Below are 144,179 nucleotides of genomic sequence, written 5' to 3' on the forward strand. Positions count from 1 at the left end.
ATATCAAACCCCGCCCACCACCACTTTCCACGAAATGCACCACCTCCCCAGGTATATACATGTCGGAAACTTAACACGAGAACATATCCACATATCAACACGCCTAACTTTGTAGCGCATGAAGCAACACGCCACACTTAACTATAGAATGAACATTATTGTTTTACTTGAGTATTATTTTGCAGTTACAATGTTATTACTTTTATTTTAAATTGCTTTTATTTTACATTCATAGTATTATTTCTTTTTATTTTACACTAGTTCTTTTTTTCTAGTTAGAGCATTACTAGTGCTGTTACTTGTATGTTATAGCACTATTATTGAATGCTCTACTTCCGCAGTGGAGTTCTACGGAAAATGTCCCTTTACGTGTACCCGTTTAGTACACGGGCGTTTTCGTACCCATTCTCCAACCTGGGTATCAGCCTCTGAGGCCGGGTCTCTAACCCGTGCAACCTGCCCAACACAGTCGCGGAACGCCCTAGCCACTGCGCTACCTCGAAGGGTAAGTACCATGTGCTGAAGGGCGCCTTATATATCTGCAACGTCCAGCGATAACCGCTCTGGTGCTCGTCGTATACCGATGGGAGGCATGGAGCCAGGAATAGAGGACGGGAGGGAAGGTACGGCATGAGTGGTCCCCTTCCTCTCCCCTGCAAAAAAATAGTCTCTGGGTCCTTTAGCGAGTTTCTCAACCCCCCCCCCCCCCCCTCCGCCTCCATCCTGAGAAAAAAGAAATGAGTGGTTAAGCTATGCGCCACTACCTCGGGAGGTGGCTGTGTTAAACACAGCTACCTTTGTGGATTACGTTGTTCTTGAAGAGCAACCTCTCGCTACCAGTCTTCAATCGCCACCCGCAATGGTGAGCAGGTTATGGTGACGTCACCAGGTCAGGGGACCAAGATGGCCCTCTAGGTGGCTTCTCTGAGGATTTTTAACTTACAACAACGCGGGGTTATCGGCTCGACAGGACCTTAACGCTATGGCTTTAAAAAAAAAGAAAAAGAAAAACTTCGCCGCACTCAAAGTTTACTTCCTGCTTCTCACCATCATGTAACAATGAAAATCTAGTGCAATATAACAAACAATGCACACTAACACGGGGCGATTTTCGTTAACCTTCACAGATTTTTATGTTCGAAAAATGAGAAATACGCCGGTGCAAATGGACTATACTGCAAAACGGTCGTTACGTGCAGTCTTTGCCAAAAATATGCAGTCCAAGGGGATTTTAATCCAAGACTTGTAGCGGGGCTCTTAAGCACATTTGACAGTCCTAAGCTTGGGAAGGTTGAGAACTTTAGTTCCTCCCGCCTTCGTGAGATCAGGGACCCTGAGTATGCAAGAGGAGCCGCACTGCGGGGCTCAGAAGCAGACATTTTACAAAGACTGTACATGATGCAGCTCAACTAAAATATGATGAATTAAGTAAAAATTAAGTAATAGACTTTTATTTCGTTTCAGGGGGCAAGATTTAGTTGCGAAATCAAAGGCCTTCAACATCGAAAGTTAGCCCAGTTTCTAAATTTTGTTTATCGACAATGGAGCTTGTTGAGTTTGCTTTCCCGCGTTTGTTATTTATATAATGGTGTCGCTTGCATTTCTAACGCAGAAAATACAGAGCTCATTCTCGTAATCGTGACGCAGAAGCAGCTACCGCGAATTCGGCTACATTGGTAGGCGCAGCGACACCAGTTTATAAATATGCAATGCGGGAAAGCCAATACAAATAAACTTCAAACATACAATTTTGGTAAATCGGTTTTTGAGGAAAGGAAATGGCGCAGCATCTGTCCCACATATCTCGGCGGACACCTGAACCGCGCCGTAAGGGAAGGGAGGAAGGTGGGAGTCAAAGAAGAAAGAGGTGCCGTAGCGGAGGTCTTCGGAATAATTTCGACCACCTGGGGTTCCTTAGCGTGCACTGACATCGCACAGCAAACGGGCGCCTCTTGCGTTTTGCCTCCATCGAAACTCGGCCCCCGCGGTCTGGTTCGAACCCGGGAACTCCGCCTCGGTAGACGAGTGCCCTAAGCACTGAGCCACCACGGTTATTTTGACGTTCGATATTTCGAACCACTTGGCCGCTAACAAAATTTAAAAAACCCGACTCACCTTCTATGTTGAGGCCTTCCATCTCGAAATATAACCTTGTCTCGTAAAATAAAAGAAATTAAAATGTTGATTAGTTAATTTTATTTCTTTAACCATTGAATTACATAGCCTTTCTGTGCAACCAAGCTGTAAAGACTGCACGGACACGTCTCACAGTTGTAAGAACAAAAACTGTAAATGTTAAACAAAAATCGTCCTGTTATCATACCCCTCCCAACCCCACTTTCCATGAAATGCAGCACGTCCCAGGATACACGGGGTGTTTTTTTAAAACTATTTACAGATAGTTGTTATAAAACCTGTGAGACACACGTCCGTGCGGTCTGCGCAGGTGAATTGTACAGCAAGGCCTACATTATGTAGTACGCGACAAAGCTCAGTGATTAAACTTTTAATTAACTGAAAACAGCTAATGAACTTTTTTGCCTTTTATTTCACCAGTCAATATTATTTTAAGAAATCGAAGGCTGTCAACATATAAGCAGTGTATTTTAAAATTTTGTTTTTATCGGCAATGCATTTCGAAATGTTTGACGTCAAAAATACATATCAGCTCGTAAAGTTGGCTGCCCGCAATCCATATTTTTAAAATGACGTCCTCGGGCGCAGTATTTTCGCGGAAATCTTGGTAACTGCTTCTGTGGCATAAAACAGGCAAATGGCTTCCGTATTTGCTCTATTAAAAATGCGATCTGCGCCATTTTATAAAAGTGCATTGGGCGAAGCCAACTCTACGAGCTAAAAAATACGTATATTTGACGCTAAATATTATGAACTGGATTCCAGATGAAGAAAAGTTAAAACTCGGACTCACTTTTTTGTTGACGGCCTTCAATTTCTTTTATAATGTCGGCCCGCGAAGTAAAAAGTAAAAAAGGTTATTAGTTAATTTTGTTGATTAGTCGCTTAATCACTAAGCTCTATCACGTACAGCCTTTGTCAAAAGTTTGGAGCCCAGGGGCTTTGCTTCTGAGCCATAGTGTGTGGTTCGTAGTGCATTCCCAGCGCTACAAATTTGCTGAAGGTAAGAAGATTTCTGGTCCTGCCTCCTCCAATGCTTGAGGAGTCCCACTACAAGGCTTAGAAGCAAACCCCCTGGGCTCTAAACTTTTGACAAAGACTGTACATAGTATCCGCCTTGCTGTACAAACCCCCTGCGCAGATCGCACCGAGGAATCTCTCACAGGGATTAAAATAACGACCTGTAATCCGTTAAAAAAAACGCCTCGTATATGCATAACGAAAACTTAACGCGAGTACTTATGCATATAGTGGCCGCCGCGGTGGCTCAGTGGTTATGGCGCTCGGCTGCTGACCCGAAAGACGCGGGTTCGATCCCGGCCGCGGCGGTTGAATTTCTTTGGAGGAGAAATTCTAGAGGCCCGTGTACTGTGCGATGTCAGTGCACGTTAGAGAACCCCAGGTGGTCGAAATTTCTGGAACCCTCCACTACGGCGTCTCTCATAGCCTTAGTCGCTTTGGGACGTTAAACCCCATAAACCAACCAACCAACTTATTCATATAGTAAAGGTCGTCCGACGGGGCGCTACGTCGAAACCTATTGGCGGAACGGCCTGGTATCAGAAGAGTTCCCAAATGCTATCACGAACACCGTATCCTTCAGCTATTTGTCGAATTCTTCTTTGAGCGCCAGCCGCCGAAGGTTTCGGAGCCGAAGATCTGCCTTAGAACTACCCCCTGGGACAGGGTGCCATCCTGTCGGCATATGGGTATGTGATGAGGGCGAAGTCGCTGTAAGGTGTGAAGCGGTCGGTGTCGACAATTTCACGGCCTGGGCTAAGGCGTTCGATGAGGAAATTTTCTGGAGATGTTTTTCTTTAGAATGCGTCAGGGGCCCTGCAGTGGCGTGGAAAGAAATATTTTTCAGGGGGTGTTATTCGCCACCGGTAAAAAAATTAAAAAGAGCCTGTGCCCAAACAATATCTCAGTCGTTTTTCTGCTTTAATAAAGCCGAAGGGTTAGTTGTTTTGCACCCTGTAATATTTACATACAATTACGAGTGCATGCACGACTCCCAGGACTTCGTTCGTAAAGAACACTTATTTTCCCGCGCAAAAACAGACACCCGTACGAAAAATCACGGCTATTAAAATATTTTCGCATAATATACAACAACACAAAAGCTTCTGCTCTATAACGAACTAATCAAATGCGAACGAATGGCATTTTACAAAACTTCTACCCCATGCATGTGTGCCTGCGCCCGGATGCAGAGGCGGTTTTAAAAAAGAAATGCAGTTTTTGATTTTCGCGATATTTTGTGATTTGAGGACAATGCAAAGGACATGACCTTCTGAAAGGACCTTTTCATGTCTGCTGACATGAAAAGGTACGGTTAATTGGGTGAACTGGGCCTACAATTAAAAGGAGTGTCATATATCGTGCGATGACGAAGAAGAGTGACTGTTTTCCGCAGCAACTGTCGCTTCATATTATCGAGCCGCCACAACGTACATCAATGTTTTCGGGAATAAACCGACACTCTTCTTATTTTCCTTTTTACATTTTAACATATCGATGCCATGTGAAAAAAGCATGGGCGAAAAAAAAGTTCGAAAGGAGGGGGAGAAGAATGCAGCGGTAAGAAAATTTCGGGGGGTGTTCTAACACCGAACCCCCCCCCCCCCCCCCCTTTGGCTACGCCCCTGTAAGTACGCAATTTGTCCTCATCGAAGAGATGGCCTTTCAAAGTGAATGCGCATGAAAGCATGACAGGGTGCCCTGTCAAATGCCTTTCCCCTACATTTCTTCCGCGCGCCGTGCGGGCGTGTTCGATATCATCTTCAGCGAAGTCGTGCTGTTCTTTAAACTGTTGATAAGCTTAGATCGTCACTTAAAATCCTTTTTTTAAACATACACATTTCATAAGTGACTAATGCCCATTATCGCGGCACCTACAGTATATTCAATTTGGGTTTGCTTCAGTATTCTTTTTACTCTTCTATTCATATTCGCTTCTGCAGCAAAACCACTCTAAGCCGATACAGCTTTGAAAACGTGCTATCCGAACAGTGTTAGCCACGTGTGCAGCCGAGCCGAGCCAAGCCAAAAAGTAAAGCGCCGCACGTGGCGTCCTTGGGCGCCAGCTGTGATCGTAGGCCTAGCCAAAGACAAAAACCAGAGTGCCGCTCCTTGCGAAGCCGGCCTAAAGCGAACAGCTGACGCCCCAAGCAAACGCGCAGCGAAAAAAAGGACTGTGAGTTTCAAAGGCAAAAACAGGCGCCTAGACGCAATGCACCGACCATCCTTTATCAAAGTGCTCCAGTTTGATATCCGCCGCCTTTTCCGTTTTTGCTTTGAAAGTACGCTTCTTAAAGCAGTTTCTTTCTCCAATAAGCGTCGGAGTGGATCGAATTCGTTACGCTCCAGCGCGTTTCAGGCTAAAAATTTTGTACAGTAACCAGGCCGCCTGTTCTGCGATTCTTTTCTTCTTGGTTTATACGTTTTTTTTTGTCTTCTTATACTGATCATTTGCATTTTATTTCGGTTTCTTGCTGTGATGGCACTTTCACTGTCCTTATGTTGCCATCTGCTCAGGCCAGAAAAATGAGCTGCACTAATTATAAAGAAACAAAAATCAAGAAATAAGTGCCGGCTCCAAGACAAGAAAACACGTATAATTTCCAATGGGCTTCGTTTCTGCCGTTTACGTAACTTCGTCCTTCTTCGCTTATTTTTCGGCACGTGGACCCACCGCTCTTCTAAACTCTTGTGCGATGCCGCCTTACATCTATTAGCGTAAAGTTGAACTTCGCCTCACCTGAATTGTTTTTGTCTGCCTAGGTGCCGCGCAATTTTTATATATATATATATATATATATATATATATATATATATATATATATATATATATATATATATATATAATAAACTGAACGCCGCAAACGCTGCTATCCCACCCTACGGCACCCTTAAGAAAAACGCTAAGCATGGGCAGCACAAAGCGTGCGATACAGAAAGACGAAGAAGCCCGTGGTAACAGAAACGATATGGCCGTCACCGTCTGTATAGCATCAAGCTGTCTCCCGCAGCACGACCGCATTTTGGTGTCTCGGAACTTCCAGCCCATTCGGACTCGAGCGAGCTCGGGCGCTCCTAACCGCACGGGACAATGAGGAGACAAAGAAGATGAGCGAGGATGCCTCAAAGTTTTTCCCGCTCGCGACTATTAAAAAGGGGCCTCCCACGCAAACGGCTCAGGGTACTTTGAGAATCATCTAATCCTATAAAACCTCGCTTAATGGGCGATACGTGAAGCAATAGTAATAATAAGAAACCAGCCACTGAATAGGAGCATAAATTAGATACATAAATTACATTGGTGGGCGAAAGAAAGCGAAGGCACACATTTATTAACAAAACAGCCGCGATGGAAGCGACCACGACAGAGACAGAAGGCAGTTTTCGGGACGCCATACTGCCGCGGTTAACTTTCAGTTGCCGCCAGGCGCACCGTGCAGTATGCGCCCAAGCGGCGTTAGAGAAGGCACCTTAAAGCATTCAAGAACTGCGCTGCCGCCTTTATTGCAGGTGGCGCAATGTAGACCCGCCGTGTAACTTGCTTGTCCGTTGCCTCATCCAGTGTGCGCAGTAATTCCAGTTCCCGCATGCATTTGATTATGCGGGGGACACTCATGACACTAAAGGTATTAAAACGCCGAGTCGCCATAGCAGTTTTCCTCGGCAGCAGCAACAGCGACAGGATTGCACCTCTGAATGTATAAAGAGCAGAGCGTCTTCCAGAAAAACTGACATCCTTTACGGCTGTCGCGAAAATAGCAAAACTGATCGATAACCTAAACTTTGTCATTTTTCTTTTAAATCCTTATCCGTGTCGCCCTCTCCTTAATCGCTTCCGCCACGCTACGATCCTTTAGTTTCCATACCCCTGCCACACTGGCGAAGTCATTGCTCAGTGAGTGAATGGCCATCGAAATGTTCGATAGCAGCCCAAATGCGCCGTGCCATCACAGCGAATTTCAACGACATTGAGTGGTGAGCATGCGATCCAACAGATGGCTCTAGGGGTAATAATGCTGAATGAAAATACGCAGCGAAGCATAATAGAGCGGTTTCTTTTATGGTTTATTGGTGTTTAACGTCCCAATGCGACTAAGGCTATATGAGGGACGCGGCGTAATGGAGGGGCGCCGGGCAGTTTCGACCACCTGGGGTTCTTTGACATGCAGTGACACCGCTCAGCGCACGGGCCTCTATGGCACTTCGCCTGAATCGAAATGCGACTGCCGCAGCCGGGAGCGAACCCGCGTCTTTCGGGTCAGCAGCGGAGCGCCATAATCACTTTGCCACCGCTGCGGCCTCTAATAAAATTAGCTGAATATTAAAGTAAGCGCTATTTTTAACTGTAAGGTTTTTTTTTCAGAAAAAAAGCTATTCAAATACTTCACTGTTTGCCAGAATCCTCAGGAAGCGATGGCCGGACGACGAGTGGCCATAGAGTTAAATGGGGAGCTAAGAGTCCGTCAAATTATGAATGGTGTGAGTTTCTTGATGTGGGTACCTTATAATTTTCGAAAATATAATGTTTTATTATTCCATGCTTAGAAGCCACGTAATCGGGATTAAAAAGGCGCGGTCACTCCGCTACATGCCGCGCGCGAGGCGCGCCGGCGGCTGAAAAAAACCAGCAGGAACCGGTTGCGTGACGTCATCACTGGTGTTCCCCCTCTTCCGTTCCTTCGCCAGCCGCGCTCGCTTCTGCCTTTCAACCGACTCCGGGATTGGCTGCAATGGTCCACGATTTTCTTGGTTTTTTCGTCAAGTTTACAAAGAGCAGCATAACTTGAATAGCGGCATGATCATGTCGGTGGTTTCCAAAGCATTCTGCTGAAGTACCACCAGCAACCCGTCCGACGTCGCCTTTCATTGTTACCCAACAGAGAACAGGCTAGCGGCGCAGTCGGTAGCGGATTTGAGAGGGAAAGATTTCAAATTCTCGCGAACTATGCGCACCTCGGATCACTTCCGCGACAGTGATACACACCATCAGAATTTATAGATAATGCATCCACTGGGGTTATTGACGAAGCCAGCTCTATGAGTGTCGGAAGAACTTTGTTTCGTGAAGTGTCCGCCAAGCGGCACGGGGAAGAAAAATGTCTCTCACAACTGAACTTTTCCAGCAACGTACTGTGCATGCACTTTGCCTCGTCGCCAACGTGCTCTCAAGGCGAAGCCGCTGCACCTGTTAGGCCATGGGAGAAGGCACTTACTCGGGCAAGAGAACGACGAACTTCAGGACAATATATTAAGTGCAGTGCTAGAATTTTTCATCCTCACGCTGATGCTGATGCAGTTTGTGCAACCGCCTGAATCAAGAGAGAATGCGCGGGATGTTTCATCAGGCGTCTTTGAGTCGGAAATAAGTGGATCAAGAGCCACCCTGATAGCGTAGTGCGTGGCAGGTGTGACGTCGCAGACTAAAACGCATACCTGCTTGGCCTTCCAGACGCCCGCGCTGTTCAGAACTCTCTCTCAAAGTAGAGCCAAGCCGACACTGTACAGAAATTTGCACCGCACATGGAATCTTTTCGCGTGCGCGGACAGTGTAAAGTGTGTTTAAACTGAGTGTAGTGAGCTCGCCCAACTCTCTTCGCCTCGTATACGTTCTGCAGCAAATATCATTGAAGTTCATAGTGTGACGCTGCGCGAGTGACTCTAAATGTTAGTTTCACTTGTTGAAAGTGACAGTGATCTTGCTGCTTTGACAAGGGTTACAATACCATCAGGTTCCAGTCACAAAACGAGCTCGTAACCGCCTCTTTAGTCGCTTTCACCAAGAGGAGTGCATGAAAAAAAGGAGAATACGAGGGGTCAATTAAAGGGCATCTTGCATCTCGCCTGTATGGATATGCGGTCGCCGTGGCCGGTGTAGAGCCCATACCATTGTCAAAAAATTCGGCGCAATGTTGAAAAGGGAAACACAAATAGCGCCGCGCAGACGCATCTCACCAGCGCGCGTCGTAAACAAAGGAGAAGAAAACCCCGGAGAGCGAATAGCTTTGTGTGTGTGGCTGCCCCTCCACCACCGTTCGCCGACGCAATGCGCCGAGGGATTGCGTCAGCCATGACGTCAAATGTTCTGGAATGTCGGAGACGTTTCTACTAGAAACCGACGAAGAGGGCGTAGCCTTGCGTGTGCTAAGAGATGACCTCCCCCTCTTCACTAACTTGTCAGCGGCAGCGCCGCACCGGAAAGTTCTCGATGCTCCTCGAAGCTACTCGCGGCTTTTGACTGATGGGGACGCGCGCCCGGCGCGAGAAGGAGAAGGAGACTGTACAGCCGATACTGCGTGTATGTGCGCACCTGCCTTGGCGCGAAGAACAGACAGACGTAGAGCAAGCCTAATAAGAACGCTGTTTAGCGCTGTCCACTACCTGAGCCGCCGTTTAAGCTTCCGAGAAGCGCGCCCGCTCGACTCCCGGGACAACACCACTCGCCCCAGCCACGGACCAACGAGGCAGTGCGCGCCAGTCTACGGGACGGCACCGTCGTGAACCTCTGGTCGTCGGACATTCGCAGTGCCCGGTGAACAAATCGTGCTTTGTTTGTCTGCATCTTTCTTGCGTTAGCACACTTTAGGTGCACTTTAGGTGCTGAAGTGCAACTTTTCACCACTTGCATTGTTTGGTTAAGCACTTTGTGTGTGCTTGCACTAGTGATTGCAAAATCCTCTGTATCCTCTGATTGCTGTATAAAGTTTGTTTTATTTGTAAACCTTTGGCTCCGACCCTTTCTCTGGCTTGCGACCGGCGAAAGCTGGGCACCAAACGACTAAAAACCTCTTGTCACTTGGTAGCTGGTCTCCACTGAGCTTGACACGCTAAGTCGAGGGCATCTCCTTTGAGTCCGAGACCGCTACCCCCACACGCTCTAAGAGTGTCTGGGAACGCACGCTAAAGTACGCGAAGTGGTGACAACCATCACGCTGGATTGACACAAAGGATGCAGGCGCGGGTGAATCAGTGGCGCCACGTCAAGTCCGGGTACCATCCGCGTGCTGAAAGCATTCACACAAGGACTGAAAACAGCAGGGGTCGTATTCTATATGCTGTCAATTTTTGGTACTCGATTCCGCTTCCATTCGGTCCCCAGTCATTGGTCACTCAGGTACACCCGCGGCTTTTAAGCTACCGTTGGAAGCGATCGGACCATGGGAGGTTTAAGCGGGTTTAAGGTCGCGAGGCTACCCGGGCTATGAGGGAGGCCGTAGTGAAGAGCTCTGGAGATTTCGACTACCTGGTGTTCTTTAACGTGCACACACATCGCACAGTACACGGGACTTAAGAATTTGGCCTCCACCGAAATTCTACCGCTGCGGCCGGCATCGAACCCGCGTCTTTCAGGTCAGCAGCCGAGCGCCGTGACCACTGAGCCACCACGGCAGCTGTATACATATGGGAGCTGGTTGTCTGCCCATTTCTCATCCCATGATTGATACTATGAACCAAGACGTACTGAACTACAGACCTGCACATATGGCAGGGTCCTATGGAGCAGCGTGCGCCAACTTTCGTTAGCTTTTTGGCCGTTGAACGCGCTCGATTGACCTGTTCGTCTGCTATGCTCATCATCATCGTTTGCCATTTTGTGCAAGATATTTAATACATTTGTTTTGTCTTCCTCTGCTATCTTCACATCAGCAATAAAAATATCCATAATAACAACATTTTTTGCTCTTATAGAGTATAAAAACGTGTTCCTTTTTATCCGATTTCTTTTCGTCAGCACCACCGTGCCTAGCATAGATGAATGGATGATAATGATTACGTGGACAAACGACAAAACTGCCTTGTTTAAAATAAAATGATGGAGGAGGCCAGTTTCTGAACAGGTATATATTAGCGCCACGCTGCCCGTAATGTTTCCATCCTAGCGGCAAATACATGAACTAGAACATGCGCGCTGGAGAAGGGCCATTTGTGCAGGTCTGTAGTTCAGTAGGTCTTCTATGAACACTGTCAATTATTAAATATACCGGACCGTACTACTGGCTGTCATTGGCTTCGATATGCAGGCAGTGGTGAGGTGCGGTCTCAAGCAACTCAATGGTCGGGTCGCCCTCCACAGACGCTTGAAAGCGGCTGGCATGTCTTAGAGACCAATGATGAGGGGCGGAATGGACGCGAAATCATCTACGCAAAATGGACAGCTGATTGAATACGGTCCCAGATCTCGAAACGAAAAAGCGTCATGTCCGCAGACAAGCATTTGTCGACATGAATCAGCGACGTCACGCGATGTGTGCGCTATTTGCCGTAGAGAATTTCGATTCGGTCCTTCGTGTGCATCCACGATCAGCAGAATGGTGTACCCGCTAATTGACAGTGATGGGTCATGTATTCTGTGTAAGATGTCGTTAAAGATTACAGTTGCGTCTCAAGAACCTCTAAGGAGAAAAATTAACTGGAAATACTAGTGAAATGCGACCACGGTCGTTTCCCTCCTGCGTCTTCCCGATAGGTGAAACTCATTCTGGCCTAAGAATTTTCGTCGCCGTTTCGTGGCCTCCATATGACGACTTTTTTTTTTCAGGCAGGCTTTTTTTCTAGCCTCTAATGTTGCACGAAAACTATCAAAGCGCGCACAAGTGCTGACACCCTACCGACGCGGAAGAGTATTTAGCGTGCTTTTCGTTTCGGCGTTGTGCCTGTGTCCACTGCCGCTGACAGCGTCTATAGCGCCGCCTGGAATGCTGAGGGCTCAGGAACATGCGGAACATTCTTAGCGCCTCGGGGAATCGAAAGCTGTCCATAGCCACAGAGTTTGTTGTCAGGATGACGCGACTGCAACGCAGCAGAGCGAGTGCAGTCTACGAGGCGCAGCAGCGCCGTAGCAGAACCCAGTTCTGACGTCACGGCTGCCGTGGCCAATCGCAGGTGACAGCCGGAGCAGCTCTGCGGGCGAGGCTGCGGCTGCCCATTTTTCGGGAATTAGATTTTTTTCGAACAGTTCTTTTTTGCCTGTTTGAGCATGATATTCGTGTTATAGGACAAAAAATACATAGAACGACAGCATTAGTTCGATTTTTTTTAAGACCACTCAGGAGCTCTTTACGAGAGAATGAGTAGCATTCATTTACCGCCTACCAGTCTGCCACACATCAGTTAATGTCTTTGTCTAGCTCACAGCTACTATCGTTGCAGCCCTTCTGGAGTGCTTCTTTGCTTCTGTTGTGGCAAAGCACGCGACAGGGCTAGGATGAGCTAAACTGAATCACATAGGGAAAAACAAGAAGAGCGTCGGTTTGTTTCCATGTTCCCGGAGAGTTTCTCAACATTACCCATGCATCTGACGTGGCTGATCGAAGGAAGCGACACTGCATCTGACCACTGAACAGTCTACGAAGCTGTCACTTTGACCAGTGAATAAAAATTACGTAATTAACTGGATAACGCAGTTTAAAATTTTGATATTTCAATAATCACTGGGTCGATCCCCACTGAGTTCAATGGTAACTGAAAACCATCGTCCGGCACCGGCCGTTCCACACTGAGTCCGATATCCATTCAAGTTTTGGCGGGCTAGTTGGTTAAGCATCTTGAATAAACAGCGCGAACAAAGACGAGCACACAAGTGCTCGTCCGTCTTCTTTTCTTGTGTGCTCGTCTTCGTTCGCGCTGTTTATTCACGATATCCATTCACCATTCAAACTGCCCGTGCGGCAGTGGTATAGGCGTACTACACTACTACTACCACACCTTTTAAAGTGATAGCGTTACAGCGGACGTTTCGCGACGACCCGGAGGGTGGCAACGAAATTCCTCATGTCTCGACTACGATCTGACGTCACAATCACACGACCTAGCGCGGGTAATTAAAACTCACCACAACAATCGCAAAGTATAACAGTTATTACAACACTACACATTCCTCATAGGTCTGCATGCTGGCAACCATTCCATCATTATCGCTTAGTGTATCTGAAGAAAGATAAGAAATTGCACCGAAAAGAAAAATGGTTGTGAGGCGGGCGAGCTAACCGTCGGACACTGAGAAATGCTCGTTGAGCGCGAAAGTTTAGGGGCTTTATGCGACCACCTCATTCCGCACAGTTAGCAACGCTGTCGCTCTTCAGGCTACTTAAGCGTCCCCGAAATTTTTCTTGTTACTGCTTTTGGCCCCTACGCAAAGGAAGCTAAACAGCTTCGGCAGAGCAAGGGCGCTTGTCTCTCGAGCTGTGCTACGACAGACGCGTTATACCCTACCACGTTCAACCATTCAGGGTAATAACAATAGCTGTGAGTGAGAAAAAAAAGTTACCTTTTTTTAATTCAACATGTTCTTAAGGTACTTGGCGCACTTTTAGGTGAGAAACTGCTTAAGATTTCGTATGTTGCTGTCAGTGTTTTGGCGTCGAAATGATAGTCGTACACTGTCGTGAGAACCATCCCCTTTAAGTTTTCGCAACATAATTAGACTTCTGTGCGACAATAGGAAGGCAAGAATATTTTGAAAAAGAAATGGCCAAGCTCGCGGCCAGCACACCCGAACAATCCACGATTACAGCACTCTCAACCTTTATCTAAAAAAAAACGACTGTTCGTAGTCCTCTGCCGATTCCCATTAAATGGCTTCGCATTCGCATTGGTTCTTACTTAAGCGGAAGCTTTGTGGTGACGACGCGCGACCTGGTCGATTCTCTATGCAGCTGCTGGCGCCCTCTCTCCCCTCTCGAAGCGGAGGCTGTTTGTCGAATCCTCCTTTGAGGGCGCTGCAGTCGCGGTACTCAAAAGTCCAATCTCACGAAGAACCCCTTGGAAGCCTGCCTCATACTTGTCATCAAAGGCGAAAAACTTTGTAGCCTCCCGACGTCGACGACCTAGACCTCACTATCCAAAATGAAGTCGAGTTCAGATCGGCGGATGGTTGAGACCACGAAAGTGGGGTCAACAAGTTCCATCTCGACCCTATTTCTCCATTTCGAGGTACAGTGAGGTTGGGACAGCCGCAAAGTAGAGTAGTTAGGTCAAAGCTCTTCGTAACACCTTGACCTACATCTGCGCGGATGTCGTGGCTTCGAATCTCGCTCTAAACTTACACTTTAATTCACAAAAACCACAAGTATCGCAAAGAGTTTTTTTTTTTTTTTACATCCACGCGGACCACTTAGAATCAAGATACCCAAACAGGTTCACTGACTGCCACAAATTCCGCATATGTCTATTTGAGCGATCCCATCCTAGCAGGCGTTATTCTGTTCAACGTATGTTTGCGTAGGTTTATTGGCACCCGAGCGGGAACACTGCGATCGCGAATAGAGAGAAAAATTACTTCCGGTTTGGGTAGAAGAAGATGATAGCGGGCGCCTTGCTTTCGCCTGAGCAGCTTCAACAGCTTCTCTATGGATCGCATATCTTTCTTGACCATTGCGCGCATCTGGACGGTAGATTCACACCAGAAAAACCAAAAGCGAACTTTTTTCTTTTCATAATTCTTTGCGCGTATAATCTCATTGCATACATGGTCTCATTATTCGAATTCTCGCGCCCATGGGCGCAAGTGATAGCTTGCTCGGGCGGAATAAACTAACAGGCAATAAAAATGAAATAATGCAGTGTTTGCCAAAGGTAAGGAGCCCGTGGGGTTAGCCTAAGCTGTCCAGCAGGTCTGCTGTGTCATCCGTGAAAGTATTAACTTTCGGACGGGTGAGGACGAGGGTTTTTCTCACCTTCAGGAGACTTCGAACGCTGATGATGCACAACAAGCCACATGGCGTAAATGTCAGAGGTATAGCCATTTTTTGTTGATGTTCCAACCATAACTTGCATAGCTCTGTGTATTACTTCCCTTCACGCTGGCATGCCTCGTGTAAAACATTCCTTTTGCTACTCTGTTCTATTGCAAAATTTTTTTGGGTGCCTAAAGTGTGAAGCTGGTGTGAGACACCATTTTTTAAGCATTTTCTCTGAACGCCCTTCCCATAAAGGAAAAAAGGAGCCGTTAAAACTAACGTCATATTTTCTTAGGAGTTTGTAAAAGACCACTACAACAAAGAGTCTATAGTGTTTCACGGCTATTATACTCGTGATATGGCATGCACTTGCCTGATTTATAAGACCGTATCTTATACCTCACGTAAGAGCGCTGCAGTTTCTTTATTAGCGACTGCGACGATTAGAGATCAGCAGCTTATTAACGATATTAGCGATTAGCAGCTTATTATTAGCGATAAATGACTGCGTCGTTTATCGCACAATAACTGACCACACCAACCCTATTAAGCGCCAAGAAGATCTTACAAACAACCTAACTGGAGCGATAAGTGGTTCATGCAACTAAATGCTAGCAAATGTAAAACAATTCATGTATCGCGTCGCACTAACATCAATGACAACACGCGCACTTACCTTCTTCGCGACACTTCCCTTTAACCCCTCAAGTCGTACAGATACCTAGGTGTTCATATTTCACGTAACCTATCATGACATATGCACGTCGAGCACGTCAATAATAACGCTAACCGGGTTATTGGATACCTACGTCGAAATTTCTCTGCTGCGACTCTGCCAATAAAACTAACAATTTACAAAACATTAGTGCGGCCAAAGCTAGAACATGCTTGCGCAATATGGGATCCCAGTCATATCACATTAATAAACGCACTTGAATCCATTCAAAATCGCGCAACACGTTTCATCTTATCTAACCATTCCCGTCACGCCAGCATTTCTTCTATGAAAAACACCCTTACCGTGCCAGACCTTTCTTCACGCCGTAAATGTTTTCGGATCCGTCTTTTCCACAGAATGTATCATCACAACCCTGTATTAAAGGATCATCTTCTTGCTCGCCCATTATGCATATCATCCCGTTCTGATTATATGTTTAATATTGCTGTTCGATTTTACAGAACAAAAGTATTTCATAATGCATTTATTCCCAAAAGAAGCGTAGACTTGAACGACCGTCCTCCCTCTATCGCTGCCATTTCTGACATCTACAATTCGAAGACTACTGTATTTTCTGCCATTTTGTAAAATAATATTGTATAACATGCACTGTTTAGTAGATCAGAATGTTGGGCCAGTTGGTGGAGCGACATATTCAAGAAAACTTTGCAGAAAACTTTGAAACTTTGCAAAGAGGATATGCATTGGGTCTTGTGTCGCTCCTGTTTTATGCGAGATAGTTTTAGCTAAATTTGACCGTGACTTGAAGCCTGATCTTGACAACCATAGCATTGTGAGTATTTTCAGAAACGTTGACGATTTTCTAGTCCTTCTACAACTAGATTTGAAGCATAATGTTTCTACGGTTGCTGACTCAGTCTTGGGGAAGTTTTTTGCTTGCTCCAAGACGCTGAATTTTACCCTTGAACTACCACAGGACCACTGTCTACAATTTTTAGACCTTAAACTGTTTCTTACTAATGACAAACACCTTTGTTGGGCTTACATGCCGCGTTCGAAAGAAAGCTTTGTTACCTTTTGATTCATCTCATTCTAAGCTCGTAAAACGTGGCATTGCATCATCTTGTCTAAGATCAGCCCTTTCGAAATCATGCACGCAAGGGTCAAATCCAGTTTTGACCACCAGGTTGAACGTTTGGAGCGAGCTGGATTTCCGAGTTCAGTATTAGTTTCTGTAGCCGAGTCATTGCTTAGAAAATTTAGAAGGCTTCAGAGGGCCGTCGATGTTCCTCACCTCACGCTGCCAAGAGAAAAAAAGACTCCCATATGTGCACAAACTATCGCAAAATGTCAAAAGGGTGGCCAACAAGTTCGGAGTTGATACTGTGTTTACAGCTCCTTTGAAATTGTTCCGCCTGCGCGCCATGACCAGCAGGTGCCAGGGGAAGCGAGCAATGAAGAACAAATGTGCCACGAAATACCAAACACAGTTTGTGCCCTGCACTGTATGAGTGGTGTATAAGGTTCCACTCAGCTGTGGGTCTGTGTACATAGGCCAGACAGGGCGCTGTCTCAATGACAGGCTCAGAGAGCATGCCAGTTCATTGGGTTCAAATGGAGGCTCGAACCTGTCATTGCATTGCCTTAAATGCAAACACTATGTTGACAGGAATAAGAAGAAGAAACAGCACTGCCGCCCTCTTCTCCGTTCTACGGTGGTTATCGGGAGAGCTTCCGATAGGGTGGCCCGGGAAATTGTAGAGTATAGTGAACTATATTGTAGAGGCTCGCGAGATATCTAGTACGGCAGGCTGCGTGAGTAAAGCATCGATAGTCCTTCTCAAAAAAGACCTTGATTTTCTTCGTGACCGATAGCCCGCTTTCATGTTGCTACTTCTGGGCATTTCCGCTGAGTTTGAATTGTCTTGTGCCTATCACTGATACTATATTTGCTGTACCATTGTGCTCCCACACGTGTTGCACTGGTTATCGTACGCTGGCGCCCTTTCTGCTTTTTAAGCCGGTCTATCATTTCCGAAAAATACAGTTGCAAGTTAGGGCTCGTGTGTGTGTAGTGTTTCTCCCTTCCGTCTTGTGTTATTCTGCGCAAAGTTTTCTTGAATATGCACTGTTTATTTTATGTACCTTACCACTATTTTCTGTAATGCCTTCAAGCCTGAAAAGTATCCTAAATAAATAAATAAATTTCTGTTTTGTTAATAGGCACCAGCCCCGAGAGATTACTGAGAAGTCGGCGACCTAACAACCCCATCGGGACGAGGGAAGTTGAAGGTCAGGCTGAGATAAGATCAATTGCGGCCGCTGAAGATTAAGAATAGGTCGGATGAAGACGCATTCACCTCAAGTTCAGGTTAAGCTTGAGGGAGGTCACCGAAATGATATGCAGTTCAGCTGAGACTGATCTTCCCGAGGTCATACCGCTAGGCCTAATTTCCATGCACAATGCAGACCCGTGTCGAACCAAAGCGGTCATTCCGAAGCTGTTAATCGTAAGCGAACAAAAATGCATCACATCCCGATTGCCATATGAAATTTCCATAATGGGAAAGGCGCTAAGCTTCTATTCGCTGTAGGAAAATGTCTCCAGAAAAGGGTTACAGCGCCGAAACAGACAACACACAAAGCGAGACGGGACAGGCGCAACTTCCAACTGTTTTATTCACCGCGAATGCAAATGAATATAAGGGAAACAATCAAAAGGGATACCAAGAACCACACATGCGCGGGAGGGTTGTACAAACATTGAAAAAAGAGATAGGCAAGTCACACAGGTGTCTCACCCCCCGTGTATCTAAAAAAGCAGTTTCATTCTCATATATGGCAATTGATGGGGTACTAACACAATCGCTACAGTTGCTTTTGATATAGAAAGCCTCTAACAGTTCACAGGCTGTCTGGTCCTTACTTCTGCTTAAAACCTTTGTTTATTTCACGTCGTTCCCAATAAAGAGCTACACAATGGATAAGCGCTGAGTTTTTAACCGTGAAGGACATCCGTTCGAACTCTTTTACTAGAAGTGCAGCTTTTTGTCGTCTTTCTATTTAAAAACTAAGAATTAACAGCACACACGTCAACTGTTTTCACCATGGGCATGTGCCGGTTTTTAGGATCAACTTTCAGATTATTTGGGGCCAAATTTCCCATTTTTACTCTCGTTCAAAATCAGTATTATTTCTATTTTTTTTAATCCAACCATTAGGAGCAAGTAAATGATTTAAGGTTTATTCTGAGCGTGTGCTACCTTTTACGCTGCATTCTGGGAAAATCTGCGGCAAAAATAAATGCAACATAATCGCACTACGGGCGCCGTCTGCTCCCGTCTACGCGGTTTTGATTTGGAAATAAGTGGCCGCCATAGAGACCGCTTAGTAGAGAGCCGAATAATGGTTGCACATCACATTACATGAGGAAGTACACGACAACACTGAGCCAGCACAAGCGCTGACTGACAACGTTCATTTCGCATGTAGAAGCCGAGCGTCATAACTACCTACCCACCATGGCAATCACTGAGATAAACTTAAAGCTCAACGCACCTACGTTTGTTAGTCCTCGCTTCTATAGAGCACAGGTCCTGGCAAGCAGTTTCAGCATCATGATGTTGCAGCGAGAATTCACGTGTTCTCTGTCTTCACATAATTAAAATCAGCTAGGATGCAATGTAGGCCGTGCTATGGAAACTACTGATGACTAACGCACCTGCCATTCAACTTTCGAATACAGAACAATTTTTTTTTTCTAAACAAATGCTGCCCCTCATCCCATAGTGTAACCTTTTGGTGGCCAGCAGAATGTCAATCGTGGAGCCTAATTGAGCTTAGAGTCGCACAAAGAAGGCCAAAATACATTTATTATGATCTAAAAAATAAATCTGGAGGACGAGCTCTATTATACACTTTGGTTCAAAAGGAACAACTTGGAAGAAACATTGGTTCTCAAAAAATAAATAAAAACACCTTAATACTTGAACAGATCATGCTTGTCAAAAATGGTCCGGTCGACGACGCCGAAAATAAAATCTGAAAGAGACGGAGCCAGAATATGAATGCGGAGAAACGAGTCACCGAGTATTCAACTACGCATGGTTTACTGTATTCATTTCGCAATACCCATGGAAGATAGCTACGGCATCGCATAGCGAAACGCGCGTGACAGATGAAGCGAAGCGCAGTATATCGCAAACTTGCTAGCGTTTTGCAATACTCTTTCTCATGAGACAGGTGCAAGGCGTGTGAACACCTGCATTGCCGTCGCAGGTCCGAACAAGAAGGGCTTGTGTGCAACTGCCCACATTGTGGAAACGCATACGCCAACGTGGCTTTGTGGCCTATGGGTTCGGCGCTCGCTTAGCACTCTGGAGGTCCTTTGTTCAGTTCCCCGGACGTTTGAAATAAGTTTTTTTTTTCCTGGTGACGTCACGAGGCCACATGGGTTTTGGTACCACTTCTCCTGGACAAACGCGAGGCTCCGATTCTGATGGGCCATATTGTGATTTCGCCTTAAAACTAGCGCACATCAGTCACCGTGTTGTCGCAATGGCAGAAAGATCCTTAAGCCAGTTCACGGCTGATCTCAAGAATAATTAAGATAGCAGTTAAGGCATAGTGAGATAACGGAAAGGTTCATGGTATGTGAGGTAGCGCAAAACGGGACAAGGGACAGAGAAAGGCGCCTTTTCTGTCCCTTGTCCCATTTTGCGCTACCTCACATACCATGAATCACAGTTACCGACTCGCCCATGTTTCTACCATTGTGAACGAAAAGGTGTGGCGCGTCTAGTTTCTTCCCAAGTTACGATATCATGTAGTGCTGATAGCGTGAAATTTCACTTCCGACCACCACTAGACTAATTAGTAATGCCCAGTTCTGTTCGCTATTTCCCGATCGTATAAGAGGAGGGACTTGCAGCACGACACTGCAGGCCGAAAAAAAGCGTCGCTGTCAATAAGCCTGCTCCTTCGTATGAAAGCTGCTTTCTTCATGTCTTTGAGTTTAAATTCGATGATTAGCCAAGCGACAACCGGTCAATTTCAGAGATAAGAAAAATTGTAAGCTTAAAATTGGCGCCGAGTCGTTTTGCGAGCACAGAAGATTGATTTTCTAGGACACATTCGCAGTTTATGCACGCAGCGGACACGGGGCAAGACATTTCAACTTATCGTATTTATTTGAATGTAGCCAGAGTTCTATTTTTTACCGAAATCTGAAGTTAAAAGTCACCCCGCTGAATATAATCGAATATTTATTTATTTATTTGTTTATTTATTTAAACACCCTAAGCGTCCACAGGGGCCATTAGATGTTGGGGGGGGGGGACATAAAGCAGACCCGAATCTTTCACACACGCAGAAAAAAGCACTGCAGATGTGGCACTCAAGTACAAATCAAGAAGCACCATTACAAAGAAACGTTCTCACAAACAAAAGACAATGGAGTCATGTAACTAAGTAATTATGTCGCTGGAAGTGCAAGGGTTCTAAATAAGTTAGTAAGGCTGAATGAAATAAGGCTGAAGGCGAATTGTTATACTTTTCCGTCGGGGTGAAAATAGGGTTAACGTTGTGGGCATGATCGATGCGATGTGAGGCATATATGATGTGATGGTGATGGAGTGTATGGAAAAGATAATCTACCGAATTTTCTGCACATTTCGGGTGACAGCATGCTGAGCTTGAGATAAAACACTGAAATTGCGTGTAGGATGACAAGATGAATCTAAGTGCTTCATTCTGGACGGCTTCAAGTAGATCGATTAGCGTGATTTGTTGGGGATTCCCAATGATTGACCGGTATTTCATTGAAGCACGCACGTGGAGGCTTTCCAAAAATTTATAAAAACGCCATGCAGAAAATAAGACAAGTACAGGGAAGTATGAAGGTCTGTTACCAACTCGTAAAGCAGCGTTTGGCATGAAAATTTGGGACGCAGACCATGCTGGATGTTTATAAGTAAATTATTTTAATTCATATAGGCTATAATATGGGCGTAGAAAATGAGCTCAAGTAGTTTACAACTAATTGACGTCAGTGAAATAGGCCTACAGTTTCTGAAGGCAGTGTTATCACCTGGTTTAAGTAGTGACAGAATATAAGTTGAGCCGCCGCGGTGGCTCAGTAGCTATGTTGCTCGGCTGCTGGCCCGAAAGACGCGGGTTCGATCCCGGCCGCGGCGGCTGAATTTCTTTGGAGGAGAAATTCGAGGCCCGTGTACTGTGCGATGTCAGTGCACGTTAAAGAACCCCAGGTGGTCGAAATTTCCGGAGCCCTCCACTACGGCGTCTCTCATAGCCTTAGTCGCTTTGGGACGTTAAACCCCATAAACTAACCAATATAAGTTGTTTTTCAGTCTTCTGTAGCACATCCAGACTCAAGTGACTGTTGGAATATTAGGGAAAGTATAACTGCCGAATATATATATATATAAATATATATAATAAGTTGGTTAAAAAGGTCGGTGTTGGCCGGTTGGTCTGATCGAAAGCACTTCACAACTTCGTACGCTCGTCCGGCGACACGTTGCCGGTTGGGGCAGCAACTCCAAACTTCTTGAGACAAAACTGATTTATTGAAGACGGGACCGAATACAAGAACTTGGAGAAAAAGGCGGGCTAAAAAAAGGGCTGTTGCCTTGAAGATTTTGTTATCCCGTATATATATATATATATATATATATATATATATATATATATATATATATATATATATATATATATATATATATATATATATATATATATATATATATATATATATATATATATATATATATATATATATATATATTGCTCTCGTATAGCTCTCTGACGCAATTTTCGGCCACATCGAGCCCACGAAATTTTCTGACGGCTCCGTGCAAGACGACGACTCATTTAAATGTTTCCGAGAATGGCCAGCGACCTTCGGGAGGCTATGACTCGTCTTTCGGTCCAGCGACTGGAATGAGTTTCATTATAATCCGAATAAAACTCGTGCCACTGATGAAGCCATGCTTCGTGAAGGGACGCTGACGTCGGGCGTGTCACTTTATAATGTTGAACAGGCCTGCAGTAACTGTCGCCCCGGAGCAGACCAGGCAGCCGTAGGGTTACGCAGCGACTTATACCAGCTGTTCACCTTTTATGCAGGTACGTTGTGTTTTAGCTACCGAATTTCTAGCTCCTGGTCTGCTCCAAGTACATTCGGTTTTCAGTGTGTTTTGTGTGTTTCGTGTGTACTTTGCTAACAAAATGGGCGAAAAACCAGCTTCCATCATAGCAGAGTTGGCAAAGGCTTTTGCGCACTTTCAGGCTTGCTTTGATGACAAAGAAGAAAGGTTCAAGCAGGCAGAAACAAAAACGGTTGATTGGTTTATAGTTTATGGAGGTTTAACGTTCCAAAGCGACTAAGGCTATGAGAGAAGCCGTAGTGAAGGGCTTCGGAAATTTCGACCACCAGCTGGGGCTCTTTAACGTGCACTGACAACGCAGAGTACACGGGCCTTAGGAATTTTGCCTCCATCGAAATTCGACGGCCGCGGCCGGGATCGAACCCGCGTCTTTCGGGTCGGCAGCCGAGCACCATAACTACTGAGCCACCGCGGCGGCACACAAGAACGGTTGAGAAAGAGTCGGAAAGTGTGATGAAACAGGGTATGGAACCAGTGAACGAAAAGGTTGGAGAATTCAAGACTGAGATGGTTGCGCTTAATAGAAAACCTTGCTTCTGCGAAAGATGAAAATCACAACCTTAAACGGAAACCAACCGCCTCGTAAAAGAACTGAGCAAAGTAAGGAGCAAGGTCATCGAGCTACTACAGTACCGTCGGAAGACAAACTTAGAAAGGAACTCAGGCTATGCGGGACGCCATTTAAGATTTTAAGATAGGGGGGGGGGGGGGGGGGGGTGACTTCGATCACCTGGAGTTCTTCGTGTACTGACATCGTGCAGTACACGAGTCTTTGGCATTTCGCCGCTACCGAAATGCAACCGTCGCGGCCGGGATCGAACAGCGTCTTTCGGGTCAGCAGCCGAGTAAAGGGCATTCCCTTAGCACACGACTAGAACTTTTTCCACACCATGGAAACCACTTGCAGTCCCCTGAATTTTTCATGAAGTGGACATAGAAAATATACACCACGTCCCGAAAAAGGCAAAAACAAATCAGATATCACTGTGAAGCTGGCTTCACTGAAGGTCTTCGACCGTGTCCATGAAAGCAGCTAGTGCCGACTAAATACATCCGGTCTGGGTTTTGAGTGCAATGATTCTATCTTCATTAATGACCACCTCTGTCCGGAGAATAGACTATTTCTCGTCAGGGCTCTCGCAGAAAAAAATGAGAAAAAGAGTGAAAATGTACGGGGGTATAAGACGGCAAAATGCTAATGAGGACAGCAGAGGAAACAAAGGTGCTCCACGGGACATGCGTACAAGACCTGAGCATAGTTGTCTAATCTGATGGCGTACACCATTTCCGAAATTGAGCAAGCAAGGCTCGCGTTTGATGACTTATAGGTTCTACATTGCAACGTGCGAAGCATACGTAAAAACGACGGTAATCTACTAGCTTACTTTTCGCAGTATTCTTTCTGATATGACGTCATTGCCATCACAGAAACTTGGTTAAAGGAAGGTAAATCAGTTTTATACCCGGCTGCGTAATACTATCTCTGCCTAGGTGAAGTTCCACATGTGGCGACGGCGTTGCCTTTTTGGTCAAAGCTTGACTTGGCTATTGCAGTTCCTATATTGTGAAGCACAATGGTGAAACAACTGAAGCCCCTTTCAGTAAGCTTCAGTGTGGCCTCATAATTGGCCTGATTTACTGCCCTTAGATTTCTAAAGCCCAACACTGATTTCTGATATAGCAACCATTTTGATCTCATAAGCGACTACAAACAATCCCATCGCCATCTGCGGCGATTTTAACATTGACCTATTATCAGACGACTCCAGTTACTATATTTCTTCTTCAGTCATTCAGTCTAAAAAATGTAAACTTCCTAACTCTGATATTTAGTCAATCTGCGTTTCTCACGGATCAATTGTTGTGTAAACTTGAGATGAATTAGCGAGCCGGTGCGTGCAACATTGTCGTTGCCGATTATTGTCCTACGTTTAAGTTCTTCCCACGAGTCTTTATCTTATTATCTAGACAAAATTGCCAAAGTGACCTTGTATTGATTTTGTGAGAGTTGGGTATTACTTGAGTGCATGAACTTCGACACAATACACAGTAGGAACATAAGCATTGAATGTGAAAATATTATTTTGTACATTTTATATGCAATCACCCAATCATTAAGTTAACACCTCAAACAATAATGAAGATCCTATATGCCCCCGGATACATAAGATATGCTTGTACTTTTGAAGAGAAAGATGGTTGGTTTATGGTTAGTTTATGGGGTTTAACGTTCCAAAGCGACTAAGGCTATGAGAGACGCCGTAGTGGAGGGCTCCGGAAATTTCGACCACCTGGGGTTCTTTCACGTGCACTGACATCGCACAGTACGCGGGCCTCTAGAATTTCTCCTCCAAAGAAATTCAGCCGGAAGAAAAAGAAAACAAATGAGTATTACCCCAAGCAGTCTAAGTGTTACAGGTAGCCAGTAGCAATTATTAGAAAATCGAGAACATTTTATTTTACAAAACTGGTTGCAAAAAACAAAGGGGACAAAAAGCAACTATGGAAGTTAGAAATGTAACTGGATTGAATTGAAAAAAGCCGGTCACATTCAATAATATCTCCCCAGAACTAAGTTTCTAGTGATATCAAGAATTAGTTCATTATTGTTGGTTGCTAGTTTCCATTCCAGTCATCTACCTCATCTGTACCTAAACCTGTGAGCAATAACTTCTACTTTCATGATTTCAGCACTGATAAAATAATGTATGTTGTTAGTCAAATGACAGTAAGCAAGGCAGTTGGCCTTGTTGGCATTCAGACTAAGGTAATCAAAGATAACATTAATATCCTCTGCCGCTGCGGTGGCTCAGTGGTTATGGTGCTCGGCTGCTGACCCGAAAGACGCGGGTTCGATCCCGGCCGCGGCGGTTGAATTTCTTTGGAGGAGAAATTCTAGAGGCCCGTGTACTGTGCCACGTCAGTGCACGTTAAAAAACCCCAGGTGGTCGAAATTTCCGGAGCCCTCCACTACGGCGTCTCTCATAGCCTTAGTCGCTTTGGGACGTTAAACCCCATAAACCAACCAATATCCTCTGTCCTTATCTATGCCACATGTTCAATCACTCCCTAGATAATAACTGCTACCTATAGATGCCCTCAAAGTTGCCAAAGTAGTTCCCATTCATAAAGCACGAGATACAAACCAACCAGGTAGTTACAGGACAATGTCTGTACCGAGTGTGCTGAACCTATTCTTTAAAAAGCTCATCGTGCAAGTGGCTAAAAAATTTCTTGGAGAAGAATATCATCACACATCTAGAACACGGCTTTCTTGCAAATAGATCAACTTCTACAACTGTTTTAACTTCATCGCTAGCTATTAATTCCACCATGCATCAAAACAGCATAACTGTCATTTTCATAGATATTTAATGAAGATTAGATATTAAAAGGCATTTGACACGGTTTTTCATCCTATCTTATTGCAAAAATTAGAAAGTTATGCTCTCGCTGAGAGTACACTTAAATTCTTTCATAGTTATTTATCCCGTAGGATGCAACGAGTACTTGTCAATGATTTCTTATCAAATGTCAAAAATATAACCCCTGGTGTAGCACGGGGTTCTCTTATGGGCCCAAATAGTTTCCACTTTACATAAACGATCTTCGATCTTCCCATAGGTACATCACTCTCCTCAAGTATTACTGTACGCAGGTAACGCCTCTGTTAAAGTTACTGGTTACTGTTTTGCGCTAATTATAACCGCAAAATTAGTGAACTGAAAAATTCTGTCTTCCTGGTCGTTAAAAAAAACAACGCTGAACATAGCCAAAATTAAGCACCAGCGTCATTTTTTAATTAGGCGCAATATAATTAACACTTTAATTACTCACTCATCGTAGCTCAGTATTTCAGCCGGTTTCTTCATGTAAATACTTTAGGAATATGTTTTATTCCCATTTACATTACAAACAAGCAATTACCACCTTACGCAGTTTAGTTTTCGGATTTTACCCGCTGCTTGGGGCGAGTTATTACTTTAATTTCGATGTATTACGCGCCCTCTACTTCTCGTTCTGTCAGTCACATATCAGCTACTGTCGTGAATCTTGCCGACAAACTTATGAAATCTACTTGTCGCCTTTAATCCGCCTCCAAAAGCGGGCACTTACAGCGCTAACTTCTACTTTCGATCATTCTAGAAGCAGCATATCGTTCAAATAAAAAAAATGGCTGAGTCTTAGCTAAGGTTAAGCCTTGTCAGATGCGAAGCATATTGATGGCTAGGCTTGGTAATACATGGCTTTCCTTGGTTGAATACTTGGTTATTTTAATACAACCACTAGAAGCCTTCGCCGTGGGGGAAGACAACGGCATGGCTACAGCGGAACGCCGACTAACCCCGAGACGCGCGTTGGGTGAGCGCCTGGATTGCCACGGAAGCAGCGTCCGCCTGCCCGGTGGAGCGAGCGTTTCACCTACACCGAGTGTGAACGCGCGTTCGAAATGCGCGGGAATGCCGCTCGAGGACATTCCGGCGTCTGTGCTATGGCATCGTTCCCCCTCTCCCAGCGCGTGACGGCGATCTGTCGTGACGTCATCGTGTCACGTGGTTGGTCGCGTACAGCTCCGAGCGACGGCGCGAGGTGGGGGACCTGTTTCTCATCTGTCATGACGTCATCGTGTCACGTGGTTGGTCGCGTACAGCTCCGAGCGACGGCGCGAGGTGGGGGACTTGTTTCTCATCTGTCATGACGTCATCGTGTCACGTGGTGTGACGTCATCGTGTCACGTGGTTGGTCGCGTACAGCTCCGAGCGACGGCGCGAGGTAGGAACCTGTTTCTCATCTGTCATGACGTCATCGTGTCACGTGGTGTGACGTCAACGTGTCACGTGGTTGGACGCGTACAGCCACGGTGACGGCGTGGGGCATAGCTCTAGCAATATGCTTCACATAATAAAACAGCGCAAGGGACGGGACGAAACATGAAGGAGCAAACACAGACACGGGCGCTGACTAACAACTGAAATTTTATTTCGATGTAGGACACATATGTAAGGTACAAAGAGGGGGGTGTGTCAACATTAGGCTTCAAGAGCACAGGAACAATGTAGACAGTATTGCAATTTCTGGGCACCTTGCCAAGCACTGCAAAAAGTGCAAACGTAAGGATGTTGATCCGGATGAAACCTGTTCCCCAGATTTCAATCGCTGCACAATTCTTGCTAGAGGAAGGGATAGGATATGCAGGGGAATCGCAGAAGCGTTCGAAATCCACAACGCAAAGGTGCAATGTGTGAGTACACCCTCCCTGTGCTTGTCGCAAAAAGAATTGGATTTTCTTAGAGGCAGGGAAAATGTTTAATCCTTTTCTTAAATGTCCCTCTCTGTCATTTTTGTTAATCACCTTGTGCCGCGATTTTAGTCACGTTTTTTCACCGTCAGTCTAACGCCGTTTTTATGCCTTTTGGCTATGTGTATATCTGTTTTCATCGGTTTCACTTTCTGTCCCGGGTTTTTTATCGCTTTTTGTCTTTTTCGGCCTTTCACCTTTTTATCGTTTTTACCCTTGGACGTTACTACACTGTTTCAGTGATTGTGCAGGATCGCCTTGGACACACCCCCTCTTTTTACCTTACATATGTGTCCTACATCGAAATAAAATTTCAGTTGTTAGTCAGCGCCCGTATCTGTGTTTGCTCCTTCGTGTTTCGTCCCGTCTCTTGCGCTGTTTTATTTCATTATGCAATACCAACTAGCCCGGCATCTTGCACTTCTGAGCATATCGTTCCTATTCTTGCGCAACTAGAAAATTTCACTTTTGATGGATATAATTCGCACTGATTCTCCCCTTCCATTAAGCCTCTTCGCTCTACCTTGTCGTGGTACAAGACAGACATTTAACTGTAATTTAATTGTAAGGCAAGCATTTAATTATAAAAGGGATGCGAAGGTAGGAACGGCACTCCGCTGCCTTCCCCGCATTCACATGCACAGCCGAGGTTGACACTTTTGTTACCATATGAACCAGCGGCCTAAACATAGGGGAAGCAACCGCGGTATAACCCCTTACAAAAATTTTTTTTAGGAAATCGATAGACTGTCCATAGACTTCTGTGTGTAAAGTCGATGGACTCTCTATAGACAAATCATAGAGAACAGTCTAGAGGCAATTCAAATGCTGTAGACATCTATAGATTTATGGCCATACACGTTTCGTAGACTTGTCCATAGACAGTCTATAGACTATGAATAGACAAAAAGAAATATCTCTAGGAAGGCAATAGAGAGTATAAGAAGTTTATAGACTGTCTATAAACCATTTTTATAAGGGGCCGCCCACTGGGAAGGGGGGGTGGGGGACCGTTTGTTCTGGCCGAGCAAAGAATTTCTGCCTCTGCCGCCGGACGGACCGAAACCGGAATCCGCGTCGCCAGCCGGTCTCTCGAAGGATTGACGTGAGCGCGGGTGTCCTTGCTTATTGCGAGATATTTCATCGCACATGTGAATACTTCTATAAATGAACGTGTTGCTGTCGCCACAAACGCACGTGTTTCTTTTTTTATGTGTACACACGGGTGCACGAATGAAGCTTGCTTTCAGTTTGCCAGCCTGCTTTCCTGTCTGCTGCCACTGCTACATGACATTGGATTCCTGGTATTACTAATGCCGCTACGAGTCATATTCTGCTTGGACGCCTGCGACGTGAAGTTTTCCTCGTTCAGACCACGTCGCTGAAGTTGCCTCACGGCTTCCGTTTGTGAAATATTTTTTTTCCTTCAGTATTATCAAAGTTTCCTTAACGCGCAAAGCGCATACTGATGCATTTCACCTCGGGCTGCGTGCATTATAGGCTGCAAAAGTGCAAGTGCGCAGACGTCTGCCTGACACTGCACCTCAAGACAGACGGGCTTTTGCGCACTGCGCCTACTCTACCTGCAGGCGACGGCCCATAAAGGTTAAGGAAAGGTTGGCCACGGTAACCAGAGTTATGAGACCGTGAGCTTACAAACGCCTCAAGGCTACGTCTAGACCAGTTTTAGAAATAAGCTTCGCTGTATCCAGCTATGAACCTCCACATCGCTTAAAATGTGCCTGTAAAAATAATGCGTGAAAAATAATGGAATTTTCGCGTAGTTTACGTTGTGACTGTGTCCTAATCCTGCATTTTGACCTTTTGTGTAGGTTAAACGTCTGCACCGTGCTTTCCCAGAGCGAGGCCAAAGTCCGCGCCAGATGTGCTTTATTTCTTTAGAGTTCACCTGCTGTTAAAATAGTGCCACGTGTCGGCGACGACAGGCTGGTGGCAGGCGCATAGCGCAGGCAGGTAAGCTGGCGTTAGATTCGACGCAGACTGTTTGTTTGAACAAACTCCTTGTGTCCACAGCGAAAAAAAAAAGTGACCCGGGAGCGGGGATAACTACGCGCATACTTAAGGCAGCTGCCGTCGCAATAGCCGAGACTGTCCGTATAGCGCTGTGTTTACCATGACTTAGAACATCATACCGAAGAAAGAGTGCCTAACACAGTAGAATTACATTTGCGTGACAGCGATCCTTCACGAACGACCGTGCAGTGCCCAAGGAGGACACACACGACAACTGGGCACAGCGTTATGAACCAAAACGATAATATCGCACGCTCGACGCTTGAACTAACACTGACAGAAAATGTACATCTTTTTTGGCAAAACAGCATCGCTTTGTAGTCGAGCTGCGACAACGTGTAACCTCGGCGTCCCTTAGATGCAATAAGCTCCCAAAACAAGAAAAAAACGCAGTCAGTAAACACCTACGAGAAATGAATGAAATTAGTAAATGTGCCCTTAAGACCTTTCGCCTCATTAACCCTAATACTGGGCTCTCTCATGGTAGTTTAGAGACCGACAACATGTTCTGTCGATTACCCTTTTTTCCCTTTTAAACTATTTCCTTTGTGATTTCTAGCTGGGAAGCGATAAATATCACGCTGTGGCAGAGGCGCGGCACGAAACTTGAAGAAAAAGCCACGGAGACACGCACCAGTTAAAGCCGAATGGCAGACAACTGCAAGACTCAACCGCACTTCTTTCAGATTGTGCGTTGCTTTCTCTTCGGTTCCAATGCGACGCTAATCGTAGTTTCAAAGCTGTCTATGCCAGACAGAACCTGCGACTGCAATGTCAAGCCAAAGGCGGCGGCTAATTCACCAATCATAAAAGCCTTCTCCACCCAAGAGTCGACGGTAACTCATTTAGCGGTTTCTGAACGGCAGCACAGTAATAAGGATTTCAAAATTAAGCACCGCGGGAGCAAAGAGGCTGGCAGAAATTCACCAACTCGCGCTAAAGTGTTGCAGAGTCATTGAAGACTCAAAGCTGGCACCATCAGATCAGAAGACGAATCCTCAAAGCTAACCGGACAGGACACCTGTTCCAGAGTGGCTCGGCCCAACGAACTTAGCAATTGGCGGCATGATTTAGCAATGCGTAGTAAAAACAAAACAAAAAGTTATGTAGACACAGTTACCGGTGCCTCTTTTCACGTGAGCATTGCGATCATGACAGCACGAAGTATAAAAGTGAGCTCACGATCAGGGAGGCTTCTAACTTCGTTTTTTTTTATTTTTTTTTCATCTTGACGAATGTTCAAGTTCATAAACGCCGCGAGAATTCACTGGTTTCCGATTTGCTGATGCCACCTGTATACCTTCTTCGTCGTTTCCAGATTTTAACGAGGAATTAGTACATAGTAGTTTGCTGCACTCACCTCGTATTCAAAAATATAAATAAAAATGCGTCAGTCCAAGCGGCCTCAGGTATCGGTGAGGCTTCCTGATCACGAAAGGAAAAAAAACAATCACGTTAGTTACCCGATCCACATTATATCGCGCTCCTATAGCTCTCGCGTTGGCACTGCGGCCATGCAGCGTTAGGCCTTTTCCCTCGCTACATGCTGGTGTTTTGACATATCCCTTTCACATGGCTCTTCTATGAAGGCGGAGGATGCTCACGAAACACGCTGCGCTCGACCAGCTTTGCTGAGTATTAAAAAAATTAGTTTCAAACGAGAATTAAAGAGTTGGTAACTTTCTTTTACGCGAAACCGTGGAAGTGGGAGTCATTAAGCTAAGTAGGATAGCTGGCGCATCAAAAGAACAGCCCAAGACTGGGACATAGCTGGATGACTATAGCCCGAGTCACACTGCGGGAACACAACAGCGACATGAACCAAACATGTTCGCAAGCGAGCCGTCAACAAGTCGCCCAACCAACTTGTCCCACAACTTCTTGTCACACTGCACGAACGGCAGGGAAACGAGACAGGTTTCTGGGGTGTTCCCTCGGTATGACAGCTTCCGGGAACCGGAACAACAAACAAACAGCGTTCGTGGACACGGTTGGCGCTGTTCGCCGGCCGGGCGAATTTCCTGGCGACACCGCACGAACAAACCAAGCCCTTTGCGGTGATTCACCGCTTTTGTGCCTTTCGTGCTTGGAAACTTCGTTTGCAAAGTGCAAAAAAGAGCGCTTCCTTTCGTGGCAATGCTGTCTGCTGCGGTACGGCGTCTTGCAGGCGGGTGCATACAGACGGGAAGGCTGCCCTGGCCACCGTCGGCTGGCAGGTGCGGCCGCCGTGGAGAAGCACGTTCTCTCCCCGTCGCATTCTTGTGAGCAAGCGTACACTTCTGACGAACGCGGTTCTGTAGGGAGCCAAAAGGAATGTCCTGTTCCAGGGACTGCCTCGGCTGCGGGTTCCAGAAGTTTCTTGACGGGTTTGTGCGCTAGAACCACCCGAGCAGGAGCCGGCATACGAGCGTGCCAGTTGCTCGCGTGAACATGCTGCCGTCGTACTCGTGCCGCCAGGAAAGTGACCTGACCGCGATGATTGAAGAGAGGCGTTTTCCATGGGATATAACAGACCCAAAATATCAACGGTGTGATCTGAAGGAATCTGTGTTTCAAGAGATCGCTAGTTGGGACTGTATTTCACAGGTGAGCGCGAGTTACCAGTTACCTGTCCTGCTATTTTTGAACTTGAGATGAAGAAGAAAGCAGTGCTGCATTTTTTTCTTTGAGATAGCAATCAGAATAACTTTACTGGGTTCCCATTTGATTGCAAGAATGATGCGTATAATTATATCTTTTTTTTAGTACTCTCAGAGCGTGGAACAAACTCGATGAATCTGCCGAAATTGTGGCGTGATTTGTAGTGACCGGCCGGGTTGATAATGCATTGTGGAACAGCAGCGCAAAACACAAAATGTGTAGAAGTAGACACAGGGCACAGAAAGTAGACGCATGTAGTCCGTGTTTAATTCTTTCGCATGAAGTTTTCGAAAACGCCTTTCTCAGGCGCCCTTCTCAGCCAGTCGATCATCCAGCGCGGTTTCTCTGCGGTGGCGGCTGGTCGTCCGAGTCAGAATCGAGCAAGGCTGCGCCTCAGCCGCCGCGCACGATCATAGTTCGTCCGATATTCTGCAAAACCGCCAGTAGCTACGACAGCGCAAAGTGTCTCCAGTTTCCGCGGTTGTGCACACGCACGGAGGAGAGCGCGCGAGCAAAGGCAGAGAAGCGCCGGGGAACGCGATTGAGGTGGTTTTTCCGGTGTGACAGAGAGTTTGTGAACAAGCGGCGCACATGTGGCCAACACAGGCTGGCGGGAGACAGCGACATGTTTACCCTCTGTTCGTGTTGACGCGGTGTGACAGGATCGCCAACCCGACGAAAACACTGTTTTGTCGGACGGGTTGGCGGACTGTTTCCCCAGTGTGACTCGGCCATATGTGATGGCATGAACACGCTCTCTGCGGTTCCCGTTAAAAGACCGACATGGTCTCTAGATGTGCATGCTTAGTTTAATGAGCCTGTTAATCCCTCACACAGAGATTTTGGGGCATGTTCCAAGAAACATTTGGGGCTTAAAATGGTTCTAGAGTCCTCCACTACGGCGTGCGAATTGAACAGTAAGTGAAACTGAGGAAAACATAGGGGAACGTCCTTTTTTTTAGTCGGAGTGTTGATCAGAATAAGAAAATAAGTGTGCATCATACTAGCTATTTAACACGACTACACACTTCTTTCCCCATCCTGATCACACCACCTCCCCCCCCCCCTCCACCCCCCCCCCCCCTCACCCTAACAAAAAGAAATATGCTCCGGCCGTAATGTTTTTCTTGCTTTCAGTGACTGTAGGCTTTAGCGGGCATATATTAACGAGCCTCTCATTTCCTTACCCTTGTCTGTGCACATGGCATGCCACAGGTAGCATAAGAGGGCTCTCACAGCTGCCACAATTTTCATTAATCGCTTTCTACATGGCTTGAATGCACTAAATAAAACGCGCTGAATCATCGTTAATCCTGCCTGTGCCCCTTACTCTGTCTTGCCTTTCGTTGAAATACGCAGACAAAATGAATTCAGGCTATAGCGACCAACTAGTTGGTCTGTTTACGTTCTTTCTACAGAACGTTCCACTTCCTCCGTTATGGTTAGCGGGTGGTGCTGGTTAACTATCTCAAGGTTAGACTGCACGTAACATAAGTGCACCAGAAAGTAGAAGGTCAGAGAGCCGGTGTGGTTTTGTGTGGTGTGGTATGTGGCATGGTATAACGTGAGACAACTCAGTTGAAAGCTATATTGGACAGCACAATCGCAAGAGTAGAAGAAGGAGGTTTACTACCGTAATAAGCTTTTCCTCACCTGCTTTTAGGACCGATGCTGCCATCTAGCGAGCATGGCCGAAGTCACATTCTTTCGTTCCTTTTCTCAGGTTTTCAGAAAGGTGGGCGTTTATCTGCCAGCAAACCACTTGACACACACAGGACAGCGTAGCAAGACGTAATCAAGTGCTAAGGAGGACATCGTAAAGTGCTCGGTGGTGTGGAGAGGGCACTGACCTGCGACGCAGGCGCTCAGGATGCTGGCGGAGCATCCGGCCAGGAGGGCGCGGAAGGCCACCTCGGAGGCGTCTGCCAGCCGCCGGGGGCAGAGGGCGGCGAGGCTGCCCAGCATCACGCCCACCGAGCACAGGTTGCCGAAGCCCGACAGCGCGTACGTCGCCAGCATCGTCGAACGGGCCTGGGAGGGGGATTGAACACGCGATCTGGCCGCGAACCCACACTCATGGCTCTCAAAGTATGCACACAGAGTGGAAGCTACAAGCGCAATGTGACGTCTTCCACTCGCATGCCGCTCCCACGGATTTGCGAGCCAACGACGCACGTCCGGAAGCTGTTCCCTCGTTTCGTACCACTGCCAGTTGAGAGCAGTATACAAGTCCTGTCTGAACTTGTTCGTGGAAGATGCAAGCGCGAGGCAACTGCATTCTTATGCTGCAGCTTTCACTTTGTGCTGTTGCTTCCACATGTGGTTCGTAGATAATGACACAGGTTTAGAAACCGTTCATTCGTCCTTATAGTTGCCGTTTGGCTGCCATGGTGCAAGAAATATTGCGACGAAGTTTTGCCCTGTTTGTACATGCTCCAAGCCACCGCCAAACGGTGTCATAAATTTGTTGTGTCCAGAGAGGTGACTTTTTTTCTCTTGCAGAATTGTAGCTGTGTGGAACTGTTTACACTAAGTTCGATATTTTGAAATTCCTTTGTAGCCGTTAAATTGCGTTAATCTGCTGCTTTCGTCACCACTGCGTTGTTCAGTTCTTTGTGGGTGCAAGTCAGCCCCGTGAAGACTTCATTCTGAAGGCGTTTCACTGTTTTCCTGCTCGCCGGATTGCTGTCACCCCCACACGACAACTTATGTGCGGTGTGCCGTCGTGTAGTAAGCCGATTTCACCTTGTACACAAGGACAACTTTCATTCGCGTACATCTAGGGCACCGCTCGTCTCGACAAACTCCGCTATAAAAAAATGTGTGACCTGCATGCCCCAAGCAAGGGTTCTAAAGAACTGCTTTACGACTGACTTGCAGCGTACTGGGAAGCGAAGGGCGAGGAAGGGGCAAGGAAATAAAAGTTTTGTGTAGTCGCCTCCCTCGTGCTTATCACCGTTTCCTGCTGCAGCCAGTCGTTTACGATGTTCCTCCAGCTCGCCTAAAAGCACTCTTTAGTGTATGATTTTTTTCAAAGAAATCATAGCCCGAGTTTGAACACTGCGTACTTCCAAGGATACAAACCTGCTGGACTTGCAATGCACTTCAAATTTATTACCTGTCATAAATAAATCACGCGAACAAAAGCGTAGCCGGAAACATCAATGAATATGTATACCGAGTGTTTTTATTTACAAGGTACAATTTTTTTAAAACACTGTCACGAAGCTTTTCGTGACATAGTAATTCCAGTGTTAGCGGCCGTCAATTAAGAGGCGAATCACGTTAACTAGTAAAGTGATGAACTTAATTCAAACAGTCGACTTTTTAATTATTCTGATAGGCCATGGTTTAAATTATATATTTGTAGCCGGTCGTTAGTAATAGCAGTATCAGTTCTTAGAATTTCGAAAACGTGGTAACCCTCGGCGCTGTGACAAAATTTGGCTATTTAGGCTAGTTACGTACACTGGAGGGGTTGATTTCCCTGTATGTTTTACGAAATTATTTTGGCACGATGTAGCCAAATAGCCAAAATTAGTTGAGTCACGGCGGCGAAGGTAATCTTGTTTTCGAAATTTTAAGAACTGGCTATTAATAACAGCCGGCTACCAATCTATAATTGCAATCAGATGCGTATTGGTAAGACTTAAAAAGTAATTTAAAACATAGTGACTGGCTAGTTGGTTCTGCATACTCGAAAATTGGAGCGCAGCAGTCTAAAGGACCAGACGAGAAGGACGAACACACAAGCGCTGACTAACAACTGCGTTTTATTGCTCTGAGCCAGCTTATGTAAGAACTAGGCACAAAACAACAATACAGAAACCAACACATCACCTCCCGCATTCGTAGCACGATTATCGGAATTGTCTCCCGTTCCTTCAATATTTCGTCCTATCATTGGCGTTCAGAAATGACATTTCTTTTTCACTAAGGCGCACAGAGGGGCTGCTGACACACTTAGTGTCGGGACACCACCACAAGGTTGATAGCAGAAGCTCTGGCGATATCAAAATGCGCAGATAAGTGTGTCAGCAACCCCTCTGTGCGCCTTAGTGAAAAAGAAATGTCATTTCTGAAGGTCAATGATAGGACGAAAGGTTGGACAAATTAGAGAATTCCGACAATCGTGCCACGAATGTGTGAGGTGTGTGTTGGTTTCTGTTTTGTTGTTTTGTACCTAGTTCTTATATAGGCTGGCTCACAGCAATAAAACACAGTTGTTACTCAGCGCTTGTGTTTCCGTTCCTGTCGTCTCGTCCTTCTTACTGCTGCGCTGCAATTTTCCAGTATTAAAAAGTAGACTTTCGAATTTAGGTAATCAGTTTACATGATTCCTCTGTTTTTTGACGTCCTCCAACACTGGTGTTACTGCCTATTTATTTCAAAGTCAAATTTATTTACAACATCAAACGTCCGCTCGACAGGTGTGATGTTGAGGGGGGGGGGGGGGGGGCAAGCAAAAAGCCTGAAAAAAGGCTTGACAGGGCCTGCCCCCCGTTGCAGATGGCGGAGCGACGCAGAATTCATTATTACTGCCTGCCTTCTACGAAGGCAGTAGACAGGAGGCCCCAAAAACCTTCTCTTTACCCCAAGAACCCTATCTTTTTTATTTGAGACCTTCCAAAAAAAGCACCCGGTATAGCCCTTATAATCACGTAGTCCGCAGTCCCCTATCTCCACTGCGTCAAGTAGACTTTCGCTTGACCGATCCTTATCCTGCTACTAACGTCCTTACGTCTCTTCGCGGTAAGTCTGCGGCAATTTGAATGAGTGCACTGTTTAATCTCGCTGATGTTTGTATTACGCCCTGCAGTTTATTTCAATGTTTCTGATATCTTTCTCCCAATTTCCAGATACGCTTCTTTCGCTGTTCAGTTCAGCTCCTTGTTTGCGTTGCCATTCTCTTTTCTTTTTTGCTTATGCCTGCGTTTATACCTTGCCATCATTTTGAACCTTGCACTACGTGCCGACGCCCTTGCCTATCATGACCTTATTTTCTGCACGTCTCTTGTTGCTACTTGAGCTGTTAAGCTTGTTTTGTGTAGTTTGTTATGAACATGTAACCCCTCCCGCTAGTGAGTGCCCTCAGCCGCCGGCAGGGCGCACTTCCAGACCAATGTTCCGTCATCATTATGACAGCAGACAAACCAATAGTTCGAAAGCAATATCGAAGCAGTAAGAAATAAGCACAACATGGGCGACACGCCTTCATTCGCCTCTTATCTGCGCTCTAGAAATCGTTCGATTGTATTTTATTCCATTGTACCGATGAGTGCACACCAGACTGGTCACGAACAAATGGGAATAACATGAAAGCAACAACAACAACAAGCATGTTTACCTGCACGGACAGAGACAAATTTTGACAGGAAGACTGTAGATATTCTTAGCATGTACAGAATTACGCAATTTACAGGGCTGGTCAACAAGTTCACAAACCAGAGGGTCCGCTGAGCCCTGTAGTCAGACGTTAACGACACCCTTGGAAAGGGTAAATGGAAACCTGACCCATGATGTCTTTAGTAGTTTCACAGGCGCCGCCGTGACTATAGGCACATACAGCGCGAAGTATGTGCGTGATGAGTGAAGACCCTCTGTCCTGGAGACTCTTGAGCAACCCTGTGCCTAACTGTACACTATTCTACGTTCCCCTATGAGTGCTCTACGGATGCATAGCAATGCAGCTTCATTTAGAAGCCAAAAGGTATATTAATGTGGTCTAATAGCATCACTGATATGAAAATCTACGTAAACCTCTTGCATATTCACATCTGAAAGAGAAAATGTCTGCTGTAAAGTACGTCCCGAAAAATTTCGGCTCCCTTTTGGCTGCACAAAAAGACTTAAAGGTGCACTGAAGAGGATTCTGAACTTGTGTTTTTGCCGCGGGAACTCGATCTACACGTTCCTAGCATTCTTAGAAACTGCGACTTATTGCCCTGTGTGGCCGATTTCTCTAATTAAATCGAATTAACGTCCGGCTCCCGCCTTTATTTTTTGAATTCTCCCTCGTATGGTGGGCGGAGTCGACCAACGCAAGGAATGCCTTTCAGCCAGCTCTGTGGCGGCTTTGCTTTCGTTTTATTTTGTTTTTTAGGTTTCTATGAATAAATAGTTTCATTCGCAGATAATATAGCTGCAAAATAAGCCCGCAGAAATAAACATACGTGCGGGCTATTTGCTACTACGGACTGCTACGTACTACTCCGCCGTTGGCAGAGCGGCAAACCGCCACGGGACTGTCTGAAAGGCACTCTACGCGTTGGTCGACTACGCCCACCGTACGGGGGAGAATTCAAAAAAAGAAAGCGGGAGCCGGGCGTTAATTCGATTTAATTAGGGAAATCGGCCACACAGGGCAATAAATCGAAGTTTCTACGAAAGCTCGGAACGTGTAGATCGAGTTCCAGCGGCAAAAAGAGAAGTTCAGATTCCTCTTCAGTGCACCTTTAAGGGCAGGCTTTAGGCAGAATACTTCGGGCCCGGAAAAAACTGCATTATAGGTGGATGACTTTCGGGATTACCGTAAGCAGTGAAGAGATCAGCTTTCAAAGCCTGTTGTTCTACAGCAGCGGGCGACAGATTGTGCTCGAGCTGAACGCAGAGCAGGCATAGAGCCAAAAACTCCAAACTGTCTACAGAGCCAGTAAATGAGCAACGTTTGCAGTACGCAACGTACAATTAATGGCTGACTGGAGTGTACATTTCGCTGTTTTTTTATAGCTTTTAACATTACAGTTTCGTACAGCCATATAGTACAGTTAAAATCTCGCTCTGTATGTGAACCAGCGCATATGAAACCAGTTCTTGCAGAAATCTCTCTCTACCTTGCACGTGTCAACTGAATGAGCGCAAAACCTTCACATACATTTCTTACGGGAAGTGCAATGCACCTTTTTATTAGTGCCCCGGCAGTCAGGGCATCCCCCTGCGAGCTTTCGGCACTTTTTATTTCACATTTCCAATCCTCCCTAGTGACGGACGACTCACTGAGACAAGACATTCCCCTGAGAGCTGATATGTGCCTTGCGTCAGTGTGGAGTCGCCAACGGGTGCTCTGCGTCTAACGTCGCTGCATAAAGCCTCTTTGAATCTACAATGAGCATCACTCCACTTCGAACGTATTTGCATAATGTACTCGGAAGACATTTTATGCAGAGCTCCGCAGAGTTTCATCTTATTATTTTCACATAAAGATCGCTTTTGAGACAATTTTAAAAATAGTAGTGGACTTAGCAAGACGAGATTACACAGTCAACCTTGTCCGTTCCCATTACCTATCCCACCCGGCATAAGGAAAGCCGACTTAGGGAAAAAAAAAACTAGATCTAGCACAATATACAGGGTATTTCACCTAAGATTTTGCATAAGTTCTCAAATATTTTTTTAGTTAGAAGGGCCCTTTTTTGCGGAATAGCATTGTCAGCTAGTATAGGTGCACCCAAAATAAAACGGAGCCCTCGAGCGGTGGCCAAACTGGTCAAAACTGCATGCCAGTGCGCTCTATCAGCAGATGCCCAGCAGAGAGCGATGGGGGCGTCGACACATCCGGCTGACCCTTCTCGATGATCTGATACTCGCCTTATCGCCGGCACTATCGAAGCCACGCTGCTACCATCACTGCTTGCCAGAAGCGCTTTCAGTGCTTCAAGCAAGGGTTTATTGTTGCACCGCATCGTGCAGGAAAGCTGGCCTTCGGCTGCGTGCGATTTCTTCCTCGTCAGGAACGGCATCATTTTAAGTCTGCTTGACCGCCGTGGTTTGCGCTTCACTTGAAGGCGAGTTTGTTGAGCTAGTGCATCGGTCAAAAATTTGCTTAGCTCAAGGGAACAAATGAAAAACAGAATAGTATGCATGAATTTGCTGTGTTCTCTTTATGATATAAATAGATGCTCGAAATATAACCGATCCAGGATGACTGAAGCAGAGACAACATTATTTTCTAAGAAAATTTGTTTCACTGCATTCTCCAGTGTAAGAGAGATAATTTCTCTTAAAGCATGTCGTCTTGTATTGCCTCGTTTGCTATGGCATTGATCATCTATTTGTAGCATAAAGACAACGGGGCCAATATATGCATGCTATTCTTTTCTTCATGCGTTCCCTTTAGGCAACAATTTTAAGTGCACTCGTGAAACCGATGCAGAAGCGTTTATGTTCCACAGCGCAACAAACTCGCTGCCAAGTGAAGCGCGAACCACGGCGGACAAGATGATTGAAAATGGTGCCATTCCTGACGAAGCACTGAAAGCGCTCCTGGCGAGCAGTTATGGTAGCGGCGCGGCTTCCCTCGACCCGACGATGAGGCGAGCATCAGATCATCGAGGTGGGTCAGCCGGATGTGCCGACGCACCCTCGCTCTCTGCTGGCCATCTGCGGATAGAGCGCGCTGGCATCCATTTTTGGCAAGTTTGGCCACCGATCGCGTGCTCCGCTTTACTTTTGGTGCACCTGTACATCAGAATAAAGCTAAGACGTGCTAACTGGCAGGCTGGTGAACTATATATCGAATAGTTAGCTTATTGACTATTACCTTTAGGCTCGTCAATTATTGAGAGGCGTGTAGCCCACAGTAAGCAATATCCACATCTGTTTTTTTTTAGAATTTTGAAAACGCGGTTACCGTCGACGCTGTGGCCCAACAAATTTCGGCTATTCCTAAGACTTACATGCACTGGAGAGGTTTCTTTGCCTGCAAGCTCCTCGAAAGCGCATCTATTTTGGCGCTGTCGTGTCCGGTCGCTGTGTTGAATGCAGCGAAGACGCACACGGTACTTTAAGACTTCGTTTATTTAAAGCCGATGAGGGTGCGACCAGCGTCGACCGAGGCAGGAGCCGAACTGGCCGCCCGAAGAAAGGAGGGAGCTGAGAAGCGTCCACGGGAGGGAGTGGCTTCCCAGAACAGGAGGAGGGTGCGGGGGCGCACCGTGGGGGGGCATCTGGTGACAGCGTGCGACGAGGGGCAAGTGTCGTTAGGAGGAGGATTGAGTGGTCGTTAGGAGGAGGATTGAGTGGTCGACCGAGGCAGGAGCCGAACTGGCCGCCCGAAGAAAGGAGGGAGCTGAGAAGCGTCCACGGGAGGGAGTGGCTTCCCAGAACAGGAGGAGGGTGCGGGGGCGCACCGTGGGGGGGCATCTGGTGACAGCGTGCGACGAGGGGCAAGTGTCGTTAGGAGGAGGATTGAGTGGTCGTTAGGAGGAGGATTGAGTGGTCGTTAGGAGGAGGATGCGAACTGTCGTTAGGAGGGGAATGCGAGTGGTCGTTAGGACACACACAAAAGCAACAAGGGAACACAACACTTCCTTCCCCCTTAGAAAGTTGCCTGGTATCGTGCAGGGGGTCGGCGCTCACGCGTGGAGGCGCGCTGGCTTTGTGCGCTCGGGGGAGAAACACTTGTAGGCTGGCTGTTGTTCGCTGTGTCTCCTAGGTCTGTCCTGGGCGAAGTCTCTTCTTCCGGGAAGAGGTGCCAGGCTATGTGGGAAAATGGTGCACGTGTTCTCTCCGCTGGCGGACAGCTCTCAGACGGCGTCGTAAATCTACGCAGCTGGTTGAGATGTCGGCGTGCTACTGTGCCATGTATGTTGACGAGCCAAGAGCGCAGGCCTATGCGTCTGACAATTGTAGCTTCCTCCCAGCGTGGCTTTTTCAGAAACTGTCGGGCGAGGACGCGCTGCCCCTCATTAAGCGTGCCGCAGCGCGGAATTGCTTTTTCTTCCCGGAACGTCTCTGCCTTTGGCTCGGGGAGGATGGCTGTGAGCTGGGTTCGCATTTCACGCTCGAACATCATTTTCGAGGGGGTCTCGCCTGTTGTGCTCTGAACCGTCGTGTGCTGCTTGAAGAGAAAGCGCGCAAGGCGGCGCTGCAGCGAGCCTGTCTGATCTCTTTCAAGGGCGCGTTTTAGCTCGGCTACGTAGCGCTCGGCTTGTCCGTTTGTCGCTGGGTGGTAGGGGGCCGATGTAACTGATGAGATCCCGTTGTCGCGATAAAACTTGAGGATCTCCGCAGACACAAACGGTGTTCCGTTGTCCGACACTACCTTGCGCGGCAGGCCGAACGTTGCAAATAGTGATCGGAGGTTGTCAATGACTGCTGCCGAAGTCGTCTGTCCCATTTGCCTTATCTCAAGCCACTTTGTGTAGGCATCTACGACCACAAGGAAAGTGCAGCCCTCAATTGGTCCTGCAAAATCAATGTGCAGTGTGTGCCATGGTGTGTCTGGCTTTTCCCATTCTGGGACAGGAGCTTTCGGCGGGGCGCTCCGGCTGCTCTGGCAAGGCTTGCATTCTCGCACCACTGTTTCGATGTCGTTGTCAATGCCAGGCCACCACATGTAGCTTCTGGCACACTTTTTCATTGCAACGATACCCCGATGTCCGGCGTGGATGAGAGACATAGCTTGTGCGCGTAGTTCTCTCGGCATCACAACTCGGGACCCAAATATGATGCAGCCGCGATGGGTGCTCAACTCTGTAGCTCGCCTGCAGTAAGCGTCGAAGTTGTCCCCTTTGAGTTTATGCACGTTGCCTTGTTGAACAGCTGTGTAAACTAGCCGGAGAGCTGCGCACTTCTGCGTAGATGCTGCAACTGTGCCTGCTGTAAGCGGAGGTTCTGGCAGTGCTTCGAACATCAGAACGTCTCCTGGTGGAAATGGTTCGTCAACAGTTGCGTCTAGTGGCAGACGGCTTAGCGCATCGGCGTTTTGATGTTTACTCCCATTGCGGTAGACCAGAGCGTAGTCGTACGCTGAGAGTTTGATGGAATGCTGCGTCGGCTCGATGACACCTTGCTGCTCCAGTTTGTCCAACTCTTTTTCAACTGAATCTCGGAGAGCAAACGGCACCGGCCTGGCCTTCAGAAATTTGGGTTGCGCGTTGTCCAACAACTCCAGTGTGACCGGGGGCCCTTCGTTTCCTGGAATCTCTTCCGAGAATACTCTTTCGTATTTCTCTTGCAGTTGCTCAACCATGTTCTGGCTCGGCGTCTGGTGTATGCCGCATATCATCACGCCTAGTGGAGAAAACCAGTTTCTCCCTAGAAGGCTTGATCCTGTGCCCTTCACAACAAGCAGAGGTAGCGTATAGGTCTGGCCGTTGTAGTTAACCTGCACGTTGGCAGAGCCCAATAGTGGCAGATTCTGTCCTGACCACGTTCGCAGGTGCGTGTCGTCTTGTTGCAGGGCGGGTGCGTCAGATGGCCATGAAGTTCGGAACGTGTCCTCACTGATCAGAGTACAGGCTGCGCCGGAGTCCACCTCGAACTTAATCAGCTGGTGATGTACGCTTACTTCTGTAAAAATCTTCGGTCGCGTGCCGAGATTCATGGTGTTCAGGTCGTACAACACAGATGGTGTTGCTGATGTTGTTCCATGGAGATCAGATAGCGGCGTATTCTCTGAGGCGTTGACGCTGTGATTAGGCTGGGAAGGTGACTTTATCTTGGCAAGTCTCCGTTTCGTAATGCATGCTCTTTCGATATGCCCTCGCTTGTGGCAAAAATTACACGTGGCTGACTGGAATCGACATCCCTGGGGGTTGTGTTGGTCGTCACACCGCCAGCAGCGTTGTGCCTTTTTGACCGATTTTACAACAACAGAAGGCTTGCGCACCTGGTTGCTTGTCTGGTGTACCGGCTCGGTGTTCCGGCGAATCCCTCTCTGCTGGTGACCGGCGCTCTCCGCTCGAACGGCGATGTCGTAAGCTTTGCTGAATGTGAGGTCCTTCTCAGCGAACAGGCGCTGCTGCAGTGACTCGTCACTCAGTCCGCACACAAATCTGTCGCGTAACATCACGTCCAAGGGAAGCATGGTGGTGTTAGCAGAAGAAGCTGCGTCTCCCTCCTGCCCGGTAGCTGTTGTCGACAGCGTTCCAAAATTGCAGTCGGCAGCGAGCTTCTTGAGCGCGGCTACGTAGGCGCTCACAGTTTCTCCTCCCAGTTGATCTCGTCGTTGGAAGCGAGCCCGGCTGTAGACCTCGGATGGCCTTGGGTCGTAGTGCTTTTGCAGCGCTTTTACGATGTCGTCGTAAGACACTGCCGCTGGTGTGCTTGGCTGAATAAGGGCGCAGACAGTATCGTAGGTCTGCTCCCCGCACAGCGTCAGCAGGTTGGCCCTCTTCAAGGCTGGGTCTGTGATGTTGTTAGCTTCAAAGTAGAACTGAAGGCGTCCAACCCACGATGACCACGATGAGCCGTTGAATTCTGGTATCTGATTTGGAAACCCTCGCGTAGCCATGGCTTGTCAATAGCGTTGCGTAGCGCGGGTCGAATCCACTTTCTCGTCGCCACTGTCGTGTCCGGTCGCTGTGTTGAATGCAGCGAAGACGCACACGGTACTTTAAGACTTCGTTTATTTAAAGCCGATGAGGGTGCGACCAGCGTCGACCGAGGCAGGAGCCGAACTGGCCGCCCGAAGAAAGGAGGGAGCTGAGAAGCGTCCACGGGAGGGAGTGGCTTCCCAGAACAGGAGGAGGGTGCGGGGGCGCACCGTGGGGGGGCATCTGGTGACAGCGTGCGACGAGGGGCAAGTGTCGTTAGGAGGAGGATTGAGTGGTCGTTAGGAGGAGGATTGAGTGGTCGTTAGGAGGAGGATGCGAACTGTCGTTAGGAGGGGAATGCGAGTGGTCGTTAGGAGGGGGCGCACACACACAAAAGCAACAAGGGAACACAACAGGCGCCATGTAGCCAAAATTTGTTGGGTCGCAGCGCCGAGGCTAACCGCGTTTTCGGTATTCTAAAAACTGGTATGAATATTACTTACTGTGGACTACACTGCGCTCAATAATTGACGAACACATTAAAAGCTAACTATTCGATATTTGTTAACCAGCCTGCTAGTTAACACGTCTTAACTTTATTCTGTTGTACTACACCGCTGTCAATGATATCGCGAAAAAACGCTGTTCTAACTCAAAGAGCCTATTTTAAAAAACTGTGTAGAGTCTTTGGGGAAACACCCTGTATAAACACTCGCGCGCGCACGCACACACATACACACATATACACATATACACATATACACATATACACATATACACATATACACATATACACATATACACATACACTGCTCCGTTTCTTCACCGATTTTAGACCTCCTCTACATTACATGTTATGTTGATGGAAGTGCACGCAAAAGCCGAAGCAGTGAGTACAGAAACGTGTTCCTTAGGATACGCCCGTACGTACGCCAGCGAGAACAGCATGCACACTACTCGAACAGCTACCGAACCACAGTATACGCCGAAGTAAGAAGTGGAGTTGTTAGAACACACCCAGTGGCTCCCAACAATAATCGGCAGTTTTCTGACCATTTCTCGTATAACACCTCAAGTGCATGTCGGGCGTCAATCAAAAGGAGGCTGTGCTTCAGCGCATTGAACGTTAAGTCCTACTGGAGATTATGCGTAAGCTAACATCGGTGTCTTGTCTCAGTCTCAATATCTTTCCACCATGCAGTGAAGAATAAGTACAGAAAGTTGGGCTAGTTGGTGTGGATTCATAGTTAGCAGCGCAAAAAGACGAGGACCAAAGCGAACGATGAGACACAACACAAGCGCAGACTATCAATAGAATTTTTTACTCACGAAAAGGAAGCATTGAAGGCGTTAGAAAATACAAAAGCGAAACACAACAACCAGTTCCATGCGTGCAAAGGAAGCCTACGACATATGATTCCTGCGTGACATAAGAACACAACAACACGATAACAAATGCCATCGCATCAGACCAACCCTTCGTACTGTATACTCGCACCCAAGAAACTGCGCAGAAAAGGAACCTCCTTTTCCTGCAAGCTGACCGACGGTGATGCGGCACACGCGTCTCCTTTTTTAATCAAGTAAGCTTCTATTACCTCCCGGCATACCTTATCACTGTGCCTGAATAAGATACTTGTCCATCTAGGTGAGGAAAGCCGTCTTTGCAACTCCTGCAATGCAACGAGAGATTGGAGGACACAGCACCTTTCAATGTTCTGCGGTGTTCCGCTAGACGCTCACTGATACAACGACCAGTCTGGCCGATGTCATTATTACCACATGAAAGCGGAACGCGATATACATTGCAGGGTTGCTGCGACAGCAATATGATATTCACTAATGTACACACAGGCAGCCCAGGACGGATGCACGATGCCAGAGTTTTCGCCACATCTGGCCTTGAAGAGGTAGTAGGCAACTTGCCGCATAATTTTCATATTCTGTGTCACAATCAGTGAGCCGGTTTCTGAGGGCAATCGTACATTTACCCCTCCCGCGGACACCACCATACTCAAGCTTTTTGCGCACAGCACTGCACATACCAGCGAGCTTATTCTTCGCAGTGTAACCAACGCTCACCCCATACCTCGCCCCCACTTTCTTTAGGAGATGTGAAATGCCGTGGACGTAGGGAATTACTACCATTTGTTTTTTCGTCGCATCCTCTTTCACGATGACCTCGGGCCTACCTGTCTTGGCCAAAATCCTCTCAGTGACTCTAGCCAGAGTCTGATCAGGAAACTCTGCTTCCTTAAGCCGGCGTATTTGTGCCAGGAAGCTTGTTGCAACCTTGTGGACGCAAGATTTTGAGGAGGAGGATTTTAGGCAAGAACTAGCAATGCCCGCCTTTACCAATTTCGAATGAACAGAACTGTGATTGAGCAGGAGTTTTTCCGTGCTTGGGCGATACTCCCAGCACACCCCACCCGCATGGCAACCAATCCTCAGGTCTAGGAACTGGATGGAGCCTGACTGCGGTAATTCAGATCGTCGCCCTTTCTTTGAATATCTTGACGACGTCCGGGATAACCCTGGGGGAGCTATCTTTTAGGGGGATAAAAAATCATCAACATACAGGAAGACTCTTTCAGCAAGATCTTCAGTTAGTTTTACGTCCATTCTGGTTAGGAATATGTCGCTCAAAAGAGGTGCGACACGGGATCCAATGCAGACGCCAGACGTCCAGAGTGTACGTTCAGAGGGACGTACACTTTCCCGCCCCACCCGACGAAGGTCGAGTCGAGGTAAAACGAGCTCTAGGAAACTTTCTACTGAAATACCACATTCCGCCATAAACACAACCTCGCCATTATCCTCGATGATGTAATCCTTCACATACTTCATAAGCTGAGCATAGGGTAAGGAGTAAAATAAATCTTCGACATTATGCTGAAGGCGAAATGCCTCTTTTCGTCTGCCTACGACAAGAACTTTAACAACATCTGTAGACCTCCTCACCAAAAATGGGTCGGACAACCTGAGAGAACCCAGATGACGCTGTAGAAATCCGGAAACAGCATGCTGCCAGGTGTCCCGCTCCGAAAAAGTCGGCCTGAAGCGAACGTCCGGCTCACAGATTGTGACACAGGTGTTGTATATCGCGTTCCGCTTTCATGTGGTAAGAATTACATCGGCCAGACTGGTCGTTGTATCAATGAGCGTCTAGCGGAACACCGCAGATCACTGATAGGTGCTGTGTCCTCCAACCTCTCGTTGCATTGCAGGGGTTACAAAGACTTTTTCTCACCTAAATAGGGCAAGTATCTTGTTCAGGCACAGTGATAAAGTATGCCGGGAGACGATAGAAACTTACTTGATTAAAAAAGAAGGAGACGCGTGTGCCGCATCACCATCGGTCAGCCTGCAGGAAAAGGAGGTTCCTTTTCTGCGCAGTTTCTTGAGTGCGAGTAGACAGTACGGGGGGTTGGCGTGATGAAATTACATTTGTTATCGTGTTGTTGTGTTCTTATTTCATGCAGGAATGATATGTCATAGGTTTCCTTTGCACGCGTGAAAATGGTTGTTGTGTTTTGCTTTTGTATTTTCTAACTTAAAGCTTGCTTTTGGTGAATAAAAAATTCAGTTGATATCTGCGCTTGTGTTATGTCTCCTCGTTCGCCTTGGTCCTCGTTTTTTTTTTCGGTGCTAAACGGTGAAGAATGCGCACCAAAAATGAACACGTGAATGGAAGTATTATATTGTGACGAAGACGAAGCTGGTAGTGGCGCGGGACGGAGCGCTTGCGCTAGGCCAGCGACCATTAAATCATCGCTTGTCCATCGTTCATCGCGCCTCATTCTACGGCTGGCCGCCACGTTACATTTGGTGTGAGGTGATGTGGTCCCTTTATCGCCATCCTTGTCACGGAGCTTCGGTGTCCTGCGCCAGCCGTGGACTTCGGCCGTGAGTGCCTGGTCCGCGCCGCCCGGCCGTGCCCCAGCCCGCACGACCTGAACCGACTTCGCCGCTCACCCCCGACCCGTCCCCCGCCCGGACCACAGGACATGATGCACTGACGACGTTGCATCGCCCTTAACGACCCAATACCGACCCAAGACCCTCAGGTGGAGACACCGCCCCCCTGCCCCTGCCGTCCGGTGCGTCCAAGGACCACGGCCGTCAGCTCCTGGAACCCTACGGCCCGGATACTTCGTGGACCGGGTCTCATTCTATCATCTTTCTCATCGTGGCGGCCAGCAGTGCACCCTATTCTACATACTGTTCAACCCTCCACTCAAGACCATCGCCATTTCGCGCGTCTGTTCTTCACCGATCGGGACGATCGCTCGGTGGCCCCGGGTAGTGTGACGAAGACGAAGCTGGCAGTGGCACGGGACGGAGCGCTCGCGCTAGGCCAGCGGCCATTAAATCATCTCTTGCTGATCGTTCACCGCGCCTCATTCTTCGGCTGGCCGCCACGTTACAATATATTACTTTTATCGGCATAGCCAACTTCCATAACTGCAATGTTGTTCTCTCAGATCCCCAAAGACACCCTTCGGATTTCATAGACAGCCACTAACGGGGAGGAAGGCAGCCGGCCATCGCAGGAATGGGAGAGGAATACTAGAGGAGGGAGAGTGAGTTTGTTGGCAGTAGTTATTCTGGAAGCACAGCGCGACTGATGCGTGGCAACTCAGGTGAAAGCAAACGACAGCTCGAATGAACAGGCAACACTGTGATACAGAAAGGGAGCGCAGAATAAGCCGATTCCTCGGCAGACAGGGCGTTTGCGCCGTGTCTGCGGAGGAATCGACTCAGTTCACCCCAAGCACGGCGCGAACGTTTTCTCTCAGCGCACTGGCTTTCTTTTTCGGCCCATGAAGCGGTATATTTTGCTAAGGGATACTGATGCAACGCTACGGACGCCTCGACGGAGAACGCGTGTACGACACGTTGGCATGTACCCCAAACTGTTGGAGCGCGACAACGCCAGGCCATATTAAGAGGGCGGCGGGGAGAGCAGAAAAATGTTGCACATAAAGTGCAATCTGTGCCATCCTTGTGTAGAGTGCATGGGCGACCAACTTCCCTGCAAGCAATGGCACATATCATCGCAGCTACTGGGTTATACAGGCAACTCACTGACGATGAATTAGAGCCGCGCGTACTTGCATGCAAGCTATGCTCGACCATTTTTTTAAGGAGCTCTAATGTCACCCTTTCTTGGCCGGTGCGCAGTGCTGGAGCATTGTACACAAGGGTGGCGATGCACTCTCTCTAAGTGGTCACTTGATTTTCTGCGCACACTGACATTTTCCGAGGTAGTGGGTTTCACCCGTCTTTCCCCACGCGCGACCCGCATGGCGCGTGGCACTCACGTCGAGCTTTTTGGCGAGGAGCGAGTGGTAGGCGATGAACTCGTTGGCCACCACCTTGATGCCGATGACCTCGCCCACGTCCGCACAGTCCTGCCACGGCACGCCCATGCTCAGCGCCAGCGGGGTGAACGCCTTGCCCAGAAGGCTCTGCACGCACGCGCCATTTGCACACTCTTCCCACTTGCGGTGCGGGAGTTTGTTTGGCCTTTGTTGTCTGCTATTGGGTGCAGCGAATTTCAAGAGACTATTCACTCATCGGCTACAGGCCTCGCTGGCAACCGGCTTGCAGTGCAGTTCTCAGCAAACATCTGACGTGTTATGTTTGGGCATGAACATGACCTAATTCGGTAACATGGCAAAGTGACGGACGTCTAGAACGTTTTTAATATGTGGTGCGCTTGGATAGACGGAGTCTTATCGCTATCTCATTTCATGCCTTTGCTTTGTTGCTCTCCGAACTAATAACAATGTTGGTTGGTTTATGGGGTTTAACGTCCCAACGCGACTAAGGTTATGAGACACGTCGTAGTGGAGGGCTCCGGAAATTTCGACCACCTGGGGTTCTTTAACGTGCACTGACATCGCGCAGTACACGGGCCTCAGGAATTTCTCCTGCAAAGAAATTCAACCGCCGCGGCCGGGATCGAACCCGCGTCTTTCGGTAACAACAATTTGTTCGGAAGAAACAATGTGTTCGGAAGAAATTGGCGGATTGCTTTCCCAAAGCAAGTTGTAACTTTTGACTCTCTTTAATTAGCGAATTTCTTCATCATTTGATATCTATTCACATGCAGTTCTTATTTCTGTATTCAGTATTTTACTCAGTTACTTTCGCTACACTCGCTAGCTAAATATATTTTTTTTTATATTGCACGCATGTTTGCCCGCACATTTATTCAGGTATTGACCCTAAGAGATGATTCCTCGCATTTTTTTTCAAATTCCCCTCTGTCCTCAAAAGCGTTAGTGTCTCACTGTACCATGCGCAATACTCTCAATATAACAACCAAAAATTAGCAAACAGGTTCGCGATGCTTGGAAGCCTTTCAGAAACCTCCATGCTTTTCGCAGCTTGCGAGAGAGCAAATGATAGTCAGCTGTATTGCTTCGAGCGATGTAGCTGTCCGCTCTACTCTTAACGAGGCTGTAAAATACCCCAGCCGGCCAGTTTCACTGGGACCAGTAAATCGACTGACAGTAGCATTTTGATATACTTAAAATTGGAGGAGACAAGCTCCGTCTTGAGGATACGACGCCACTGTGTAAAGGGCTAAATCCCATACATGCAGGTCATTCGCTAATTTACATTCATTCACACGACACCTGGGAGTTCTTTTACCGCTCCTGGCGCAGTGGTGCAGCGTTTAAGCGATGCGCCAAGGTGCGGACCATGTTGTGTAGCCCAGGTTGCTCTTCCTGAGCGACCAATCAAATCAATTTAACTGCCATCTGCCACAGTAGGCAGTTTGCTCACTATACGATGGGCAGCTTCTGATGACGCCGCAAGGCGACCTCACCGTGACGGCCCACCTGCCTCCCAGGTTGCTCTCTGGGGAGCAATTGCATCAGCCATGATCGTTATTTTTCGCTTAGAGCACCGACGCACACAACGCAGACACTGGATTTCGAGGAGTACAGAAAACTGGGCGGATTGGTGTGGATTCATACTAAATCTGCGCGAAAAACAGGACTGCGCTTGTGTTGTCACCGGATTTCCTGGTGAACGGGGCCCTTAACGCCACCGCGTCAAAATGCGACCGTACATAACAGCTGCCATCGAGAATGCCACGTGTTTAGAACAAATACGCGAAAAGGCCGACACCCAGCCCAGTTCAGATCTGCCATCGGTCCCCACAGATTGTATACCCACAGCCATACCTCGAAGGTGACGTCCCGCTGTCCGAGTATGTCGGCGGCCCACCGGAACACGGCGTTGAGGAAGTGGATGAAGGCCATGAAGGCCACGATGTTGGCCACGATGCCACCGACGAGCGCGAGGCACGCCATGGCCCCCTTGGCGCCGGCCTCCAGCACGCTCGTGTCCGTGCTGCGGTTGAGGGGAGAACAACAAAAGTGAGGGCCCTGCTGCTATATAGGGCAACGTGAGTTCCTTCGAATGAGCACATGTACTTATTTAACCCGCAGTGAAAGGCGCTTCGCAGCGCTGGCGCGTACCTTCAATCAAAGCAGAGAAAATGGTCGTGTAAGGGCTTTTAATGAAGAGTGAAACAGGATAGGAGCACGGAATCGGGAACTACCTTCATTCAAGAAATACTAAGCATTGTCTGCAGCGTGTGCACTACGTGTATACGGGGACAGTGTATACGCAACGAGTTTGGACTGAAGTGCATCGCTGCGTCAAGTCTCCGGCTTTTTCAATAAACAGGAGAGCGATGGATCGAAGCACGTAAGACTAAAATCCCTGCAGAAAAAGACGGTTCTCCTCCTCACTGTCTCAAAGCCTGGCGCGGCCGTTACGTGGCAGTAAGAATAATTTGAGTCAAGTTCGTGTGGTACGCACTGCTTCAGCTCCCTGCAGTGCACTGGTATATGAATACATTACGGAAAGGTCTACACGAACGCTCAGAGAAAAGAAGTAACTAAGAAAATAATAATAATTATTTTTAGCCATTTTGAAAAGGCACAGCGGTGCTGGGCGTGACGCTCGCAAACGCTTCTATTCGCTTGAGATCTGGCACAAATTTCATGCGAGAATTACGGAGAGGGGCTCTGAGCAAGCTAGCTTTGGTCATGCGTGGCAGTACTAGTAATCATGCAAATGAGTGGAAATGTACTCTGTGATCGCTGCGCAAAGCAGGGGAGGTGAAGCTAAAATTCGGAATGAAGACTGGTTGAGCCAAACGGAAACGTGGCAAAGTTCTGAGGCACACACCGCAGTGCTGCTCATGCTTCAAGATGGGAAACAGTTCTCCGGCTCACGGGTAAGTACCGATTACAAGAAGATCGGCAACAGAATAGAGGAATTTTCAGGCTCAAAGGAGACTCAGCAACTACTGCTTGGAGGTTGAAAACTAGATAAAGCATTATAAGCCCACTAAATGTGAAATCAAAACAAAATTTTTGGCAATCCCTACTTACCCAAAGCGGCCATGTGCCTTCCACTCAAAATAAAGAAATTTCAATCAATCAATCTCAAGGATGCGGGTTTACTTTCGGAGTTTGGGTCAATATTTAGTGACAAAACGTGACCAGTATAAACTTGCCACCACACAAGATAATAGCTGTTTGCCAGACAAGCGAGGAATTGAGACTGTGATAACCCTCATGCAGCTCCATTGTGATACCCTCATAGTTGTCCGCAGGGGCTTGGATAGCACATTTTGCACTTTAACTTAATGTTCGGGGAAAAGAAAAACAAAATCTAAGACTCACTGCCTGCACAAGCATTGAAATGTGTTCAGTTTCGTCTGAGCAAATGCCATTTGTAAGTTTGTTCTTTGGCAACAGCGGCCATCGTGCATGGTACAGTGCCTAAAATATAATAGTGCGCCAATATATATTAGGTACCCAAATTATGGCACAGGCAACAATGTAAAAAGATTGATGTTTCCATATCAGCTTACCCTGTATTTCTTCTCAGCAGAGATCTATAGGCTATCAAGAGGCGTTATTAATGGCTGCCACCACGGTACGAAAACATGCGGACAGGACTTGCAAGGGAGCGCTGTGACTCTCACTGGGTTCAGTATATAATCTCCACAGACATGACAGCACCATGAGCCGGCACTCAACGTGTTCCATTCTTCAGCCCTCCCCGTGTGGCGACCTTCCTTTAGCTTGCGTGCATGCCCACCTGCTGTGCGTGTAGATGCGCACGGTGAGGACGCGCAACTCCTCCGTCTCGGGGAACAGCAGCTTGGAGAAGAGCAGCGACGACGGCGCCGCCAGCACCGCCGCAGTCACCAGGTGCTGAGTCTCCACCTGCGCCAGAAGGAGCATGAGCACCACAGAGCGTAGACCATATGCGCCACGAGACAACAGCACTCGCGACAGCGTACTTTACGAACGCAGCCATTTCTGCTGATCGCCACCGAAGAGCAAAACAACCAATCTCTTCGAGCTTGTACGTTCCCTTTTATTTGTATGTTCACGTGTGCAAGGACGGCCCTCTGATACAAAGTACTCCTCGCTTGACGGGTGCGCTTTGAGGCATATCATTGGTCACCTAAAGGCGGCTGGAGAACTGCCAATCTGAAGTCGAAAATTAGCACAGTTTTTGAAATGTCTGGCCCACTCCTTGGTCCCTCCCCTGAAGTGTGGCCACGTACCCCGAGCGCGATGTAGGATCCCATCATGACGGCCGACATGCTGGCGAAGCCGGACGTCATGAAGCAGTGCAGCTCGGCTTTGGTGGCGTGCGGAAGGTACGGGTACAGCATCAGCGCCGACTGCTCCTGCCAGACACAAAAAAAAAAGATGTACCAAAGTTACAGCTTGGGTGAGATGGCAGCCACGTTAACGAACTATACACTTATAAGGACTCTCAGAACTTAGGGGCATGTGAAAATGGCGGGGCTCCAGCACGCATGCGCAGACCAATACCTCTCCAGTTATTGCCGTGCGCATCCGCACTAGCACCCCGCTCTTCTCCTATGTCCCTAACCTATGCGGTCACTATTCTAAAAGTCCCTGATGTCGAATGTATGGGGACATACGTGAACGCACGCTGAAGTGTTCCCAAGTAAGTGCTCTTGTGCTCCACCTCCATCGCAAGGTCGCTGTTCCGGACAGGCTCCCATCGGCCCTTTACCAAAAACAGACCTGAGTCGTCCGTGCAGGTTGCTCAAGTACGAAGTGTTTACGAGAACACAAACCTTGCTTTGGGGAATGTGCAAGAAATTCAGTTCATCATAACGTTGCTTGTTACCCCCGAGTATACCAGCTGCTGGTGCACTTGTTTACTCGACGCGCGCACTTGATAGGTTTCATAGCGCTACTATCCGAAAGATAGCGCCGTAATGTTAAATTTATTTCCATTGGCACTGCACTCAGCCTCACAATAAATATCTTCAGGCGCTTTATATTCGCTGCTCCTAACATTAGTCTAAAATTAACAAGCTCCTCCACCACACCATATATCTCAGCAGATTTCTCTACACAGGCATTTTTTCGTGCTCTACGCGCTGCGCTAGCAGCCCGCAGATGAATTTTGTGTACAGACCATTTACATCAAGTTCCAAGTTACCTGGATATTGCAGTCTCTGTGCGTTCACATTTCTTGCAATTACTAATTAAGCACAGTGGTCACCTTACACACGACACTTGGCAGCTCAGTGCTAAGGTTTATCACTACGGCCGCATCTGCTCGCGCCTCTCGTGCGACCTATGCGTCCGTTACCTTTTGTTTAGGTTGTTGCCATTTGTTTAGGTTGCAAACCTAAATAAATGGACGTCAGCGTTTGCCCTTGTAGCTTGAATATTGGATGACATAGCTTAACCAAGAGTGCGGACTGAGCCAATACGCAGATGCGCCAACCGATAGTATAGTGGTGTAAAGACACATATGTCACAGTGACATAAGTAGCCACAAGAACAATATTGCAGTGGTGCGTGCCGCTTAACGTCAAAAGCTGCACGTTGATTATGAGACGCAAAGTAGTGCAGGTAGGTCTGGATTGATTCATTACCACTGACTTGTACGAGAACTGGCAGCAATGTACGTACATGACCGAAATGTAGTGTATCTTCAAGGTGCGGACACAACAATGTGGCAGACACCAGTTGCGGCGCAAAATTTCACAGATGATCACGTGAGGCGATGCCACCTAGGAGACGGAAGCCGCCATTGCAAAGCCAGCATCATCAGCATCTGAGCTTCGCAAGAACGCGATAAAAGCCATGAATGATGGCATACAGGCCAGCAATACGCTGCCTTCTGCCAACGGGACGTGATTCATTAAGCATTTGTCGCTTGCGCGAAGCGGAGTGTCTAGGCCATGTGAGTTAGCGCCGTCTAAGCTTCCCACCTATTGTTGCCTAGGTAACAATTAGAAGCGACATCCTCTGTTGCTCTGCGAATAAGTCGTCATGGTGTCTTGGCATGTTCTTCGAAAACATAGCGCAAAAAGGACACGGACGACACAGAAGTGGACAGGACAGGCGCTATGACTTGGCACGACCACGTGGTTATTCCCTGAAAATAAGTCGCTCAATCCAAACTACCAAGGAGCAGCAGGGATTGGTGACGGTAGCTTGTATAGGATAAAGCTGAAAGCCGTATCCTCGAGGGTGAGCAGGTTCCATGCGTGCAGGTATGCGAGCAATTTTTTCCCACTGCGTAGCGCAGCGATTGAGTGCACACGTACCAGGCCGAAGAGCATGTTCCCCGCGGCGCACATGGACTCGCAGGCAGTGGAGCCGACCACGTGGTTGAGGAAACCGCCCAGCCGGGAGACGATCGCTTGCATGACGCCCCAGTAGTAGAGCACGTTCACGCAGAAGCCCACGTAGAAGATCACCGGCATCGCCTGCGTACAATCCCCAGGTCATTATGCTTGTACTACTGTATGTTCTCTTGAACAAGCGCTGCTGGAATTCACAACTGAAGAGTTCTCGAGCAAAGTGGCGGTTTGTTTCCAGTGATCCTGGCAGGGCAACCAAAAAATCGAACTCAATTGTCGCACATTCACGAACTCTCTGAACGCCGCACCGTGCCGACGCATGTCCAGATTTTCGGTTTGCTTTGCTTTGGTTTGTGAGGTTTAACATCCCAAAGCGACTCAGGCTATGAGGGACGCCGTAGTGAAGGGCTCCGGAAATTTCGACCACCTGGGGCTCTTTAACGTGCACTGACATCGCACAGTACACGGGATTTTTGAATAGAATCGGCCGACGACCCGTCGAAAACCATTGTTAATTCTCTTCTACTAAGCAAGCGTTACCGTCCATTCATGGCTTCGGACACGCTTCCATGGGTGCGCCGCGCTCCTTGCCTGTAACGTGCATTCTAAACATCGAAATTACGTCTCTTCTCTATGTAAGCGGAACTGCAAGTAAGACATAACCGTCATCAGCCCACTCCCGTGTATTGCGAGAGAAAAGACCTTTTCCATCGATTTCTAATTAACACTCACCTGTGCCAGCTGCGCTCACCTTGTCCCTTAGAACTTTCCTAACTTCATCTACCCTCTCTGCTGCCCAGTGCTACCTTTAATCGCCTTGGAAAGATTATCTTCTCTTCGTATTGCATGCCCTGCCACTACTCATTTCGTATTCTTGATTTCAGCTAGAATGTCATTAACTCGCGTCTATTCCCTAATCCTATTGCCGCGTTGCCCGTCTGTTAACGTTAAACCAATCACTTTTCTTTGCCGAACGCGCTCCGTTATCTTAAAATTCAATTAACAAGCCTTTTCGTCAGCCTGAGTTTGTGCCCCTTAGCTAAGTACGAGCAATATACAACTACATACAATACTTTCCTCTCGAGGGAGATTCGCAGCGTACTATTACGACCGAAGAATACCTGCTAAGCGCACTCCATCCATTTTTTTATTTTCGTACCTACTCCTATAGCGAGCGAGACATGGAGGTCATAGAACCCCGTGTTTAATGGCACATTATGAGAAACAATGGCTCCCACCAGCCCAAACGCAGACTAATAAAACGTCACCCCTGAGGAGGAGTCCTGTCTGTGAAATGTATTCGGGTCTCTGACATGGCGAACTTCTCGAGGTGCCTGGGGTAACACAGTCTACCTTTCACTCCGTGTTCTGGCTCGTGTAGGCTGTCCTTTCAGTCCATGATGACCAGCAGCAAAAGGAATAAAGTATGGCACTCTTGCCGCAGCAGTACTGCAGTCTCTTGCAATGCCGGTGCCCCCAACGGCGAAGTTTTTGTTTTCTTCAAGCACAGTGACACGTCTGCGGCCATCTCTTTCGTAAGGCAGTGAAGGGCCGCTTTTTTTTTCGTGTGTGTGAATCTGAGCAACCAGTGGCCCCGCGAACTTACCGCGTGTCTATCGGAACGAAAAAAAGTGGGAGGATTTTAACGTAGTTAAACCGAGTATGCGAGCGTAAAGCATGTATTTACCCTGATTGGCTCATGGTATTGATTCGCTGGGTCGTCGCCACGTCTGGCGACGAAAGTAGTTTAAAGTAGTATTAGTTGATGAAGAGAACGATGTGGAATGCACGGCGCAAGTGTGTGTTGCAGTTTAACGCGAGGCGTGATCGCCTGCGGCGATGGCATAGGGCCCTCGGGCAGTGGCCAGTGAAGCTGGTCTGTTCGCACGGCCGCGTGTTCAAATCCCAGTCGTGGCAACATTTATTTATTTATTTATTTATTTATTTATTTATTTATTTATTTATTTATTTATTTATTTATTTATTTATTCATCTATATGTCTATCTATGATTTGGCCAAGGTCACCCTCAATGTCAAGCTTCACACAAACTCGATGCAATTGAGTCGGTCAGACCTGGTGGAGCAGTGTTTTTGCACTAAAAGATACTATATGTACACCCTCCCACTTTTTTAACCTGAACGCGCGAGCGTCGACTGCCCGGCGCTGCGGCGCCGGAAGAACGAGGAGAGGAGAAAGCGAGCGAGTGCAACGGCACGCCCACAATTCGTGCTGCTGGACTAAGGGTCGTCTGCTAGGCTATTCTGATTAGTGCGAAGCGGCCCCTTCCCATCATCGGCTGTTAAGCATCGGCGCCCCAAGAAGCTGAGAGCAATTGTTTTTAACCGCTGCCTCTAGCGCGGGTGATTCTGAAAAGAGCATACGTTTGGGGACCGCCTAGCATGCCCAAGAAACCAGTTGCAATCGTTACATACAAAAAAGTGACTGAAGGGGATCCTCGCTAGAGCCGCGTTAATTTCGCTAAAGCAAACGCTCTCCAGGCGCTGCCGGCAAATGCAGCCAGTGCCTGGAGTCATGCTTGGAACGCTACGCGTTTCCACCAGCCCGGAGTCACAAACACACAGCAGATAGAACGCGAAACAAAATCGCAGAACTCTGCCACAAAACGTGCTTCGCAGGGGTTGCTTCGCACGCAGCAGAACAGCCAAGCAGACGACGCTAGCTACAGCGGCATGATCAGCGCGCATGCTCGTTCCCTCTCCCTATTCCCGCTCTGCTTCGCCTCTGCACCGCTGCACTGGGCAGTCGACGCTCGAGCGTTCAGGTTAAAAAAGTGGGAGGGTGTACTTTCAATCTGCGGCTTGCACATTTTTCGTACGCTCCGCTAGGGAACTCTTGTATAGTTTCCGTAACCCTTGCGATGCATATCCCGTAACCATTGTGTTTTGAGATCCTGTTATATTACAGTTAGTATTGCTAGAATAACGTGGCTGTTTTTCCACAGTTGTCTTTCCGCAGTCTTACGTTGTCGGCTTCGTATACTTGATAACTGCATTTTGGTTATAAACAGTGTTAAAATGGTGTTCTTAGTTGGGACGTTGCGAAATGGCGCACAACCTTGCCTTACTTGGCGCTTCGTCTTAATCAAATCAATGACGACTTAATTGTCTTTCTTCATGTTACGTAAAACAATAGAATGCTTCGTTTCTCACGTAATTTTATATATTGTTCTAAACTCAACTTTTTTGAAACTAGGACTCTGTAGTGTTCACTAGTGTGCGTACGTAAGGCTCAGTTCCCAGTCGAATTCGTCTCGCAAAGAGCTGTCTTCGCCTTTCTCCTGCATTCTGGTCGCGTGAGTTCAGCCCTTTCGAGATCGTGAACTGTATCGCGAACTTCGGTGAGTCCGGCCTCAAGTTCTAGAACGTGTTCATGCGTAAAAGTAGTTCGCGAACTGGAAAGCGACGACAGCCAGCACCATGGCATGCACTGCAATAATAAAAGCCGCCGCGGTGGCTCAGTGGTTATGGTGCTCGGCTGCTGACCCGAAAGACGCGGGTTCGATCCCGGCCGCGGCGGTCGCATTTTTCGATGGGGGAGAAATTATAGAGGCCCGTGTACTGCGCGATCTCAGTGCACGTTAAATAAGGAACCCCCTGTGGTCGAAATTTCCGGAGCCCTTCACTATGGCGTCTCTCACAGCCTGAGCCGCTTTGGGGTGGTAAACCTAATAAACCTAAACCTATACTAATAAGAATATAAACAGCAATACAATGCATTGCACTGCTATGCTTATTTCCTGCGCTTGCACTGCTCTGTACGCACTGATTTCTGTATCATGCTCTGGAAGAACGTCATATGCTAATTTTAAGCAGAGAGCTGGGCCGGTCGTTAACGGTTCAAGGCATGTTAATTGCACTTGACCGTCATCATTACTCCGGTGCGCATATGTCATCCTTGTCGTAGTTTTACAGCGTCGAAAAATGTTTTTTCGATTACACGGCACACCAGTAAGCGGTGCATGACGATTTTGAGTTCGAATGACAATGTAGTCGGGAATATCAGGCCTGACCGCTATAGTCCGCGCTAATTCCACCACTGTTTGTACACTATGCGTACAAACCTCCCATGATGTGTAAGCTTCGATACGCGCGGACAAACTATGCACTTTACATTCCATGTTCGCCCTTTCGAAATATGCGAGATTATATGGAATCCGCCACATAAAATAGAGAAATGATCTCTACATATTCATTAATGGTTAGTTTCAGTTTCGACAAGTGTCCAAACATGCTAAAATCAGGATACCGATGCACCGAGATGTGCTCGAAAGGTTTAGGCTGCGCTGGCACTAAGCCATTAAGACCATGCTATCATTTATACCTTGCTTGCTTTTATATTTTCCCCCTTATGTAATGCCCTATGGGCCTATAAGACTATAATAAACGACTACGATGATGACTTGAAAAAGAACTTGGTTTTACAGTAGCGCATCACTGAATGGTTATGTTTAATTTATTTCCACGTCTTGTCAGGGAGAGGCAAAACAGCAGCCAGTGTTGATACTAGATTGGAATACGCGGCTGTTTCCCCGTTGCACTGTGAACGCTAGTTCAAATTCAGCCTTCAGCCCAAAAAACTTATCAGACATGTTATCAAGTTCTGCACCTGCTTCTTGCCTGCTGCCGCCACTGTTCAGAATGCGGGAAGTTGCGAAACATGCATGAGCCCTTTTTTGTCGCGTTTTCGTTTTCGATCGTTAGCACTACTGGTCGCGTTTCGAGCCTTCGAGTAATGCTCATTCCGCATACAGAATCCAAGATGGCGGCCTCCAAAGCAATGGCATTGTATCCCAGTCGTTGCCATAGTAACCGAGGCGGTTGCGTAATGGAATAAAATAATAACAGGCAGCATCGTGATGGCCGAGCACCGCAACTAAAAACTAAACCTGTTCTTTTTTGCATATATTATGCATTTCGCCCCTCCTGCTTGGGCCTACTGTAGGCCTGCAGTATGTTCTAAATAAATAAAAAATAAAAATACTATGTCGATTCTGTATATTGCCACGCGCCTAACGCGCCGCGCGGCCTCCGCGCTGAGTCGAAGACGACGACGAAGCGGCGGTGGGCTCTCGTGGCGCGCTGTTCTGTTCTGTGTCGTGGAAGCTGGCTCCATAATTAAAAGAAGGCTCCCGGTCTTGGGTTCTTCCCGACGTCTACCTTCACGGCTCGTCTGGCCGTGACACTGGTGGAGGTGCGGGGTATGCTCCCTACCCCTGAGGACGACTCGACGCGTCTGCCTCTTGTGACCACCCCTGTCCATCGTGCCAGCCGGAGGATCCGCGGCCTGTCCCCCGAGGCCCTATTGTCAGCGCGCCTTCAACTACCACTCCACTCATGGCGACGCCACTGCCCGCCCTGCCTACGACTGTCCCTTCAGCCAGCCCCGCCTACCTCACCCTTCAGACTCCACGCACGCCTAAGCCCTTTCACGGCGACCTGTTTGAAGATGCCGAAGACTGGTTGGCTCACTACGAACGGGTCGCGGCCTTTAACTGCTGGGACGACGCTACAAAGCTGCGTAACGTTTACTTCAGCCTTGAAGACTGCACGAACGTGGTTCGAAAACCATGAGACTACTTTCTCTACGTGGCCGGACTTTCGACGTCAGCTCCTGAGTACGTACGCCAACAGCGACCGCCGGGAGAGCGCAGAGCGTGCACTGTCCTCTCGAATTCAGCTTCCCAATGAGGGTGTTGCCATGTACGTCGAGGATGTGAAGCGTCTTTGCCATCGCGCCGATCCGGCCATGCCTGAAGAAAAAAAGCTGCGGCACCTGATGCGCGCCGTAAAAGAACAGCTCTTTTCCGGCCTCGTGCGGAACCCGCCCAACACCGTCGCGGAGTTCCTGGCCGACGCTGTGCACATGGAGAAATTTCTGCAGCAAAGATCCCATCAGTACGACCGGCAACTGCGCCAAACGTCGACTCTATCAACGTTGGACCGGTTCGACCATGATCCCAGGACGAATCCGGACTCCCTTCGCGAACTCATCCGTTCAGTGGTCCGCGAGGAGCTGCAGCACCTTCAAGCCACCTTTGCCCCTCGCGTCGATTCCGTCACCAGCGTCATCCGTGAGGAAGTCCGACAGGCACTCGGAACAAGACGCTGCAGCTGTGCCGGCGCCGCAACCGACCCCATACGATCCCGCGCCGTACCCGACTCCTGTCCAGCCAGTCACGTACGCGGACGTTGTGCGCCGCGCGGCCCCATCTCCTGGGCCTTCGCCTTACGCCGCACCATTGGTCGCGGTGCACTCTCCCCAGCCGACTCCTTACTGGGCGGATCGGCGCCAGGCACCGCGGAAGACTGACCTTTGGCGCACTCCGGATCAACGCCCGCTCTGCTACCACTGTGGTGAAGCAGGCCATCTCTACCGGCGGTGCCCCTATCGCGAAATGGGACTACGCGGTTTTTCTGTCGACAGCCCCCGTCCACGCCCTGGAGAGCGCCCTCAAGACATCGCCGAGTATGTCACCCGCCAGCGTAGTTCACCATCTCCTCCGCGCCGCGAGTCGCGATCGCCCTATCCACGCCGATCTTCGCCCTCTGGGTCCCGTTTCGCCTCAGGACAACATGGTTCCTCGAGCCCTCGTCGGGAAAACTAGCTCCGGCGGCCTTTGGAGGCGAGGCCGCCGAACGCCGTTCCGACGCAAAGCTTCCACCGCCGCAGCAACTGAATCGCCCCGACGTCGCACGCCGCATCGCTGCACAGTTTTCCCCGACGCGCCTTTCGTATCGCCGCGATGCCGCAACCCCAATCGCCGACCCGCTTCCGCCGCCGCACCGACCCAATCGCCCCGACGCCGAACGCCGCATCGCCGAACAGTTTCCCCCAACGCGCCGCTTGAATCGCTCCGACAGCGCAACCCCAGTCGCCGACCAGGTTCCGCCGCCGCACCGACTGAATCCTCCACAACAGCCATCGACGGGCCGTGCTGAAGGCAGGGTCTCCTTGGATATCCCTGTTCTCGTCGACAAAAAGGAGGTCAGCGCGTTGGTCGATACGGGCGCATATTACTCTATCCTTAACGGACGGCTTGCGACGGCCCTGAAAAAAGTGACGACACCCTGGGACGGTCCCGACATACGCACGGCAGGCGGACATCTTGTCGCACCACTCGGCATGTGTGCGGCCCGGGTTACGGTTCGAGGTTGCACATTCGTTGCCACTTTTCTCGTTCTCCGCGAATGTTCTCGCGATGTCATCCTTGGCATCGACTTTCTTCGCGAGCACGGTGCGATCATAGACCTCCAGAACCGCTTGGTGACGTTTTCTACCGCAATGGCCACAGAAGAACCTGCGCACCAGGGTTCTCGGTCCACCCTGCGAGTCGCCGACGATAACGTTACGGTGCCACCACGTGCCAGCATTCTCACGAGAGTTATCTGCGACGAGCCACATAGGGGACTCCGGGTTGTCGAGCCTAATGTCTCCCTCATACTCACTAAGGGGGTCGCGGTGGCACGGGGCCTTGGATCCTTTCATGACGGTTGTACAGAGGTCCTTGTCACCAACTTCTGCAATGAACATCGACATCTGTTCCGTGGCACAGCCATCGCTTACGTCGACCATGTTCAGGAAGTGGCCGAATGCTTTGCTTGTGCGGAGGACACACCTGGAGCTGACGCCGAAGCGGTCACCAGCGTAGACATCAATCCTGGCCTTCCACCCACTGAAAAGAGGCAACTCCAGGACCTCTTGCGGGAGTTTGGTGCGTGTTTCACGTCGTCGTCCAAAGTGAGCCAAACGTCGATAGTTAAACACCGCATTATCACGCATGAAGGAGCCCGACCCATCCATCAGCAGCCCTATCGTGTGTCCCCTCGTGAGCGAGATGCTATTCAAACACAGGTCGAAGAGATGCTCACAGACGGCGTCATCCAACCGTCAAGCAGTCCGTGGTCGTCTCCTGTCGTCGTCGTGAAAAAGAAAGACGGGACACTGCGGTTCTGCGTCGACTACAGGAAGCTGAACAGTGTGACCAAGAAAGACGTGTACCCGCTCACGCGTATCGACGACTCCCTCGACCGACTTCGTCAAGCCAAGTACTTCTCTTCGGTCGACCTCAGAAGCGGTTATTGGCAGATAGAAGTTGATGAGAGGGACCGTGAGAAAACCGCCTTCATTACACCGGGCGGGCTGTATGAATTTCGCGTCCTCCCATTCGGGCTCTGCTGTGCTCCTGCCACGTTCCAAAGAATGGTGGACACCGTTCTCACCGGTTTGAAGTGGCAGACCTGTCTTGTTTATCTTGACGATGTCGTCATTTTTTCCGCAACGTTCACGGAACATCAGCACCGCCTCAGGACTGTCCTCAAAGCCGTTCGATCCGCCAACCTCTCCCTCAAACCAGAAAAATGCCACTTTGGGTTCACCGAATTGAAGTTCCTTGGGCACGTCATTAGTGCTGACGGAATCCGCGCTGACCCAGAGAAGCTTGCTGCCGTTGCTGCCTTTCCGGTCCCCTCGCACAAAAAAGCAGTCCGACGTTTTCTGGGCCTCTGCTCCTATTACCGCCGCTTCATTAGAAACTTCGCCCAGCTCGCCAGCCCTCTGACGCTCCTAACCCGTGATGACACGTCATTTTCCTGGGGCAACGAACAACAGACTGCCTTCGACGAGTTACGACGCCTACTCCAATCACCGCCCATCCTGGCACATTTCGACGAAGATGCCGATACGGAGGTGCACACGGATGCGAGCAACGTCGGTCTTGGCGCCGTTCTAGTTCAGCGGCAAAACGGTGTCGACAAAGTAATTGCCTACGCCAGCCGCGCACTGTCGCGTGCTGAGTTGAACTACTCTACCACGGAAAAAGAATGTTTAGCGGTAGTCTGGGCCGCCGCGAAGTTCCGCCCATACCTCTATGGCAGACCGTTTCGTATCGTCACCGACCACCACTCGCTGTGCTGGCTGAAAAATTTAAAGGACCCTTGCGGCCGCCTAGCACGTTGGGCATTACGTCTGCAGGAATTCGATTTCACCGTCACCTACAAGTCAGGCCGGAAACACACCGACGCTGATACCTTGTCACGCGCTCCCGTCGAACCTCCTCCGCAAGACACCACCGACGATGATAGCTTCCTTAGAGCGGTCAGCACATCTGAGCTCGTTTCCAGACAGCGTGCCGACGCCGAGCTCCGTCTGCTCATCGAACATCTCGAAGGTGGATGCCCTGAAATACCACGAAACCAAGCTCGTGGACTATCGTCGTTCTGCCTGCGGAGAGGGGTGCTTTATAAAAAGAACTCAACTTCAAGTCCGACAACTTACCTGCTCGTCATACCGTCTGATCTGCGGGATGAAGTCCTCCTTGCCTGCCATGATGAACCGACTTCCGGCCACCTTGGAGTTACCCGCACCTTATCCCGAATCCGGCAGAACTATTACTGGCCCAACCTAACTTCAAGTTTAAGCATTATGTTCGGACATGCCGGCAGTGCCAGCGGCGAAAAAAACCCGCGCTCAAGCCTCCTGGACTGCTTCAGTGCATCGAGCCGCCACAAATACCATTCGACAAAGTCGGCATGGACCTTCTGGGGCCATTTCCTCTCTCGTCTTCCGGCCACAAGTGGATCGTGGTCGCCACAGACTACTTGACCCGCTACGCTGAAACGAAGGCCATTGCGCGAGGTACTGCCGCCGAAGTTGCCCACTTCTTTATGCACGACATCGTGCTTAGACACGGCGCCCCATCGGCCATCATTACTGACCGAGGCAAGGCGTTTACAGCCCGACTTCTACATGACATCTTAGCGCTTAGCCATACTGCTCATCGACCAACAACAGCGTATCATCCCCAAACCAATGGTCTAACGGAACGGCTCAACAAAACATTGGCGGACATGATCTCGATGTACGTCGACGTTGAACACAAAACCTGGGATGAGGTCTTTCCGTACGTCACCTTCGCATATAATACCGCGACGCAGGAAACCACCCAGTTCACCCCGTTCCGTCTCGTGTATGGCAGAGAGGTCCGCATGATGCTAGACGCCATGCTGCCGTACGGCGACGCAGAGCTTCCCCCTGAAGCTGGCCACTTCGTGGAGCAAGCAGAGCAGGCCCGTCAGCTGGCCCGCTTGCACATCAAGGACCAGCAATCCGCCGATGCCCGACACTATAACCTTCGGCACAGGGACGTGCACTACGAGCCTACGAGTGTGGGTGTGGACACCAGTGCGCCGCAAGGGATTGTGCGAAAAGCTTTTAAATAGGTATTTTGGCCCGTACAGAGTCCTGCGCCGCCTGAACAGCGTCAACTACGAAGTTGTCCCCCATGGAACTGTGGTCGCCGGCCCTCAGCGTCAACGGCCTGAAATCGTGCATGTAGTGCGCTTAAAGCCGTACTTTTCGCGTGACTGAGCGCTGTGTTCACGCTGTTTCGTACCTTTTCCCTTTACCCCACGTGTGAACTTGACTCTCCCTGCATGTCATCTAGCGCGCACTGTATAGTTCACCTCACCCCCAGTCCTCTTTTTTGTTCCTCCTCCCCTCACTGTACATACATTCCACATCGAGATGATGTTTGCTTTCGCGGGGGGGAATAATGCCACGCGCCTAACGCGCCGCGCGGCCTCCGCGCTGAGTCGAAGACGACGAAGCGGCGGTGGGCTCTCGTGGCGCGCTGTTCTGTTCTGTGTCGTGGAAGCTGCCTCCATAATTAAAAGAAGGCTCCCGGTCTTGGGTTCTTCCCGACGTCTACCTTCACGGCTCCTCTGGTCGTGACAATATATATATATATCCTTCTCTGGCAGACGTCAATGTCGGGCCAACCGTTCGCAACAAAATGTTCCGGATGGTGTCATACGGTTCAACGCTTCGTGCAGCATAAACTCACTAGCTAAGTTACAGCCTAACTCACGGCAGGGGTTCGAACCGGCGACCTATGTACCACCACTTCCACGTCTTTACGAATCTTCATATGAACATTGCGGCTCAACCGTTTGTCGTAGTGTGTTCGGGGTGGTGGCATACGATTTCGCGTTTCGTGCAGCGCAAACCTACTAGTTACGTTAGTATAGCTCGCGGCAAGGTTTCAAACCGGCGACCTGTGTCGCTGCCTCAGCGTCGGCTCATTTCTCGTATAGGACAGTTATCCGGTATTTCTGCGTGACCACCCTCTAGAGAGAGGTACGCCTATAGCGGATAAAAACGAGGCCTCCTCTCACGCTGAAGGCCAGGATGGGCGATAGCGTGGCGGATCCGTTGCGCGCGTCCTCCAGCGTCAGGGTGGCGCCGCCGGCGAAGGAGAGGTTGGCGCCCGTGGCCAGGTACCCGAACAGGAAGCGGCTGCCCTCGGACGCGTGCTCGAAAAAGCGCGCGATGTGCTGCGACAGGCACACGACCAGCCGACGGCCCGCCGGCCAGCGGAGCATCAGCGCCGCCGCCGCGTACTGCAGGGTCAGCGCCCGCGCCAGCACCAGCCACGGGACCTGCGTGAGCGCGGAACGGGAAGCCCTTGTATTGAAGCACATGTCACCCCTATGCACATCCGCCGGGAGCTGCGAGTTCTCGCGACAGCGACACCGACATCCGGCCCATTCCAAACGCTGTGGTGGGAATAGTCTACCCAATGCGCCGTTCGTCCTCCGAGGGTGGAAGAACGGCGCGAGGACAGTACGCGCCTACATCGTGTATCTGGTTTGGAAGAGATAACATGTCTCTTGCTAGGAGTGATATTTGGAAGGAAAATATCATGGTTGACCGCAGAGTTTGACCTAAAAACGTTTGGATATCCGTTTTGCAATACAAAAATTCGTCATCGACAAGGTCAAATTTCATGCGCCCACGTTCACGGCACCTATGCCGCTGCATTTGCAAGCAGATGCGAGTTACGCGCGGAGAGGAAGTTGTTTTAACCCTCTCCGGCGCCATCTTGGTATACTGCAAAGAATGTTTGCACAACAAGAGACACAAAATAAATGGCTTACTGCTTCAACCAGCCACTTGAAAGAAGTTTAAAGGGAATAATTTCTGAGCACCCTCATATCAAACATATCAGAAATGCTCTGTGGCTACCATCATGACATGCTGCCAGATTAGTGCACCCTGCATTATCTCCCCACAGTGACGCCATGTTATCAAGAAGGGTCATCACAATCGGAGCTCCTTGAATTAGCAGTTGCAAAACTTCCCATAGGGTCTATGTAACAAAAAATGGTGGTCCGGTTGGGCTAAATTTCGGGCGTTTACGGATTTCCGCGACAGCAACATTAACTCTGTTCTAGTCGTAAACTTGGAGATCCTTGATAAGCGCACAACCACGCGGCAACACAGGCGATGAAACAGATGCATTAACTTAAGTTCAGAGGCACTACACTCCAAGATATAAACTATGCGATAAAAGAAGCGCAAAAAAATACCGCTTCTCAGAAGATAACGGAAACATATGGCGAGAGCTTCCATTGGCCGCTTCCAGATGGTGCCGCTGTCCGTAAGCATGTGAATGGATTTGCGGCAGTTAGCAAAAACGGATTGGAAAATTTGTGGCTCAAAAGCAGGGCAGTTAAGTAAGGTGACAGTGAGTGAGTGAAAACTTTATTAGCTCTAGATTCGGTTGTGTTCGGCGGTTTTGAGATGGCTTCGTCCATCTTGCTCAAAGGTCGGTTGCCCTTAGTCCAGGGCTCCGCTCGATGCTGCTGCCAGTTTTGTTCGCCGAATCAGATCTACGCGGCAGAAGAGGGCACAGAGCGCTCCGCATACTCCGCTCTGGGGGCCACATAACACAACGACAAACAAACGAAGAACCAATCAGGCATACGATAGTTTAGACACCGGGGCATACGGGAGTAACAGGGAACCAAGAGGCGGACAGGACAGCTCGAGGGTACAGTTATTACCGAGCATCCAACGTAGGCGACCTCGAGGGGAACGAACCTGTACCCCAAGATTATTCGGCGATACTAAATTATTACAAGGGCTGCAGAAAGCGGTATCCACCACCGGACAACTCCATTAGCAGAGAGGACTCTGTCGCGTGGAGGCAGCTACAGACGGGCTCCTACCCGAACCTACACGTACTCAACAAAATATATCCAACACAATACAATGACAAATGCCCTTGGTGCCAAGAACCCCCCACGCTGTACCACATAACGTAAGGTGACAAGTTAGAATTAAAAGCTGTATTTAAAGAAAATTGCGAATTTACAGATAACACCATTAGGTTTGAGGTTTGCTTAAAAAATATACAGAAAGAAAAGCTTGTCATTGTGGCAACTGACGCCACCTCGTTTCACAGGGGACACTCCTACCTTCCATGTCCACCCACGCGGAAAATGAATTCTGGGGCTGTACTCGGATAGAAGTCAAGAAGGCAGGGTTCGAAGAAGGCCCTCCATTCAAAGGCGCCGTACGGTTCTCACGACGTCGGGAATAACCCCGTAGAGAGAAATCGCAGGTGACTGGCCGGCGCCTTGATTAAGCAATACCAACCGCGACGTCATGACAGTCGGTGGATGACATTGGCCGGAGGGCTTCCTTGAAGGCTATCTGCCGCTGTCTTCTTTACTCGTATCCGATTACATTCACTTTCTTTAAGCGGAGTTTATCAAATTGGTACGATCTAAGAGCTCTGTTCATACTGGCTGCCACCATGGTTAGAAACATGCAGTAAAGAAAAAGAAGGTTCGAGTGACAATTTGCAATCCTTGTCGCAAAAAATTCACCGCCACTTGGACACCGTCATCCGACATTTCTGCTTGACACGGCATTTCTGACAACACCACTGCGAGCGAACGCTGGCTTAAAGGAGCACTGAAGAGGAATCTGAACTCGTCTTTTTGCCGCGGGAATTCGAGCTACACGTTCCTAGCATTCTTAGAAACTGCGACTTAATGCCCTGTGTGGCCGATTTTCGTAATTAAATTGAATTAACGCGCGGCTCCCGCCTTTTTTTTAAATTCTCCCTCGTACGATGGGCGGAGTCGACCAACGCGGGGAGTGCCTTTCAGCCAGCTCCGTGGAGGCTTTGCTTTCGCTTCATTTTGTTTTTTCTGTTTCCGCGAATAAATAGTTTCATTTGCAGACAATAAAACCGCAAAATAAGCCCACAGAAATAAAAATACGCGCGGACTATTTGCTTCTACTCCGCCGATGGCAGAGCGGGAAGCCGCCACGGGACTGGGTGAAAGGCACTCCCCGCGTTGGTCGACTCCGCCCACCGTACGAGGAAGAAAAAAAGGCGAGAGCCGGGCGTTTATTCCATTTAATTAGGGAAATCGGCCACACAGGGCAATAAATCGAAGTTTTTAAGAATGCTCGGAACGTGTAGATTGAGTTACCGCGGCAAAAAGACGAGTTCACATTCCTCTTCAGTGCACCTTTAAGTCCTCGTTCCTCACATTCCCGCTAGGGGTGCTATTGCTGCGCTTATTTTCTCTGTTTCACTCTCGCACTGCGCTCTTTCTGATGGCAACTGATCCCACGCAGCCGCCAGTTCCACTCGCTCCAACTCCTCGTCCATCTGCCCTCTTCCTTTCTTCTCAGTTCGTTATCCCTCGCACACTCATTCTCATTAGTCACAACACCCTCAACAGCTTCTGCGGAAACGTGAGCTACACTGCTGAGTGAAGAAACTGGTGGGACATTTAGGCTCCGCCTTAATAATATGACGCGATAGCATTAATGTGTTTATTCCCGTATATGCAGAATTGGTACTTCTATACTTTACATTTATAGATCCCGGGGAGCCCTCATACCACGCTTGGCGCAGTATTGCAGCTGTTAAGCGATGCGCCACTGCCCTGGGGTGGCAAGTGCTACCACCAGTAGGGCTTGTGAGACTCAGGTTCCTCTTCCAGAGCCACCTCTCGCGACCAATCATTAATTATACAGCCTGCCACGCTGGCCAGTTTGCTGACAATCTGGTGTGCAGGATGTGCTGACGCCACCAGGTCACGTGACCTAGGTGGCCCATTTAGGTTCGCTACTCCGGGGATTTTTCGCTCACAGCATCGACGACGACGCCGGATTTTCTGCCGAACGGGAGCCTTAACGCTACAGCTTTAGAATAAAAGGAAGTCGGCCCCACGTGACAACCCGTACGGGGGTTTGACAGGCTAGGGTCGAGACTGGGTTGTCACAATGGAGTCGACTTTGCCATGCTCGGCGAGGGAAAGAGCGAAAGGAGCGGCTAAGAGAACAGTTGCCTTATTGCAGATGTCGGCAGTATGACGCAACGCTCTCTTCAGAGATATTTTCCCCCTCATTGTTGGCAAGAACTCGGTGAGTATGTGAAAGAATATGTCTATTTAGGGCGGGTAGTGACAGCTGATCCAGATCATGAGAGGGAAATAACTAGAAGAATAAGAATGGGGTGGAGCGCATATGGCAGGTTATCTCAGATCATGAATGGCAGTTTACCAATATCCCTCGAGAGAAAAGTATACAACAGGTGTATCTTACCGGTACTCACCTATGGGGCAGAAACGTGGAGGCTAACAAAGAGGGTTCAGCTTAAGTTAAGGACAACGCAGCGAGCTATGGAAAGAAAAATGATAGGTGTAACGTTAAGAGATCGGAAGGGGGCGGATTGGGTGAGAGAACAAACGCGCGTTAATCATATCCTAGCTGAAATGAGCAAGAAGTCCGCTTGGGCAGGGCATGTAATGCGAAGGCAAGATAACCGCTGGTCTTTAAAAGTAACGGAGTGGATTCCAAGAGAATGCAAGCGAGGCAGGGGACGGCAGAAAATTAGGTGGGCGGATGAGATTAAGAAATTTGCGGGATTATGGTGGCCGCGGCTGGCGAAAGACAGGGTTAATTGGAGACACATGGGAGAGGCCTTTGCCCTGCAGTGGCCGTAGTCAGGCTGATGATGATGATGATGATAAAGAGGATGGAAACTTCTGCTTTCGCTGCAGAGTTGATATATTTATTCTATGAAGGGTACAGACAAAGACGGAGGAGAAGAGTTGGGCTTTGGCACGAGAAGAACTGGAAGCGCAAAGGCGGTATTCTTGAAAGGTTGTCACTGCTCTTTCGGAGGTGTTAGCGGAGCCAATGCCTCCTTCCTTGGGCATTCCTTATTCAAAAACATCGGCCTGAAAAGTGCATGGGCTTGCTTTGCGTAGCAGGTTTTGTAGTTGCAAAAAAAGTCGTGGAACAGCATGTTCACCAGCGACGTGAGACAAAAGGAGAAGGGGGAGCATGCCCTCTGATGAACTTTCGCCCCGACTAAAGTAAAGAGCAATTACAAAGACACTTTGAACGAAACGCATTAACTATAAAAGCAGCAAGTTCAAAAGGACCTATACTGAACAAAAACTCTCGTAGGTTCCAAGCAAGAGAAAATGTCACCAAAAGTAATTTTTTGTTATGTTTTATGAGGTTGCTAATTCATACAGGTAAAGAAAGGGCCCTTTTGGCAGCTTCTAGAGGAACTGTTTTTGAGGCGGTAAATCGTTATAATTTTTTCCACAAGCTCCGTTATACACCGATAAGTATTACATAGTGGTGTTCTCTGATTGCCAGATTTTCGGGTACTATTCTTATGTGCATTTCGACGCTGATTAAGACACGCACGGCCCCTTTCAATCTTTCAACCTATTCTGCCCACAGAGTCCTCGGCTTAAGCCAAACCTGTCTAAAAACGTTGGCTAAAGCCAAAGATTATATCTGTTGTCCCGCTTTGCGCAGCGTCCAGTCTACTGAATAAGGTGTCTCTGAGCAAACATGACAGGTATGCTTGAACTATTCTCACCATTACTTTAAGGTAATCCAACATAGCGTGGCTCTCGTCATAGCTCTCCATTCTTTCTCTTTTTCGCTGTCTCGGTCGATGCAACCACCTCAAGGGCGCTGCTACGGAGCCGCGCCGTGACATCGAGATGGGCTGGGTACCCTACTTCCTCGCACGCAACGCCTTCGCGGAACTGCGGCCGGTCCTTCAACGGAGGACGAGGTGAATATTTGCACGCAAGCTTCATCGCGACGTGACAGCTCACAGTGTGTCCCCACATTGCGTTCGGCTGTTGTATTCTTGTTCGTTGTTTCTTTTTTTTGCATTCTTACATCATCCTGCGCTTTTGCCTGCGTTGGTTTCCTTGGGGGCGGTACGGCCCCGTCTCCGTTACCCGAAAGTGCCTAATCCGCTGTGTGTATGTTGTGTATCACCCCGTGTTTTGTCGCATAGACGCCATCTAGTGTATGCGATTGCTCTCGTAAGTGCTCTTTAGCGCTCACTCGTCGCTTTCTACCTCCACTGTGATGCACATGGTGGCACACTAACCTTGTCTAGGAATGAATGCAGCGCGGGTTGTGCTCAACCACCCGGCTTCCATTAGAATAGGTTCGCGTACGCAACCGTGTTTTGCGCTGCAGTTTGTGCTGACGCATAGTTATTTTCTTACCACTGCACTCTAAAGACGAATTAGCCTATGTGGGAATAAAAGGGAGTGAGATGTCTGCTAGCGCACTACGTTTTAAGGGCAGGATTTGCTGCCCAATTCCCAGGGTACATTTCGATCACTAAACATACGGGATGCTGCAGCTGCCAGTTCGGTCAGTTCCTTCTGCATCCTAGAATCTGCTTCATTCCATACTCTATCATCTTCACACTTTCTTCTTCCTGGAGCTTTTTCGCATTTGCTGTTGATGCGATCCATGTCGGCCACTCCTCCGCAAAAGATGGATTTTCTTCTTGGCTTAGTGCCTTCTCTTATTTCTTTTTGGGTTTGGTGCATGCCCTCCATCTTGGGGAGGGGTAGATTCCCGCCTGAAGTCTTTTTAGTATCTTATACTCTCCGTAGCTTAGCTCCTACGCTTAAATTTAAGTGTTAGTCTAGTAGTAAATAAACACCCTAAAACTATAACGGATGCCTGCGTGCCGTGCCGGAGAGAGTAGGTAGGGGGGCCGGTTAACAATAAAGTTATTCTGAACTGAACTGAACATATAGAATGCTTACTCTTGGCAACGGAGGCATACTCCCATCGCGAATCATTGTAACTTGACGCAGTTAGCAACGGAAAGAGGCCTTTAAAGACGGCACCGGAGGTCATCACGTTAGTAGAGAGTAGGTTACAACCTGGGTAAAAATCTTCACAACTGCTAGAAGTTGGCATGTTTTGAAGAGGGAATTTGTTTCCGCTGCCTACCTTAAGTAGTCCGTATTTTTGGCTACGCAAATGTACCTCAGGACTTGGGCAGAATAACCTGACGCTAAAAGGGAGTGGACCATAGGTGAGCATGCTGCCTTTTTGTTCCCAAATAGGCTGATTCGTGTTTACAGTGTACTATCGCTTTCCATTTTCCTGCAAGGCACGCCTCTCGTTCTTGACGATGGCTCCCCCTTTATGTTGCGTCTTTCTTTAGCTGCCCAACTTTACCAGCGATTAGTTAGTCAAAAATCACACTGCTAATCAGACGAGTAGCGTAACTAACAGGCCACAGTCCTCGCGGCGTCTTTTTGTAAAGGCATGCAACATTTTGATACAATCTCTCTTGACCTTCGTCTCTTTAACCTAGTGTTATAAAGCGCGCCCGCAAGAGTACAATGGCGTTTGGCCAACGCTACACACGGATGGCCATGGCGCGTGCACAAGTGGCGGACGCACGCTCTTCCGGCTGCTGGAGAGCACGTAGTCGATGGCCAGAAGCACCAGGATGCCCCCGAGCGAGGCCAGCCGGGACAGGTGGTCGCGCGCATCGTACACCAGCAGGCAGAGGCCGCCCACGAACACGCCCATCCACACGGCGGGAACCCTGGGAGGCGCATATGCGCGGGCTTTTATCCTTCAATGGCGTCAGTGATCGACACGGCCGGGCCACTATACAGACCACTCGGTAGGGAAGGTACAGGTAAAAATTTCTCTCCGGGAAAAAGGCGCCTCGCAGCACAGAAGACAAGAGTACAAAGGAGGTTCATCGAAAGGCCCTAGACGCAGCGTCTCTTTTTTTCTAGCCTTGTACTGAGACTTTTACGACTCTTAGGAACATCGAAACAGTATACACAAATATAGGCTGAGGAGGGGGCTCATCCTTGCCCCTGGAGACATTGGTAACCTCGTATATGTGCCGTAATTGCGCCCGATCAGACTGCTCAAGGGAAGATCCTCTGACCTGGGGACATTTAACCAGCCCTATGCATGGCAATCTTTGGTCGTTTTTATACCCTCTTGGTTAGTAGCACCATGTATTTATGCACAACATGCGCGACATAAGAAAAGAAAGCGTGCGGAGAGTTTGGGCAGCATACATGTAAAGGCATGCAGACAATCAGTTCAAACAACAAATCAACTCTCTCGCAAATTCATATGTCGAACCTGCACGCCATCGTTTGGAAAACGTCAGTTGAAATTATATACCATAAGGAGCGATCAGCTTGATACGAATTACAAGCGTGATGTGTGTGCGACGACCCTGACGCGCACATGCAATTTTCCGGTATCGAACGTTCATTCTTTTCGAACTCCCTCGCTTAATTCATGACGAGAGACTTGAGCTAAACCTTGGCCCAACGGCGGCATTTTTGTTCGTCTTCTTTTATATAACAGCAAGTATGAAGTACACTGCCCTCGCTGAATGTCATAAGTGAAGGATAATGTTGCTGGGTACGCGGAGGAACGTAGCGACACGCTTGCTCTATCCACTAATACTACGTGGCGTTCACTATTGATGTCTCATGAAAAGGGCTTCGATACAAACTCTCTCACTTGATCAAGCAGCCATCCCCACCACTCGTATTGTTATATTTACTCAACGGCAGTTGGTGGCATCGCAGTGAAGGTATTTCAGTCTCATTCATCTAAGCTTCCTGCATTATAAGGATGGTGAGGACAAATTGCAGTCGGCCTAGAGCGACGGTTGATCACCTTTTATTGACAAGAAGGTACTTTCGAAAAAAAAATGAAGCTATTATACGCTAATAAAAGCAAAAATAAAGTTGTTGGCATCACCAGCCGTTTCCACAATTTCAAACCAACGAAAGAGGATTTTGGAGCTGAACAAATATCAAGGGTGTCACGATAGGCTGAGCTGTCGCACTCTAGTATGTTCAAAAACCCGATGGAGTTTTCGTCACTCATCTAGGCTGTATACTTTTATACGCGTTCCTTTTGATAATAAATTAAAGATCAGGTTCTTCTTCTTCTTCTTCTTTGCACCACAGGTGCACCGCCAGAGACGGTTTATCTAACTCGAAGACTGAAGCTCTTCGCACCAGGGGTGCCACGTCAGAGACGCTCTTGTGATCAGTTGACACGCAGGGATAAAAAAAAAGGCAATAACTGAGGTTTATGTACAGATATTTACAGCGTACAGAAGTTTAGACACTCGAGACAAATTAAACGGCAAAAGACAAACAACAAAAAGGTGGATCTGCCTAATACTAGGGGAGGCCCCTACTCGGCGTTGCCGAAGATGCGTTGCATCTGACCTTAGCGCAGAACCTCGCTTCCGGCTTCGGGGCCCAGTTTTAAAGCCCTAAAGGCCCGGCCCACATTCCGTAGCTTCCAATCATGTTGCGGTCTTAGCCTGATTGGTTCTTCAAGGGCATGGCCAACCCTCAGGCTTCTGTAGGGCAAAACGCCCTTTCCACAAATACAAACGCACGGTCGTGCCAGTACGTGCAGAGAACATTCCCTCCACTACAAAATAAAAATAGAACAAACACAAATACACATCCGTGCCAGCACATGTGCGAATCGGTACCGCGGGTGGGGTGGACACCCGTACTTCCCAGCGCGTTCGCGAGCGGCCGCGTTCCAAGAAAGGAGACGCTCCGCTTTGAGTGCCCCCAGCTGCGTTCCGATTACCCCCGCGAACGCTACCGATACCTTACACGCCCTTCCCAAGATTGTACAAAGGGCCCAAATGGCACTTTTAGAATTACAAACAAAAGGGATCGGTGTCTGACACGAAACCACCCTTCGGGTGACATACCGAAGCTACACAAGCACTGGCATCAAACAAACCAAAAGCAAAAAATGTACACGGGCACCAACACAAAATTACGCAAATTGCACACTCAAATACATACAGTGGCATGCCTGCCGTGCGCCGTAACACAGCGTCCAAGTTGATGGGCTGTACGCAGTTCACCAGCATGCACACCCGCGTCCTGCTCGACACACACACACCGACACTCGCAACTAGAGCGTTCAGTAGCACTGATACGGGCCACGTGAGCCTCCTTGGTCGCACCGAGCGTCCCTGTGTGCGTTCGAGCCACTACGCGTCTCAACACTAAGAACGCCTAATGGCCACTATACTCATTAGGTTGGTGCCACAGCGGGGCAAGAACTCGAAAGATGGTGCCCTCCAGGATCAAAAACGTCCCGGGTTTTGATGGGTCCAAACCCCTCACTACACGACGCACCTGAGGGCCCGCTCTCTCTGGCGCGCCGGTACGAACCGCGTGCTGCGTAAGGAACATCTCTCTTGCCGAGTTCAGCTGTAACAGTGCGGCCGGCTTTGCTGAACATAATTTGGCGTACCGCAGCACGGAACGTACTGTTCCACGCGCCGACATTCACTGTGAAGGCTATGCGCCTGTCTCTCTCTACTTTGCCTCTCTTCGAGCCATTTGCCCTGCTCCTGCTCAGGTAAACACTGGAATTGCCGCAACCTCCTTGATCGGCGCTTGCCGGCTTCGTGGCATCTTCTAACTCTGAGGCTGCATGAGACCCCTCGCAGTGAATTGACCCTAATTTGCCTTGTGGCAAGTCGCCACTCATTTCCGGGTCCTCAAATGACCTGGCCGGACACACATCGGGTGCGTTCGACAACTGCGCGGCGCTCTGCCCGGTCGGCCCAGCAGGCTCACCTCCGCTCTCTGCCTCGGACGAAGGGCTCTTGCCACCAGTAACGCTACGGGGCACTTTATGCCCTATGCCCGACACAGTGTGCGGTTGCGGCAACGCTAGGCTTTCTGCTGTCATTAGCTCCGTGTCAGAGATCACAATCTCATTCATAGAGCCTGCAGGAATTCCACCGCTGTCCTGATTGTTATCGGACACCTTGGTTACGATTGGCCCTAGATCACTAGAATTGGGCTGCTCCTGTTCTTTGCTAGCCGCCCGCGGTGGCGGAAAAGCTGTGGTATTTCCGCGTCCTTCAGGAATCCTGTTTTCACTTCCTGAACCTTTCGCGGCGTTTCCTAAGCAAGATGCGTTCCCGCATACCGGCTGATTGCTTTCAGCGTCCTCACTGCTTTTTCCCTGACCTGTGCATGACAAGCATAATCCTTTGTCTTCCAGCACAGGCTGCCTCACCTCTCGGGACTCGGAGCAGTTCTCCCTGGTTAGTTCACTAGCTTTCCTAGACGCCTTGAGCTCAGCGAGCTCCAGCGCTAGCTGCTGGCGCTTTGCTTCTAATTCATCCAAGACGCACTTAACATCCTGAGGTTTCTCCTCGCACAGCGGCGCCTTTCCTCTATTCACTTTCGCAAGTTCAGCCTGAAAGTACGCTAAGCGCGCCTTCGCTAATTCCACTTGGTACCTCACATCAAGTGAGGGCAGGCTTGGATAGCTCTCCATACCGCCTTCCGTACCCCTCAGATGTCCTATCGGCTCGAACACAGGGACGTGAACAATGCGACCAAGGAAACTCACGGTTTCGATGCGTCGATCCGCATTGCCAGCTCCTTGGCGTCGGGGTCCACCGCCACTTTCCCCGGACGCTGCGATGAGCTGTCGCACGCCGCTGGTCCGCCGCCGGTGATCGTTGAGTTCCCGACGCGCTGCTTCCTTGACCGGACGCAGTCCCGCGTCGCTGGACTACTGCCGTGGTCCTTGCGTCCTTGCCGCCGTGTCTCCGCAGGTCCGTTCACGAACGCTGACCTGTCGCCTTGTCGTCACCTTTCTCTCTGCCTTGTCTTCTTCCTGCGCCGTCTTCCGATGGCCGCAGGATCCTGCCGACTGCGCCAGTAAAGATCAGGTTCTTCTTCTTCTTCTTCTTTGCACCACAGGTGCACCGCCAGAGACGGTTTATCTAACTCGAAGACTGAAGCTCTTCGCACCAGGGGTGCCACGTCAGAGACGCTCTTGTGATCAGTTGACACGCAGGGATAAAAAAAAAGGCAATAACTGAGGTTTATGTACAGATATTTACAGCGTACAGAAGTTTAGACACTCGAGACAAATTAAACGGCAAAAGACAAACAACAAAAAGGTGGATCTGGCTAATACTAGGGGAGGCCCCTACTCGGCGTTGCCGAAGATGCGTTGCATCTGACCTTAGCGCAGAACCTCGCTTCCGGCTTCGGGGCCCAGTTTTAAAGCCCTAAAGGCCCGGCCCACATTCCGTAGCTTCCAATCATGTTGCGGTCTTAGCCTGATTGGTTCTTCAAGGGCATGGCCAACCCTCAGGCTTCTGTAGGGCAAAACGCCCTTTCCACAAATACAAACGCACGGTCGTGCCAGTACGTGCAGAGAACATTCCCTCCACTACAAAATAAAAATAGAACAAACACAAATACACATCCGTGCCAGCACATGTGCGAATCGGTACCGCGGGTGGGGTGGACACCCGTACTTCCCAGCGCGTTCGCGAGCGGCCGCGTTCCAAGAAAGGAGACGCTCCGCTTTGAGTGCCCCCAGCTGCGTTCCGATTACCCCCGCGAACGCTACCGATACCTTACATATACTTTTATACGCGTTCCTTTTGATAATAAATAGTTTTCCTCACTCTTTTAAGCTGTATACAATTACACGCATTCCTTTTGATAATTAAAGGGACTCTGAAAGGAGCTCTAAGTTGCGGCATGCTTGGGATGTTAAAGCACGCCGCTTTACAAATATTGTCCAGCAAAAATTTTTTGATGCACTTTGTAGAAGCTATGTTATCTGTAATAAAAATTTGAATTTCAGCGTCTTCGCGCCATTCCCTATCTCGTCACTTTCTGCACGCTGGAATGTCGGCGCTCCTGCGCCGGCCCCGCCTCCAGGGGACGGAGCTTCCTGACCTGCCCGAGCTACGCGGCCATTGTAGTTGCTTGACGACTGAAAGAATCCAACCAATAGCCATCTCTCAACTTGTATACGCAGGTGCGAGCTACGGAGGAGGGTGCTCATGCTTTTATGACAACACATTTCAGTGATTCATTAAGCTGATGGGCTCTCCTCGCAAGTTGTTTCGGAGCCCCTTTAAAGTCTTCTGCCGCTGCGAGCATTAGCATCACCTAACTCAAGTTTGATAATTTTTAAGCACCTCTTTGAACAAAGTGCGCGATAAGCGGGCTTGGTTGATATGTCAGCTTTATCCCCGTACTTCGCGAGGAACCTTGAAAGCCAAGCTTCGAAACAAGTTGTTTTTACTCCCGCGTGATTTTTCTTCGTTGTGATCTATCCTTAGGCATCACAAGCTTCCGTTCCAACAATTTTGTGCCAGAAAAATGTGCGCCAAATTAGTGTCGCTGCTTCTACAAAAAAGAAAGAGATAAAAGGTATCCGAGTGTACCGGCGTCTCTCATCCTTCCAGCTGCACCACTGCTGCATATTTCAGGCCCTTCGATACTTTAATTCCATAAGTACCCTGATCTGTATGCTGTGCCAATGCGAGTTTGATAATGTCTCTCCTTAATCGCCCTCATTTTCTTCTGTCTTCATTTACGTGGCGCTCAGAATCAGCCGGTGCCTGTATTACAAATCTATTCGAACCTTTTCTTTCACTCTCAATCATAGGAAACAAAAAAAAAACAGCAGAACAAGTTGTAGGAGAAGACCTCTCAAAATAAGGAGGTGGTTAAATACTCGTTAGTGCTGTGCCATCTCTTATGACTCCGGAGTTTGTGGCAACTACATGGATTTCACTCACTTTCAGGGGAAGTTCTTCGGTGCTTTTTGGTCACATATGCCAAATTTCACAGCCGGGTGGCGTCTTGTGCCAGCGCAAATTTTAAAATTTTACATTTGGTGCCCTCAACTGGAGCGATTTCTACGGGCAACCTTGCGTGTGTGACGTCACAGGTTGGCACGTTCATTGATAAACGCTGTGAGTTAGCTGAAGGACAAAATTTATGTGCTTGTTCTTGGTTCCTTCAAAAAAAAATACGTACCAAAGCTGTAGCTTATAGCCTCCAGGTTAGCCATTCAAATCTCACAGGATAAGCTTGGGGACAGTATCCGAGACTTCACAGGTTGGTTAGCCATGATGTCACAGCTGAGCCGAAACCCAGTTTCGGTTTCTGGATTTCTGCTGTTTTTTTTAGATGCTTTTACCAGGTATTTCCAAAAACTTTTTTTTTCTTTTGTACCGGACACGGGGCTCTACAGCTTGTAATGTGATTATAAACTCAAAATGTTCGAAAAACCCACGTAGTTGCCCTTTAAGGGGACACTGACTATCAGTAGAAGTTGACCTATGCCGATGGAATGCTACACTTTAATCACAATGAGACCACTGCCTTAGAAAACAGAGCTCTTATAAGCCAAAAGCGACCAAACAATGCAATACAGGTGTCGCCATCCCCGGCAGATTGCGCAAGTAAGGCATGTGTGCGTCGGCCCCGATTTTCTGACTCGGATCAAAGAGGCTACGCTGCGCCTCCATTGACTTCAAAGCGGCAGCAGCCTGTCTTTTTGAGCAAGAACGTCACGAGTTCGAACCGACTGGCGAGAATATTTCTACATCCCATTTTCTCGTCCATAAGCGAATATATTGCTACCGCATAAACCTGAATATATTGAGAAAAAAACAGTAACAAAATTTTCACAGCATTTGGATGCATGTGTGCTCAGTGGCCTTTTATCGAGTTTTTATTACTTGTAGTGCTGCTTCTGGCATACCTGAAACAGCGAAGCTTGAAGATACACGCATGTAGATTCCTGACCAGTACTTCCTTCGGTGGTGTACCCATACCAGAAGCCGCGGTCACACGAGAACACAAACGCTGTTTTGTGGTCTCTTTCTCCCCAAAGTAATGCCTTAGATCGGTAGAAACGAAGTTGGGGCAACGAAAGTAGGAAAAGAAATTTTTCCCATCTTCAGAAAGAAGCTTTTTATCGCGAAGGTAGACGTATCTTTAACTACTATGGTAGCGTAGCGTTTTGAGCTAGTCATAGTGAAACATATTAAGGGTTATGCCGCGTGAAACGATTCAAACACAAGAGGGACAGGGTACGATTGTATTGTCTTTCCGCCCTCTGTGACCCTTAATTCGCCAGACCTCCATTAATCGGGATTATTTGGAAAGTCCCTCCTTACGTAACGCCGCCGCGGCTCTCAGAGTACTACGGTAAATAGCATACGTTTATCCTGTCTGCAAAGCAATGCGACAATCGATTCCTAATCCTCGCTCCCAGTGATTGGTTTGGTTTTATGGGGTTTAACGTCCCAAAGCGACTAAGGCTATGAGAGACGCCGTAGTGGAGGTCTCCGGAAATTTCGACCACCTGGGGTTCTTTTACGTGCACTGACATCGCACAGTACACGGGTCTCCAGAATTTCTCCTCCAAAGAAATTCAGCCGCCGCGGCCGGGATCGAACCCGCGTCTTTCGGGTCAGCAGCCGAGCACCATAACCACTGAGCCACCGCGGCGGCTCGCTCCCAGCGAGTTACACCGCGCGAGGGGACCAAGACACGTGAGGGAGGTCCTCCCGCGCTGCGTAACCAATACTATGCTTCCCCACCGACGAGCCAAATCCGCTGCCGTGGTGAATTTTATTACATGGTCCCCAAGTTCCAGCAGACGGTGCCCGTGCAGCTCCCGCGTGGCGCACCTTTCGTTGTAGCCCAGGGCGTCCACCGATGCGATGATGCTGTGTGCGAAGCGCGCCATCAGCGTTCGGCCGATCACCATGACGTGTACTCCGGCCGTGGCGAGCGCCAGCAGCCACACGGGCCGGCACATGTCGGGCCCGTGCGCCCAGTCCCGCCACAGGGCGAACAGCAGGTAGACGTGGTAGAGCGCGGCGCCCGCCACGGCCGCGTAGAGCCGGCCACGGGGTCCACCCAGCGTAGTGTTGGCCGTAGGATGCGGCGCTGCCGACGACGGGAAGGCGTCCTCGGCCGCCGCGCTGTCCATCCCGGCGACGCTGGCACCGCCGGCACGCTGCGCGAATGAGAGACGCGGCGCAACAAACTCTTAAGCTGGGCCGCCATCGTCGCCATCTACAGGCGAAGAAGCCCACTGCACAACAGAAGCTCCAGCGCACTTCCTTGCCCCGTCACTTCGCCTGGGTCTCAATATCACCTTCCACGGTGGTGGTACCCTTCCCTTGGGTCGGGATTTTAAGGTATAGGCGGGATCGGGATTGGGCCCACATTCCATCGGAAATTGTTCCGCAAGTTCACTGTATTGTGCCAATGTTTTTCATTACCAGGACAACACCCAGATAGGAGCGCTAACCCTAGCGCCCTACCACGTTCTCTTCTACAGCCACTCGGGCATTCTCCTTCTTTCATACGTTACGGATGATTTTAACTCGCTGTTTTTTCATGTTCGAAGCCATGCGCCCCATGTTGGAAGCCGAGGGAACTAGAAGCGCTTGTCCCGAATTCCTGGTAATGCTGATTAGCGTGAGGTATAGCCGCGCAAAGTCATGAGGTATAATGTGTCACTGGACAATGTCGTTTGCATTTATTTCCTGGCGGTCTACGAATTGGGAGGCGAGTGTTATCAAGGCTGCTGATGAAGCTTCTGTACAACACTGGTCTTCTGGAAGAGTGGTAGGACATAGATTTTTCGTTTTTGGACATAGACGGCTCTCTTTATGGGTGTTTGACGTCCCAAAGCGACTCAGGCTATGAAGCCATACAAAAACAACCAATGAAGCGGTAACGGTTTAACGCAGTTGAACTGAATACACCTGCGAAAGCAGAAGTTCGAAACGCAAGAGGCGCCTGTGTGCTGTGCGATGTCAGTGCACGTTAAAGATCCCCAAGTGGTCGAAATTATTCCGGAGACCTCCACTACAGCACCTCTTTCTCTCTTCTTTCACTCCTACCTTCCTCCCTTCCCTTAAGGTGCGGTTGAGGTGTCCGCCAATATATGAGACAGATACTGCGCCATTTCCTTTCCTCAAAAATTAATTTAATTTAATTTAATTTTTAATGAGGGACGACGTAGTGAAGAGCTCCGGATATTTCGACTACCTGGGGTTCTTTAGCGTGCACTGACATCGCACAGTACACGGGCCTCTAAAATTTCGTCATCGTTTCTTGCTATTTACTTCTAAGGCCGACCTAATTATCACTTGAAACAAACTCACAACCACAGCAAAACGCGAGTGCAGTGCGAGGAGGTCACAGTGGTTTTTTTCAGCCATAAAAAAACAACCAATAAAGCGGTAAGGGTTTAACGCAGTTAAACTGAGTACACCTGCGAAAGCAGGGGTACTGTCAAAGCCACCAGTAGGAATTGTGCGACCCATGTTGGTCTTCTCGAGAAACCTCTCCTGACCACTCACACAGCTACAGTTGAAGCGCTGTGCCTGCGCTACAGCTGGCTGGCGCGACACTCCTCCGAACTTACTAGAGCTTCCTCCCATTGGCTGCAGCTTGCGCGACGCTCCTACGAATTTACCCGAGCTTCCTGCCGTTGGCTGTAGCTGACGCAACGCTCCTCCGAACTTACCCGAGCTTCCTCCCGTTGGCTGCAGCTGACGCAATGCTCTTCCGAACTTACCCGAGCTTATTCCCGTTGGCTGCAGCTGACGCAATGCTCTTCCGAACTTATCCGAGCTTCCTCCCGTTGGCTGCAGCTGACGCAACGCTCCTCCGAACTTACCCGAGCTTCCTCCCGTTGGCTGCAGCTGACGCAACGCTCCTCCGAACTAACCCGAGCTTCCTCCCGTTGGCTGCAGCTGACGCAACGCTCCTCCGAACTTACCCGAGCTTCCTCCCGTTGGCTGCAGCTGACGCAACGCTCCTCCGAACTTACCCGAGCTTCCTCCCGTTGGCTGCAGCTGACGCAACGCTCCTCCGAACTTACCCGAGCTTCCTCCCGTTGACTGCAGCTGACGCAACGCTCCTCCGAACTAACCCGAGCCTCCTCCCGTTGGCTGCAGCTGACGCAACGCTCCTCCGAACTTACCCGAGCTTCCTCGCGTTGGCTGCAGCTGACGCAACGCTCCTCCGAACTTACCCGAGCTTCCTCCCGTTGGCTGCAGCTGACGCAATGCTCTTCCGAACTTACCCGAGCTTATTCCCGTTGGCTGCAGCTGACGCAATGCTCTTCCGAACTTACCCGAGCTTCCTCCCGTTGGCTGCAGCTGACGCAACGCTCCTCCGAACTTACCCGAGCTTCCTCCCGTTGGCTGCAGCTGACGCAACGCTCCTCCGAACTAACCCGAGCTTACCCGAGTAACTCGGGTAAGTTCGGAGCACAAGAGGTTGGACAAAACAGCGCACAAGACAAAATACTTGCTCAGAGTCGGTACGTGTGTAGTAGCGCTTTCTCACTGAAACGTCCGGTCATTAGTGCGGGCGCACTCACAGCGGTGTCTCCCTCGCTGTGCTCGCGCCACCCGATGTTCGCCGAGGTGGGCCTGCGTGGAACTCCCGCGCCGGGGGTTACGGCCGTCAGCGCCCCAGACGGACCGTTGCGCGGGCTCAGGCACACCGACGCGCTGGGGCCGGACGTCCGCTGGTGGTTCTGGCCGACGGCCTCCGCCTGCGGGTACGCCCGGTGATCGTACATGGCTGCTGTTCCTCGCGACTGCCTGCCGTCCTTCGTTTCCATCTTCTTCTTCTGCTTCTTGTCGGCGTCTCGCGCGTGGCTGGCGGTGGCAGTGGCGTCTATGGGGCAGACGGGATTAGCCCTTAAATTTAATGTGTCGGCAAACTCTCCGCCTCTATCCCGTATAGCTTTTAAAAATTGAAGGGGACACTTAAGCTCCCATGAATGCGGAGCTGATGATTCTCAACATTACATTGATATGTCTCTGGGAGTCCTCATACCACTCATTCTGCAATGGTGCAGCGGATAAGGGATGCACCACTGCGCCGCGATGGCAGGTGCTGCCACCGATGGGTCTTATGCGGCTCAATTCGCTCTTGCCGAGCAACCACTGATCAGTAATTATTTAACTGCCACCTGTCAGGGTGATTAGTTTGCGCACTATCCGGTGGGCATGTTGTGATGACGCCGTAAGGTCACGTGACCGCCGGCGGCCACTTACACTCTATTTAGCAAACACAAAAGATGAACAGTGAATCAAACGGCTTATTTTTTTTTCATGCCAAGCGTAAGGAGCCCACAAGACACTGTAAACTGGAAACGGGAAGCCAGAAATCCAGTTGGGTTTATATACGCGTATAAATATGGGTATAAATTTAGATATACGCGTTTACACGTGACCTTAAATATTGACGAATCTAAAGCCGATTGGTGCAAAATTATATGTCTTCAAGATGCAGAGTATAATAATTCAGGAGACAAGCTCCACGTTAAGGGCATTACGCAATAGCTTTAATAGGTCCCTCCAGCGGTCAGGGGTCCTCTCTACGTTTCACATCTCTGACACGGGCTCTGTTCTTTGTTAAAGGGATATCATTTCCGTTGTCGTGCAAAACCCATCGGGCTTCTCTGCATAACGAAATTCCCTGATTGGCCGAGAGTGTCGCGACATCCGCAGCACCGCCAAATTTGAAAATTTGAGGACTACATTGTTTGAGTACCTTCCATTGGATTATCTTAAGGGATAATATTAACCCCACCTACTATTCCACCTTAATCCACCCACTTATCTACTTCGATTCATTTTCTGGCGTGGGCCTACCTCGAAAATTCGGGGGTCCTTCGAAATATTTGGGGCGGGACAGCTTCCAAATGCTTTAACATTTTCTTTAAGAATGTGGTTAAGAAGGCCGCAAGTTTCGTTTTATTTGCTTCGCTCTTTATTTATTTTTATTTACCACAGAACACACAAGTCTTCCCTATTAACCCAGTCGAACGAACGTTTATCACTGGTACGGGCAGTAAGCAGGATGGCTGTAAGAAATTGTGATGTATATGCGTGGTCTGTCAACGATCACTGCAAAGACAACGTGTTTAATCTGCGTGCTGTGCACGAAGAGCTAACGTTTTGATGGAGCACTTGTGTTCCTTTGGGTTTCGGCTGTGAGCCAAACGCATGTCCGCTCCGGATTTTGTGACTGGAGTGCCGATCATAATCTGTTTGTGACCTGTTGTTGCGAACTGCCGAAACAGAGAATAAAAAAAAAGTTCCTCAGTGGCCGAGGGTATATAGCGCTCCCAGCTCACAACCCAAGGAGCAGCAGTTCGAGTTCCTGCTCGACAATTGTTCTTTCCTGCATAATTGCTTTTCTTTCTTCAGAGGCACTGTGTAATAGTGGTGAAATGACTTTACGGCCCCGCAGACGAATGAGGAATTGTGCAGTGAAATCATTGCTGTCGTTCAATTCCATAGTGACGGGGTGTATGGTCTTCGATCCTTTCCCAAGCGATCCAGCCTAGGAAACTGAGCACCAGGCCGGAGGACTGCTTCTACATGGTCTGTTCTGAAAGTAGTAGGACTCATTTTTTTAAACAAAATTTATTCAAGAGAATAGTACAAACGATTACAATTTTTCAAGCTAACAATTTACAATTACCATTTTCCCTTCCGCACCGACACGCTGCTGCCAATGACTTTTACAGTTTTCGTACGCCTCCAGGAACGCCTGGACCGGAATGCTATTTAGCTCCCTCGTCACGGCCTGTTGAACCACCTCTACCGATCCGTGATGTTTCCCCTCGAGCGTCGATTTTATTCTCGGGAATAGAAAAAAGTCTGGCGGGGCCAAGTCGAGGTTGTAGGGGGGCTGAGGCAGCGTTGCCGCCTTGTGCTGGGCAAAAAATCGGGTTCCTCATTCACTTGATGAAGAAGATCCTACCGGTTGGCATTTTCCTCCTCTGACAACACTCCCGGCACCAACTTCGAGCACGCTTTCCTCATGGATAAGTTTTCTGTCACGATCTCAAAACTTGGGTTTCAGGAATGCTCAAGTCATCAGCAATCATTCTGATACTCATTCTACGATCACTGTTAAGTAAATGTTTCACTCGCTACACATTTTCGTTGGTTTTGCTGGTCGAAGGGCGTCTGGAGCGGTCATCTTCCTCCACTCTATCCTTACCTTCTCGGAAAAGCTTGTGCCACTCAAAAAACACCTGATCTACCCATGGAAGCATCACCGTAGGCCTCCTTAATCATTTTGTGAGTATCTTTGCCCGTTTTACCAAGATTTACTCAAACTTTAATCGCGTAGCGCTGATGCAGTAAACGCTCGAGGATTCTGCGTGACGAGACGTTTCGACAGGGGTGCACAACGGCCGAGAGCCGACTGACGATTTTCCCCAGCATTCCCAATATCCCCCTTCAACGATCCTGCACGAGCACACCACCTTTCGTTCGCCCGTTCGGCCAGGAAAAAACCAGTCCTACTACTTTCAGAACACACCCTGTATACCTCGATACCCTCTCGGCGAAACAGTTGAGCAACTGGCAGAACTGGGCGTTGAACCCGCAACCTCTTGATGCCGAGTTCGGGGTGCTCTACACTGTAAAAAAAATTTCCACCCTTAAGGGTGCATTTTCGCGTCAATAGCTCACACCCTTGCACCCTCCCAAAAAGGGGGAAAATATTGCCACGTATCATGGCAGTATCCGTTCGTTCGCGCAAGGGCGCAGGAAAGGGGTGTTATCATTTTTGTTCGCGACGCGAAGCGACCGGACTAATCTCGATTGATCACAGTCATGAAGAGCTGCATCTACGTGTTTCCAGATTACTCTAGATGATCTCGACCTGTTATCTCGACGTTTCCTTGCCGGCTTTAAATTGAATGATGCCGCGAGCAGCGGGTATTCGTAGATCGACGATTGACGAGCACGCTTGTTGCTTACGCCGCCACCGAGTGATTCAGTTCTTTTGCGGGCGCAAGTCAGCTCAAATAGAGAGCTTCGTTTGCAAGTATTTCTGGTGTCTTCCTGACCGCTGTATTGCCGTCACTGCAACGTGACATCTGGTGGAAGTGCTGGGTAGTCTTCCAGGTACCGGACAACCCCTGCAAGTCGTGATGCCAGCCCTTTGAGTTATTCACCGGAGGACCTGACTCCAGTCTACCACGCAGCCTCTGGAGCCTCTGGAGCCTCCCGCCATGACTTACGCCGCAGCAGTGCGCCGTCCTGTACCTCGACGACGGGACCCAAGCCCCTATCGCCCTTAGCCAGCTGCGCTGGAGCTCCGCCTTTTCGCCCCAACTCGCCCGTCCTACGAGCGCCGCACACGGCCGACTAAATGTGACGAGTGGAGAACACCCGACCAGCGCAGCCCACTATGCTTCCACTGCGGCGAAGCCGGTCACATTTGCCGGTACTGTCCATACAGGATAATGGGCATGAGAAGGTTCTCTTACGACGCCCCACGACCCCGACCCGGCCACCGACAAGCCGAAATCGAAGAGTTTTCTCGTCGGGAAGAATACTCATCACCGAGCCGCCTATCATGTTCCCCGTCGCCATCGTCACCGCGCTTTGTATCTCCTAGCCGAGGCTACGGCGTGCGTGGACGCTCCCCCCGCCCCCGAAGGTTAAACTGAATAAAGCAGCCTCTGGAGGTGAGGTTGCTTCTGAGCGCAAGAATTAAGATCCTACATCGACGAAAACGCAAGACCATGCATCAACCACGACGAGAACCACGACGACAACTACGACGACATCTACGACGACACCGACGGTGACACGGCCAGACTTAAAGCTTTTACCGCTGCCCTTAAACCTTATTATGAACGCTAAAGGACTGGAAGTTTGTATTCTCCGTGTTTATTTTCATTTTAAAGCATCGAGAAGGTGCTTCTTTGGGAGGGGGGTAATGCCACGTATCATTGCAGTATCCGTTCGTTCGCGCAAGGGCGCAGGAAACGGGTGTTATCATTTGTGTTCCTGACGCGAAGCGACCGGACTAATCTCGATTGATCACAGCCATGAAGAGCTGCATCTGCGTGTTTCCAGATTACTCTAGATGATCTCGACCTGTTATCTCGAAGTTTCCTTGCCGGCTTTAAATAGAACGATGCCGCGAGCAGCAGGTATTCGTAGATCGACGATTGACGAGCACGCTTGTTGCTTACGCCGCCACCGAGTGATTCAGTTTTTTTGCGGGCGCAAGTCAGCCCAAATAAAGAGCTTCGTTTTCAAGTATTTCTGGAGTCTTCCTGACCACCGCTGGATTGCCGTCACTGCAACGTGACGATATGCTCGTCGCGCCCATAGTAAGGGTGGGATGGTTACAGTTGCACGCTCTTTTCCGACTGCCCAGTAGTGTGCAACGTGTGGCTTGTCGCACCCATAGTAAGGGTGGGATCGTTAGAGTTGCAACCTTCCTCCGACTACTTTACAGTTTGATAGGCTTTGATTGCTTTAAAAGGAGCCGATCATTTTTTTTTCGGGTGCACTCTTCAAGGGAATCTATACATTTCCTACGAAGAGCTGCCGACGGCTTGTAACTTTGCACTACAGTTGCGGCATATCCAACTGTAACTAAAATACACAGATATGTCTTTCGCAGTGTTTGTGAACCTCCTTGCTGTGGAGAAACATTTGTGATGTCTGCATGATGTTCACGGATTATTTTGCTGAACATCTTAAAAAAGAGAGAGAGAGAAGAAAAGGGCTTTCTAAAGGAGGCCAACTTTGAGCAAACCCGCTCGCACAGTAACACGATGCTGTAATGTGCCCCATATTTTTGCCAATCGAACATCAACAGGTATGAGCTTAACTGGAATGAGTCGTAAAAGCTACTGAGGGGACAGAGTACATAATGGGAAGTTTATTGTAACACCAAACATTGCACAAACAAATGAGACTTATCAGTTTGAAAAAAAAAAATATAAAGAAACATGTAAGAAACCTTGAAATACAGGGCTATTCCAAAAAAAAAAAACGCTGCACACACCAGCACATCGGCATAGATACAGCGTGTACCCCGGTCACCAAAAGGGAAACAAAAAGGGGTGCGTTTCAGCCCCCCGAAACCATGTGTTGGACAATAATCACACATTGTCACTCTCTAGAGAGAGAGGTAGAGAGGGGGGGGGGGCGGTGTGAAGCCTCTCGCCCCTACTACAAACATCAAGATACAAGCAAAAGGCACATACTGCACTAATAAAGCAGAGCTGGCAGGCCAGCTCTGCCATCGCGCACAACATTAAACCTTGTATGCCAGCGCTGCAGAAACCGCTCCTATCCGTCTAGTGCGAGTCGGTCAGACAAGTATTGCCACAAGAGGAGGCGGAGGTTCTGCAGCGCTCGATAAATCGCTCTCGCCGGCTGCCTTCGGGCTTGGGCATGGCAGCGGCGTCGCCACAATACAAAGTGCAAACAAAACAAGCTTGCCAAAGTGGTTGCGCGGTTGTCGGACCCCTGGCCCGGCCCGCACAGAAAACATTCGCTGCACCAGCCGCCACATCACTTTAGCGACCGGGCACTGAAAAAAGCTGTCTCGCGCTGTCTCTGGTGCTCCACAGAGCGTACAACGATTGTCCGGGACGACCCCCCAGGAAGCGAGTCGCGATTGGTTGGGCAAGACGCCCCAGCGCCTGCGCCACTCAAAGTCGCGGACCTGCGCGGGCAGTCGACCCGTAGCCCATGTTCGCCACTTGCCCACCGCTGTGCGGCGCTGGTCGTCGGGACCCAGCCGCGCGCACGCGATGAGCTCACTGAGGCTCGACGGGGATGTCTCCATGAGGTCTACGTCGGGCAGGTCGGCCTCGACCGCCCTCTTGAAACCGGCTGCGGCGCTGTAGAAGGGCAGCGGCCGCTCTGCTTGCGGGCCTAAATGGCGACCCGGGGCGAAAGCGCGTCGTGCTGTGCTGAGCCAGTACAGCAACAGCGAACGCCCCGGGTACGCCTCGTCGTCAACGAGCGCGGCAACAAACTTGGTACTGAAAGCGCGGGCGACTGTCGCCACGCAAGGTAGCCCCAGTCCGTCCCGAGACATTGGGAGTTGGCAGAGGTTGCGGGCTACCTGTGCGGAGCCGCCGTCCCAAATGAAAGCGCCCACAAGGGTCGCTAGGCGGGCCGCTGTGCGGCACGGCATGACCGCGACGCGCGCAACATAGTATGCGTAAGCGCAGGCCTGGCTCTTAACTACCGCAAGCTTCGCCTCCATCGAGAGATCGAAGCGCGCGGCCCTCGAAAGCGCCTGTGTTGTCCGCTCTACCGCCTCGTCCCACGTCCGAGGCGATACTCCACCGCTGTCAAAGAGGACGCCCAGAACACGGACGCCGTCCACTAAGGGAATGGGAACTGGGAGCGGGTCCCGGAAACGTCCGAAACGAAGAGCGTGGCTCTTCTCTGCGTTAAGTTGGGCACCTGACAAGGACGCGCATGCGTCGAAAGTAGCGAGGAAGCACGCCAGGCTCGACGTGTCCCGCAGAAACAAAGAAATGTCGTCGGCGTAGGCCGAGACGACAACAATTTCTTGCCCTGCCATGGGGAAGCCACGGATGCGGTGTTTAGTGGCCACGCTCCGCAGCAACGGGTCCAGCGACAGGGCAAACAGCGCCGGAGACAAGGGGCACCCCTGGCGCACACCGCGCGTCACCTGGAAAGGTGCGCAAACCGAGCCGTTCACCACGAGCTCCGCGGTGAGGCCCGAGTACATGTCCTCCACCCTGGCAACAAAGTTGCTCGGCAACCCAAAATAACGCATCACGGAAAACAAGCACTGGTGCTCCACTCGGTCAAATGCCTTGGCTTGATCTAACGAGATAAACACCCCGCCAGTCCTCTTCGCGTGTGCGTAGGCAAAGGCGTCTCGCGTGAGTGTTAAAGACGCGAAGCGCAAGACTGGTAGGGGCTGACGAGATGCGGCAGGACAGGACGCAAGCGTCCGACCAGGAGCGAAGCGACCAGCTTGTAATCCGTGTTTAACAATGTAATCGGGCGCCATGCCGCCGGCACGCCGACGTCATCCCCCTCTTGGGCACCAACACAATGTGACCCCTGGCAAACGAAGCCGGTTTAACACGTTCACCGAGAAAGGTGTTGACCATCCTGGTGAGAAGGTCGCCTAACACATCAAAAAAGGCATGGTAGAAGCCGGCGACCAGTCCATCTGGCCCCGGCGCTGACGTGCGGTTCATAACGCTTAACAGGCGTAATACCTCCTCCCTATAGTCGCCGCTTGGCAGAGATCGGCTGCTACCTCGTCGGGAGGGTGCGGAAGGGAGCCGCAGAAGGCAGCGACATCTGCATGAAAGTCGTACCGCTCACCCAAGCCTTGCGACGCGAACGCGCTCGCGAAGTGATCGCGAAAGACGCTGGCGATGTCGCGAGGTTCATCGGAAACCACGCCGTCCGCGGCATGGTGACGCTCTCGATGCGGGGCACCTGTTCGTTTCTATGGCGTCTGCTGTTGGCATGTCTCATGTCGGCAGAGTCCTCTGAAGGCAAGCGCAAGTCCGCCGCAATACGGGAAGCCTGGGACCCTACCTCGAGAATGCGCTGATAGCGGACGCGCAGGGTCTCGAGATATTCCCTCACGATGCGCATACGCCGCAACACGTCGTTGAGCGCCCTGCCGTGTTTCGCTTACGTCTCTCTCTTCCTGTCCGAACAAGGACATCGCGCCTTTGCGCCTTGAGGTCGTCCCACACTGCTGGAGAGATCTCCGCGATGGAGCTAGCCAACTCCGCGCGGATGTCGCGAACGCTGATGACATCGTTGAGAAGCGATGCGTTCATCCGCCAAGCTGCGGAGGTCGCCGGGCACCGAGGGGTACACCTCAAAGCTATGCTGACGGGAAAGTGGTCGCTAAGACCCCCCGACGCGGTGACCACGTCGCACGACATCAGGGCGTGGACGAGAACGCCTGGCAGGTAAAATCGGTCTATGGGACTGGCGCTACGGCCCCTGACGCGCGTGGCTGCGAGAAGGTCGCCGTGCAGTAAAACCCACGCGTCGTTGAGGTTAAGCTGCGTGACCGGTTTGCCTAACTCTTTAACGTGGTAGTTGGACGCTCCTCTGCCCGGACCCTCGATGCCGCGCAAGGTATCCAGGACGCAATTGAAGTCGCCCAGCAACACATGCGGCAAACCCTCAAGAAGGTGTGTAGCGACCGACCGGAAAAAGTCGTTGGTGAGCGCACGCGTTACAGGCGCGTACAAGTTCACGAAACGGATCTTACGCCCGTCCAGCCAGAGGTCGACGACCAACACACAACACTGAAGACCCCACTACTGCGAGCAATATATACTTGTCATAACGCGCATACTCTCTCTTATTTTATATATGCCATTTCAGCGAGGCCCCATTTTGAGCCAGTGATGCTTAGCAATTCTGCTAAATTAATTCAGTCAACTATCACATTTATGGGGACGCAAATCGCGATCATGCTACTCACATCAAGGCTGCAGCTGTCATTTAATGGAAAGCTCGAATAGCTCACATCGTTCTAGTGAGTGAGTGAAAAACATTTATTGCTCCAAAAATCAGGTTTTAGCGGTGGGCCGATGTCTTCATGTCTTCGGCCTCTTCACAAGGTCGGCGCCCCTATTCCAGGGCACCGCTGAGTCTTGCTGCTTTGCAGGCGTGCTGCACCAGTGCCCTTTGGGCCGTGAGCTCGCTGTTGGTCAGCAGGCCCTCCCATTGTTCCGCATTCGGGTCATTTAGCTTGTGAAATGCTCCGTTACGTTCGCAATCCCATGTGATGTGATATAGCGTGGGGTTGCTCCGCACCACGGACATGTGTCCCTGTATTGTGTAGGGAACATCTTATGTAGTATGTATAAATTGTGGAAAGTCCCTGCTTGCAGTCTCCGCCAGCAGACCGCCTCGTGCTGTGTTAATGATGTGTGGGGTGGTGGCTATTTGAATCTCCGCCCTCTGTGATAGTTCAATATTTCTGCATACGTTGGTTCCACCGTCATGGGGTCCTCCCGGGTTTCTGACTGCCCTGCTCGGCTCGTGATATCGCGAACTAGGCTGTCTACCCTCGAGTTACCCTATATCCCGGTGTGTGCCGGTATCCAGAAAATCCTGTGTCTTAAGGTCTTATTTGGAAGCTTTGCTTCGAGGAGGATGCTCAGCGCTTCCTTGCCTATTTTGCCCTGTATGTAGTTCCTGCATGCTGCTTTGGAGTCTGTTAGGATTATCAAAGACTTGTTCCTACGGTAACCTTCGGCCGCCGCTAGAGCTACGGCAGCTTCCTCCCCCTCCGTTACCGTACAGTTTCTTAATGTCGCGCTGCTAATTGGTTCCCCATGTAATCTACCACTGCTGCCGCGACTCGGAACTTTCTGGTCCTGTGGTCCCATGGATAGAGGGCCGCGTCTGTGTATACTGTGTTTTCCATTGTGGCTAGGTTCCGCTTCACATAGTCTGCCCTGGCCTGCCTTCTAGCGGCATGGAGGTTGGGATCCATGTTTCTCGGCAGAGGGCTGATGTCCAGTGTCTGGCGGACCTCGTCTGGAATGCTAGCAGTTCTATCTACGATCTCTTCTACATTGTGCCCTAATCTCTTTAGGAGCTTGCGGCCGGTGGCTGTCTGCTGTAGCCTGGCTATTTGCGCACTTAGCTGGGCTTCCGTTAGTTATTTCTTGGTCATGCGGTGGTATGGCAACGAGTACGTGACTCTGCTGACTATCAGGCTTCTGACAAGCTTGATCGTGTCGCTTTCTTTCATCCCGCTTCTGTTCTGTGATACCCTCTTTATCATGCGGCTTATTTGTTCTGTTGACTTCTTGAGTAGGCTAATTGTGTAGGTACATCTCCTGCTTCCTTGGATCCACATGCCCAGGATGCGTATCATATCCCTTTCTGGTATATTTTGGCCTTCTAACTTTACTGTCAGTTCCTCCTTGGTAGGGTTGGACCCTACCCTAAGAAGTTCCGACTTTTCCGTGGAGCAGGCTAGGCCCCTTTCCCTCACGTAGTCTTCTACACACGTTGCTGCTTCTTGCAGTCTCTCTTCCTTTTGTCCTAGCGAGCCTCGATTCACCCAGACCGTAATGTCGTCGGCGTACATCGCGTGCTGGATGCCACCGATCTTCCGGAGTCTTCTGGCCAGTCCGATCATTGCAATGTTGAAAAGTACTGGTGAGATTACGGATCCTTGCGGCGTGCCCTTACGTAGGGTGGTAAAGGTGTCGCTTCGCAGGTCTCCCAATCCCACTGTCGCTGTGCGTTCTGACAGGAAGGATCTTACGTAGTCGTGGGTTCTTCTTCCGCATTTGGCGTTGTTTAGGCCTTCCATAATGGCCTCGTGGCTAACATTGTCGAAGGCCCCTTTGATGTCCAGGGCCATGATAATGTTTTCGCCAGTTCTAGGTGCCGTGTCTATGATCTCTTCCTTGATCTGCAGCAGGACGTCTTGCGTCGACAGGTTCGCCCGGAAGCCGAACATGCTGTGCGGGTACTGTTCTTCGTCTTCCAGGTATTGTTGAATTCGCCTGGTGACGATTCTCTGGTACAGTTTGCCAAGGCACGACGTGAGGGAAATGGGTCTCAGGTTCTCAATCTGAAGCTTCTTGCCGGGTTTGGGTATCATAACCACGACAGCGTGCTTCCACTCCTTCGGCAACACTCCATCTGCCCACAGCGTGTTGAGGTACGCCTTGAGCTGGTCGATCGCCTCGTCGCTGAGGTTGCGGATCAAGGCGTTCTTGATCTTGTCTGCGCCGGCTGCTGTATTTCTTGTTGTCGCGTTTATCGCCTCCTGGACTTCCTTTCTTGTGATCGGCCTGTCCATTGCGGGATTGTCTGCTCCTTGGTACTCCTCGTTGTAGCCCTGGGGGTTGTCCTTGCCGTAGCATTTGATACGGACTGCTTCTAGCAGTTCTTCGTCCGATCCTTCGTACTGGTAGGCCAATTTCTGAATTGCCTTGCCACTTTCTGAATTGCCTCCACTTTCTGCTTTTGTCTTGGTTGGGTTCATGAGGGCCTTGAGTATGCGCCACGTCTTGGCCGTGCTGAGCGTGCCGTTCAGTGAGCTGCTGAACTGCTGCCATCCCTGCCTGCCCAGTTGCGTCGCATACTCCTCTGCCTTCATCGTGATTTCCGCAATCTTCTTTTTGAGTTTTCTGTTTAGCTTTTGTTTTTTCCAGCGTTTGGTGAGCCCGCGTCTTGCCTCCCATAGCCCGAGTAGCCGCCTTGTCCACCTCCGGTGCTTGTTCTACGCATATCTGCTGCCCCTTTTTCTCAGTTTTTTGGTATCGCCAGCTCGAGCTCCTTGCGTTAAAGTCACCCGCGATTATCGTTCTAAAAACATCTTTCTAAAAACATCTAAAGCATCTTTGATTGCACTACTGGAATATTGTTCGACAAGTCAAAGAACACCCCTACACCCTTTCCCACCCGTGCACCTTCTAAGGGTGCATGGGCGCACCCTTTTTAAAAAGAAAAAATAAGGGTGTGCAAAGGGTGCTGTCATGAGCGCTACACCTTTAAGGGTGCAATTTTTTTTTTACTGTGTACGTTAGTCTACGGCTGCGGTGTGGTGATCGTTGTCGGGCGTTTAAATTCGGAGAGGTTTTCATCCCTTAATCTTACTCCCTCTGTTCTCTGCGGATACGCAGCATTGCTATAGCGACGGAGGCGCGCTAGGCGCTTTGTCTCCTTCCCACGGCATCACAGCCTCAAAGCCGTTGTAGCGTGCGCTGCAATCCCGTGCGTAAGCATTCTACTTTAGAAGCACCGGGGTAGCAGGCAGTGAGAGTGAAGCCCTCTGCTTCCAAGGCGGCGTTAAGTGAATATCGTAACTTTGCCAAGCCGACTTCACCAAGCGAAGCACTCTGTTGACCGTGCTGCTGAAGAAGAATACCACGTTGAGTTGGATACCGGCCCAACAGCTCCCGTTCCTTGACGTCAAGCATACCCTACTCAAGCCTGCTACGTTGGCCCATTACGATGAACCGGCCCCAACCATCCTGCAGGCGGATCCCAGCCAAGATGTGCTCGGTACCGTCCTCCTGCAGGAAGACGAGTCTAGCGACCAGAGGGTCCTAGCTTATGCCCGCCGCCAGCTCTTCAGCATTGAGTGCAGCCGCCACTCTTCGGAACTCGAATGTCTCGCGTTGTCTGGGCCATCGAGAAGTTCCGTCCCTATCTGTGCGGCCTTCACTTTACCATTGCCACGGACAATAGCGCTTTCACTTGGCTGCAGTCTGCGAAACATTTGAATGCAAAGATTGCACGCTGGTGCGCCACTGGCAAAGGCCCTTGCTGCTATCCCAGGGCTCCACACAGCCATGTACTCAGATGATATAACCGTCTGGACTACGGGAGGATCCCTTGGAACAGCCTAGGATATCCTGCAATCTGCCACAGACATCACCACCACCCATAAACTCAGCCGCATGACACTGCCACCCCCCCACAGTACCTTGTCGCCCTTATACAGCGCCACATGGCGACAATTACAGACAGGCAGCTTCGTTTCCCCCCACCGTCTCTCATTCTTTCAGCCCACCTTTCCTCCTGATTGCACCACCTGTGGCGTGCCCAGATGCACACTTTTCCATTACCTTCGGGAATGTCCTTCCCCAAAGGCAGTATCCCAATCCCCAATCGCACTCATTCTTCCTGGGAGGCTGCTTTACGGACCACACAGCGCGCCAGCCAGCAATGGCTGGTGGATCGGGCTTTACGTGAAGCACAAGCCCGTGGACTCCTGGACCAGTAGGGGACCACCCTGGAAGTTTTTTTTTTGCCTGTTATAAAGTTGTTTCCATTCATCCATCCACCTATCATGCTGGTTGGACTCGACCCGCGGCGCAGAGGAAACGCATGTGATGCCGTTCTCGGTAATCTATATGGCAGATGGCAGATCCCCCCCCCCCCCACATCCTTCTCGACACGCAGTTGGGCCTGCCCCATCCTACTTCGTCCCAACCAGACTCCGCCCAACGGCTTCGGCGCGCCCGCCTAGACGCCCACCGCAACCTTCTCACGTCTCATGGGTGAGTGCAAGCGGCCTATCAGGCAGCTCCACCACTTCCCGCCTTCCGTCCTTCCGTCCCGGATACGTGACTCGACCATTTCAGTTCGTTTCCGAAAACGCGCGCCGGCAACCGGTATGTTCTGGTTACGATGGACCACTTCAAGTGGGTCGAAGCACTGCCCGTTCCTGACAGGCCGTCCGCTCGTGCCGTCTTGTTTGTGGAACGGCATAACGTGCTCCGGCACGGTGTATCCCGACGCCTCATTACGGACTGTGGGAGCTGCTTCATGCCGCATGGATTTCAGCGAGGCCTCCGCTCTTTCGGCATTGCACATTCCATTACGTCCGTCAAGCATCCGCAGTGCAATGGCCTCGTCGAGCCCGTCAACCGTACCCTGTCGGATATACTTGCGTCCTATGTCGCTCCGTCCCACACAAAGTGGGATCGTTTTGTTCCTGCGGCAGGTTTCGCCGTCAAGCGTCAACACCGCGGCGCAGAGGAAACGCATGTCACGCCATTCTCGGCCATCTATATGGCAGATCCCCCCCCCCCCCCCACATCCTTCTCGACACGCAGTTGGGCCTGCCCCATCCTACTTCGTCCCAACCAGACTCCGCCCAACGGCTTCGGCGCCCGCCTAGGCGCCCACCGCAACCTTCTCACGTCTCATGGGTGAGTACAAGCGGCCTATCAGACAGCTCCACCACTTCCCTCCTCCCGTCCTTCCGACCCGGCCACTTGGTTCTTGTTCACCACGCCATCCGGGCTTCTGGCCGTGCCGCGAAGCTTTTACCCGATACCTCCGCCCTTACTGTGTAGTTGCCCGGCTCGGCCCCGTGACATATCGTCTCGAAGACCTGCCCGCGCGTCGCCCACGCGGTGTGCGCCGCATTTTTCCAGAGCGTGTTTCGATCATGCGATTTGTCTCCGGCGCCAGCAGTGCCCCCGCCTTAACTACCGGGTCGCGCTTATCGGTTTCAATGTCATCCGCAGTGCCGACGCCACCGGCTACACATCAAACATGACTACCACATTGAGGAAAAGGAGAGAGTGCCAGAACCCTGGAGACGCGCCCTACGGGTCCGACCCCTTTCCCACCAACATGTCCAAAGAAGACCATAGCGGTCGTCGCCAGGCGCGCGCGGAAGCGTTGGCGCGATACTATGGTAACCAAGAACACGTGTTTTACGTGGATGTTGCCGGCCCACACCACGGGGGGTGGTACACGGCCGCAGTCGTACACAACACAAACACAGTTAACGGGCTCACTTTCAAAGCCTACAACGCAACACACGCGGAGGAGATTGTCATTGCTCTGGCTCTCACGAATCCCAAGTCAAAACACATCATCACCGACTCGCGAGGGGCCTGTCGGAACTGTGAGTTGGGCTGGGCTCCCCCGCTTGCCTGGCGCATACTGGAATATAGCTGTCGATGCGAAGATCCAACTCCACGCAACCTGATTTGGGCCCCCGGTCACCAGGGACTCCAGGGAAACGAGCAGGCCGATCAGGCCGCCAGCGCACTCTCTTCCCGGGCTATCTCCCTGTCCTCGGAAGGGTACTTCCAATCAAATAATCTGGCCCTTCCATTCAAATAAATCACCGATTACTACAAGGAGGAGCACCGGCGCTAACCGGGCCCTTGTAAGGGTCTGGATCGCGCTGACGAGTGCCTCCTCATCAAAATTCTTACTAACACTGTACTGTGCCCGGCGGTGCTTAAACATTTCAATACATCCTTTGATGGCGCGTGCCAGTTCTGTGGGGAGGTGGCTGACACCTTCCACATGGTTTGGGCGTGTCAATCAAACCCATCTATCCCCCCAACCCCAACCCCACCAGAGAGGACTGGGAGGCGGCCCTGCTCGGCTGTCAAGACCTAAAGAGCCAAAAGGCTTTGGTTCAACGGACGCGGGCGGCGTTGCTTGCCAATGGGGCACCGGATTAGGGGCTCCACCCAGTATTGGAAGGGGAAAGGGCCAATGGGGTCCTACCCCAATCACCTTTCTGTAAAAAACTTCATTTCCCATAAATGTTTTTCACCACCACCACCAGCTAGCTATAGAGAAAGATATGTTTCTCTATGAGCTGGCTCCATGCCTTCCTACGGAATGCCACCCCGTAAAGGGAGCGCCGTGTAATGTACGCAAACCGCAGAAGTTCCACGGCGCTGTGGATCATCATCGACTCCCATCGAAATTCATCTCCAGAGACGCCAGTACGGCGTCTCTGGAGCGCAATAGAGCAAATCTCGGCAGTGTTCTGCAGACGCAGTGGGGAGCCCATGAGGCCGTTGGTGCATTGTGCTTGTTGGCTTGCTGTGCAGTCTGGCCGCAGATGCCCTTAGTCAGCTCCACTACCGGTAAGTGACGTGCGGCTCACTGACCAAGCTGTTGAACCAGCGCTAGGGCTTGCGGCTGCATTCGCACGGGGTCCGCTGATCGGAGGGCAGCGGCCAGGAGTTGCCGACGGGAACGCAGAATCAGAACGACCTCTACAGCCACGGGGTGGTAAAACACCAGACAGAAACGAAATGCTTGCGGGGAGAACAACTCAAATGCGGCGACATCGTGTGCATAGGGCATGTGCCACTGAGGAGAACAACATACACTGCCACCACTTCCCGCCGCTCTTGGCCAACGATTTAAAGAGCGCCCACCGTAGCACGTCGCACCGGTCAGCAGCTGTGGTGGACTCCTCTTTATCCGCACTCCTCACACTACCTTCCCCTCCAGACACCTCCCCAGAGGCTGCAGAGGAAGCCGCCATTGCGCTTGCTATCACCCGCACGGAAGCCCGGCACATTTTAAGTGACTCTAAAAGTGAGATTCTATATTTTGCTCGAGGCCGAGTCCATGTCCCTGCTTTCGACATACTGGAGTCGCCCGATGCACCCCCGCCCCGCCAAGTGGAGCTGATAGAGATGCCTGCGCACTCCGGGAATCCCGGAAACGAGGCTGCCAACCTTTTAGCCCGAGGTTCTTTAAACCGGGCTCAGGTGGCCTCGGATCGGGGATTCACGAAGGAGCGCATGCACTCATTCAGCGAGCTGACCTAGTCCTACAGAGCCTCACGCCAGCTCCACCCCCCGCCCTACTCCTCCCTAGATAACAAACAAGCAACACTCTGGCGCAGACTACAGACACTTTCTCCCCTCACCCCTTACCCTAGCCCACTATCATCCCCGTTTCCCCACTCCGGCATGCGTCCTATGCCCCGAACCCCTCGCCTCTTCCCTCCACATCCTTTCCCTCTGCGCGGCGGACCCTCCCCCGCGGGACCTGGAGAACCTCAAGACCTGGGAGGACTGGGAGGCGTGCAGACCATCGCCACCGGCCGGGCTGCCAGTGTTATGGACCTTAGGAAAATACACACTTTAGTGCCGCGGGATCGTGCGGGGAACCTGGGGCGTGCCCCGAATTCCTCTTCAAATAATGTTTTTTCTCTCTCTCTCTCCCCGCCTCCCGTGGGACGGCATTACTTGAGACTTCACCCTTTTGAGGTGTCCACCGAGATGTGAGACAACTACTGCGTCTTTCTCTCCCTCATGAACCAGTTTTCCCCACATATCAACCTCATTTTTTATGCGCTATTCCAACTACATTTGTCCGATTTTGAGCTCAGGATCTTATAGTACACGAACTCACACTTGAAGACTAACGCAAGGCGTGTGATGTGACTTCTTTCATGCATATGTGCTCGAGCGCTAGAAAATTGAGACAAAAAACTCCTCGAGACTTACTCAAAGCATCAGCATGACTCCTCGCGTTCCGCGAAGTGGCATGTACTTTGTAGTTGGTTGGTTCCTTGAACTCCTCCCTGTGTAGTGAGCCTGGCATTGCATAGAAGGCACTTTTGCTTAAATACATTCCTTGGTACTATTAAATTCTGGCTCCTTATATAGTTTTTATGCCCACTTCAAATATAAACGAATTGAATATTGTGTTTGCGAAAGCAACACTACGCTAGTCGCTGAGCCATTTCGTGATCTGGAAAATCCAAGCTGCGCGTGCGCGAGGAGCCGGTGATGTCACACGGCGCACACCTGGCTCGTCGGAGCCGCCGCCGCCGCGCGCTTCCATCGCCTCGCCGACGGTCCCTCTCTCTCTGATGCATCGCCATCTGCGTGGTTTGTGTTGTATATACCATTGGCGGTGGCTTAGCTCTGCTACGCCATGAACCAGAGGGAAGGCTCATATCTGCCCTCTTGGAACAATGGGCACCTCAACAATGCTTTAAGCTAAGCGGCTGTGGTGACAGGTGTGTGCTGCATACGTACGCCGTTGTGCCATAAACGCAGCGCTGAAGCCATAGGCCGTCGGCGTTCGGTGTGTTCACTGACGTTGCCGTTGAGGACGTTTTACACTCCCATCATTTTAAGGAACGGAAGTGCTTATCATGGCTCCCTGGGTCAATGGACGCCTGAATCATGCTTATAGGTACGTGGGGTGTTAAGAAAGAGATATGAGCTGCAGGCATTGACAAGGTTGTGCCAGAAACGCGGGGCTGTAGCCATAGGCCTGGGGTTCTCAAACGTTTTTGCTTGGAGGAACCCCAAAAGCCTTCAATAAGTGCCACGGAACCCCCCCACCCCGCTTTCACTTACCAGCAATGTTGTCGAGTGCATTTTTGCAAAGAGAGAGTTGCAAAAGTTAAATGTTTATTGCACCGATTAATACAAATACTAATGTGATGGGTGGTACTGCTTCCCTTTTGAGAGCAAGTCCAAGCGTGGCTCAGCAGCACTCAGAGCCAGTCTCATATCAGCTGCCGGGTCAGGGCCAGTGAGGGTTCTCGCGGAACAGAAGAAGACAGCCCGCGGAACCCCTGTGTTCCGCGGAACCCAGTTTGAGAACCCCTGCCATAGGCCATCGGCGTCGCCTTATTCATGCCTTTGACCTCAGCCGTGTGCTGTACACTACTCCATACTTTAACTATCCAACCATGACATAAACGCTTTGGGTGCTTTGATTCGCAAGGCATTCAAGGTAGCACTTCACCTTCCCCTCAACACACCCACAGACAGATTACTAGGCCTGGGCCTCCACAATACGATTGGGGAACTGGTGGAGACCCACCGACAGGCCCAATACATCAGGCTCACACAAACCTCCACAGGGCGGTATATCCTGGACACCCTCGGAATCAAAATACCGGCCAACGACCCAACCCTCCCCGCCATCCCACGATCCCTTCACCGAGAGCTCCTCATCAGGCCGCTCCCGAGGAATATGCACCCGTCCCACCATGAGCAGCGCCGCAGAGCCCGTGCGAAGGCACTCCATCGAGCGCACGGCCCCGAGCCGGACGCCGTATGGGTGGACGCTGCTTGCACGGGTGATGAAGCGACAGCAGCTGTGGTGGACTCCTCTTTTTCCGCCCTCCTCACACTACCTCTCCCTCCAAACACCTCCCCAGAAGCTGCAGAGGAAGCCGCCAGTGCACTTGCTATCACCTGCATGGAAGCCCGGTACATTTTTAGTGATTCTAAAACTGCGATTCTAAATTTTGCTCGAGGCCGAGTCCATGTCCCTGCTTTTGGCATACTGGACTCGCCCGATGCACCCCCGCCCCGCCAAGTGGAGCTGATATGGGTGCCCGCGCACTCCGGGAATCCCGGAAACGAGGCCGCCAACCTTTTAGCCCGAGGAACTTTAAACAGGGCTCAGGTGGCCCCTGATCGGGGATTCACGAAGGAGCGCATGCACTCTTTCAATGAGCTGACCCAGGCGAACAGAGCCTCACGCCAGCTCTACCCCCCGCCCCACCCCTCCCTAGATAACAAACACGCAACACTCTGGCGCAGACTACAGACACACACTCTCCCTTCACCCCTTAACCTAGCCTACTATCATCCCTCCTTCCCCACTCCGGCATGCACTCTATGCCCAGAACCATTCGCCTCTTCCCTCCACATCATTTCCCTCTGCCCGGCGGACCCTCCCCCGCGGGACCTAGAGAACCTCAAGACCTGGGAGGACTGGGAGACCCTGCTGCGCTCGGAGGACCCGGCCGTGCAGACCATCGCCACCGGCCGGGCTGCCAGTGTTATGGACCTTCGGAACATAAACACTTGAGTGCAGTGGGGTCGTGCGGGGACCCTGGGGCGTGCCCCGAATTCCTGTGTAAATAAAGTTTTCTCTCTCTCTCTCTATCTCGGCGTTCATTGTGTTACATTGGCGTTGGGGTTGTCAAAGTTTTACACTCCCATCATTTTAAGGAAAGGAAGGCGACGGCGCGTGGCAAGGCGCGCCAGCTGTGCGTAGTGACGTCACTTGCTCTTCTCGCATGCGCAGTATGGTAATTCAAGAGCACGCGAAACGGCGAGACTGCGGGCAATGTATCTCACGCAACAATATATGGCTACGCGCAGATGCTGCTTTCGCAATCCTCCAGGTTTAACCAGATCTAAACCACAGCCAATTTTTTCCCACAGATTTGGCAAATAGCGTTAACTTCACCTTTTGGACTCATATGATTTTTTGTCAGCTGTTCGCAGAGCCGTGGCTTGTGCCCTGGTAAGCTCAGGGTGTGGGCGTGGGTAAGGTCGTTTGTAATCCCTATATATATTTTTAACCTCGTTGTATTTTGTGGGTGAGTCTTCCGGCGGCTCATTTGTGCAGACGGCCCGGTTGGCTAGACCTCGGGCACATTCTTCCGCCTTCTCGTTGCCTCAGCAGCCGGAGTGGGCCCGCACCCATACAAGGTTGATGGTGGTTGGGGGTGTGCAATTTTTCAGTAGGGACGGGAGCTACGCCGCAAGCGTCTATGACGTCATTCCATGTAATTCGCCGCCGCCGTATGTCCGCCGCTGCGCTGGCTGCTGCTCGGCCTCTCCTCCTCGCCAGCTGTGGCATGTGCTGTGTCACGTGATTCGCTCTTGCGTTTGCCATCGCTGAAGGCTTGAAAAAATATGGAGAATCCAAAGCTAAACTTGTCTAACCATGCATGCTTAACAGAGCCTTCGCTATGTATAAGTAAGGCTTTTTGACGGGCTAGTTGGTAGATATTCATATTTGAAATGAAATTCGCCCGAGCTCTTCTATACCGGGCGTCTCCCCCTGATGACCATGAAGGGTGCCGCGACCTAATAGGTTTAGCAGTGTATGCTGACAATCTCGCGCCATACAGAACAGCCAGAAAGTAGTACCCAACATCACACAAATCCCTCAATTACTTAGAAGAGAACACCCTTAGGAGACTACAAACCAACACATACCCAACAGCAGCTAAATTACACCAGTGGTACCCTACACTATACTCTCCGCGTGCCCACACTGTGTAGAGGTAGCTAGCCTCTACCATATGGTTTGGGCATGCAATTTAATCCCTTAGTTGACCCCGTTCCAAACCCCTCGGAGGAGCAGTGGGAGGCTATTCTGCTCAGCGATGATCCTGACCGTCAGCACTGGCTGGTGGGGAGGGCCAGCGCAGGAGCAGCAGCCAGTGGACTACCGGACTAGGCGGCCCTTCCACATGCTCTGAGAATATTGAACAAATAAAGATGTTCTTAATCAATCAATCAATCGCTATGTATATCTCGGCTCGACTGGTTGAGCCACAGCCACTGCAGAGCGTTCGCTCCAATGCTCGCATAGCTCATGGTCGTATTAGTATGAAACACAAGGCCAATCAAGTGGGACCAGTGTGTGGTACCATTGGAACACAGATTACGGACCACCTAATTGTCGTAGGCTGTTCGGAGTGGTATCAAACAATTCAGCGCGTCACGGGGCATAATATTACTAGCTGAGTCAAAGCACAGCGCATCATACGGATTCGTACCGCTAACCTTTGTTTCCCCAAACCGTGACTTCTTTGAGCTTCAAACGTCCATTACGGCCGAACTACAACATGGCATTGGAAGTGGTGCCAAACGATTTGCCTTCTGCCAATACCAAAAAACATGGATCCCAACCTCCATCGAGGCAGAAGAGAAGCGAGGGCCGACTTCATCGAAAGAACATACGCTCCTCAAGCCACGACTGTGTATGCAGACGCGTCTTGGAGAGGAGGAGACACCAAAATCGCTGTGGCGGCGGTGGTCGATTCGTCTTTACGCGAAATGACCAGCGCGTCTCTCCGAGGCTGCACAGCTGCAGAGTCCGAGGAAGTAGCCGTTGCTCTAGCGGTGGCGGAGGGCTATAGAACCGGGCGGTCGCTAACAATACTCACCGACTCTCAAACAGCCTGCCGAAATTACATGAATGGCAGGATAGGTCGTCACGCGCTCCGTATACTCCTCGCAGCGAGCGACAGAATTAAAAGCCGGGAAGAACAAAGCGACAAGATCCCACACAAAATTGTGTGGGTACCGGGGCACACGGGGGTGGCAGGGAACCAAGAGGCCGACAGGATAGCTCGAGGATACATTACTTTCCGAGCATCCGAAGAGCCCGCGGAACTCGCGCCAGCACCCAGGGATTACTCGGCCATACTACAAAACTACAGAGGCAGAAGATTGCGGTATCCCCCACCGCACAAATCTCACAGCAGAGAGGAAGCTGTCACTTGGAGACAATTACAAACAGGCTCTTTCCCAAACCTATATATACTAAACAAAATGCACCCTACCATATACGCGGACAAATGTCCCTGGTGAGACGGAAAACCTACTCTCTATCACATCACATGGGCCTGCCAAAAGATAGACGTGGTCCCCAAAATACAAAACCCGAGTGCGGAGCAGTGGGAGACTCTGCTGTCCAGCGACCGCTGTGAAGACCAAGAAGGTCTGGTACAGCGAGCTCAACGGGCGGCAGTGGCCAGCGGAGCCCTGGACTGAGGGTAACCGACCACTGATTAGAGGCGGACGACTTCGACAGAGAAGACTCCTGGGGGTAAAATCAAGGAGAAAACGTCTCTGAAGATGCTCCCAAACCGCAGGAAAAAGGGCTAGAGTAAAATAAAGTTTTTCCTTCCTTCCTTCCTTGCGCTGTATTAGTTTGGCGTCAAAAAAGCGGATATCCGGATACAACGAAAAATGTGTATCCGATATAGGGAAGATGGCTAATGACGCAATACTAGCTCGATATTGCTAACGCTCGATACTCATATGCTGTTGAGCGTTTTGCTCTTTTTTTCTTTATTGCATGGAAGTACAATAACGCGGACAAGAGACTTAACCAGGCCGTGCAGGCACGTTCGCATGGCTTTACTAAAGCGCGGTTTTTAAGACGAAAGCCTTTAATGCCTCATACTGTCGTGACCAAGTATTGTTAACAAATGTGTACGCGTTTCGGCGTTGCTACTTAAAAAAGGAAACTGCTTTGAGGCTGGGAATCGAACCAGAGCCTTTGGCATTTGAAATGGACATGCTACCACTCTGCCACGAAGGCTTTTTTTTCTTTCATGGTATTTATTTACATGGTTGTGTGTATATATATATATATATATATATATGCAGGGGCTGTCCTCAAAGTAATGACACAAGTCGCGGTGTGGCGCGTGAGTGCGCTTGATCGGGAAACTACTTTTAGGAGAACGAGGGGAAACATTCAGCGTCACAATGGAAAGACCTCAGTTGGTTTCGAGCAGGTCAAGCGAGTGACGTGTTCGAACGTTTACCCCTGTTTCGTCGCTGCGTCCATGGAAACCATGGAACAGCGCGACGCGGTGAAGCTTTGCACTGAACTGAGTAAATCACCGACCGGGACATTTGACATGTGGTTATAATGCAGTGTTCAGAACCCAGGGGTTCCAATGGTACAAATCATTCACAAATCGCCGTGAAGACGCTTAGGACCGCACAGTCAACGTTACCGTCCGTAACAGTCATCGACGGACGCCCGGACCGTTGCTCGTCGTGAACGTCGTCACGACCGTTTGTAAAGGCTTTGTGCCATTAGAACACGCGACCTGGACATCGCATCGTTCCCACATGCTGTCTTGGTCACGTTCATTGACTCGGTAGGTGACTTACTCAGTTTATTGCAAAGCTTCACCGCGTAGCGCTGTTGCAATGTTCGCTCCACGGTTTCCTCGACGCAGCAACGAAACATGGGTACACGCTCGAAGACGTCCACTCACTTCGCTTGCTCGCAGCCAACTAAACTCGTCGCATTGTGAAGCTTAAGGTTCCCCCTCTTTCCCCCAAAAGCGGTTTCCCGATCTAGCGCTAGCACGCGCCACACCGCGACTTGTCTCATTACTTTCAGGACAGACCCTGTATACATAGGGGTGTGTGTCTACTTACACACACACACACACACACACACACACACACACACACACACACACACACACACACACACACACACACACACACACACACACACACACACACACACACACACACACACACACACACACACACACACACACACACACACACACACACACACACAAACACACACACACACAAACACACACACACACAAACACACACAGAGCTATTTACAGAGCACCTGGGTAGGCGATACGTGGCACAAACATGATAGTAAACCGATGTTAATGAGTAATTACTCCCTTATTATATATTAGAACTAAAAGACCGATAAGGATATACAGCGCATCAGGAAAGGAAACTAATTCTTTGCACGTGTCCGTCACCAAGAATTCATTCTAGCCGAATGTTTCCCCATGAAGGCTGAGAGTCTGAGCATGAACAAAGGCGCATCTAGTGGATGCATGGATGTTTAAGTGGATGTTGCAGAAATGAAGTAAAAGGAATAAAAAATAAAAATGAGAGAATAAAAAGCAAATAAATACAAAAGAAACAAAAATAAAGAAATAAAAAATATGAAACAAATAAAAAACAGTGCGCCATGAAACGCTTTCGCCTTGCAGCAATTTAGCGAGCCAAAGGGCCCCCTAAATTTCTTTATGTATGTCGTGTGATCTTTCGCATATTGTGTTAGCTTGCGACTGCAGGACACTGAATATGTGTGCGGTTGAATATGCACACTATACAAGAGAGTAGTAATTAAGCGAATAGCAAAGTTGGTTTAGGTTTGTAGGTTTATGGGGTTTAACGTCCAAAATCGACTCAGGCTTTGAGAGATGCCGTAGTGAAGGACTCCGGAAATTTTGAACACCTGGGGTTCTTTAAAGTGCACCGCTCCGATATCCTTTATGTCGACGTGGCAGAAAATTCGAAACGAGGATATTTCACGGCAGTCGCAGCCTATGAAGACGGCCAGTGGGGGCCGCCTCCACTATCCGGACAAATTCGCCTGCAGAAGCGATAGGAGCCGCCATCGAACTTGCTCTGGCTCACTCCACCGTTGACAAAAACGTAACCGAAATTTGCACAGATTCCCAGGCCGCGTACCGCCACTACCTAGAGGGCGTGGCGACGCCGGCAACACATCGTATTCTTGCCACAGTCACCTCTCTCGACCGAACGGTTACTCGGTCGTGGGTCCCTGGGCATGCCTCGATCCCCGGTAATGAGCGCGTTCATGCGCTGGCAGCCACCCTCACCCAAAATTGCGCACGGACCATCGGACTGTCTTGCTCCCCAGAGAAGTCCGAACTGCTCCTCATCCGTCCTAAGAACCACCGCTGTCCCCGCTCCCCCATTGCCATTGAACTGAATAGTGACCCAGTACCTGAGGTTGGCACCCTCCGTGTATTGGGCTTGCATATGCAGAACCATGGCAAAAACACCACTACCCTCAAGAAACTCAAGCAGGTTGTAGGCGCGATATCGCACCTCATCCGAAGGGTTTCCGGACGTCATAGAGGTATGAAGGAGCGCGACCTATGTCGCCTCATTCATGCCTTTGTCCTGAACGTGTGCTTTACACTACCCCATACTTACAACTATCCAAACATGACATAAACGCTTTGAATGCTTTGATTCGCAAGGCATTCAAAGTAGCACTTCATCTTCCCCTCAACACAACAACAAAAAGATTACTAGGCCTGGGCATCCACAACACGATCGGGGAACTGGTGGAAACCCACGGACAGGCCCAATACATCAGGCTCACACAAACTTCCACAGGTCGGTATATCCTGGACTCCCTCGGCATCAGAATACCGGCCAACGACGCAACCCTTCTCGCTATACCACGACCCCTTCACCGGGAGCTTCTCATTAGGCCGCTCCCGAGGAATATGCACCCGTCCCACCATGAGCAGCGCCGCAGAGCCCGTGCGAAGGCATTCCATCGAGCGTACGGCCCCGAGCCGGACGCCGTATGGGTGGACGCTGCCTGCACGGGTGATGAAGCGACAGCAGCTGTGGTGGACTCCTCTTTATCTGCCCTTATCACACTACCTCTCCCTCCCGACACCTCCCCAGAGGCTGCACAGGAAGCCGCCATTGCACTCGCAATCACCCGTACAGAAGCCCGATACATTTTCAGTGATTCAAAAACTGCGATTCTAAATTTTGCTCGAGGCCGAATCCATGTCCCTGCTTTTGGCATACTGGACTCGCCCGATGCACCCCCGCCCCGCCATGTGGAGCAGATATGGGTGCCTGCGCACTCCGGGAATCCCGGAAACGAGGCTGCCAACCTTTTAGCCCGAGGTTCTTTAAACCGGGCTCAGGTGTCCTCGGATCGGGGATTCACGAAGGAGCGCATGCACACATTCAGTGAGCTGACCCAGGCATACAGAGCCTCACGCCAGCTCTACCCCCCGCCCCACCCCTCCCTAGATAACAAACACGCAACACTCTCGCGCAGACTACAGACACACACTCTCCCCTCACCCCTTAACCTTGCCCACTATCATCCATCCTTTCCCACTTCTGCATGTGCCCTATGCCCAGAACCCTTCGCCTCTTCCAGCCGCCGCGGTGGCTCAGTGGCTATGGTGCTCGGATGCTGGCCCGAAAGACGCGGGTTCGATATAAACCAAACCAAACCAAACCTGCGCCTCTTGCCTCCACATCCTTTCCCTCTGCCCGGCGGACCCTCCCCCGCGGGACCTAGAGAACCTCAAGACCTGGGAGGACTGGGAGACCCTGCTGCGCTCGGAGGACCCGGCCGTGCAGACCATCGCCACCGGCCGTGCTGCCAGTGTTACGGACCTCAGGAACATAAACACTTGAGTGCAGTGGGGTCGTGCGGGGACCCTGGGGCGTGCCCCGAATTCCTTTGTAAATAAAGTTTTTCTCTCTCTCTCTCTCATGCGCTGGCCGAGAACTCTCCTCCCGGGCCCCGGATGATCAGGCACCCAACCCTGCGAAAGAGGCCCCATCGGTCCTCTCTACATATCATCAAATCACAACATTCTACAAACTCATCCGCATGACACTGTCACCACCTCACAGTACCTTGTCGCCCTCATCGAGCGCCACATGGCCACAATTACTGACAGGCTGTTTTATTTCCCCCCACCGTCTCTCATGCTCTCACCCCACCTTTCCTCCTGATTGTACCACCTGTGGCGTGCCCAGATCCACACTTTTCCACTACTTTTGGTAATGTCCTTCCCCCCCCCCCTTCCCCAATCCAACTCATTCTTCCTGGGAGGCTGCTTTACGTACCGCTCAGCCCGCCGGCCAGAAATGGCTGGTGGATCGGGCTTTACGTGAAGCACAAGCCCGTGGACTCCTGGACCAGTAGGGGACCACCGTGGAAGATTTTTTTTTTTGTGTAATAAAGTTGTTTCCTATCATCCATTCACCCCCGTAAACCGTATTTCGCTCTTCTGTTACTTCTCTTACTGCCCTTTTGAGGTGTCCACTAAGATGTGAGACAGTTACTGCCTCTTTCCCTCTCTCAAGAACCAGTTCTCCCCACGCACGTCAACCTCATTTTTTATGTGTTATTCCAACTACCTTGTCAGGTTTCGAGCTCAGGCTCTTATAGTATACGAACTTAACTTGAAGACTAATGCAAGGCGTGTGATGTGACTTATTTCATGCATATATACTCAAGCGCTACAAAATTGAAACAAAAACTCCTCGAGGCTTATTCAAAGCATCAGCATGCCTCTTGGCGTTCCGCGAAGTGGCATGTACCTTCTAGTTGGTTGGGTCTTTCGACAACTCCCTGTGTAGTGTGCCTGATATTTCATCGGAGCGATCTGTCCGGCGCCCTCCTCAGCAGGGGCAAGAGCAAGGCTCTGCGTTTCGGGGCCTTCGCGTCGGACTTGCTGGGCGAGGTGGAGTGGGTCCCGGCTTGTAAGGTGCTAGGAGTCGTGTTCCTCTCCTCGGGGGAGGTAGCCCGCGACTCGTGGACCGAGTCGAGAGCGACCGCTGAGCGACGCCTCACAGTAGCAGCGCGTTTCCGCCTGTCGCTGTCGGAACGCGCGTTTATCATCAGGTCATCGGTGTGCGCGCCGCTCTATTATATAGCTCCCGTCGCTTGTCCGCCGCGCACCTTTACGCGCCGCTTGGCCACTCTCTGTGGCAGTTTTTTCTGGGCGGGAAAAACGGAGACCGTCGCTCGCGCGCTCCTCCGTCTTCCCACGCGCATGGGCGGGTTCAGCCTGCCCAACCTGCGCACAATGTGCAGCGTGCTTGCTGTTCGAGGCGTCCGCGACCTGGTCGACGCCACCGACTACCCGGGAAGAGGGCTCCTCGCCTACCTTCTCGGGACTTCGCGGCGCCTCTTTTTTGGTGAACTCGTAGGTCCTTCAGCCGAACGGCAGCCGGCGTTCTTCCGGTATGTCTGTCGGACGGCCGAGTCTCTCACCGCCACCCTGCCCGAGGTCGACGTCTCTCAGACGCAGGCCTCCCGCGTTTGCGAGCTCCTTGCCATCCAGGAGGCTACACCTGAACAGCTAGAGCGGAGCAGGCGGGTACGGTGGCGAGACTTGACGTCGCACTGGGTACCACCAGACGTCCGCGACTTCGGCTGGCTGCGAGGCTGGAGAGTCCTCCCAACGGGGGTCCGCATCGCCGCGTGGGGCATCGCTCCTTCTTCTCGGTGTCCCCAGTGCGGTGCGACAGAGACCCTCGAACACGCGCTTTTTGAGTGCGTCGTAGCGCGCACTTTTTGGAGGCTGATGTCGCGCATGTTTTTTGTTAGCCTCGACTCGCACACCAGGCCGCGCGACGCATTTGTGCGGCTCTTGCTGTGTGTTGGGGCCTTTGTTTTGTGGCGCCAGAGAGGCGTCGCTTCCTTGCAGGGCCGGCCTCAACGCGCCATGTTCCCCATGCTGCAGAGAGTTCGGGCGCGCCTGTTTCAACAGGCGTGTTTAGATCATGTGACCCTCCCAGAAGACGAGTTCCTGCGGCGGTGGAGCACCCGCTTCATCGCCGCCAGCAGGGGCCGCGTGACGGTGCGGCTCCTGCCGTATTGAGTGTGTGGTGCGCGGTGTCGGTGCGCGTTCATCGTATTCAGTGAGCGTGCTTCCCCGCGATGCCTGGACATTATGGACCCTTTGAACATTTTGTGCTGTGAATGATTTTGTGTGAACGGCGGCAGCAGTTGCCGTCGTGTTCTTGTTTCATAGCTTGTTTGTACCGAGCGACACTAGTCGCTGCCTTGGTGTTTTTGTCTTTGTGAGGGACTATGGTCCCTTTGTATGAATAATCAGTCCAATAAACTTCTCTTCAAAGCATAAGTACATTCCGTAGAAGAATGAAATTCTGGCCCCCTTATATAGTGTTTAAGCTGATTTCATGTATTAGTTTAGTTTATTGCAAGTGGCATATTGTTTGTTATGTTCTATGCCGAAGTGCAAAATATAGGCATTTTTGCCCCCTTTTTTCCATCATTAAACTTTCATAACTATGAACCATTCATGGTTCATATTGTAGCGTGAGCTACACTGGCACAGGATGAGCAGTTTGGCGTGGCTCCTGGAAAGCTGTGCTGCGCATGCGCGAGAACCAAGTGACGTCACTACGCACAGCTGGCGTGCCTCGCCGCGCGCGCTCGCCTTCTTTCCTTAAAATTATCGGAGCGTAAAACGTTGACAACGACAGTGAGCACAATGAACGCCGACAGCCTATGGCTTCAGCGCCGCGTTTCTGGCACAACCTTGTCAATGCCTTCAGCCCACAGCTCTGTGTCATCACCTCACGTAGAGTCTTTGCCAAAAGTAACCCGGCTGCATGGTTTGCGTCTCATTCGTATAACAGAGCCCGCGTGGCTTCCCTAAAGATCGAAAAGTTCTTTGAAGGTTAATTAGAACAGGGGTTCTTACCATACAGAGATTTAGAGCTTGAGGGTTGGCATAATAGCTTTAATATACGACTGAGAAGAAAAACGTGCAGCCTGGTTACTTTTGACAAAGACTGTACCTAGGAGCACGATTCAGGCGTCCACTGACCCAGGGAGCCATTCACTTCCGTTCCTTAAAATAATCGGAGTGGAAAACGTTGTCAACGCCAACGCCAATGAACACAACGAACACCGACGGCCTATGGCTTCAGCGCCGCGTTTCTGGCACAACGTTGTCAATGCCCACGCATGCAGCGCACACCTGCCACTACCGCCACTTAGCTGAAAGCACGGTTGAGGTGTTCACTGTTCCAAGAGGGCACTTATGCGCCTTCGGTTGAGGTGTCCACTGTTCCAACTTATACGCCTTCATAAGTTCCCCAAATGGGTATCCGGATTGCTTCAGGAAAAAATAACTTTTGCAGGATGGATGGATGGATGGACGGATAGGAGCGCCTCCTTTGAAACGGGGTGGCGGCAATTGCCACCATGCTCAGCTTTTCTTTCTTTGTTTTTGTGCAGCTGTATTGTCAATTCTCATTAAGATTCGCCATCTTCTTTACCTACGGTTTCCTACACTTCTAACCTTATGCCACATCTCTGTTTTTCACCCACGAATCCTCCAATCGCTTTTTGCTAACTTCTACGGCAGATTTATTGACATGAGCATTGTTATCTTTAAACCCTAGGGCCTCCCGAAGAGTGGCTGTGCCTGCATCGACATCCGAATGAATACCATCACATTTGAGTATGAGGTGTTCAATTGTTTCCACAGATCGACCACGCACTGCACATGTGTCATCTTCTTCGTTAAATTTCTTTTTGTAGCTGCGCGTTCTAGGACACCCTGACCTAGCTTCAAAAAGTAGGGCACTGCCTCTTGAGTTATCATAGAAAAATTCTTTCCTGATCTCCCTTTTCCGGTATCGATATAGTTATACAGTATGTTTCTTTTCCATTGAATTAATCCAATTTTTAACTTCCGCGTTTTTAACCTGTCGTTTAATGCTCTTTCTTTCTCCGTCCTCATGACCGGCATACTTACTGGTTAGTTTTCTAGTTCTCTTCCGCCACTGTGAGCCAACGCTCTTCCAGTATAAATATTTAAATACCTTAGCTGCCCACCTCTTATCGTCAAATTTCCTCAGGAGTTCTTCACATAGTATTTTACTCTTAGCTTCCCCTGCCTCGAACGATGCCCAGCCCATATCTCCTTGTACTGCCTCGATTGTGGTTTTGCTGTGGGCATCTAGTGCTAATCTTCCAACAGCTCTCTGATTTACGTCTACTCTCGCCTGAGCTTCTGCCCTTAACAGAACCGCATTGCCGAAAGTAAGCCCCGGCGCCATTATTCCTTTCCAAATACTTCTTAGTACTTCATATTTGTTGTACGCCCCTAATGCCCTATGTTTTATTATCCCGGCATCTCTACGTTCTTTTGCCCTAAGAGACTGTTCATGCTTTTCAGTGTATATCTGCCCTTCGTTCAGCCATATCCCGAGGTATTTGTATTTGGCCACTTTGGGTATTTCGTGGCCTTGTAAGCTCCTGATCAGTTGTATCGTTGAAGATCGTCACACCTGACTTAGTTGCGCTAAAGCTGAATCCTAGAGCGTCTCCTTCGTCTCCACAACAATTAACCAAAGTTTGTGATTCTTCCTGGCTATATGCTAACAGTACAATATCGTCCGCATACATTAAACCCGGGAGTCGCTGCTCAACTACATTTCCGCCTAATCTGTACGACAGATTATTACCTAGATTACTTTCTTCTAGCCTTCTTTCCATATTTATCACATAAAGCATGAACAGCAGCGGTGATAGAGGACAACTTTGCCTCAATCCTTTGTGCACCCCCACAGTTGTGGTACATTTATTCCCTTCCCATGTAATTTCAACTTTATTATCTCGGTAGATTTCCTGTAGAAAATCAATTACCTGATGACCGATACCTAAATCTTTTAATATGCTCCACAGGAGTTCCCTGTTCACGTTATCGTATGTACCGCTTATGTCCAGAAAGGCTAAATACAGAGGTCTGTTTTCCGCCTGAACTATTTCTATGCATTGGGTAACCACGAACAGGCTATTCTCTAAGCGGCTACCCGTTCTGAACCCATTCTGAAGTTCCCCTAGTATCCGATTACCTTCCACCCATGACTGCATTTTTAAATTCACCGCCTGCATTGCCAGCCTGTACATAACAGATGTTATCGTAATCGGACGGAAGGATTTTATGTTCATCTTATCTCCTTTCCCTTTGTAAATCAAATTCATTTTGCTCTGTCTCCAGCTGTGCGGAATTTGCTTATTTTTTATGACTGTCTTCAATGCTTTTATCAGCGCTTCTTTGGTTCATGGGCCAAGTTCATTAATCAGCTTAATTGGAATTTCGTCTATCCCTGCAAATGTGGTTTTACAAATATTTGCTTCCGCCTTTTTCCAGTTAAGGCTAGTCAGTTCTAAGCTGTTCTCTATTTTGCTGTCCTTGGTTTCCGCCTCACTTGGGGAGATTACCCAATTGTCGTTGCTAAAAGACGCAGCTATAAATGACGTAATGTAGTTCACAGCATCGTTACCCTCTAAACATTTTCCCTCAGCATCTTTAATCTGTTACTGCTTTCTTTGGTTTGTTTTTCCCAACTAGCTTATATGGTTCCAGAATTTTCTTGCCCCCCCCCCCCCTTTATTTGCCTCGCGAACTTCAGCCAGCCATTTATCAGAGGACTGCTTTGTTTTAGCCTGGACTAGGACCTGAACTTGCTGTTTCTTTTCTCGATAAGATTTCCATTTTTCGCCTATTTCCTCTTCAGATAACTGCGCCCTCTTTGCTTCTCTGTGTTCCGTTGAAGCCGCCGGCCGTTTTTCGATGGCCTCGAACAACGACGAGCTGGACAGCATTGGAGCGAGCTAGGGTGCCTCGATGCCAGCGCAGCGCTGGCATCGAGGCACCCTAGAGCGAGCTGGACAGCATTTCCGTCTAGCGGGCGGCGATTCAACTGCAAGGGTTTGTTACGGTAGCACATACCGAGATGGTGCCCCTCGCCCAAAAGTAGTGAAACCCCTCAAAAAACTAAAAGTAATGCCATCTCGTCCCTCCTCCTCCTATGCCGGCGCTCCTTCTCTCGGCTCCTCCCGGGCGCCGACGGTGGCGGCACCTAGGCCGGGTGAAGCTAGCAGACGCGTGTCCAACGCTCGCCCTTTGGAGCGCAGTAGACCGCGCGTGCGTTTTCTGCCTTGGCTTCGTCCGAAATGAGAACATGGCATGGGAGATTAAAAAATGAGTCAAATAACTGCCCCTGCAGCGCTGGATACATTTGTCGAAACTTTTTGTACTGCGATCGATTTGATTCGGTGCAAGCGGTGGAGGTGCTGTGCGCGGCCGAGAATATCCTCAGAGTGTTGTTTCTCAATGCTCGAGCTTTGGCGCGCAGCTGACCGCGCGCTCGAATCAATTTTTTGCATTTTCTGCCTTCGATTCAGCCGCAATGCGATCATGGTATAGGAGATTAAAAAAATTATAGGTGTACTCAAACAGCAGCCCCGACCTATGTTGCACTGCTTTATCGGAACTTTTTGTACTGCGATCGCCTTGATTGCGATGCACACGGTGGAAATAGCATGCTCGAGTGAGCTCGCGACGCAGCAGTGAAAATCCTCGGAATGTTGTTTTCCGACCGGCGTCTTTTGCCCAATCTTAGTCAAAAATTAACTCTGCCAATAGGAAGTGGCACGACATACGACTGGACGTGCGGCCTGAGCTTTAGATGAATGTTTGGCGGTGTAATGCTGCCATAACATATTTTTCCCTCAAAAGCACGTTTGCTCGTGCAGCCGGCTCTACGTAGGCGCGTACTCGTCTGTTTTCAATTTCTTTTTAGTGCAGGAAAGTTTATTAGAGATTATTTCGGAGTTACTACTATCTCGGAAACCTCGCAGGCTAACGTTTGAAGGAAGTGACTCACGGTAGTCCGTTAGTGTTTGTTTGTAACTAACTAGGTGAATACGATGCCCTAGTTGCGCACTTTAACATGATTGTGACCAGAAGAATTTTCATGTAGGGTTAATTGTTTGGGATGAATAACAGTAATCAAAAAAGGCTTTTAACCGTTGCATCGTGCGCAGCTGCAGCGCTGCACGACTCACTAAAACGTTGTTTAAGTGATTGTCATCTTGGGTAAGCATAAGCAATACTGGCTTATAAGAGGACATTGTCTTCAATCGTGTAATTGCCATGCATAATGCCCAGCAGTCTGGACTCCCGCAGTTCATTAATCGCTTTCGATCGAAGCAGCGCGAAAAAAATTCTCAGCTGAAACACAAAAACTCGAATTCATTCTGTCCTGTTCCAAGCAAAAGGATGTCCATTTAGGAAGTTGCTTCACGCGAAAATTGAAAACACAAAAAGAGTATGCAACTATGTTTGACGGAGGTCCTCGCATGCATTCACAAGTATTATCCACGCAGATATCGAGTATTCAAACGATAGTTAGGTTACTGTGCCTGGGCACAGTAACGACCGATTTTGGTATGAATCCTGACAGAACAAATACGGTCAGCAGTGCGCGCAGCATGAATGCTAGTATTGCACCACGAGCAGCATGAACAGCAAGAACCGCCTCTTTGGTATCGAGTTCGTGAGCGAAGGAATTCAACTGCAACAAAACAAATACGTCCAGCGATGCGCGCAACATGAAAGCTAGATCTGCACCGCGAGCAGCGTAAAATGCAGAGTTCATACAACATGAAGAGCAAGTTTTGAATCGAGCTCGCGAACGAGTCCGACATCAACCACGAATACGCCACGTAACGCGCGCTATGTCAAAGCTACGCCTGCGGAGCCTAGCAGAGCCAGCAGCGTGAACGGCGGGGCTGAGGCAACGAAAAGCGAGCCTTTCGTAGCCCGCGAGCGAACGAATCCATCTACAACCATGCCAAACTGCATTAACTGCGAAGAAAGACTGCAGTCGCTCGCGCTTCACACCAAATCCTCCGAAAAAAAAAAAACGCGACTGAGAAGACTGGCACTCGCATAGTAAATACCGGGATCCAGCTCATTATCAATGCTTTCCCGGCCGATCCTATGCATTTGCCGCATTGGTTTTTGCGGACGGAATGACGAAAAACCTTTCCCACTGCTAACTCGATTGCTGCACCCGCAAGCGCAACTAAAGCTCGGCGTCGCCGCCGCGCGTAGACACCATCAAGGCTGACGGAAGGCTCCCTCCAAAACTGTGTCGCACTAAAAGGAAACGAAGCGCGATTTCTACCCACGACGATGGCGCCGGCGTCTGCTTCAAAGCCAAAAAGCGCGCGCTAACACGTGGCCACGGCGCCTCGGCCAATGAGAGGCTCGATTCTCCGTCGGGGTGATAGGAGAGGAGAATTGTCGGAAAGTTCAAAGCTATTCGCTACTTTTGCTTCATTGCAGATGCGGTAGAGTTACCGTATAGGTGCCTAGAGTGGGGCGTAGGTATGCCGAGTTGCCGCAGAAGGCATCCAAAGTACGAAGGAAATCCGCTACTCCTACGTGCAGAAAGTGGACTTCGTGCAGTGGTCAGAGCGAGTGCCGGCTCGATCCGCTGGTTTCAGGCAGCCCAACTTACAGCATTTTACTCTTGGCTTCACTGTCACAGCTTACTACTAATGTGTCGGCTGCACCGAAGCCTACCTCAATGAGTCAAGAACAAAATACTCGCCACGTGGATGGGTGGTGCCACCTGTTGTAAAGGCCACAAATCATAAACGTTTTCTCTTTACCAATGAGTGAAAAATAGACGATATGCGAAATTGCTTGGCGGTCTGGCAACACCGCGCCCACAACTTCCGGTTTCCATCTTGGCTCGGTCGAGCTCGTCGAGCTGGTGCATCGTTTGCTATGGGTACTTTCTTATTGCGAGTGGAATTTCAACAGGCAAGCTTCAGCTGCTGCGTTGTTTTCAAAGCTGATTTTTGATCAAATGTAGGTGCTTTCAATAAGCGCCAGCTTACTCCTACCGCGTCCTCAGCTTCGCTTGAAGTCTGGCGCTGATGATCGCAATAATCGGCACTCGAAAGTGGGTTGGAAAGTTGAACCGTGACCCTGTGCTGTTGTCGTTTTAATGCTCGCATTAAAGCACCAGTTCAAGCATCACGCATTATCATGGCTCTTTTATTCCCAGGTGGACGCGAATTCCCTGGTAGGGTAGCGAGCGGTTATTTTGCGGTGAGTGCGCACGTGTGTTGACAAACTTCTGTGACAGTGCGAACTTTCGTTCGCGCCGACGCCAGGAGCTTCGTGCATTGCAGTATAATCACACAAGACCCTCGACCAGCTGCGTAATTCGATTACTTTACTGTAATGTGCAATGCGCATCCGCGGTTTTCAACGTCACCGTTTCAGAGCCCGGCGTCGGTTGATTTTCGCCACAATTAGTTGAAACAGCGTCCTGCTTAAGACGAAGTCAGTCAGTCGACATTAACAAGAGGAAAGTAGGCATGCACGTATAATTCAAAATATTGTAAGCAAAGACGCAGCTTTTTTGTTTAAGATAAGCACTGAGCCACCGCGGCGGCTTGATTCGAGAAAGATGCTACAGCTATAGGTGCATGCACGGACTCGATACGCTGGTCAAGCTGTGTGTGCAGGGGCAAAATTAGCATGTTCGGTTGCTTCCGAAACTTAATTAGCTTACTCCCAAACTTGGACAAATGGCTTTGTTGCGAAGCAAGCTGTTAGAGCTTGCCACAACGATAATAAAATCTGATGGCCTGAAGCGTTTTCAGAACACTGTTGCATGTACTTTCTAGCTTAGAAATGCGTCCCTCCTTCATAATAAATTAGCTATATTATTCGCTTCTTTTTTTTACATTTTTGTCGCTGGAGATATCGAAGGTATAGGAATCCTCAAGAAATAAAGCATTCGCACCTCAGTTTTTATACGTAGGGTGTATTGCTGCACAAACACTTGTTAACGCGCATAACATATGCGTATGATCCAGAGAGTTTGCTCGCCTTTCTAAAACTAATTGAACACGGGAAAAACTTAACTGAACACGTAGCAAACTAAGCAGTAATCGGCATATGGTTCTTCGAGTGAACTTATTTCGCCACGGCACAAGCGATTGGCCCGCTCAAAAGCATTACCTTCTCTATTACGTTGTTCAAGTATGCGTCTATATATATTCATGCCCGACCGGGGAGTTGATAAATGCACGAAATCGGCTTCTAATTTTGATCAGAGACAACAAAGGCTGTGGTCCTTATCTTAATTTAAACGCAAATCACCTCGAGAGATTTGTCAAAAATCAGCGCAGAAAGCGAAAGCTGCGCACTGATCCGCGTGCTGACACATGATACCTGGCATGGCGTTTTGTGTTACTAAAACGTTGGGACGGAGTAAAAAAATAGAAAAGCGAAAAGCTGGAACGCACCGAGTTCTGGCACGCATCGTAGTGTCTTTTCACAGTGGAGAGGGTATCGCAACACTGCATCGGCATTTTACTTTTCAAACGAAGCGCAGCCGTTTTAACCCAACTCTGGCCAGCGGTTTCGTTTTCTGTACCGTACCAACATGGAGGACTTAGTTCTCGGAGCGCCGAGAGATGGCGCTGCGTATTTAGCATATCGTCTATTGTGATAAAATTGGGTCTTATTGATAAGAAAACAATATTTTCAGTGATAACGCGCTCTGCGACAAAAAAAAAAAAATGCCGCGAAGCTCGAGAACAGTAAGAGCACAAATTTACTGTCAGCAACGGCCTGGTGCTAAACGAAGCAAAGCAGTTGGCTTCTCCGCAATTCATGGAAGCTTTTTACCTATGTGATAGCGTTCGGCCAATAGAGGCGCAAGCATCCAGAGAAAACAAACGCGCAACTCTAAGTACTGATCAGTTGCTCTACGTTTCAATAAAACCTTGATCTTGAAAGCAGCGACACTCTCCTCCACTCCAGGGCCTTCCGCTATGCATACTTCCGCCTCAATAGACGATATGCGAAATTGCTTGGCGGTCTGGCAACACCGCGCCCACAACTTCCGGTTTCCCTCTTGGCTCGGTCGAGCTCGTCGAGCTGGTGCATCGTTTGCTGTGCGTACTTTCTTCTTGCGAGTGGAATTTCAACAGGCAAGCTTCGGCTGCGGCGTTGTTTTCACAGCTGATCTTTGACCAGAGATGTAGGTGCTTTCAATAAGCGCCAGCTTACTCCTACCGCGTCCTCAGCTTTGCTTGAAGTCTGGCGCTTATGATCGTAGTAATCAGCACTCGACAGTGGGTTGGAAAGTCGAACCGTGACCGTGTGCTGTTGTCGTTTCAATGCTCGCATTAAAGCACCAGTTCAAGCATCAGGCATTATCATGGCTATTTTATTCCCAGGTGTACGCGAATTCATCTGGTAGGGTAGCGAGCGGTTATTTTGCGGTGAGTGCGCACGTGTGTTGCCAAACTTCTGTGACAGTGCGAACTTTCTTTCGCGCCGACGCCAGGAGCTTGGTGCATTGCAGTATAATCACACAAGACCCTCGACCAACTGCGCAATTCGATTCCTTTACTGTAATGTGCAATGCCCATCCGCGGTTTTCAACGTCACCGTTTCAGAGCCCGGCGTCGGTTGATTTTCGCCACAATTCGTTGAAACCTCGTCCTGCTTAAGACGCAGTCAGTCAGTCGACATCAACAAGAGGAAAGTAGGCATGCACATATAATTCAAAATATTGTAAGCAAAGACGCAGCTTTTTTTTCAGATAAGCACTGAGCCACCGCGGCGGCTTGATTAGAGAAAGATGCTACAGCTATAGGTGCATGTACGGACTCGATACGCTGGTCAAGCTGTGTGTGCAGGGGCGAAATTAGCATGTTCGGTTGCTTCCGAAACTTAATTAGCTTACTCCCAAACTCGGACAAATGGCTTTGTTGCGAAGCAAGCTGTTGGATCTTGCCACAACGATAATAAAACCTGATGGCCTGAAGCGTTTTCAGAACACTGTTGCACGTACTTTCTAGCTTACAAATGCGTCCCTCCTTCATAAAAAAGTAGCTATATTATTCGCTTCTTTTTTCTTAAGATTTTCGTCCGCAGATATCGAAGGTATAGGAATCCTCAAGAAATAAAGCATTCGCACCTCAGTTTTTATACGTAGGGTGTATTGCTTCACAAAGACTCCTTAACGCGCATAACATATGCCTATGGTCCAGAGAGTTTGCTCGCCCTTCCAAAACTAATTGAACACGGGAAAAACTTAACTGCACACGAAGCAAACTAAGCAGTAATCGGGATATGGTTCTTCGAGTGAACTTATTTCGCCACGGCACAAGCGATTGGCCCGCTCAAAAAAATGACCTTCTCTATTACGTTGTTCAAATATGCGTCTATATATATTCACGCCCGACCGGAGAGTTGATAAATGCACGAAATCGGCTCCTAATTTTGATCAGAGACAACAAAGGCTGTGGTCCTTATCTTAATTTAAACGCAAATCACCTCGAGAGATTTGTCAAAAATCAGCGCAGAAAGCGAAAGCTGCGCATTGATCCGCGTGCTGACACATGATACCTCGCATGGCGTTTTGTGTTACTAAAACATTGGGACGGAGTAAAAAAATAGAAAAGCGATAAGCTGGAACGCACCTAGTTCTGGCACGCATCGTAGTGTCTTTTCACAGTGGAGAAGGTAGCGCAATACTGCATAGACATTTTACTTTTCAAACGAAGCGCAGCCGTTTTAACCCAACGCTGGGCAGCGGTTTCGTTTTCTGTACCGTACCAACATGGAGGACTTAGTTCTCGGAGCGCCGAGAGATGGCGCTGCGCATTTCACATATCTAAAGTCACTGGAACTCTGAAAGTACCGCAACCAGCGGGCGGCGCGCAGGCAACATTGGGGTGTTGTTGCCAGAGGTGGTCCAGCGCGGCGAGCGCGTCGTCTGCTAGGCGAAGAAAGTCTCCCTTGCGGCGGCCTTGTTCATCGGTTTTGCGCAAAAATAATGAAAGTATTCATGATTGAGAGCTTAGATGAGGTGAGGGTTTCGAAAACCTTGAAACCGTTGCACGACAGCTGCGCAGCCTTTCGTATTCTTGAGCCCATGGGTGTGAGCTAACAACGCAAGAAGCAGGCTTGTCCTATCGCTTCCGCGAGAGGCTCGCAAATGCATGTTTTCGGGACCCGGAAAACTTTAAAGCCGGCAGGCTGCGTACATACCAGCGGGATATAACAAAACGTTTAGTAAATCGGTTCACTTGGAAGTCTGCTGCGTATAAAACGTTCCCTTTACGCTTACTGTTTCCTGCCGCCTGTTCTTTCCGTGTGGTCAGTCGCCGGTCGGAGGCAGTTTGGCGACCCTAAAGTCGACGAGCTCTCCGAAATCTCGTAAAGCAACGTCTGCGAAGACATTTATAGCTGTCACACTCACACAGACACACGACGCACAGAGACACGCACGCACGCACACAGACACACGCAGTGCACAAAGACACGCGCGCTCACAGATACGCACGCAGACACACGCACTGACAGAGACACGCACGCATACAGACACACGCGGTGCACAGATACGCACGCAGACACACTCATACACAGACACACGCAAGCACACAGACACACGCCGTGCACAGATACGCACGCAGACACACACACTGACAGAGACACGCATACACAGACACACGTACGCACACAGACACACGCGGTGCACAGATACGCACGCAGACACATGCACTGACAGACACGCATACACAGACACACGCACGTACACAGACAAACGCGCGCGCAGCACACTGCGCGCACAGATACAGGCGCGCGCACAGAGACACGCACACGCACGCAGACGTACGCTCAGATAGAGGTACAGACACGCCCGCGCACACGCACACAGACACACGCACGCACACAGACGGACACACACGCACACAGATGAGATAATGAACGTGCTACTTCGTAAAACACGCAGTCCAACCCCATCGGAAGCACTGAGCCCCGTCGGCTCCTAGAGCGAGTGGACCATCTATGGAGGCGCCTAATCACGTGATCGCAACTGGCCAATAGGCGGCGCGGCGGCGAAGAGAAAACGGCTGCGGTACTTTCAGAGTTCCAGTGACTTTACGCATATCGTCTATTGTCCTCGCCCGCCGGTTGTGGGCTGTGGTTGTGCTGTGCTCGCTTTGAGGGCTATCGCGTGCTCGCCGCCACGACGTGTTCGGTGGCGTCCGTGAGTGCCAGCTCTATTATTAAACACAACCAATAGAAAGTGATGCGACATGCTTCACCCTAGCACGAGCCAACGTTTCTACATAAAGACAGTTGGAAAACTTGCTCCGGGTGTGCGACCTCTTTCTGTCGCCGATTTCATCTCAAAGAGATGCGAGCACCATCTCTCGGATGGTGGGAGTGCCGCGTTTGTTTTCCATGGCCTCAGTGACCAGCGCAGGCATCGGTACTTTAACATCGCGCTTGATCTAAGAGGCCACGATTTCTCTTCACCGCCGCGGCGCCCATTGGCTGCGCTTGGTCACAGTTTGCTGCGCGAATGATTAACTGGCTCGCGCCTCGCATCGTCTGCGCCGGAGGCGGCTGCTTCTAGCAGCGCTCATCTACGAATTGCGAAGTCTGCGTGCGCTCTACGTCTGGGGTACGTGAGGGCAGGATGCTCGAGGTTGAGCTTTTGGCTGTAAATATCGGAAAAAACTGGAAGCCCTTCTTTCCGCTGTTTAGAGAAACATGACCTACCGCATGCCTCCTCGTAGTTTATGTTGATAATATTATCTATAGTAGTAGTAGTAGTAGTAGTAGTAGTAGTAGTGGTAGTAGTAGTAGTAGTAGTAGTAGTAGTAGTAGTAAGACTTTTAATCGACCATAATTTACAGGCCGAGCATTTCGACCGCCTGGGCGACCAGAAGCCGCTGTTCTTCTTCCCCTTCAGCGCAAAGCCAGTCGAGCCAGGTGGTGATGGATAGAGAGGGTGGGGGGAAGGAACCCGACTGCTGAGCAGCCGGGCAATAGAAGAGGCAATGGGCCAGGTCCGCATAGATACAGGGGCAGTTGGGACAGGAAGGGTCCGATCGATAGCGATAGAGGAAGAGGCGGGACGGGGTGATAACTGCATTCATCTGAATGTGCCGAAGAAGGCGAGACTCCGGCACCGTGAGTGATGGATGAGGGGGAGGGTAAAGGCGTTTGTCGAGGCGGAGCTCAAGGTAGACCTCTTTTATGGTGCGGCGAAGGGTGAGTCTCCCACCGTCCTCCGAGGGCTTGGGCCAGGGGATCAACGGTGCCCGGAAAAGTGTGTCGCGGGCGAGCTGATGGGCCAGCTCATTGCCGTCAATCCCTGAATGCCCAGGGACCCAGCGGAGGAAAACGATGGAAGGCTGCAGTGCGGAGACCGCTCGTTCGACCTCCTGTTGGAGAGAAGGGGTCAGGGTGCGTTTCTGTATGTGGTGTATAGCGGCTTGTGAGTCCGAATAGACTGTGTACTCTTGGAGAGAGGGAAGGAGGGAAAATGACTGGAGGGCATCCGCAATGGCGAGGTCCTCGAGGGACAATGCGTCTGGAGGGTGCAGATACGGCCCGCTGGTGTGGGTTTCAGGAGCAGGGAGGTGTGGATGGTACAGGGCGTAGCCGCTGGAACCTCGAGGAGCCACGAACGAGGCATCCGTGTAAGCTACACCCTGGGTATCAAAGAGAGGGGAATGGTGCTGTGCGGCCGCATGACGACGTCCGGCGTGCAGGACGGGGGACATGTTGGTCGGGAGGGGAAGGATACGAAGATTGGGGGCGGGGGTGAGAATAGGAGAGGTAAACGGGGAGATTGGAATGGGCGAGATACCCGCTTGAGTCAATAACCACTGACCCTGACGGGTAAGGGAAAGCCGGGCAAGCTGCGAGTCACGATGGAGACTGAGAAGAGAACCAAGAGGATGGAAGAGGCCTGTGGCAAAGAGCTTAGTGGTAGAGGTAGTGATAGGGAGGTTGAGAGCTGCCTTGTAGAGGCCCACAAGGGCAGTCTCGAGATCGTTAAGTTGAGTCTGAGTGAAGGAAGCGTAGGGTGCAAAGTACAAGACCTTGTTGAGGGCCAGCGCGTGGGCAAATCGGCACGCATGAGCCTCGTGGAGACCTGACCGTCGAGTGACCACGCGCCGCAGGAGGTGAGTTACAGAGTGGCAGGTGATGACAGCGCGGTGAAGGGATTGCACATTCTTAGCCGCATGCAAAGGGAAGCCAAGAACTTTGCACTGTGTGACGACAGGAATGGGAGAGCCAGAAAGGTGGAGAGAGACGAAGTGGTTGTGTGAGCGCTGGTAGGAGGAATGGTTGAGAAGGAGAAGCTCGGATTTCTCAGGAGCAGGAGAGAGGCCAGCGGTGGTGAGAAAGGAGTCGATGAGATCTAGGCCACGCTGCAGGGTGTCCTGTACGTGACCGGGAGAGCCAGATGAACACCAGAGAGTGATGTCATCGGCGTAAAATATATGATGCAGGTCGGGAATTTCAGCTAGCTGGGAGGCGAGAGGGGCCATAGCGAGATTGAAAAGGGTAGGACAGAGAACAGCACCTTGAGGAGTGCCACGGGTGAGGTGGTGTGGGTTAGACAAGTGGGTATCTACTCGAAAGCGAGCCACACGTTTAGAGAGGAATGAGCGGATATAGGAGTACATGCGGGAGCCACAATCCAAAGAGGCGAGTTGAGAAAGGATGTGATCGTGGAAAACACCGTCAAAGGCCTTGCGAACATCGACAGTCACAAGTGCGTAAATTTGAGTAGGTGTAGGGGACAGGAACGTTTGCTGGAGAATTAGAAACATGTCCTGTGCACAGACGCGGCGTCGGAAGCCAATGAGAGAATGGGGGAAGAACTCCCGTGCCTCAAGAAAATCAGAGAGGCGAGTCAGAGCCATTCGCTCAAGGGTCTTACCAACGCACGACGTCAGGGAGATTGGGCGGAGGTTAGTGAGAGAGGGAGGTTTGCCCGGTTTTGGAATCATAGAAATAAGGGAGGATGTCCAGGAGCTCGGCAAGCAGCCGCTCTCCCAGGCCTCATTGTAGGTTTGAAGGAGGAATTCTTTGGCGCAGTCAGGAAGGTTGCGAAGTGTGGTGTATGTAATGGCATCCTCACCGGGAGCCGAGCGTGTAGAATTAGCAGCCAGAGCAGATTCGAGCTCCCGGAGAGTGAAGCATTGGTCCAGATCGGGGTTAGGTCCACCCGAGTACACCGGGTAGGAGGGTGCCAGAGGGGCGGGAGGTAGAGAGATGCGAGTTGATCAAAAACTTCGGAGGGAGTCCCCTGAGTGAGGGCTTTAGCTAGAGTGGGAGCAAGGGCAGGCTTAGTGCCAAGGAGGGATTTAAAGAGAGACCATGCGGATCGCGAGTGCAATGCAGAATCAAGGCCATCCCAAAGAGCACTCCAACGAGAGTGCTCGAGGGAGGCGCAGTGGGCGACGATCTCGGCCCGCAAAGCAGTGATCCGGGAGGAAAGTTGGGCATTGTGTGGTTGGGAGCGAAAGGAGCGTTGAAGACGTTTACGGCGACGCCATAAACGGAGAAGGTGAGGATCTGGGTCTTGGATTGGGTAACGAGAGCGAACGCGACGGCTACTGGACGTGAGCGCTGCAGAGATGCGCGACGTCCAGTCGTCGCAGGATTGAAAGGAGTCGGAGGCGAGATTAGTGCGAAAAGCATGCCAGTCAGTGTGAATAATCGGATGACAGCGAGGGATGTGGGAGAGAGAGGTGGTGATATGGATGAGAAAGTCCCATTATCTATAAACGTTCAGCTGGGAGTAGCAGACGACGCGCTCATCCTAAAGCGACCGCAGCGCCACCGCCTAGAGGGCGATCGCGTGGGGCCGCTCTGCTCCCTGGCTCGCCGGCGCAGTTTGAGAACTGTTTTTATCTAGAAACGTTGGCACGAGCCCCATTTATCGCCTTTTCGCTTAAGCAATGAAAGCGCTAAACCTGAACGTTCGACGTATGAAGTCACAGCCTATTGCGTACAGCCCACATTGCCTTTAGTATTTTGGTACCGCCTTCCTCAATAGGGCGGAGTTTTTATTAGCACAAGGTTTACGCTAAATTCGTATATTCTCCCATATTTTTCGGCACACTGCCATGCTACGACAAGAGTGTTGAAATGCTTTTTTTTTCGGAAATGACGCCTTACACTTTATTTCTTTTTATAACCACAAACATTTTTTACCTTTCCACAAAAAAAATTATGATTCTAGTTTGTGTCGCTAAAAAGTTAGAAAAAACTTGCACTACTAAATGAAACAAAGAAAGAACAAAGTAAGAAGAGGTGAGCTGCTAAATTCGCAAAAAAAAAAGACGAAACAGCTAAGGGAGCATTTCAGCACCTAAGCGTTTGCTTTCTTATCTGTATAGAAACTTGAGTGCATATAGAACCTTGAGTATATAGAACTTGTAACCTTCATTATTATCTTTCTCAAAATGCAGCTGTGCTCTTTTTTGCGTTACGCCAACAAGAATAGGTTGAACTCGGCCAATATTTTCTCTTGAACCTCGGCACGCACATTTATTACATATATGAAGGCATGCAATGAACCAGGATTATTTAGATCCACTAATAATTTTTCACGTTGTGGCCTGTTATCAGAATGTCCGCGATTTCGGAAAGACAATTTTACTGTATGTTTTCAGTTCCTTTTTTGCGATAATTACCGGCGAACTCATCACAGACCCTTCCTTCTGGCTCATTGCTTAACTTAAAGGTAGACCTGCATAAGTTGGCTTATTCGAAAGAGTGTCTGCACTTTTCCGAAATTAAGTGAACCTTACCTTACCTTACCTAGGTTCCAAAGCATGGATGTGCGCATTAGATTGTTTGCGAGTTATCACAGTAGGTGTAAGAAGCAAATTCAGCACTTTTTACAGGAAGAAGTTATGATTAGAAAATTACTCAATACCTTTCCGCAGCTTTATACTCAATGATGATATTAGCATGATATTCTTAGTAATTTGAAACAGTGGAATAGATTTTATTCTATTGAATAAACATTTTTTCTTCAAGAGTGATACGCAGTTTTCACCTAGCGCGAAATTTAATGGAAATAATCCTGCCTTGACGCTGTTCTTTTGGAATGGAGCGACGTAAAGACTGTGGTAATTTAGTTAAAGATGTCATTTCCGGAGTAAAATTTCAGAAGCACGATAATGCTGCGATTATGCTGGAACATTTGTTCAATGGGAATTGTGCAGTTGTTCCCCAAGTTTCGGTGCGAGAAAGCTTGGCGCCTTGGAGTGATATACACGCAGCGGCTTTATTGCCTTGTCTGTACAAAGTTCACGGCTGATTGAAAGAGAGGAATTTTTTTTCTAGCTTTTTCATGCTGTGAAGAGATCTAATTCTATTGACTACTATGGAGTAGCCTTGGCCAAGGTTTTGGCTTGAAATTCCTGGATGATTTCTGGAAGTGGCGGAAAGAATGTTTTCTCGAATGACTCATCCAGGCTAGCCTTCAGATACCCGTGCTGAATCAATATTCAGCACCGCAAAATGACGATCAGAAATGATGTAGTTATTCTGTGATGGAGTCAGCTTTAGGGAAACAATCTGTACTATTATATAAAGTACAGAGTTAAGGGATCTGATGTTGTTTTGAGGACACAATTCAGTGTATATTGTAACGTCTTTGCCTGTGGCGAGTCAGAGCTCGCCCTAAACGGCAACTTTTCTCTGACGCTCTTCTCTCCTGGCAGTAGACCTCGGAATCACGGTAGAGTTGCGCAGCCTCGACGGTGCGGCGAAGGACTTCATCGCTCTAAAATGACCATTCCCTATCATTCCTAGACAGACGATGATATAAGGCCGCTACAGCATCAAACGTCATTGCTTTCTCTGACCACACTAGATCTCTGGGGCACACGAGGAGACACTGCCGTGTAGACTACGAAAACATAAATATCTGTGCCACGTCGCAAGCACACATATTTGCTTTCAGAAAAAAAAAGGGAGCGTATGCGATGCAATCCTTTTTCATTGGAAACCCACACCCAGAATCAGAAATTAAATAGGCTATAACAGGCGCATTCCGTACGTCAACAGTCGCGAATAGTACACAGAGAGCAATGTCATCAAATATCTGAGAATGATAACGTCCGTAACGAGGCACAATGCCCAAAAAATTAGGAGAGATTTTAAGCTTCATAATGAGCTCGCGAGGAGTTTGAGGTTAAGGTACCAAGAAACGTACAGGGCCTTGCAGAGAATGGTGTGCTTCGTCGGAACAAAGTCCTTACGGTGTATGTTGTCAATCCACTTTTCTCTTCTTTTTCTCTCGAAGAATCGCAAACAGCACGAAGCCATTTTCAGGCCGGCTTGTGCACTGAAATTCGCAGCAACCGGGGACGCCGCCGCACTAAAACTAGAGCGCCACTTTTCCCGGGCAAAGGGCGGATGAGTCAATTAACGTAGAGAAAAGCGCCGAGTAGAGGGGCGGGCGTGTAGGATATGTGAGTGCCTGGTGTGCGATGGCAATGTTAACTTGATGAAAGGCAGCAACTCTTCTGTTTATTCACCGCTTAGCCGTCCAGTTCTTGCGCCTGCTATCATTCTACTCGCCATAAGACAGATTTCGAAATGGAGTGTTTAATCTTCTGTAGCCCAGCAAATGCAATCTCTCCTCAAAATTTGACAAATATGTTGCATCGAGATATTTCGATTCTCCCCAGAAGGTGCTCATTTTTCCCGATCAAGCACCTTATCACTCCCATCTGGCTTGAAAAAGTTGTGCGTCCCAGCAGTCCCATAATGATTCACCGTACTGCCTGAACAACCAACAAGCACGCTGTGCTTAGGTTGGACGGGAAAACTCATGTATTAAATGAAGATGAATAAATTTGATTTGATTTGAATTGATTTGAGTCCCAGCACAGCATCACCTACGACTACTTTTCTGTCCTTAATGCATGCGATGGGCTGAAATGCAGAGAGACAGTAGACTAATGTCTGCGCCGTCCAAAACACATTTCAGAGTTAAGCATCGACATATAAGGATGGCCACTTAGTTGTAGTTTCAGTGTAGCAGAAAGAGCAATGACGCATCACAAGAGAAATCGCAGAAACTAAATAATTTATATAGTCTGGGAGAGCGCTGTGTCAGCACCGCCTCTATCCCCCTCTCCCAAAAAGAGCTGACCTATTTGCGCATGCGTGAATGATAGCCACTTCTGTACAGAATGCTTATAAGAGTGCATTCTTTCACAATTAAAGCTGTTGTAAGTTCAGCGCCAATCCTTGTCGTCTCGTCTTTGTCCTCATCTGTTTGCGCTGCTTTTTCTGAAGCTCTGCATCTTCCTGATGACGCACCAGACTCGGGTCGACCTGCGTATGTAAATAGCCTTTCTGAATAGAACCTGTAACAATATTCACACCTTGAACAAACTAAATACGTTACTCTAAAACCTTAGCCCGATTTCGCCAACTTCATGCCTCGGGAAGCTCCTCGAGCATGGCAGACAATAAGGCACACGGTGGGCAACAATCTATACTCGAATAACATGCCCAAATTCCGCTCCCATCTATCCGCACACGACGCCATGCTGCAATTCACACACGACCATTTCGACCGGCTTCTTCCAGGTCCCACCAAGGCAGTCTTAGCTTTGGATCTTTCCAAAACTTTTGATCGCATTGAACATTAGGCGATCATGACTCCCCTATCCCCATTGAATGTGAGTGCGCGCAGGTATGCCTACATTCAAGCATTCCTCACTGACCCCACGGCTGAGATACACTTCGGCCCTCTGTCTTCCCCCTCCTACACGCTTCAGAGTATCGGCCCCCCCAAGGGTCCGTCATTTCCCCCTTTCTCTTTAACATTGCCCTCATCCCCGTCGCCCAAAAATTGGTAACTATTCCCCACCTGAAGCACACTTTTTATGCCGACGATATCACCCTGTGGACGACCCACGGCAGTGACGGCGGCTTAGCACCGTACAGGAAGCAGGCACCCTCACCCATAATTAGGCACGCAGCATCGGACTATCTTGCTCAGCAGAGTAGTCCGAATTGGTCCTCATCCTGCCTAGGAACCACCGCTGTCGCCGCTGTCGCCGCTCCGCCATTGCCATTGAACTGAATGGCGACCCGGTACCTCAGCTTGGTGGTGGTGAAAACATTTATTACGAATAAACAGGAGGTCTGTTTGGATCAGCCCGTAAGGGGCCGATCCTTACAAACACTAGGTGGAGGTCCCTAGTATGGGACCCCAGTGGCGGTTGCCTCCGCCCGGGCGCGCCCGACTAAGGCTTGTTGGGCCTGTAAGTCGTGGCAGCCGAGCAGGGTCGCCTCCCAGTCCTCCCGGGTTGGGTTGGGGATGGGGGGAATAGCGCGGTTGGAGGGGTAGGCCCACACCATGTGATAGGTGTCAGAAGACACTGCACTACAGTGTGGGCAGCTGCCGCTAAAGGAGGGGTCAAAATGTTGTAGCGCTGCCGGGCACAGCAATGTATTGGTGAGAAGGCGGAGAAGGAGCCGCTCCTCAGCCTTCTTCAGGCCTTTACATGGGCTAGGGTAAAGGCAATGACAATTTTGATAATATGTTGTAATATCTTTGAATGTAAAGACCGGATTAAAATCGGGTTCCTGACCGGATGGGGAGGAGAAAACAGCCCGGTGAGAGAGCGCGCGGGCGGCTGCGTCTGCTGCCTCGTTTCCTGCCAACCCCTGATGAGCAGGGGCCCATATGAGGTAACGGTGTGCGGGGTCCGTATCCCGTATGCAATTTTGGTATATTCGATAGGCTAGGAAGGGAGTGCAGCCTTGTTCGACGTTCCGACAGGCCCCTCGCGAGTCGGTGATTATCTATATTGAATTGGAATGTGAGGCCGCGAGAGCAATCGCGACCTCTTCTGCTTGTGTTGCACTGCGGGCTCTGAAAGTTAGGCCGTTAACTGTGTTGCTGTTGTGAACTACCGCGGCCGTGTACCATCCCCCGTGGTGAGGGCCTTAGGCGTCCACGTAGTATACACCTGTTTTGTTGCCATAATATCGGGCTAGCGCTTGCGCTCGTGCCAGGCGCCGACCATTAAGATCTTCATGTGACATGTTTGCTGGAAGAGGCCGCACGTGGAGGGCACGTCTCCACAGTTCCGGGATGCGAAACATGTCTTCCATTGGAGGGGTGTGTTGGATATGGAGTCGAGCAAGAAGGCGGCGACCGACTACGTTAGAGGGGGAAGAGGATGAAGTCCAAATTGGGCGGTCGCCCCGTCTGTACCGATTGGCTACTTCTGAGCTTTTTTTGTGCTGTGTTTATCTTCCCGGCCACAGCGTCACCTCTTTACGCTGCCTGAAGATCCCAAGAACGCCACAAGATCTCGGGACGGACCCTCAGACACTGCCTTCACAATGCCTACGTTCGTTTTGTGAAGCGCGCAGGCCTACCTCAGCCTGGCCAACGGACATGAACAGTAATTATGACATGGAAAGGACACATCCTGCTATTAATGCGTCTGCTGTTTCGCCTACCCTTCCACCTCAAGGATGTATCCTCAGCACCTCAACTCCTCCTGCACCCGGTATTTCGTCACTACTCAAGTCTGTGTCTTCACCTGCAGGGGACGAATCATCGTTCACCCCTACCGCATTGCCTACTCCTGTGCCTACCCCTACACCACTCCTTCCCACTCCTGCGCGGACTGTCCCTGATGCCAGCTTTGAACCGGCTGCGAAAAAGGTAAAGGCCACTCCAAGCGATCCTACCCCTTCAAATATGACAGCATCGAAATATTCACTGGCTGAACTTAATCGCTCCTTCCGAGTGCATATTAAGCCTACCTTGCAATACGACATAACGTCAGTTCCTTCAAGATGGGTGCAGCACCTCATTGACCGTGCACTGGGCGTCTCAGGGTACCGCGGTTTTATTTACCATCGTCCCTCCAACTCCATCACTGCTCAAGTAGCGTCTCTTGCCGATGCTGAAAACATCTGTCATATTGACAAATTATATATCAGCGAGTCACAGTATGTACCTGTGCACGCCTATCTAGCATCTGGACCCGGCTTGCAAAGGTGTGTCATTTATGACCTGGAACCTAATGCGCCTCCGAAGGAAGTGATGACGGATCTGTACTCCGACACCCATTCAGTGCTTAATGCCCGCCGACTAGGGAACCGAGGCACATTTCTTCTCCTGCTTGCGGGGCCGTTAGAACTTCCCACCCGATTCTTCTATAATGGACGAATCGTTCATCCGAAGCCTTTCCGTCCTGCACCAGTCTTCTGTTATCGGTGCCTGCGACAAGGCCACATCAAAAAGTTCTGCCCTGCATCGCAAGACACTCTGCCCAAACCACCAGCGGATGGCGTTCCCTCATTCACGTGTCCTTTTTGTAAGACAAACGACCACGACATCGCTTATTCTAAATGCCCTCGAAAGAAACGTCGTCCGGTTGCTGCGCCTACTCAGCCTGGAGTAAAGATCTCCAACCGTTTTGATGTTCTGTCGGCAGACACATATTAGGATGATACTGAAAAACCGCCAGTATCGTTGCCCTCACCTTCTAGTATCCGCCCTTCCTATGCCTCTGTTTTAAAGCCAGGTTCCCGTAACAAGTGGAAAAAGGAAGACGAATTTCCTCCGCTAAACCCCTCTCTGTCTGATGAGATCTCTGCCATCGATGATGCGATCGCCAGCATTCGCCAACAACTTGACCAGCTATGCCGACGTCGCTCTCTCCTACTACAACGTCCGCGTCTACCCCCAGTTGCGCCTGACTGCCAAGTGCCTCAACCTTCAGGCTCAAAATATGAACAACCCGAGCAATCTGCAACTACAACTTCAATGTCAGCCCTGATTACCCTGCTGCAGCAACTGCCTCAGATGATTGCATCTGTTTTGCAAGCGAATGGCCACTAAAGCTACTTCCCATGTGCTACAATGGAACTGTCGGGGTCTTACTAATAAGCTCCCTGAATTGAAGCTGCGTATTCAAGATGGCAAACTCTCTGCCTGGGCTTTCCTTCTACAGGAACATAATGCCATCCTTCCTCTGTCTGGTTATTGTGCATATCACTGTCCATCAATACCCGACCGCCGAAGTGGTCTTGCTCCTGGAAAAGCAGCTATATATGTTCATTGTTCGACACCACATTCTCCCATCGACCTATCTCGTTGGTGCAATACCCGTCAAGAAGTAATTGCCATTATCACTAAGCCACAGCGTACTCCAGTATTACTGGTCTCTTTTTATGGTCGGCCACAAAACTCTCTACTCAACTTTGGATGGCTTACACATCTACGCACCTCCTACCCTGGTGTACCCATATTAGTTGGAGGAGATTTTAATGGCCCACATACAGCCTGGGGATACACTCATAACTCTAAACGTGGAGGTCAGATTTACGACACGTTTTTCGACCAGTCCTTTACACTTTTGAACAACTCCTCTAATTATACCCGACCACGTGCTCCTCCATCAACTCCGGACCTTACCTGGTGGCTGGGTCCCGGCAATCCTCACTGGTCTTGCGAAGCAGACACCTGGGGCAGTGATCACTCCCCTATTCTAATTGACTTTGTCTCAAGTACATTACGTAAAATTCGCCGCAAGATCCATATCACTTCTTGGGACAGTCTCCGTATGGATGGTCGCCTCCTCTCAATAACTCCTGCCTAGGCCCTTTCTACATTCATGATTGTCTTAACTCAGAACACAAGTTCTTCTACTATCAACGAAAACCAACCAAATCCTGACTTTCACCTGCTTAATCTCTGGGCAAGGCGCAAGCAGCTGGACGTATACGTCACTCACCATCCGTCAGATCAACACGCACGAACGGAACTTCATAGAGTCACAGCTAATGCCCGTCGCTATTCTAAACACCTTCTGCACAAGCGCTGGACAGAGTGGTGTTCTCAACTCAATACCCCTCTCGGCAACCGCCAATTGTGGCGTGTGTTTCATGCAATGGATCGCAAGCCGTCTGTCAAAGACTATGCCGAGAGTATTCGCCTTGCACTTCGTCTTTCTCCAGTCGAATTCGCTTCGCAAGCTGCCCTTCAGTTCTTTCCAAATTATGATTGCTCACCTGCGCCTGTTCCAGTCAGTCCCAAACATGAGGCAGAGGATGAGATCACTTGCCCGTTCACCATGGCTGAGCTTATAGCCGCCATTGAAGACATCCGCCCTAACACTGCACCTGGTCATGACGGTGTACTTTATGCCTTATTCCGGAACCTGGAAGGTGAAGCATTGACTGCACTACTCAAAATTTTTAACCAAATCTGGACATCCAATGAAATGCCATCCGATTGGAAACATTCAGTGGTTGTTCCGATACCAAAGCCCGGAAAACCACCCACAACTCTTGGAGCCCTACGACCGATTTCTCTAACCCCAACAATTTGTAAACTCTATGAAAAACTGCTTGCCACTCGAATCTCTTGGTGGCTCGACCATCATCAGAAATATTCGTCTGCTCAAATCGGTTTCCGACCAGGATACGGCGCTGAGGATGGTCTTGACCGCTTTGCCAACGATGTGATACGTCGCTCACCTCACAGCCGTCTCGTTCGCACAGTCCTGGCAACAGACATCACAAAGGCCTACGATAACATTCTCCACGAAGCCATCCTCAACACTATGACATCACTTGGCATGCCCTTGCAGCTTTGTCGAGCAATTCATGCCTTTCTTGCGCAAAGAACATTTGCTATCCGTGTAAATGGTAAACCCACAGGCCACTTCATTTCTAATCGGGGTGTACCGCAGGGCTCAGTTTTAGCCCCAGTTCTATTTAACATCGCATTCATTCCTCTGGTACACAGTCTCTCCACCCTTCCTAATGTTCAGGTTCTGGCATATGCAGACGATATCACTCTCTGGTCAACAACTCGCTCAGCTCAGGTGCAGCAAGACTCCCTGCAAAATGCCCTGAATATCCTCCACAACTTTCTTGCCGACACTGGCCTCTCTCTCAACCTCTCCAAGTCTTGCTATGTCCATGTGGGCAATAAAGCTGGCCGCCGTACTTTCAAATCCATTCCGTTCGTGCTCACTATTGACAATTCCCCACTTCCTGAGGTGGAACATACCAATGTTTTAGGCCTGCACGTTCATTCTTCAGGAAAGGGAACGGCTTGGTTGTCAGCCATGCGCAAGAGTGCTCTAAACACACTTGGCCTCATCCGCAGGATAGCCAATCGCTCTGGAGGTGCCCGTTCAGATACAGCTCGTCGACTTGTTCGTACTGTCTTTCAACCTCGGCTCCTATACCAGGCTCAGTTCCAACAACTTACTAAACGACAGTGGTCCACACTTGAAACACTCAACCACGAAGCCATGCGAGTCATTACTGGCCTACCTCGAGCAACTCCTATTTGTCTGTTGCAGAGGTATGCGCAGCTCAACACACTGGAAGATTTAATTGCCCAGAGACAAACAAATAGAGCACGGAAAGTTTCTCTTCGTCCGATGTTCGCGCCTCAACCACCTCCATGGGACTACTGTCACATCACATCAAACAAGCCTGCCCGTCATAAGAAGTCGGAGTTCTTCTCACCGCTGTTACCACAAGGTTTTTCTACGCAACATGACAGCTGCACACTTTACACAGAGGTCGCCATAACCCCAACAGGAGGATCAACTGCTTTTATAAGCCCGACACACCCGCAACTCTACGGCCGACAAACCTACTCTACTGACACTTCATCATTTCTTTCTTTGGAGCTGCAAGCAATATTAAATGCCATAGCAGCTTTACCTGACGACCCTCCTTATAACCAGGTGCACCTATGTACCCATTCCCAAGAAGCCGTGAAGCATCTAAAGAAAGTCCGCGGTACCCTTCGGGTTTCCCAGGCCATACATGCTGCTCGTAAATCTTACCCGGTGCCTATACGCATTCAGTGGGTTCAAGCTCGCACAGATGTCCACAGCATCGCACCTGACATATCTCATGAGACTGACACGCCGCAAACTCCACCTGCCTCTTTGCCACCAGATCCACTTCTGACACATCTAACATCTTCAGCCTCCCTCAGGCAGCGTACACGTGCTCTTATTCCCCCGTGTACCTACCCCCTTCCCCCCAACCTATCACGGGTGGAGGAGGTCTCTCTGAGGCGGCTGCGTGTCGGAGTGGCCCTTACGCCTGCTGTTCGCAACCAGTGGAAAAGTGACAAGATTCCTGCGCCGCAAAAATGCCCTCACTGCGAGGCACCCGCTTCCGACACCAATGTCCACCACCTACTGTGGACATGTCCCGGAACTTCACTGGTGCGCGCTCGAGTTCTTCAAGAGGCAGGACTATCTGCAAACAATGACTCTAGTTTGAACCTGTGGGTAACTAAAAACATTTACGCCCGAAGCTTATGTGACTTTTTACACGCAACCGGGCTTCATGCATTTCTGTAACTTATTCTACCTTTCGTGACTAACACCACGTTTTATGCTGCGCGGCACACTCAGCGTCACAAATAATAATAATAATAATACGTTAGCGACAAGCGCGTGTACTGGTTTGTAAGGTGCGCCTCCCGGAGCTCCCGGAAAGTATTCACCACCCCAAGAGCCATAAGTCGGCTGTTTGAAGTAGTGATGGGGAGGTCAAGGGCACGTTTAACAATTTTGCGAAGGATGACCTCAAGGGCGTCCTCCTCTTGTTTCCGTAGGTGGAGATAAGGAGTCGAATAGAGAATTCGACTAGTTACGAAGGCGTTTGCAGCCGCAAGGCATCCTTACTTCGTAACCCTCCGCGTTTGTTGGAAACCCGGCGGACCATGCGGCCCACCTGGTCCCCCACCTTACGGAGTTTGGCCAATGTAGTGTCTGGCCGCCTGTGTTTGTGGATGTAGAGTCCGAGTACCCGTATCTCATCACTTTCGCGTATGGGACCACTCTCAAGAGAGAGATATTTTAGTTGTGCACTTCTGTGAGGGGCGGAGGTGCACAAATTCCGATTTTTGAGGGGAACATTGAAGACCGCAGCGGCGGGCGTAGCGGTCTACTATCGTCGCCGCTGTTTGCAGGCTGGTTTCAATGTCTCCTGTGCTGCCCTGCGTGGCCCACAGACTGATGTAATCGGCGTACAGGGCGTGCTGCACGCCGGTGACACCACTCAGCTGGGCCGGCAGGTGCATCATGGCCAGATTGAAGAGCACCGGGGAAAGTACCGCGCCTTGAGGGGTTCCCCGCGTGCCGAGTAGGTAAGGACCATGGTCTCTATCTTGAATTCGAATGTAGGATTCACGATCCATTAAAAATTGGCTTATGTATTGGAATGTGTTGAGGCCACAGTCGGTGTGACTTAGGTTAGTGAGTATGATCTCATGTGTTACATTGTCAAATGCCTCTTTAAGATCCAAGGCGAGTACTACCCAGTCATTATGGGGGCATTCGAGGGGGTCAAGGACTTCCCGATTGAGTTGCAGGAGGACATCCTGTGCGGATCTGTGTGGGCGGAATCCGAACATGGTGCTCGCAAAGACTTGTTTGTGTTCAAGATATGTAAATAACCGATCCCGCACCATCGTCTCCATTAGTTTGCCCACACATGAGGTGAGAGAGATGGGGCGGAGGTTATCTGTGTAAATTGGTTTGCCAGCTTTAGGAATAAAAGTGACCAAAGCTGTTTTCGATTCGATTGGCAGGCGGGTGTCCCCGCGCCAAATCGCATTGACGTATTCCAGGATGGACTGGTATGAAAAGTGGGGCAGGTTCGTCAAAAGCTTGACTGTGACCTTATCCCGTCCTGGCGCAGTGTCCCGTTTCATTTTGGCGAGAGCCGCCCGCAGATCATGGAGCTGGAAAGGTTGATCCAGCTCCGTGTTCTCTCTGCCTGCATAAGAGTAAGCAGATCCACGGGGGTCTTGGGCTGTACACAGATACTGGTCCCGAAGTTTCTGTGCCAGTTGAGTCGTGTTGCCAGAAAAAGCGTGCAGGGCTCGCTGCAAATGTTTTTGTGTTTCGGTTCGTGTTTGGGTTGGGTCGATTAGGGCTCGAAAGAGACTCCACGTGTTTCGGCTGGACATTTGTCGCGCGACCGTGTTGCATCTATCTACCCAGTTGGAGTCGGCGAGTTGGGTCGCGTACTCTGCCGCTTTCTGGGTAAGCTCGGAAATTCGAGCTTTAAGCTTTCTATTGTGTTTCTGTCGTCGCCAACGGCGGACGAGGCTGCGACGGGCTTCCCAGAGGTCTAGAAGGTGGTTATTCACGTCCGTGACCGCCTCTGGAGCTGGATGTGTGTTTCATGCGAGGAAAGGTGTGCCAGCAGCTGTTGGGACTATGCTGTGTAGCCTTGCGCGGAAATGGGTGTATTATCAAGTGAGTTAAAATTTTGCCTGAATTTCGTCCAATCTGGGATATGGGCTTGTGTTCTGGGACGCTTGAGGGGGCGTGTGCGTAGTGTAGTGTTAATGATGCAGTGGTCGCTACTGAGGGTCTCCTCGGTGTTGAGACAGCCTGCGTGTCGTATGTTGCGAGTGAAGGTTAAGTCCGGACACGTATCCCGTGTCACGGAATTCCCTAGCCGGGTTGGGTGGACAGGGTCCGTGTGGAGGGTGTTTTGCCGGAGCCCACATTTCGCTGGCTAGCCTCTCTGGAAACATGCGCTGCGCGCCCGCCGTCGCTCACAGCAGGCCTAGACTCTCTCGGACATGTCGCGACGTGCAGCGTGACTCATCCAGCCACGCCGGCGCCGACACGGACCCTTCCTCCTCCCCTCCTCTCCGTCGGTGCGGGCTCCTCCGACGCGTTGCCGGTAGTCGCTTCTCGACCATTGGCGGATTTGAACGGCTGGCTGCAGTAAACGTTACCAGCGGCTTTAAAAGCGGAGCCGAGCTGAACCCGACCAGCAGAAAAAAAAAACTGGAGTATCCGTTCTCGCTTCGGCGAGCGGGGCTTCGGCCGCTTATCTGATTCTTTCAGCAGCGTCCGCTCCGGCGGACGCAGTTGTTGCTGCGACGCGCGTCTTTTCTTGCCTTTTTCTCTTTCCTCTGATCTCTTACCTCTCCTCTATCTGCACGTGGCAGCGGTGGTGGCTTGTCTAGAGCCAGTAGCAGGCCCCTGCAATTTCCTTTTCATCCTTCTCTCAGTCACAACAACAACAACAACAACCCGACCAGCAGACGGGCAGCACAAGAGCCATCACGCCGGAGCTACGCTCGCCGCCGGGGCCACCCTTCTTCTTTGTGCTCGCCCGTGGTGCTCTTGGCCCTTGTATCATGTAAAAGCCCTTGTACATACTGTACATAAAAGTCATTTTACTCACCGTCGCCTCGACCGTTTCCTGGCTCGGACTCCCAGTCCCAACAGTGGTGGCAACAGTGGGATGCCCCAGTCCCAACAGTGGTGGCAGCGGTGGGATGCCAAAGTCCCAACAGTGGATGGCAGCTGCGGGATCGACCGGCGTCAGCTACCTCGGCGCGGTGAGTGCCTGATGTTTTCCCCTCAATTCGCCAGACTGCTCTAGCACGCGTGATTGTAGTTTAGAGTAGGGCTGTGTGTGTAGCACTGTGGAGAGCTTTGCTGTTTCGAGCCAAGTCGGAGCGCTTTGAAACGAAAGCTGGTGCAGAGGGAGTAAACGAGGTGTTGTTGGAAAGATTTACTTGCGCGTGTCATACTAGTAGCGCTATAGTAGTGAACGGCAAGGGAATTCTAAGAAAAGGGCAAACTACAAGAGGCTATTGTGAGCTATGGAGAACTTCAAAGTGAAGGAA

The 144,179-nt window shown here is 49.9% G+C and overlaps 1 protein-coding gene across 1 annotated transcript; it reads right to left on the minus strand.

Moving 5' to 3' along the window:
* Nucleotides 1-19,307: 19,307 nt before the first annotated feature.
* Nucleotides 19,308-86,219, minus strand: LOC149370277 (uncharacterized). The gene is made up of 12 exons (XM_089582913.1): nt 86,016-86,219; nt 83,299-83,630; nt 75,195-75,342; nt 67,808-68,071; nt 56,578-56,739; nt 54,541-54,666; nt 54,066-54,193; nt 52,130-52,298; nt 50,252-50,398; nt 34,521-34,701; nt 31,391-31,455; nt 19,308-19,551 (listed from the first exon to the last, which is right to left on the minus strand). The coding sequence occupies exons 1-11, from the start codon at nt 86,217-86,219 to the stop codon at nt 31,436-31,438; spliced, it is 1,881 nt and encodes a 626-aa protein (XP_089439039.1). The 3' UTR covers nt 19,308-19,551; nt 31,391-31,435.
* Between the last annotated feature and the right edge of the window lie 57,960 nt (nt 86,220-144,179).

Source organism: Amblyomma mixtum, chromosome 1 (genome assembly GCF_055824585.1).
Source record: "Amblyomma mixtum isolate Tamu chromosome 1, ASM5582458v1, whole genome shotgun sequence".
NCBI lineage: Eukaryota > Metazoa > Arthropoda > Arachnida > Ixodida > Ixodidae > Amblyomma > Amblyomma mixtum.

What these genes read in the sequence shown, in the direction of transcription:
- LOC149370277 (XM_089582913.1), bottom strand. Translation starts at nt 86,219, where the DNA reads ATGTACGATCACCGGGCGTACCCGCAGGCGGAGGCCGTCGGCCAGAAC. An exon ending in TCTCCAGCAGCCGGAAGAGC is followed by an intron (nt 68,072 to 75,194) that starts GTGCGTCCGCCA and finishes GCGCTCACGCAG; the next exon opens with GTCCCGTGGCTGGTGCTGGC. An exon ending in GGAACATGCTCTTCGGCCTG is followed by an intron (nt 54,667 to 56,577) that starts GTACGTGTGCAC and finishes TGTGTCTGGCAG; the next exon opens with GAGCAGTCGGCGCTGATGCT.